Here is a 128,361-nt window from a genome sequence, read left to right as displayed (position 1 = left end):
TGTAATCTTTCACAAGGTCTTTAGGAATGTGCACCCTCCTCTCAGGCTCCACTGTAGGGTTGCTGCCACCATCTCTACTGGACTGGCTTCTATGATCCATCTCTTTCAAGCTAAGCTCATGAGCCATCTGTATCTTCCTCTCCTCAAGAGCTAGCCTTCTCTGCTCCAATTGGTACTGCCTTTCTGCCTGTCTGTCCTGCAACTCTTCAGGTGTCAGACCCTTGGATGAGACACTGCTACCTGCCCTGGAGACCTTCCCCCTGGACATAACAGGCCCACCCACAATACCATTGTGTACTGAACACTCTTCCTCATCCTCCTCATCTCCCTCCTCCTCTGTGTGCCCTTCAGTGCTCTTGGGTGTCACCCAAGCCCTCAGCGCCTTTTGCAGCTCCTCCTTCCTGGATGAGCTCTTAATGGGACAGTCAAAACTTTTATAGAACCGCTTCAACTGAGCTTTGGTATAACTCTCCAATTTCTCAAGGTCAAAGTCAGCTCCAACTGATGCATCTCCAGCATGGGACATGATGAAGATTCAAAAACAAGTGCAAAGTTCCAAAGGCAGAAAAACAAGTTCCCAAATGAAGTTCCAAAGAAAGTCAATCAAGGAATCAGCGACAAAAAAATGAAAGTAGAACAAAAACAGTCCCAAAGAGAAAAAAATCAAAAGATCACCAAACAAGTAGTATGTGGTCACATAGTGGTCTGAACTCAACAGTAGTGTACACTTAATCACTGTATGTCAAGTACAAATACAAGTCCAAATCCCAACCGCTGATCACCAATGTTAGAAATGGGGTCTTTGGTTGACAGTCAGGTTACCCCCTGTTCAAGCAAGGACCCTCACTCTAGTCAGGGTAAAAGAGAATCGCCCTCAGCTAACCCCTGCTTACCTCCTTGGTAGCTTGGCAGAGCAGTAGGCTTAACTTCAGAGTGCTAGGTGTAAAGTATTTGTACCAACACACACAGTAACTTAATGAAAACACTACAAAATGACACAACACAGGTTTAGAAAAATAGGAAATATTTATCTAAACAAAACAAGACCAAAACGACAAAAAATCCACCATACACAAGTCAAGTTATCAGTTAAAAATCAAAGAGTCTTTAAGTAGTTTTAAATACACACTAGCGCTGCTAGAGTGAAAAATGTACCTGGTGCGCGTCAAAAATAACCCCGCACGGGTGGGTGTGCGTCAAAAATAACTCTGCACAGCGGTACGCGAGTCAAAAATCCAGCCACACGATGATCCAAAAGTCCCTCAGCGCAGGCTGTGATCTCAAAGCCTCCGTCAGCGATGCTGCGGGTCGTTTCTCCTGCTCCGTGGGTCAATTTTTTGGTCGCGTTTCCTGCGTGCGTCGTTTCTCAGCTGCGGAGCCGGCGGCACGTCGTTTTTCTCAGCCGCAGATCAGATTTGCGTAAATCTTTTCCCCGCACGGCGCTCTGTGCGGGGACTTTCTTGTCTTTAGGCTGCCAGCTTCTCCTTTCAGGGTCCCAGGAACTGGATGAGCACCCAGGGCAGAGTAGGAGTCTCCCCAGAGACTCCAGGTGCTGGCAGAGAGAAGTCTTTGCTGTCCCTGAGACTTCAAACAACAGGAGGCAAGCTCTAGATCAAGCCCTTGGAGATTTCTTCTCAAGATGGAAGGCACACAAAGTCCAGTCTTTGCCCTCTTACTCTGGCAGAAGCAGCAACTGCAGGGTAGCTCCACAAAGCACAGTCACAGGCAGGGCAGCTCTTCTTCCTCAGCTATTCAGCTCTTCTCCAGGCAGAGGTTCCTCTTGGTTCCAGAAGTGTTTCTAAAGTGTGTGGTTTTGGGTGCCCTTTTTATACCCAATTTCTCCTTTGAAGTAGGCCTACTTCAAAGTAAAGTCTCTTTGGAATGTGAAATCCTGCCTTGCACAGGCCAGGCCCCAGACACTCACCAGGGGGTTGGAGACTGCATTGTGTGAGGCCAGGCACAGCCCTTTCAGGTGTGAATGACCACTCCTCTCCTCCCTCCTAGCACAGATGGCTCATCAGGATATGCAGGCTACACCCCAGCTCCCTTTGTGTCACTGTCTAGTGTGAGGTGCAACCAGCCCAACTGTCAAACTGACCCAGACAGGGAATCCACAAACAGGCAGAGTCACAGAAATGGTATAAGCAAGAAAATGCTCACTTTCTAAAAGTGGCATTTTCAAACACACAATCTTAAAATCAACTTTACTAAAAGATGTATTTTTAAATTGTGAGCTCAGAGACCCCAAACTCCACATGTCCATCCGCTCCCAAAGGGAATCTGCACTTTAATCAGATTTAAAGGTAGCCCCCATCTTAACCTATGAGAGGGACAGGCCTTGCAACAGTGAAAAACGAATTTAGCAATATTTCACTGTCAGGACATATAAAACACATTACTATATGTCCTACCTTAACCATACACCGCACCCTGCCCTTGGGGCTACCTAGGGCCTACCTTAGGGGTGTCTGACATGTGAGAAAAGGGAAGGTTTAAGCCTGGCAAGTGGGTACACTTGACAAGTCGAATTTACAGTTAACACTGCACACACAGACACTGCAGTGGCAGGTCTGAGACATGATTACAGAGCTACTTATGTGGGTGGCACAACCAGTGCTGCAGGCCACTAGTAGCATTTGATTTACAGGCCCTGGGCACCTCTAGTGCACTGTACTAGGGACTTACTAATAAATCAAATATGCCAATCATGGATAAACCAATCACATACACATTTTGTAAAGGAGCATTTGCACTTTAGCACTGGTTAGCAGTGGTAGAGTGCCCAGAGTAACAAAAACAGTAAAATCAGAGTCCAGCACACATCAACAACCTGGGGAACAGAGGCAAAAAGTTAAGGGAGACCACGCCAAGGATGAAAAGTCTAACAACCACCAATTGTAATGTTGTATTCTGGTTTAGTTTTGATCAAATTATTGTTAATGTTCAATACTAGTTTGTTGCCAAAACGTGTGTCATTAAGAGTTTTTTTAATTTAATTTCCTGAATCACACTCATCTGAGTTCCTAGTATCCTCATACACACACTTTACTCGGCTGCCCTTCTTTCTGCAAAATGACCTTGTAATCCACAATTGCTACATTTCTGTTTCAACGCTGGGCAATTTTGTACTATAGGCCAAATGCTCCTTACTTTCCCGATGGAAACATCTCTTGCCCTCATTTCCACCAAACGTCTCTGTTTTCCACTTGCTGAAACTCTTATCCTGCTGTCGGTTACTTAATTTGTTAACAGTATTGTGTTCTTTTTCATCTTGCTTAAAAGCACTTGCACACCTACCAGACATTTCTGCCTTTCTTACAATTGTTAAAACGTCATTGAGAGGCAAATCCCCCACTAATCCATAACCGCTCTTGAATAGCTGGATTAATGGTGTGCATGACCACTTGGTCTCTAATTAGGTCGGCATGTAATGTCCCAAATTTACAGTAACTTTCAAGCCTTTGAAGTTCAGCAACAAAGTCATCAAAAGTTTCACTCTTCCCTTGTTTCCGCTGGAAGAACTTAAATCTGCTCATGCCAGTACAAATCTTAGGCGCAAAGTATGTGTCTAAATCATGTATTGTTGCATCAAAACCATTTGTGTCCCCAATCACTGGTGCTTTATGCATCTCCTTCATTCCAATGCCATTATATTGACAAACTACTTTCGCTGTTATACTTCAACTCCAGCACTACTCCTAAATGTGATTCCCAGTTCAAACCGCTCAGTTCCAGAAGTATGCACCAATAAAAAATGTTCTAGCTTGTGCGTCAAGAATTTTCCATTCTATTAAGGACACGGAAGCAAGGATTATGCTTTCTCTTTCTTTTACTGACTCAACAGCAGCCAATCAAATAACATTATAACAAAAATATCAACACCCATGATGCTTTACAATGCTGTCATATGACCCAATCATAGCCCAGGACCCCAGACTATATAAGTCATGACCCCAAATGTCACTTCCCCTTTCTTTGTTGCTCCGCAGCAGATAAGTACTCGTTTATTTGTCTATCTATATTTTACTTGTATTGCCTATTTTGGATGTTATTCAATTATACGCCACCCATGTGGTGGCATAGGAAAGTGACAAATTTCTAGGTATAAGAAACTTGACATGGGTGTTGTGTGAGAAAACCCACAGCAACACCCATGGAATGCTCATTGTACACAGAGGGGACCATAATTACAAGGGCAGGAAAAGCCATGCCCTATGGCTTTGCATGACCTTATAAGTGTGGGCAGCACAGTGCAACTCTGGAGCCTCAAAAATAGTGTCTTTCCGGTGGCACTAGGGGATTGTACATATATCTCTAAAGTTACATTGCCCTAATGTGATGAGCCGTGAAATACTTCACTATGTGATTTGATTTCTGAATATAGGGGCCCATATCAATTTTAGTGATGCACCTGCGGGCAAGGCTGCTGACCCATATCTACAAGCCATGCAAAGCCACTCTCGTGGCTTTTCATGGCCTTGTAGATATGGAGTAAGGCAATGCAATGCAACACAAGTTGCTGCGTTGCCTTACTTTGCATCAAGAAGGCATTTCCATGGGTATTGCGTGGGTGTTCCCAACCAACATCTGTGGATTTTGACGCGTTCCCAGATTTTCAAGGTTTTGTAAACCTGGGAATGCATCCAAAGCCTATGCCACCCCAGGGGTGGAGTAAGAGTGACACAACAGGGAAAATATCTTTATATCCCCCCGTTTTTCCTCTTTCAATGTTTGCAGCATTGTGCAGCACACATAGGAGGAAAAAGCCTCTATTGATAGTTTTTATACTGGAAGGTGTCCCTTCCTGCACAAAACAATAACCCCCACAATACAGGCACCCTTGCACCATGTGCTGGTGCATGGCAGCAATTTGTGCGGCAGCACAGGGGGAGAGGATAGAAATGCACTGTATCTTGTAGATACGGTGCATTTCTGACCTTTCCCGGTGGCGCACAGTGGCAAGGCACTTGCTGTGTCGCGCTGAGCAGCGGGGCCTTGTAAATATTGACGAGAATATATATCTGACCTGTCTGATGTGAATCATCTCTCCTCCTTCCATTCTGAGGTCTCATACCTGACACGTTAGTTCTATGTAGCTATGTGTCCAGACATGTGTACTTGAAATATCATGTACCCAATGTTGTCACACAATATATGCAGTTTGCAGTCATTGCTTATCTCACTTTAGCTAATGCCATTGAAGTCCATGCCATTGCAAGAGACGGAAGGGACACTGATGATCAGTAACTAGGATATGTGTACCATATGATGGTTACACTACAGCATTGTTCAAAGGCCTACTCCGTACTCATGACCTCAAACATAGATGTACTAGCTTGATGCAATTCCATATGACATACTTTTGTATGTTAACGTAATTTGAATTTAAGTAATCTTTAGGAGGGAAACATTATGTGGATGTCTACTCACTATCACTTTTGGGTTCATTTTTGGGAATGTGTAATTCAGCATGTGCTGTTTGTGACAGACATTTAGTTTACTTTTGATCAACCCAGTTCCTAGTGACCCTTGGTCTGATAGTATTTCATTTGTCTTCCACAGACATTATGACCCTAGAGCAGCAACACCAACACTACATCAGGGCAGTACGCTTCAGCTACATCCTACGTGTTGGCAAAGCCTTCAAGGCAATGAAGAAGCAACATGCAGAGGAGGCTGCCTCTGGTAAATGGCACGTCAACCTTGAGGCACCCACTGAAAAGGATCCACGCAACCAATAGCCAGCACTTCACGCAGCCAGTCAAGTGGACCAGCAGTGCCAGCAGCTGCAAGTGTTGGACAAATCAATGCTTTTGAGACAAGGCTCCTGAAAGATGCTTCAGACCTAAAGTACACGGTGGCTGAAATAGATAATAAGATGGACACTGTGATCCAGCTATTGCAGGACATCAAGCAGGCTTGACAAAAACCTTAGCCACCATCAATGACTACAGTAAACATTTGTGCCCTTCATCATGTAGCTATTTTGTTTTCACCTTGTTAATGTTTGTAGAGCTTAGTATACGGTTAGATGTAGTGTAGGTATTAGTGTTTCGTAGTTTATAGTTTGGGTGGGTACTATTTTAGCAGGTAGGGGTGTGTGGGGGGTTGATGTGTTCTATATATTTTTAGAAAATAAAGAAATATACATATAACAATTGATGAAAAAACAAAAAAGATATACTTGTTCAGGCTTGTTTGTGTAAGCAGAGTTTGTATAGGTGTAATGAATGTTGTTTCTGTTTGTAGATGTGTTGTAAGGTGAGTGGGGGATTGATGTTTAACCTGCCGTGTTATATGTATTAGGTAAGCTAAGTTAAGTAATTTTTAGATGTTTTTAGGATAAGTTAGTGTAGGTAAGATAGCTTAGTTTAGGATAGGTATGATGTATTTTAAGTAGGTTAAGGTAGTGTAGGTAGGTTGTTTTATACAGTATATGTTTTAAGTTTCATAAAATATCTATAACATCAACATAAGAGTGTAGCTCATGTTTTTTGTGTAGGTGTTAGTGTATGTGCCTAAGTAATGGCTACTACATGCATTTTGATTTTTTAGCCTTTTTCACCTGTATGACTTGGCAAGATGCATATGGTGATGAAAGTTTCAGGTTCGTAATGGAATAGCCTTGTGCTTGTAAATAATTTTGTGTAGAGGATCCTATTTAGTTTTAATGGGAATCAGGAGTTTAGCTAAGCCTTTTGCTTGTAGGCCTGTGCCCCATCACCTAGTGACTTTTAACCTACCTAGCTTGCTCTGTTCTATCACATTTGTTAAATTATTTCTTAGAAGATGGCTGGCATATTTATAGTTAGGAAGATGTTTTAGTTTCACGGTATCAGTGCCACTCTGTAAAGACGTCACTATCAGCGTCAAAGATAAATGAGATACGTAGGTATTCACATTATGTACTTTCCCACTTTCGTGTGACAGTAATATAATGTACCTTTTCAGGGAATTGTTTATATAATTGCCGCCCCAAGTATGCCTTCTTATCTATTGTTTGGGAACATACCTGCGTCAGGGGTCCCATCGGATCTATATACAGATATCTCACACAGACAAGATAATCAGTGGGATTCCTACCAGATTCCATCAACGCTATCTATGCTACACGTCGCCTTGATGCTGACCCAGCCTTTGTGTACCTAAAGAGTCTGATCTAGAGACCTCAATCCAAGGTAACAAGGATTGGAGGACTCTTCTCATGGACATGGTACTGGCAGATTAGGTTTAACACACCTAGCTCTCTTTAGGTTTGAGATTAGGTTAATCATTCTAGGGTAGCAGGGCCTATTGCACATCTATTTCATATTCCATGATATTGCAAGATGGTGAGGGTCTTTGTATTCATGACTCTTGTTTTTACCATTCTGTGTCTTGCAATGTTCATTATGCTAATCATTGCAGCCCATGAAATATACAGTAGATTGTTGTCTTGTTAATAAAACCTATTAAAGCTTTACTGCATCTCTTCTATTGCCTGTGTACGACTGAGACATGTTGTTCATGTGACAAAAAGGTAGTCTCCGTTTAACCACGTCCTCCCTGAGATGTCGCGCTCTTGAATTCAAGCGTAAAGGCTGCAACAAATCACCTTCTACTGTTTTGGGTTTTTGGTGAGGTACTGCTTGTGAGACGGAAGGGTTGCGATGACAGTTGCGACTTGTTTTAGGATTCGCCCAGTAACCTACAAACATAAGTACTGTCATCCTTAAACCAGCAGTCTTGCCTAGAGCAAGAGTCAAACTATGACATTTGTGCCATGTAAGTGACATTGTTAATGTGAAAGGGGAGATAGGCAAAACCAGGTTTTGTTACTTCATTTCTCTATGTGTTTGTGTCTCAGGCTCCATGTATTGTGGTTTATTTTGATTCTGAGCCATTGTCAAATATCTGGGTGCTCCATGGTCACACACTGTTTGACAGGACATTACTCACTGATGCTTTCCTTATTTGCTTGTCACAGTAGTGTAGTTTGCAGCCTAGTGTCCATGGATAGGGCCCCCACCAGGACTGTGCCTTACTTCAGCCTCTATATTGACTACATGAGACATGTTTCAGTTAATGCTTGGGTGCCTACAAACTATTCTACAGACACATAGGGTCAACATGCCCAAATTTCCTTAGACAGTGGTGCTTTAGCCATGGCATCATTACACCTGTGTCCCTTTGGAGATGGATTTATTTTGAATTTTTACTCAGAGAATAACCTAGGTTCTCTGTCATATATACTCATACAGACATACAATGCACAGATTTGATTCTGTACACTTGTTTACATGTGCAACATTGTTTCACTGACAGGGACAGTTGTTGCAAAGACTCACCCAAACTATTGATCTGACCTTGAATGTCCAGACAGAGACCACGACTTAACCCCTGCATGTGTCATGGGGAGTAGAGGAGTGTTTCAGTGATGAGAAGAATTCCCAAATTGACATTAGGGAAGACCAAACTGACAGCCCTGACATGGTTGAGGTCAACAGATGGGACAACAAATAGGGATTATTGTGGGGTTTACTGGCATAGTTCTAAGCACAGGGAAAGGAAAAAGTGGCATTTTGGCATAGAAAACTGCTATCGGGAACTTTCATGTGTAAAACTGGTGAAGCCCATACCTTCAACTTCTGATGGTTGTGTTGCTTCCTGTGAGTATGGTGTTGTAGGTTCTGGGGTGACTGCAAGGGAGGGACACACACATCAGGGGCATAAGAAGTGGCTCCACAGTCAAGAGCAGCATTTCTCTCTGCCAAGCGATGAGGCAGCAATGCAATGAGAATGTCCTTCAGGTTTTCCAACAGAGTTTCAAGGCCACCCATAGTGGTAATGTATCTGTTCTGCTTTCACTTCATGGACTCCAGAATATTACGGATAGCTCCCAGCTCTTTGGCTATCTCACTGGTGCCACTTTAGCAGGGCAGTTGTTCATGCCTCCACCCCATGACACCAGTGATATCAGTCAGGGAGTTCTGTAGTCCACAGAGCAGAGTGTGGGTGTCTCGTAAGTGTCCTTATTTGGACTGAGGCACCTCTGGACTGTCTCTAAGGTGCCCACCATGGTCTCCATCCCCACCCACACCACATCTAGCATCTCCCACTGAACTCCTACTGCCCGAAGTTGAAACACTACTTAGGGGTCCTCACAGTCTAGGGCTGGATCTGGTGTAGCAGACTGTGGTTGCTGTGTGCTGGGTGGACCCTCTGGAGACTCTGGAACACTGCTGGCCCTTCTCGTAACAGGAAGGGGTGTGCCAAGTGAGCCCAGTATTTCCCAAAGGGTGTCTTGATCAACGGTGGGCAGGTTCTCATTCTCATCCAGATCGTCATCCCAGAGGGGCAGCTGCTCAGGGGATGTACTTTCATCCTCTGCAATGAGAGAGAGCAATATTAAGGGTTCTTTGTGAGATGTTGGAATGGCTAAACTGTTTGATCATCTGACTTCGTTTTATTTGACTTCAAAAACAACTTTTTTCCAGGATGTATATTACACAGAGGTTTGGAGTGCAAGTTGCACTGCAATTGGCTTTATGATGACAGTATGTCTGCATTCTCACTACAAGCACTGTATGAGCAGACCGACTTTTATGCTCATGCAACATTTTGCATATTGGTTACACAGGTTAGTAGGCCTACCATTCCTGGACATGTGTAATGACAGCTTGTCCACATCTGTCAAGTTGATTTGCATTGGTTGTCTGCTCATGATGTGGTTAGGTTTCAGCAATCTGGGTTTCACACTGTACTCTATGGAACTTTGCCTGGTTGTGCTGGCTCCCATGCACATCATATATTCATGTGTTCAAGGGTTGCATTTCTCATACTTACCCTGCAGAACCCTACACAGGAAAGTTGAAAATATGTGGAAAAATAATGTTGTATCTCCATGTTTTGCCCCCTTTACACCACCCCTGAGGAGGCGTAGCCTATTGGCACATTCCCAGACTAACAAAACCTTGTACATCTGGGAGTTAGTCAAAATCCATGGGTGTTTTATGGGAACACGCATGCAACACCCTTGAAAATGTCTCTCTGTTGCACAGTAAGTCAACAGAGTGATGTGTGAGGGTTGTCTTACTCCATACCTATCAGCCCATGTAAATCCCCACAAACTGGCTTGGCATGTCCTTGTAGATGTGGCTTGGAAGCCTGCACCACCAGTGCATCACAAACAGTGACGCACCAGCGGTGCAGGCCACTTGTCAATATAGGCCTAAAAGTTAGGATGTGCATTGAACCTGGCATTGCACACAGCATCATACATCACACACAATCCTTGCACTATACAATGAACATTCAGGATGACACTCACTGGTAATATCCGGGTCCTTGAAGCTTTCAATCTCTCCCACTGTATATTGCTCGGGTCCACCTAGAAAACATAACATGAAACATTGTATTGCGATTGGTAAACACAAACACTGTGAGCAACTTAAGCACAGTACATATGGATGGCAATTTGCAATGTGAGGGCCTCATTTTTGAGGCCCAAGAGCCACACTGCATCATCAGAGCGTCAATTGATATGATGCTCTGATGATGCAGTGTGCCAGTCCAGATTTACAAGGCCATGCCAAGACCCCTTGCATTGCTTTTCATGGCCTTGTAAATATGGACCCCTATCACACATCAGACTGTGTTCATGGAGTGTTTCACGGGTGTTGCTTGGGATGTTCCCACGCAACACCCTTGAAACACGAAGGAATCTTACACATCCCCAGAATTGCAAGTCAGGGAATGTGTACAATACCTATCCCACCTCAGGGGTGGCGTAAGAGTGAAGCATCTGGGATACTTATCTTTATCCCTCCCGAATTTGTCCTCTCCTAATTGTTCTACATTTTGATGCACACATTGAAAGAGGAAAACCCTTCTTGTGATTCATTTGTGTGCAGGAAAGTGTCCCTCCTGCACAAACACAATCATCTCCACAACACAGGTATCCTTGCATAATGGTGCAAGTGTGCTTGCATTGGCCCATGGTAGCAATTTGTGCACCAGCCTAGAGGGTGAGGGCAGAAAGCACAGTATCGTGTAGATATGGTGCATTCCTGCCCTTTTGTTGTGACACAGGGCAGTGCAGCAAGAAGGCTTGTTGCACTGCCCTGTGTCAGAACTTTGCAATTACGGCCCTCAAAGATTATACCCAAGAAAAGTTTTCGCACATGACACACAGGTAAGCCAGCATCTAATATGTGTATTTACCAACTTCTTCACCAACTTCAATGGTGATGTAGTGCAGCAGGTCCAGATAACGGCTCACTACATCCGCTCAACAATGCTTCAGTTGGTGTACCGTACACTCACTCTGAAACATACGTTGCATCTGTTTGTGAACCTTCAGTCACCAGGTCTTCCACCCCACTGTAGGGTAGCCCTGTAGTACACTTCCACCACTCACTATCATATTTGGGAGGTAATGAGCCACAGGCCACAATAAACCTCCTAACTCCTGCGCATCCATGTTTTTGGCCCATCCCTTGCCAGACATTGCACTCTCCAACACAATTATTACCCCAACAACAACTACCCTTTACTACAATTAAACCTCAGAAGACAGACACCCCACAATACAAAACACAACACAATTGGACACTGAAGTACAGTACACAGTAGAATACTACAGGGTCAATACAGGGACAGCACACACTAAGACTATTTGCACAAAACACCAACACACTCTCAAGACCAGCAACAAAACAACCTGCAACAAGCACAGATAGAAAGACTGTGAGGCAAAGTGAAATTAACTCCTCACTTCCTTGTTTGCAGCATGCCTGACCAATTGCATCATTTCCTGGGTGGATGTGTCACTTTTTTTGCAGTTGCATCGTTTTTTTTCATGCATCCAATTGATACAGAGCCAGTGTGTGCATTTTGCACAAGGGCTGACCAGGAACCATGCGTAAATGTTGACGCATCTGCTGGGATGTGTGACATTTGCTTAACGCACTGGCTGCAAAAATTAGGCAGTTAGCAAATGTGTGGTATTTTTTTCATGCATGAGAAGGGTGTATTGAATGTTGATATGCATGTAAAGTGAACCACAGATTAGTGCATTGAATAAGACTATTGTAAAGGATATGCCTGTTGTGTATGAGTGTGTGACGTGCATGTTGGGTGGGATATTTGCAATATATTTGTGCGGAACAGTGCTGCAAACATTCTCCCTGCACAGTCCTGTGCCACCGGGAATGGTAGAAATGCACCATATCTACAAGATACAGTGCATTTCTGTCCTGTACTCCTGTGCTGGCGCAGAAATTGCTGCCAAGTGCCAATGCAGGCACCCTTGCACGATGATCCAAGGGTGCTTGCGTTGTACTGATAATTGTTTTTGTGCAGGAAAGGTGTATTCCTCTCAGTATGTGTGCTTCAGAATCCAAGAGCATAAAATAGGTTAAAATAAGGATTTTTCTCCCTGCTGTGTCGCTCTTGCGCTACCCCTGAGGAGGCATAGGAATCTGATGTATTCCCAGACTTGTAAATCTGGGAATGCGCCAGATTCCTTTGGGTTCCATGGATGTTGTGTGGGTACACACCCCCCAGTCTACATGGTGCACCTCCCTTGCACACAGAGATGTTGGGCAGATTTCCTAGCTGCCATGCCTGGCTGTGTGCCTTTACATCATGCATTGTGTGCATAATTGGTCTGAGATGTCTTCACCTGTGGGTCAGGGTAATTTGCATTGCATATGTGAACGGCAGCATTGTGCATGTATGTCTAAGAGCCCTCATCCTGCAGTCCCTATCTGTGCGGGCAGACAGTTATCCATGTTATTGTGTCCCTCATATCTATTTGTTATTGTGTCTGTTAGGTACTTGCTGTTTGCTTATCTACAAGTAGGCCATTTCCTTATTTCTCATCCTGAAATCGCTGGTTGATGATGTACTGCCGGAATATAAAGGCATCATGTACACTGCCTGGGTATTTGGCCCACATAGTTGGTATCAACCCATGATGGTTAACGATGGCCTGTACGTTCATGGTGTGGGTATGTTTCCTGGTCCGGCATAAGTGAGTTGTTGCAGCCGGAGGAACGAGTTGCACACTGTGCAGTCCAGGGCACCCAACACATGTGGAAGGCCAGCAATGTTGTAGAAGCAATGTTTAAGTTCCTGCTGCAGTTATTAGGGAAGAGGATGTGGCGGGTGTGAGCCAGATGATGGCATCCAGGACAGAGGGGAGTAATGCTGAGATGTATGGCTGCCACACTCTTTTCACTCTTGCTGCAGTGGTTTCGAAGGACCCGAAGCCAGCAAGTGTAGCATGGCCAGGAGCTTGGCCAAATGGTGGTATACTGGCGACCCTGTCGACCGTTGCCTGCAGTCTGGGTGCAATGAGGTTGAGCAGCTGGGCATTGGACTCCTTGTGCAGATGGTAATAGTTGATTTCCTCTTCCTCCCTGAGGGCAATCAGTTAGTTCTGCTGCCAATATATGGGCTCCCTTCTCCTCTGCTGCCTCTATGAGGCAGGTGGTGGTGATTGTGGTGGTGATAGTGGAGGTGATGGTGGGGGTAGCAGTGGTCTTCTTGATGCTCCAAGCTGAAGTAGGAATACATCCATGTTGTCATAGAGCTTGCAGCGTGTTTTGGGTCTGTACTCCTTCTATACCTGTGCCAATGCATAATTTTTCATGCCTGGTCTGACCAGCCATTAACTTGTTGATGCTTTGCAGACTTTGCGTGACTTTTCCTAAGGGTGCATCGTTTTACAGATAGCTTGTAAATACGGCTGCGTTGATCGTGCATCATTTTCAGAGGGGAACGCCTACCTTGCATATGATTGTCGGTATCTGATGCAGCCAGATCCAACACTGATATGGATTGTGGCGCTGCCGTGCATAAGCAGTCTGTAATTATGGCCCTGAGTGACTCAACTGACATCTATCAGGCTTTGAGTTCACTCTACAATCTTACAAAGCATGTGGCAGTATTAATGGATGGCTGAACACCATACACATAGTATTGGGAGATTAATTACATTTATTTCAATTTTTGATGGTGTTGTGTTGGCTGACATTATTTGCAATGCTACACACCACAATATGTAGAGCAGTCCTGACTTGGACACATTACAAGAGTTTTTTTGTGTTCTGTATTCTCAACAGAGCTGAATTAGGCACAGCTCTACTGTTTTGTTTTACATTATGTAATCCAGCACTGTTTGCTACACAGTGCTACATACCATTGTGTCGTGCCAATGACATAAGATTTCCAGTTTATGTACTTTACAATACCTTTACTTTAAGAATGCTTACACATTGCAAATTGTGAGATATATATCTTTTATTGACCTATTCTGTGCTCAACATTATTTTTATTTTTGGCTTGATATTTTTCAGGCCTCTGTGAAGAAATTATTACCAATCTGCTCTCTTTGGCATGAACCAGCACTTGAGGGCACATTTCTATGATGCCCCTCTTCTTGCCCTTCTTCACCATCTGGGTCTTTCTGCTCCACAATTTCATCCTCCCAGGGCACATTGGTCTGCACACATATGTGTGCAGGATGCTGCAGACCATGGTGATTTTACAGACTGTTGGTGAAGAGAGTACAGCAGTCTTCCTCCGGACAAATCGAGGCACTGGAAATGGGATTTCAGGATGCCAAATGTCCTTTCAACAATGGGCCGGGTCCTGCTCAGGGCATTGTAGTAGCTATGCTGTGCCGCAGTCTGGGGATGCAATGAGGGGTCATGACCCATGGCTGCAGCCCATATCCTTGGTCAGCTGTAAAGACAGGAGGGGAACATTAAGTTGATGTTCATGATGTGTGCTGTGCCTACAATCATTTACATAGTACTTTAGTTCATGATGGACAAATTTCCTTTTCACACAGTAATGGAGGTGTTATGACACTGATTGACATACAAGCACTTTTACATTTCATAGGACTGAGACTGTACGACACATACAATTGTTGTGGTCTTAGTGTTACCTTTACTATTTATTTATATTGTGAGTGGCAATAGCATGCTGATGGCAACTTTGCATTCCTATGTATGGTCATTTTGCAATGGAGCAGACACTTCTCTCACACTTCAAATTATTTTTTCTATTTAATTGATGTTGGCATATCATGGGCTCACACATGGTGGAAGGAAGGGACTTTAACAAGTGCTGAAGATGCTGTCCCATTCATGCTATCATACTTGGATGTGACAGTAGTACTCACTGTTATACATTGGCTGCTGCCATGGAAGATTTCTTTTTGCATGTCATTCTGCTACATGATTGTCTACACACAGCAGTGAACCGTGTCTACTGTGTTGACCGTACCAAACATGTACAGCCTCACTTATTTAGGACAGTGTTGCCAATTTTTTTGTACAAGATGCATTGTTCTGTGTTTGCCATTTGAACTGGCAGAGAATATGCATAATTTCCCCTAGACAGGCAAAAATGTAGGCATGGTCCATGCATGGCTGCCTGTTGTATGGGCTAAACTTTGTGCACAAGGGACTACCTTGCTGCACATTGGGAAGCGTTGTCTGACATTTTGTATTTGAATCACAATATTCATTAGACACAGAATGGCAGGTGAAACAATATGATTAAAGAGCTATTTTGCCAGGAGGCACATGGGCTGGGTATGCCAGGTTTATTTTTCATCATGATTTTTGCAAGGTATTGGATACTTAACATGGATCATGACCATGGAATTAAGTTGATGACACACCGATAGACAACAATAGAGGCCCTTCCTTGCATTTCTGAGGCTCTTTCCAACATTTAGAACCGCACACAGGGCATCATTTCCAGCTTGTTTCCATGTGGCAGCACAGGGAGTCACTTAGCTGCACTGCCCTGCATTAACTGAAATGTTCATATACGTGACATATGAATGATATACAGCACATTTGTGTGTCTTCAGCATGCACATTATCACAGATAGGTGATTAATGGGAACGCATACCCTCTTACATCACAGTGCAGTTGTGTCTGCATTTTGGACTCACTTATTATTATGCTGTTGATGACTTTCCTGCATATGGATTAAGAAGGTGGGCTTATGATAATTTCTATGTGTGCTGCATATTGCCGCACACATATGAATAGTGGCTTTGGATACAAAGAACATATGTTGTCCTTGTTATACGTCTCCAGGAAAGACATTTATATGGATATATTGTGCAGATCACTTTGTTCTTGCTCATTTGGAAAAACAGATGATTGCTTTAGTTTAGTTTAGTTTAACAATTTTATAGAGCGCATGACTACCCTAGGGCCTCCCAGCGCTAAAGAGACATGACAGCCACTGAGGTAAAAATATGAACTAATAAAGAAAGTTAGCTACCGAAAAGAACAGTTTTTATTTTTTTCCGGAACAAGCGTTCTGAAGGTTCTTGTCGAAGCTCCAAAGAGAGGGCATTCCAGAGGGGAGCTGCTTTGACTGAGAAGGAATTACCTCCCCATGAGGATCTCTTGAACTGTGCTATATGTACTAACCGGGAGGCAGAAGATCTCAGCATTCTAGTGGGAACATGAAAAAAAATACTTTGCCTGAGAAAAAGAGGACCTTTATTGTGCAGGGCTTTATGAGTCAGACATAGGGCCTTAAAGTGAATGTGTTGTTTTATAGGTAACCAGTGAAGTGCGGCAAGAGCTGGATTAGCAGAATGATGTCTCGGTAAATTCATAAGGAGCCTGGCTGCCGCGTTCTGCATGACCTGAAGTTTTTTCACTACATATTCTGGAGAGCTGAGAAATAGGGAGTTGCCATAGTCAAGCCGCGAAAGTATCATGGCCTAAACGAGGATTTTTCTGGCTGGAGAGGGTAAAAGATAAAAAATCTTCCTGAGAGATCTCAGGGTACCAAAGCATGAGGAGGAAATAGGATGTCAGGTTGGTGTCTTCTAAGAGTGTAAAAATATGCATACAGTGTGCAGACAGGGAGCAACAGTTAAGCAGGAGCAATCTGCCTAATTGACTGGGGGTGCTTTTAGATGGCGGGAGAGTCGAAGGGGTCCAGGAGCAACTGCAGCAGGGCCGAATTATTGAATATGGTGGTGCATTTAAGGAGGCTGAGCAAACCGAGGTGTTTCTATGAGCTAGCAATTGTGAGGAAGAGTAAACCAACCTATTGATGCAGGAGATGGCAGCATGTCTGGGCTCTGGGCTCTCCCGGGCACCCCGTTTCTATTGTCAGTGCTTCTGCTCATGCTGCCTTTAATCAGTTTTTATTTATTTATTTGGACAATGTGTTAAACGCATACACAAAACATCAAGCGTACCAGTGATCAATGTGGAAATTACTGTTTACTGAATTGTGCAAGTATTTTGTGAACATTAAAATGAGAGTTGAAGTTTGCAGGCTGGGCCCTTAAGACATTCCCTTCCGCTGTAAGATGATTTATTGGTGACGGAAAGTCAGCAAGAAGGAAGTCTGTGTGTGTATGGTCTTTGCCACAATTTTCAAATTTTGCTACAGATGGAGGAAGAAGGTAAATTAAAGTGTTTTAGCTATATGCAGAGCCATTGGAATTCTGTGGCAGTAAAATATTAAATTATTAGGCAGGGTTGACCAATTTATGTGGCAAGAAAAGTCCAGTTATGGGTATACAGTACCAATAGGTCTAACTCAAACAAATGTTAGACCTATTGCATTGCAAATGTGTGTTTTGTTCTCTCTTAATGTTTTCCTCATGCTAACAGAGAATACTGTTTCATTATACACGATTGGTGTAATAAGGAGCATAATTAGCTGGAATAGGAGCTTCCCTGGCTCCTGAAATAAATAAAAAAATGCTTCTAAATGATGTTGTATGCGTGCTTGCGATTCTGTGTGTGTTTATGTGAGAGAGTATGTAAGTGTGAATGTGCATGTGTGTGTAAGCATATTTGTGAGTAGTGCTTTAAATGGACCAGTACTATCTGACACTATTTTATTTTGAGAGGGAGAGTACCACACTTTTCAAGAAAAACGTAATACTTTTCATTGGAGAGTATCAGCACTTCTCAGAAACAAGCAGGTACTCTGGTACAGAGTACCTGCACTGCTATTTTTCAATTTCAAGCACTGTTTGTGAGTGAAATTGAAGGTCATATGGCATAAGATGTCACTACCTCTTCCATTTCTGTGAATTGATGTTCATGAGGCCAGTATGGCCGCAGGGTTCTCGGTTGTGTTTTAGCACATGCTCCCCCCTCCCCTGTTTAACTGCTTCTGTGTCCCGTGGGCGTAATGGTTACGTCCGGCGGCATAGTGCTCCTGTGCTGAGGATGTAACCATTCCGTCCTGCTACCGGAGCTTGGAGGGAGGGCTAGCGCTCCCTCCATGGGCTTCCCCCCCACCCCCTCATGGCAGAACTGGAAGGGGAATCGCTTTCCCTTCCACCCCTGACCCCACCAGTGACGTCTGATGATGTCAGCACGCGATCGCGTGCAGACCTCATCAGAGGTCACCTCCCATCATGCTGGAATCCTGCTTCCAGCGCGATGCGGAAGAGAAATGCTAAGCATTTCTCTTCCGCTCGGGAGGAGGAGGCAGGCAGAGGCGTGAAAGGAAAGGTCTTTCCTTTCATGTCTCTGCAAGCAATTCTGCTGCCCGATCGCAATGCGATCGGGCAGCAGAAATGCCCACTAGACACCAGGGTATTTTTTTTTCCCAGACTTACGCATAAGGGGAGCTGCCCCTTGGGCAAGGGCCGCTCTCCAGGGGGCCAAATTATATTTAGTCCATTTCTGCCCCCCCCCCGGGACTGATCGGCCTAATATAACTAGGCCGATCTGCTCCCGGGGGGAGGGGGGTAAGGGGCAGAAACCCCCTAGACACCAGGGATAATTCTTTTTTTTTTTTTTTTTTATATGTGGGGAGCGACCTCTTAGGCAAGGGTCGCTACCCGGGGGGACAAATAATTTTTAGGCCATTTCTGCCCGGCCTATTTTTCTAAGGCCAATCTGCCCCCAAAAGGGGCAGAATCCACTAGACACCAGGGAAGTGTTTTTTATGATTGTGCATAAGGGGAGTGGCGCCATGGGCAACGGCAGCTCCCCGCGGGGCAAAATATTTTTAGGCCTTTTCTGCCCCCCCGGAGGAAGGTCGGCCTATTATAATTAGGCTGATCTGTCCCCGGGGAGGGCAGAAACCCCTAGACACCAGAGATATATTTATTTTTTGTTTACTTTATGTTTTTATGTATGGGGAGCGACCCCTTAGGCAAGGATCGCTCCCCTGGGGGGCAAATTGTATTAGGGCCATTTCTGCCCCCCCTTGGGGGCAGATCGACCTATTTCTGTTAGGGCAATTTGCCCCCAAGGGGGGCAGAAACCACTAGACACACTGGATTTGTATTTTTGGCGTCAATTTCACACAAGGGGAGCAACCCCTTAGGCAAGGGTCGTTTCCCTGGGGGTCAAAAAATCTGTGGTTCACTTTACATGCATATCAACATTCAATACACCCTTCTCACATGTGAAAAAAACACCACACATTGGCAAACTGCCTAATTTTTGCAGCCAGTGCGTTAAGGTCGTTGCCCTTGGGGGCAGATAGGCCTATTTTTATTAGGCCAATCTGCCCCCGGGGGGGCAGAAACCACCTAGGCACCAGGGATTGGTGTGAGTGTGTATTTGTGTGTTTTGTTTGGGGGGGCAGCCCCTTGGGCAAGGGTCGCTCCCCATGGAGGCATATTACTGTTGGCCATATCTGCCCCCGTAGGGGGCACATCTGCCCATTTTTGGAAACCCATCTGCCCCCAACGGGGGCAGAAAGCCCCCCGATCCACACCCTGGGGGGCAGAAAGTCTACTAGATGCCTGGGAATTAAAAAAAAATGAGGGGTGGTGGCTTTGGCTACCAACCAGTATGGCCCTGGTTATGCTCCCACCCCAACTGAAGGGGCTAACAGTCTTTCAGCTCTCCCCCTGCACACTAAAACATCTTATCCCACGGCAAGCAAAAGGACATTTGATAATTTTGGGTTTTGGTTTTACATTTGGGCCATGAGAGCTTGGCTGACTCTCAAAATCGTCCCACTTGGAATGGTGAGGGCTGCACTTTTTGGAGTTTGGGATGCTGTCATATAGGAAAATCCACAAGACCTAGACACATCTTAAAACTAAATATCTGGTTGATTGCAGGGTAGTGTGCTTGACATGCACCCGGCACCATTTTCTTACCCACATTGCCCTGCAAACCTCCAACATTGCTAGAAATCACACATTTTTCCCACATTTTTGTGATGAAACCTTCCGGAATCTGCAGGAATCCACAAAATTTCTACCACCCAGCATTGTCTCATCTATACCGATAAAAATTCTGCTGCACTTGTCAGCCTAAAAATTGTTTTTTTCAAACTGCCCTTTTCGACCCTCTTTGATTCCCCCTCAATTTCGACATATTTTTGGCTCTTCCCTGTCACAGGCACTTGGCCCACCTACACAAGTGAGGTATCATTTTTACCGGGAGACTGGGGGAAACGTTGGGTGGTAGGAACTTTGTCCTGGTGCGTGATCTCACACAGAAATGTGGGGAAAATTTAATTTTTTTGCTAAATTTGAGGTTTGCTGAGGATTCTGGGTAAGAAAACATTGGGGGATCCATGCAAGTCAGACCTCCCTGGACTCTCTCCCAAGTTTTCAGAAATGTCTGTATTTAATAGGTTTCCCTAGATGGCTGCTGAGCCCAGGACCAAAAAAACGTAGGTGCCCCCGCAAAAACAAGTAGTTTTGTATTTGATCATTTTGATGTGTCCAGATAGTGTTTTGGGGCATTTCCTTTTGCGGGCACTAGGCCTACCCACACAAGTGAGGTACCATTTTTATCTAGAGACTTGGGGAAATGCTGGGTGGAAGGAAGTTTGTAGCTCCTCTCAGATGCCAGAACTTTCTGTCACTTAAATGTGAGGAAAAGTGTTTTTTGGCCAACTTTTGAGGTTTGCAAAGGATTCTGGGTAACAGAACCTGGTGGGAGCCCCACAAGTCATCCCATCTTGGAATCCCCTAGGTGTCTAGTTTTAAAAAATGCACAGGTTTGGTAGGTTTTCCTAGGTACCGGCTGAGGGAGAGGTCACAATCCACAGCTAGGCACTTTGCAAAAAACAGCTCTGTTTTCTTTGGAAAAATGTTGTGTGTCCACATTGTGTCTTGGGGGCATTTCCTGTCACGGGTGCTAGGCCTACCCACACAAGTGAGGTACCATTTTTATCAGGAGACTTGGGGGAATGCTGGGTGGAAGGAACTTTGTGGCTCCTCTCAGATTCCAGAACTTTCTGTCACCGAAATGTGAGGAAAAAGTGTTTTTTGGCCAAATTTTGAGTTTGTAAAGGATTCTGGGTAACAGAACCTGGTGAGAGCCCCACAAATCACCCCATCTTGGATTCCCCTAGGTGTCTAGTGTCCAAAAATGTGCAGGTTTGGTAAGTTTCCCTAGGTGCCGGCTGAGCTAGAGGACAAAATCTACAGCTAGGCACTTTGCAAAAAACACGTCAGATCTCAATGTAAAAATGTGACGTGTCCATGTTGCGTTTCCTGTCACGAGCATTAGGCCTACCCACGACTTGGGGAAACACAGAATAGCAAAACAAGTGTTATTGCCCCTTGTCTTTCTCTACATTTTTTCCTTCCGAATGTAAGACAGTGTGTAAAAAAGACGTCTATTTGAGAAATGCCCTATAAAACACATGTTAATATGGGCACCCCGGAATTCAGAGATGTGCAAATAACCACTGCTTCTCAACACCTTATCTTGTGCCCATTTAGGAAATACAAAGGTTTTCTTGATACCTATTTTTCACTCATTATATTTCAGCAAATGAATTGCTGTATACCCGGTATAGAATGAAAAACCATAGTAAGGTGCAGCTCCTTTACTGGCTCTGGGTACCTAAGGTTCTTGATGAACCTACAAGCCCTATGTATCCCCGCAACCAGAAGAGTCCAGCAGACGTAACGGTATATTGCTATCAAAAATCTGACATAGCAGGAAAAAGTTACAGAGCAAAACGTGGAGAAAAAATGGCTGTTGTTTTTTTTCACCTCAATTTCAATATTTTTTTTATTTCAGCTGTTATTTTCTGTAGGAAAACCTTGTAGGATCTACACAAATGACCCCTTGCTGAATTTTTCAAAAATGTTTAGCTTTTTTGGGATCCAGCATTGGTTTCACACCCATTTCTGACACTAACTGGAAGGAGGCTGAAAGCACCAAAAATAGTAAAAATGGAGTATGTCCCAGTAAAATTCCAAAATTGTGTTGAAAAATGTGGTTTTCTGATTCAAGTCTGCCTGTTCCTGAAAGCTGAGAAGATGGTGATTTTAGCACCGCAAACCGTTTGTTGATGCCATTTTCAGGGAAAAGAAAAACACCAGCCTTCTTCTGCAGCACTTTTTTCCCATTTAAAAAAAAAAAAAAAACTACATTTCTGCTGTATTTTGGCTACTTTCTTGGTCTCTTCCAGGGAACCCACAAACTCTGGGTACCCCTAGAATCCCCAGGGATGTTGGGGAAAACAGGATGCAAATTTGGCGTGGGTAGCTTATATGGACAAAAAGTTATGACCGCCTAAGCGCGAATTGCCCCAAATAGCCAAAAAAAGGCTCGGCGCAGGAGAGGAAAAGGCCTGACAGCGAAGGGGTTAAATAATCACAGCTTGGCAGGGGGTGGCTATGCCCCGCGCCGTCACCATGGTAACGGACGCACACACAGCCTGCGCCTCACCACAGTCCTCCTCTGCTGGCAGGGAAGTGGCACCGACGGCCCGAAGACGCTGCTCGCATGCCAGGAGGCGACGCTTACACCCGGGGCACCGCAGGTACCTGCTATGAGGTCTGTCAGGACTAAGGGTGGCGGAGGGTGACGTTACAGAGCAGGTGAAATTTACGTAGAAGATATGACGTGCGATTAGGAGAAGGGGAGGGAGGGCTATTTTACGCAAGGAACATCAGTATATGGAAGACCAGAGTGGTATTTTATGGTGGCTTGCTGCATCGTTTTGAAAAAGGATCGACTAGAAAGGCTACATAGCCCCAGGTTTTGTCACCCACGTCAAGTCTGTGGCTTCCTATCGGTCCCAATTTTTATGCAGTTAGAGAAAGCTGCCATTCTACAGTCTGACTTATAAAATCCGACCAGCAGCACGTTTCACTTACTTTCTTTCAGATCTTCTGGTACCAGTTGTTTAGGGTTTGCTAGGTTTACTGAAGCTCTGCCCTGTGTGGCAGTTTCCATTAAAGGTTATGTAGACGCTACTGTGTGTGAACATTCTGGTAAGGTAATGAGTTTAATGGATAGTAGTAGCCCCATCATTGCTACTTTGGCTTACTGACTGAAGTGTCACTCTTTCAGTGACATGACGATATTCTGAGTTTGGAGTACAAAAGTATGAAGTGGGCGTACCTTCGATAAAAAGTGCATGTTTTGGTGACAGATCCATTAGCGGCTGCGAACTTTCAAAAGGGTTGGGTATATTTAGATACTTTGTCTGAATTGCACAGAGCGAGCCTAATATCCCCCATCTTCCCACGGCTTATTGAGAACATGGGGTCAAATAGTGCGTTTCGGAACAATGCAGTGATAATATGATCCAAACATGCTGTTAAAAAGGATTATAAATCGCTCCACGCACACGCCAGTCATGAAGTAACCATTAAAGCAAGGTATGCTAAATTCATCAACGAAATTCACTAATAAGTTTCAACAAATCCGAATTAATTAGGACTGAAAAACTGGTTTCAAATCTTGTTGAAAGGCACTGAATATGTACCAGAATGTCAACTTGTTAGGCTTCACAAATAACCTAATTTAACCGGCCAAAATATCATCTCATTTTCTAAAACGACATCCAATGTCCTTAAATACCTGTTTTATTTTTTAATTACAAAACTAATATTCTCCCACAAATATCTACTCTATTTTGATATGTGTCCCGAAATATCATTTTAAAGCCATTTTAAGACATTTTTACATGATGTCTCCGAATACCATTGTTCCTCTGATTCTGGGCCAGAGACAACTTCAGCTTACACCCAAACCTCTTGTTTTCCACGATCTCATGTTTAAAATGCACACATCTATAGAAGGGGTTTCTTTAAACTATCCGTATCCATTGGTCTGTTCAAGTGTCATTCACATTTTGTTTCTGGTCATCACAGCATACAATATGGGGTGTTTGCCAGGAATGTTACTGGAGCGCACAAGAGAAGGCAGCACAGACAGGCCACAGCTAAATTAAGGTTTCCGTTAAAATCCCTACCACCTCCCCTGACAAAAGGCAACCTAGAAACAAACCTTCTTCAAGTACATGCTTAGAATGCATGAGCTAATTCCCACTATAACACTCCTGCCATTCTGCTCACAGCATTTTCACCCAGAACTCCTCACAATCCTTACCCCACTGACTTGACCATCATTCTACAAGCCTTTGAAGTTACTTAATGCTACTAATATGCTACGATCATTAAATGCTTTCTGATCCCTACTCAAATATTATCAACTCCTCACTGTGCACCAACATCTTCACCTCCTTCCTAAAAACTATTCAAATTCTTCTCTACTCAAAAAATCCATTACAGCCTTACAGAAGTCCACCTAATTACCCTGTTCCCCTTCCACAGCAAGGCCCTGCATCTTCAGCACCACAACTATATTATATAGGCCTATCTGTCAGGTTTACATCAGTAATGCATACACAACTCGGATACAACCTGTAATTGCAACTTTGCTACATCCTGCGGCCCTGCCTCATAGTCCTGCTTGATCACCCAGGGCCAAGTCCTACTGCACAACCTCCCCATCCACTCTAGGATATCCGAATCTGTCATAGTACTCAACTGGTTCTCCTTTTTAGTCATTAAGCAGCAGTGCATTCATAAGGGCTCTTCCTTTCTCCACGAAACATGGGCTATGCCAGGGCTCCACCATTTTCCTTGTGATATTTAATCTCTAGATGTAGTTCCTATGATTGTTTTGTCTTAAATAGAACTCATAAAAAAGTCCCAAAAGTCACCAAATCAGCTTTCTGCACGGGTTGAAATCTTGAATTCCAACACATTTTCTGCACCACTATAAATACCCTATCCTATCACTCACTGATGGATGCAATTCTCTACTTTTCAATGTTATATTCTCCAACCTTGTGTCTCCAGATGCTGTCTTCAGTGCTGCCATCTGTTCACTGGCCAGAGAATGTTCAATGACATCACCCACACTCCCTCTGAGGCTAATACAGTTTTAGTGCAGTGCATTACTTCCAAGGCAATCAACACCAACAAGTCTGATTGCTTGGTGAAAAACCTACCCATTTTCACGAAACCTGCATCTGCAGCTTTAACCTGCCTATGCTGGAGATCCCCAAGGTAGGAAAAGAGAACTTTAAAAGAGCCTTCTCTTTCTTCCCACCCTCTAATGTAATTTTCATTCCATTTGGAGTCCGGGAAGCCTTTACAGCCGTTTTTTCCCTACATGCTTTCCCAGAACCATAAGAGTTTACACAGTAACCAGCAAACAATGGGACATAAAGCAGCGTAAAATGCTCTGCAGCCACCCAAGGCTAGGTCTGCGCTACAAATGGGAAGCTACATTATAAGACAGTTGCAAGTCACAGATGATTTTAATGACCATAAAGAGGAACGAGGTTCAAGGTAGATTGGGCTAGAGTGGAGTGCGGTATTTTTGAGTGGAGTGCAGTAAAGTGGAGTTGAGTAGTGTAGATTGAAGTTGAGTGGGATAGATGAGAGTTGAGTGGTGACTGGAGTGAAGTGGGGTAGACTGGAATGGACTACAGTACAGTAGATTGGGGTAGACTGGAGTGGTGTAGAAAAAAGTGGAGTTGGGTAGATTGGAGAAGACTATCAATCAAATCAATCAATCAATTATTTGTAAAGCGCACTACGTACCCGTGAGGGTTTCAAGGCGCGGGGGTGGTGCTGCTACTGCTCGAAGAGCCAGGTCATGAGGAGTCTTCTGAAGGAGAGCAGGTCCTGGGTCTGTCTTCTTAGGTCAGCCGGGAGGGTGTTCCAGGTCTTGGCAGCGAGGTACGAGAAGGATCTGCTGCCAGAAGATTTGCGTCAGATGCGGGGGATGGAGGCGAGGGCGAGGTTGGCGGAGCGAAGTTGCCGGGTAGGGGTGTAGAAGCTGAGTCTGCTGTTCAGGTATGTTGGTCCGGTGTTGTGGAGTGCCTGGTGTGCGTGGGTGAGGAGCTTGAAGGTGATCCTCTTTTTCGACAGGGAGCCAGTGAAGGTCTCTGAGGTGGGGGGTGATGTGGCTGTGGCGAGGGATGTTGAGGATGAGTCGGCGGAGGCGTTCTGGATGCGTTGTAGGCTTTGTAGGTGTTTTGATGGGATGCCGGCGTAGAGGACGTTGCCGTAGTCGAGTCTGCTGCTGACGAGGGCCTGGGTTACTGTTTTTCTTGTTTCTGTTGAGATCCATTTGTAGACTCTGCGGAGCATGCAGAGGGTGTTGTAGCAGCAGGAGGAGGAGACGGCGTTGACCTGTTTTGACATGGATCGGGATGAGTCGAGGGTGAAGCCGAGGTTCCGTGCACTGTCGGTGGGTGTCGGTGGGGGACCCAGCGATGTCAGCCACCATGAGTTGTCCCAGGCGGAGGGGGTGGGCACAAGGATGAGGACCTCTGTTTTGTCCGAGTTCAGTTTAAGCCTGCTGTCTCTCATCCAGTCGGCGATGGCTTTCAGTCCCTCGTGGAGGTTGGTTTTGGCGGTGCGAGGGTCATTGGTGAGGGAAAGGATGAGTTGGGTGTCGTCGGCGTAGGAGATGATGTTGAGGCTGTGCTGACGGGCCACCTGTGCGAGGGGGGACATGTAGATGTTGAACAGCGTCGGGCTGAGGGATGAGCCCTGGGGTACGCTGCAGATGATGTTGAAGGCCTTGGATTGGTACGGGGAGAGGCGGACTCTTTGAGTTCTGCCGGCGAGGAAGGATGCAGTCCATTCGAGGGCCTGGTCTTGGATTCCTGCTTCGCAGAGGCGGGCTTTCAGGGTGTGGTGACAGACAGTGTCAAAGGCGGGCAAGAGGTCTAGGAGGATTAGGGCTGATGTTTCTCTGTTGTCGAGGTGGCTCCTGATGTCGTCTGTGACTGCGAGGAGGGCGGTTTCGGTGCTATGGTTACGCCTGAAGCCGGACTGGGAGGGGTCGAGGATGTTGTTGTCTTCGAGGTACCGAGTGAGCTGAGTGTTGATGATTTTCTCGATGACTTTTGCCGGGTAAGGGAGCAGGGAGATGGGACAGAAGTTTTTTAGGTCCATGGGATCCGCTTTTGGTTTCTTGAGAAGGGCGTTGATTTCGGCGTGCTTCCAGCTTTCTGGGAATCTTGCAGTTTCGAAGGAAATGTTGATGACTCTCCGTAGGTGTGGAGCGATGGCTGTGTCTGCTTTATTAAAGATGTAGTGAGGGCAGGGGTCTGATGGTGATCCAGAGTGGATGGAGTTCATGGTTTTGCGGGTTTCGTCGTCGCTGATGCTGGTCCAGGAGGTCAGTTGGCTGGGGCGGGTGGAGTTCGTAGAGGGCGGCATAGGGGTGTCCGAGGTATGAAGGGAGTTATAGCTGTCGTGGATGTCAGTGATTTTCTGGTGGAAGGTGGTTGCTAGGGCGTCGCATAGTTCTTGGGAGGGGGTGATGTCGTTGACAGTGGTGCTAGGGCTGGAGAGTTCTTTTACGATGTTGAACAGTTCTTTGCAGTCGTGGGCGTTGTTTTCTAGGCGGGTTTTAAAGGAGGATCTTTTTGCTAGCCTGATGAGTTGGTGGTGTTTGCGGGTAGCATCCTTGAGTGCCGTGTGGTTGTTTGGAGTGCATTCGAGTAGCCATATTTGCTTGAGTTTCCGGCAGTGGCGTTTGGAGGCTTGGAGGTCGTCAGTGAACCAGGTGGCTTTTTTGTTGAAGGGTTTTCTGAGTGGAGCAAGGGGGTCGGTGCAGTCGTTGATCCATAGCTTGAGGTTGTGTGCGGCGGTGTCAGGGTCGGTGGGGTTGGCGGGCGGTTTCTGGGCTGGGGCGTTGGTAAGTTGATCTTCGGTGATTTTGCCCCATCGTCGGTGGGTTGGTTGTTCGGTGAGGTGGTGTTCTGTGTGTTTCTTGAAGGTGAAATGGACGCAGTGGTGGTCGGTCCAGTATAGTTCGGTGGTGTGGTTGAAGGTGACGTGGTTGCTTGTGGAGAAGATGGGGTCAAGGGTGTGACCAGCTGTGTGGGTGGGTGTGTTGACGAGCTGTGTGAAGCCGAGGTTGGCGAGGTTTTCAGACAGGGTGGTGGAGTTGGTGTCATTGTTGTTTTCGAGGTGAAAGTTCAGGTCCCCGAGGAGGATGTAGTCCGAGGAGGCGAGTGCGTGGGTGTTGGCCAGGACTAGGCTAATTTGGAGTGGAATGGGATAGATTGGGGTAGATTGGAGTGGAGTAGATTTGGGTAGATTGGAGTGGAGTAGGGGTAGGTTGGGATGGATTGGAGTGGGATGGAATGTAGTAGACTGGAGTAGAGTGTTATAGCTTGGATAGGAGTGGGGTAAATTGATTGGAGTGGGGTAGATTGGAGTGGAGTGGGGTAGATTGGAGAGGACTGAAGTACATTGTAGTGGAGTGAAGTCGATCGGAGTGGTGTGGGGTAGACTGGGGAGGAATGGAATTGGATAAATTAGGTTTGAGTGGAATATAGTGGGGTAGATCGGAGTGCTGTGGGGTAGATTGGGGCATATTGGAGTGGAGTGGGTTAAGTGTTGTGGAGTGGAGGGGCGTAAAGTGGAGGGGAATAGAGTAGAGTAAAGTGGTGTGTCATATAGTGTAGTACAGCGGAAGGGCATGTTCTAGAGTGGAGTGGCATAGAGTGGAGAAGCATGTCGTAGAATGAAGACTGAAGTGTCGTAAAGCGTTGTAGAGTGAAAGGGCATGTCCTAGAGTGGAGTGGCGTAGAGTAGAGTGGAGTCTCATAGAATGGAGTGGCATAGAGTGGAGGGGTAGAGAGTAGAGTAGAGTGTTGTAAAGTGGGAGGCTGTAGAGTGGAGTTGCACAGTGTGGAGTATGCATGGTGTGGTAGCGCACTGCCATTACAGACAACACATTTTCAACTGAAATGACCATTACATTTGCACAGACGTTCAGTTTTACTGCACACAAACAATAATGTGTGGAAATGTCATTGCCTTGTGTGACTCCTCGCATGACAAGATAAAACCAAGATTTAAAGGCCTGTTTATAGAAAGCAAGTTTGTGGAAGAATAAAGTAAACAGCTAAACCCAAGATGGGAAAGAAGAGCAGGTCCCTGTGAATATCCTAAATCAGGAACAAGCGCCCTCACTCACCAAATGGTGACATGCTTTATCATCAGGCTTTGCTCCTCGTCAGGCCGGCGGTCCAATGCCCGACGGGCCACTCAAGGGGCCTCTTTGCCAGAGATCTTTTATTAAGGATATTTCGCGGTGGGTGAGTGCAATTATGTGGGATTGGTAAAAGGAGATGCTGTTAAAAATGACTATAAGATGTTTGGCCCCCCATATTCCAGGAGCACCCCAAACAGTACCCAGGAAGTGGGGGGCTTCCGGGTATGTGGGCCATATGTCCCGGGCAATATTAAGTTTACTGGCATACGTTAAAAACTGTCCCTGGTTCAACCCGAACATATCCTATGCCCCCTTGAAAACTATAGAGGTCTCACTGGGGTAGAGGTCCATAAGCGTTAACCACCCACCCTCGTGCCAGGGTCAAACATCCACCTTAGAGGCCAAGTGTTGAAACTCTGGGAGATCCCAAAACTCAAAGCCCCGAGCAAATAGTGCGCGGCGCAACGCCACTTTCACAACCTGAGCGAGGGAATGTGTCAAGCGAATTCTGCAACATATACAAGTATTGAGGCAGAAATCCCATCTTTGCGACCGCCAGTCGCCCCATTATTGATAAAGGGAGGCTGTTCCAAAATCGCACTGAGCTTTCCAAGCCTAAGGGGACCCTCTCAATGTTGAGTTGATGATGGCGTGCACTGTATGGGCCACCATAATCCCGAGATATCGGAAATGGTCAGTCTTCCAGTGCAGAGGCATGATCGGCAGTGCACCCAGTGGGAGCCAAGTTAGGCCCCCCAGGGGGAATATCAGAGATTTATTTATATTAATGCATAGACTAGATAAATGCCCGAAATTCTCCAGCTCTTGCATCAATATAGGGATTGAGACTCTGGGATGCCTCAGGTAAAAGAGCGTATCATCGGCATACAGTGACAGTAGGCGGCACGTCCCACCCAGAAGAATGCCCCACCTCTCATGTCGTGCCTAAGTCTCTGCGCCAACGGTTCCAGGGCCATTGTAAAAAGCAATGGCGACAAAGGACACCCCTGTTGTGTCCCCCTCCGTATCTTCAGTATGTCTGAGCAATGTCCCCGCATTCTGACCCTCGCTGTTGGTTCTGTATAAAAGAGTTTGGCCCACTTCCGAAATTGTGGTCCAACCCCGAAGGCCACTAGGACTCGGAGGAGGTAAACCCAGTTGACAGTATCAAATGCTTTAGCTATATCTATCGAGACCAGTGCCAGGTCCTCCTCACTATCCTTAACTCCATGAAGGACATGTATGAGCCATCGGGTGTTCATAGTCATATTTCGTCCCAGCACAAACCTGCATTGGTCAGGATGCACCAAGTGGGTCACCGCAGGGGCAAGTCGTGTCACAAAGATTTTACATAGGATTTTAACATAAAGGTTAATCAATGTGAAAGGGGGGTATGATGCCGGGTCAGAGGAGAACAAGGTCGTCCTTGTACTGGTTTGGTGGGCTGCCATGTCATCATGGCCTGCTTGCCATTGATTTTGCTTTTCAAAAACAAATTATTTGTCATAAACAAAAGCCCAAAAAACATTTGCTTTGTCAGTTATGGTTTACTTTCTATCAAAATATCAAAATGGAGGAAAATAATTATGCATTCACATTGGTTCTTTATTGGAATTACTTTTTTTTTATTTTCTTTTATTTTTGCTGATAATCAAACACACATTGTTAATTTCATCAATGTACCAAGAGAGCTTAGATGCAGGGAATCTAAATACACTTAAATTCCCCCATTTACAAGTGAAGAATGCCAACAGCTTTTACCTAGAAAGTGAGGCACAAAATCCACCTTAAGGTTGTAAGTATAGTGTAAACACTTGGTTATAATGTATGCCCCCAATTGGTAAAAATCTTATGCACAATCATCTTCGACCTCGCAAGCAGGATCCCAAATTCCATTTGCTTTCTTCAGTGCGCCTACCGTTTGAGCATACAATTCCTCTAGCTTCCGAACCCCTTCAATTTTCAATATGCAGCTCTCAAATGTGGGAAGAGTTGGGGATTTCCACCCTTGAAGGATCAATGTCCCAGCAACTAGAGACCTGATGAAAAAATACTGTTGCTAGTGGAATTTTAAATGACAATTAGTGGGTGGTTTCCCAAATAGCGTCCCTTGCAATTCAGGTCATATTTGAACTTGTAATTTTGCTTCCAATGAGGCTATAATTTTGTTCCAAAAATCCTGCAGTATGGGACAGCAAAATCCCATGTGCTTACAATCCTTGTACACATGCCTACATTTAGGACAAGTAGGTGATGAAGTTGGGAGCATCTGTTGTAGCTGATGTGGAGTATAAGATAGAGCCCATTTTGAATAAAATGGCACTCGCTTGAAGTTTGCTCCACGCACCGCCTTATAGGCCATTCGATTAAATTTGCACCATCTAGCAAAGTCAATCTTTCCCTCCGTATATTGAAGCTAAAGTCTTGCGAGTAATTGATTTGTATCAGTGTCTATACAAGATATGGTACAAGTTCCCCAACCCTGTCAACTTGCTGACAAAATGAATTTTACTAAAGTGCTCCTGAGTTGTATCAAGCTTCAAAATATAAATCTGAAGATAGTTGTGGATTTGGAGATAGGAAAAGGCAAGATCCAATGAAACATGAACATTGTCCTGCTTCCAAGTTTGTATCTGTCCTGCTAGAAGAAATTTTGCAAAGGTGGAATATTCGTCCCTCTCCCATTTTTTTACTAATATTACGTTGTAGGGGTAGCCCTAATGCTCCACTTTCTTTCAAGGCCACTAAAATATGCATCAGAGGAAACTGGTACTCTTCTATGAGTCTAGCATACTAACGCCTGAGCACTTGTGGAAGCTTATATCGGGAGCGTTTAGGCAACTTTGGAGTTTTGAGAAAGGCTGGTAGCTGAACTCCATCTTCGACCAGCATCTCCTGTAGATAGAAGCAGCTTGCAAAGGAGCTATCTACACTTACCTAATTCAACCAGTCAAAAAACTCAGCTTGATAGTATTGCCGCATATTGGGAAGCAGTAAAATGGCATCCTCAGCTGACAGTTGAAGTGTGGCAGGTTTAGAACAGGGCTTCTGCCCATGCCATTTGAAATGCCGCATCATGTGAACATCCTCCATGAAAAATCACGGCTGCACCAGGATCATTACATTTGAAAAGATGAGCATGAATAATGGAAGGATTGACATTTTAATTATTGCTACCGGTCCGATAACAGTTAATGATAGTTCATGCCAACTAGTTGACATTGCGCGTGCTTTAAGAATAGCAATGTAGTTTTGTCGCGCAGGCTCTCATTATTCTAATGAGACTACTGGATTTTGAGCAGCAAGATCGTCCACGGTGTGGGGGACTGAGTCTGACCCACTGCGGGTGACACCTGTTGCTCTAAATCCGAGTTTTGCTCCGGCTAACTAGCAGTGCCTCATCTTGACCAGAAGATAGGGATGATTAGGCAGCCGAGCGCATGACATATTAGGCTTCTCAGGGAAGTCGTGGTCACTCAGGTCGCATCCGGTTCTCTCATTCACACTTCGGTCTCATATAGGGATGGGGCGGGGCGGGGCGGGGCTGTGCGCTCAGAGATCCCATGGCGGAGGGGATCTGGAATCCTTCCTGGAGGTGAGCTGATGATGTGCTGGAGCGTGGTCTGTGTCTGACTGGGACGCGCGGTTTCTGTCTTCCTCTGCTGGAGACACAGAGTGGAGGGTTTCTCCCTTTGTGGAGCACCTGTGGGCTCCGCCCGCTGGGCCACGCCCCGTCCACCCTCGAGGTAGGTGGGGGAGTTCCCGCCTTTTTACCAGGATGATGGATGGACGACTAAGTATTTTTTACCCATGTTTCTAATTATGTATTGTATGTGCAGATGTGTGTGTATAGTCATGTGTGTGTGTGTGTATAAATATATATATATATATGTGTATATGTTGTTTCTGTGCCTGGCATGTTTCTATGAATTTCTGCTCTCTTTTTATCACACTTATCTACTCATCGCTCTTATGTCATGTCTCTATCAAACTATCCTCCATTCTCACTCGGACTCATCCCAAATCCCTTCGACCACTTCCATCTCCTAAATATCTCTGCCTAAGCTCATCCCTCCACCCCCACATCTAACTCACCAAACCTCACTCTACCTCTGTGACCTCCCACACAACCCTACTAAATTCTCCTGCATTCATCTCACCCTGCTACTATGCTCTCCCTAACCCTTCCACATCCTCTTTCCCCTCCGCCCCCCTTTTATTCATCTCAAGCCTTTGGATTGAGCAAATGAAGGATAAACTCCCAATTAACACTTCTGGATTTCTTTCCTCCTCCACCCCTCCATTACTCCAGTCAATCTAACTAACAAACTCTCATATCCGCAACTCAAATTAACTCATAATAATACTAAAACTGTACTCCTTATTAAATTATACTAATCCATCACTAATTCTTGTTGGGTACCGGAGTAGCGTGCTACTCATCGAAAAGCGCTTCGACGCCTCGTCAGGGGTAGTAAGCGCTATATAAATACGATTACAATTACAATATAGATGACAATAAGAAGCAGTATAAGTTTTAATAACTGGTTTAATAAAACAACTGCATTTTAGATAGCAAAGCGTGACCTGCAATAACCAGGACAACACAACATGACAATATTAAAATGGTGACGAGAAGAGTGAAGCATAAGAATAATGCTATCATATTGTCACTAGGATTTATGGACTATTTCCTATCTAAATTATAATCTGAGCACAGCATGTTAAGCTCTGATTCTGCCTTTCAGGTTCCCCCCAGGAGGACGTCAACCCTCATACCTGAGCAAAGGCCTGTAGTCTGCATTAGCATCTGCAGCGAAGCATTCAGCACTCAGCATACAGTTGTGGTTCCCTGGCTGGAATCTCCCTCTTAATGTGTAATGGGACTAGGAAGTGTTTTTATAATAGCACAGCTGATGTTCTAAGAAAATGTCCCTACGTAAGGATGTGTATTTTCTACGAATGGAGACTAAACCTCTACCACGTTCACTGGCAATGTACCAAACTATAACCTTGACTGAAGCACAAAGTGATCAAGCATGTCTTGTCTGAGAACACAGTGCTGGGCTAAGCAAAAACAGTTAGATAGATGAAAATAAAACAAGACCGTAAAACTGGTTATTGTATAAATAACAATGTGAAGCCAAATGAAATATATCTAAGTCAAAGTGCACAGCGGCCTAATGTGTTAAACTAACGTGCATGGGGCATAACTAAAATGGCTACACAACACCCTCCCCTTGTTGGTTGAAAGTGGTTCAAAGCCAAAATTAAAATTTCATTGCTAAAAAGCTCAAACTAAGATATATATAATAACCAGGTCAATTTTGACAAGTTATAAGGACACACAAGCATACTACGTGTCAATTTAAAACATGAGCATGTGACCTGTAACCGAATTCAAAAGACATGTCAATTTAGAAAAGTTCCAAACTAAGTACGAGCCATGGAGAACAGGAGATCTTCCACTTCGGCAGGTGTCAGAACCGGAAAGTCCGTGCCAAAAATAATCAAGGAGCAAGTGCGTTCCATAGCCCCAGTGTTAACCAAGGCGGCATCCCGTGGAGTGCGCATTGATGAGTTGTCGGTAACTTCCTCCAGGAAGGGTAACTCATAATTAGCTTTACGTAGCAAACGCAACTTCAGTGCGCATGTCTGGTAATGAACCCTCATCGAGAGCATCAACAGATCAGCATCTATTGCTGGGGGACACTGCTGTGAAAGACAAACTTCCAGTGCATGTTCGAAACGGCACCAGAGGCACCGAAACACGGGCTACACACAATACAGAACCGGTCTGAATGACAAAGACCAGTCACACTCTAATTGCTCCAGGAGTGTTGCTCCAAAATGCTGCATCATATGCTCACAACACAGCTGCGCTGATGGGAGCTCCATCATTTCTCCTCTTTGCGGCGGGACAACCATTGCGCATAAACAACAGCAACAGCAGGATGCCAGCTAATAAAGCCAAAGTTATCGGAAATCCCCCAAAAATACTACTGAAAATTGAGTGGATAGCTGAAGGTATCAAACCGAATATGGAGGAGAAGGTGTGAACAAATCCAGAACCAACGCTTTGAAAAAATTGCTATTCCAGTCGTGCTGGACGCATTAAATATTCGTCCCACGAAAGTGTCTCGGAAAGTTTGTATTTAACAGGGACTCTATTTCCGCTGATGACCTTGCCACTTGAAGTGCGTAGGTCTCGCGCGCAGATGTAAGGGCCACATGCTTTTGAAACAGTAAAGCCTTGAGTCTACTCAACTTGTCAGAATTCACGTTTGAAGTAGCAATGTAAGGTCAAATATCCGTTACCGCCTTAAATTTAGTGGGGGGAAACAGTACGTTCCTGCAGCACGTAACGACTTTAGAGACCGAAACAACGTAAACTATTCCGGCCCGCATGCCACAACAGCCTTCACTATTGAGAAGGACGTAGCTGCAGTTTGAAAGCACCTGGAACGTGGGTCTAATCAAAGGGACTGGGACTCCCTTAAGATAACAAGCCAAGTTTGCAGCCGAGGCGTTACACGCCCTATGCAAGGACAGCTGTTTACAAATCATCGAATGGCTGGCTGAAGTCTTGCATTCACTACCACTAAAAAAGACCTCTTTCATGCCATTGAAGCATTTGTACGAGAAGGGAAGCTCCCACACCTCATGGATGTAACTATGTCCCAACTTTTCATATCTGCCTACCGGAATGTGTTTTAAACAGGAGGTGAATTGTAGTGTGGAAATATGCATATTAATAACCCCATGTATTAACCACTCAGCCGATGGTATTTCGGCCACGGTAAAAGGCAACTTTTCTAACTTCTCAATGTTAAGCATGACAAAAGTCGCTTCCTTCTTGGCCATTAGTTGTTGTTGTCGTGTTAGATTAAAAGAAGAAAATATCTCCCTTGCACTAACGGGCTGCCATGGAACGCGACCCGCCTTCAATGATTGAAGCGTCCAACCCAACTGCATAATGGACCTGATCTGACTCTGTCCATGGTGTAAGGAAGACATATCAGATTGTATAATGTCTATAGCAGAAGAGACAATATTATTATTGGTATATATCCGGTTGGACAAAGTGTTAATCCCATTATCCACAACAGCTAATGAATGCCTTTTTTACATTTTCCTGGTCTATTTGCCTTAACCGGGCAGCAGCATCTTGTTGGGAAAGTTTCCAAATATCATTGTATACTGCATATAAAAAACACTTCTTAAATGGTGTTCTAGGGCCTGACAAGATATCTTGTAAGTCACTGGAGTTAGACAGGAGATTGAGGTGTTCTCTAACCGCGTTTAGTGAGGATGATTTTTAGCCACTGTTGGCATAATTTTCCCATACTATAGGTTGTAATTATTTCTGCAAGCTCTGGGGATATGTAGCGCGGGTCTCACCTACTCGTCCTAAAACCCCCAAGGAATTAATAAAACGTTGATGACACCCATTGTTATCTATTGGCCATAATACCAACCAGCCTGGACGTGTCAGTGAAGTATTAAACGTACCATTCTGGGCCCACTCATCGAGCTCATCTTCAGTGGCATTCGTATATTTTTGCCATTTGTAAAATTTTGCGGGGCAGGTATACTGGGCATGTTTAATTCCCTGATTGTTCCTTAGCCTAAACACCTCGTTTGTTGCACTGTTTCATTTAAAAAGATCATTTGTACAGGAATGAGGCATGCTCTAAACAACGTTTCTTTTCCCTTGATTTGCCAATTTTTTGTTCCCCAGACACTTTTCAGATCAATTGATTTGGACCAATATTCATAGCCTTCTATCGATAACTGGGAAACAAAGGATTCCGAATAAATATATTTCGCATTGGTCAATAACATGTGTATATCCTTAGTAGATGGTACTTTAAAATAATATGTCTCAGCATTCTTTTGATTGTGCCCAGAAAAGTATGCAAACTTTTCAGAATATGTTTTGGAACTCCCTTGCGGTGGAGTTGGGCAATGTTCCCATTGCGTGTAATTAAAAACAGTTTTTGGACTGCTTGCTCCATGTATGAAATGGTGCCCATAATAATTATAGCAAAACATATCACTATAATTTTCTTTAAATTGGTAAACATCTTCGTTTTCAAAGACATTACAATATTGCAATTCATTCATCATAGAATCAACTGTTTTTACATCCCAATCATCAGAGACAATGCCTGGTATCACTATATCATTCATTGATAATTTGAACACATACGGTATTTGAATAACTTCGGTGGGACCATATATATCAAACATTACTTTGTCCCACACAATCCCATCAGGAATTGGCACTGCGGAAATGTTCACAAAGGAAAAGTCTCTGCGGACTTTATGTGATGAAAAATGTGGTTTTAAAACCTCCTCCACCAGTTCAACTGTTGATCTTTCAGGAAGAAAATGACCATGTATCAATAAGAAAAAGGTAATGACAAAACCAATCCAAAGTAGAAAGGCTAAGACAGTCAAAGAGAGCCATAGGTAGTTCCATGGAACAATAAAATATGTTTCTTTAAGCTAGTTTGTTAGCTTACGTGTACTTGACAAATCAGCTGTCGAAGACGCAAATGAGTCTGAGAAATCATTGTTGAAGTCGGCAAAATAACCAGAGGCAGTTCGTGCAAATGGCAGAGCCGTTGTCAATGGTTGAGTTGGTGTTTCCTGCGGTGGTACACTATAGATAGCACCATCCGTTTGGCTTGAAGTCGAATTGACTTGGTCAAATGTTTCTAAATTAGTTAATGTTAGTGGAACTAATGCAAGATCATCTTCCACCCTCCCCGTGTTCGAAGAGGTGTCGGTGTTGGTATAGACAACTTGTAGAGGAACTTCGTCTCCAGTAGTGAGAGGGATTCAGAAACTACTGGATGTTCCTCTTGGCCCACTGTGCAGGATCAGCCACATGGTGTAGTTTGACATTGTCAATAGAGACAAAACGATTTTCTTTGGCACCTGCCAACAGTGGTGGAATAACAGTTCTGGTACCACGTATCTCTTGTACAGGGACTGGTCCGCAATAAGAAGGGCCAAATTCCTTTTTCACTGCGACTTTTTCACATACAAGATCCCCAACCCTGGGAATCCAGCTGGTAGATGTTACAGGCACATCCTTAATTCCTGTGGAGGCAGCACTTTTGGAGGAATTATCATCACGGAACTGTTGCAATTCCTGTAAGACTGTGACACGTTCATATATGTCAAAAGGTGTTTCTGCTGCCGCCACGCCAGGACCATCTAGATCCGGAACATACATTCAAGTTCCGAACAGACACTCATATGAAGTACGACCCCCCCAGGGATCTTCTAGGCAGATTATTTAGTGCTCTCTGGACTCCATACAGGTGGTTAAGCCAACTACGACCCGTACCTAAGACTCTGGCTGTTAAGGATTGCTTCAAATCACGGTTTAATCGCTCCACTACACCATTTCCCTCAGGTTGAAATGGAGACTAGTACTGGAGTTGGACCCCCAATGAAGCCATGGCGTCCCTGAATGCCCTTGAGGCGAAAGCAGGGCCCTGGTCCGAGTGGAAGGCCGCAACTGCATATGTACCGATAAAGACTTGCAAATCTTTAATAACAGTCCGAGCGTCAGCCGAGCGTTGTGGCCACACCCATACAAATCTGGAGCATGAATCAACAGCGACTAAAATATAGTTGTATGCACTATCAGGTGATAAGGGATCACGGTGGTCCAAGTACACACATTGTAATGGTTTGTTTGAAATTAAGAGGGGTGTCTGCGGCAGGCGCTTGGCAGTGGAAACTTTGATTTGTGACAGATGTCACAACAAAGGACATACTGCTTAGTCTCTTTGTAGAGACCTGGCCACCAATAACGGGCCTGTAAAATTGAAATTAGAGCCGCCACACCAGCATGGGCAGATGCCACCCCTTCATGCGCTGCTTAAATAAATGATGGTCCTATGTCTTTGTTAGGGATGTCTCGTACACCTACGTCTGGTATCTCAATTTCAGCGTTCAGCATACTTCCCATATGATACTGATATTTATTAGGAAATCCTTTAGGATGGGGCGTACCATCAGCCGTAGCTTTTACGGCAGCCCAAATGTCTGCGTCCGGTTTGGAACTAGAGCGAGTCGCTACAGTGGCTACTGCCACTGCTGACTTTGCAGATTCATCAGCCAATGTATTTCCAGCAACATATATTCCAACGCGCTGGTGTCCAAGTGTATGTACAACATGGACATTCGGTAGCATCTCTTTCAGGTCAGCTACTTTCCCCCACAGTAGTCGGTGTTTAATGGTGTTGCCTTTGGAATCTCTGAACCCATTCTGGCACCAATAATGCAGGTATTCATTAAAGGACTGGACACAGTAATGTGAATCACAAACAATCAGCATAGGCTGTGCTGGATCCGTGTGTTCCAGTGCCATCAGCAGAGCTTTTAGCTCAGCCAATTGTGCTGTACAATCCCCTAGAGTTTGTGTAAAGCTATGCAGAGGACAAAATTTATCGCCCTCCATATAGCCACTTACTACTGCGCAAGCAGCAGAATATTGATGTTTAGTTCCAATTGCAGGTTGTGCAGAGCCATCGGTGTACATGACTCTGTGATACTGATCAATAGGCAAAGTATTTGCTGGAACTGGATATTCTATTTCATATTGTAGGAATTCCTGAGTTTGTAGCTTTGGGTCAAAAATGTAGTCTACATCAGTGGCTGTCAGAGACGTAGCCCATTGTATCCAGCGGGGATGTAATGCTTTTGCGTTTGGAACACTAGCTTTTGTAACAGCCTCTAGGGCTGGGATTGGAGAAACAACAATAACGTATTTTCCTTGTGCAAGAGGTCTGTCTTTAATGACAGCTATCTGTACAGCAGTGAGAATTTTCTCTGTGGGAGCAAAGCGTTGTTCTGCTGCTGCGTACAAATGCGATTTGTATGCAATCAGGACTGTCTCACCTTCATTAAATGTCACATAGGTGAAACCGATGGCCTCAGCTATTACTCTGATGACCAAATGTGTTTTGTTGTCCCTCGTGTGTAAATGTTGTGCTGCAAGCATATCTGTCTGCAACTCTCGAAGAATATGTGTATGTTCGATTGTCCAGAATTTACTTGAAAAATCGGGACGTATTAAATCATATAAAGGTTTTATGCGGGTAGCATAATCTCGAAAGTACGTTCTGCCAACATTTTAAAAACCCAATAATGATTGTAGTTTTTGGATCGTATTCGGTGGTTGTAATTGTGCGCATTTCTCTAAGAATTGTGGCGCTAGGCTCTTTCCTTCACTTGACATCTCATATCCCAAAAACAGGACGCGTAGGAATGCTATCTTTGTTTTTTTTAAGTTACATTTGTAGCCAAATTCGGCAAACCCTACAACAATGCGGGCTACCCGTCTTGAATTTTGTAGTAGTTTATCATCCCTCAGGTGTATATCATCTACATAGGACAATGCTTCAGGGTCAATCTCGTGCAATATAGCAGTGACACGAGCTGCGAACAGTCCTGGGCGGTTCTTAATCCCCTGAGGTAAACAACAGGATTTGTTCTGGGAGCCTAGTACGCTGAAACTTGTTAAGTCTCTACTCTCAGGTGCTATATTCTGGCAGAAATACCCATTTGAAATGTCTAGTGTTGTTTTGTATTTTTTACGCACTATATTGCTCATTAGTGCTGTGCTATGCGAATTTTGGATAGCATAGGTACGTGTATGACTGTTTAAATGTCTGTAGTCTAAGACTATTCCGTATGAATGGTCTGGTTTAGCTACGGGGAATAATGGGTTATTCATTGGTGAGACACAAGGTTCAATCACCCCCTGGTACTCTAATTGCGTTAGTATTTCTCTCATCTTCTCCATATGGGCAGGTATGGACAAAGTTAGGTGGCCAATCTTGTTCGGCCAACAAGACATCATATGCAATCCCAAAAGATGGCGTCTATTGTGCGTTCAATGTCTCCTTCTAACTGTAGCGTTCCTTTGTACACCCTATTAGGCGTGGAGACACGCATGTCCGCAGTTTCTACTTGTACAAAGTCATCAGTTGCTTTCACCTCCAGATGCTCTAGAAGATTCTGGCGAACTATTGTGACCTCTGCCGCGCTGTCTAGCAAGGCTAGAGCCCAATTCTTGTACTTCAAGAGGACCCTCTTCCTGTGTGGCATGTCGGACTACGACTACTGCCACTTTTTTCTTTTTAAATTGTTGTTTTTGTTGGGTGGGTTTCTCTTCCTTTTTAACAGAAACCTTCAAAGAGCATTGTGATTCCTGTCTCGGTTTCACGTACTCTGTTCTTCGTTCTGATCGCCCAACTCTCATTTCTATTTTCCGATGAGTCCTGAAAGGAACGAGATTGGCGTCTATCAGTATATTGATATCTATCAGGTGTTTTTATATTATCTCTGTTTCTGAGATTATACCTATTTTGTGGGGTCTCCATACGTGGAGATTCTCCCCTCTCTTTCTTAGGAGTTTGTTGTTTTTTATCCCAGCGTTTTTTATTACCCTCAGGTGCTTGCTTCGGGATATCTTTGTTCGATTTACCCTGAAATTGAGGTTTTTGTGGCCTGGCCCCTAAGCTATGTTGACCAATGCTTGAATAGGTCTCCGCTATTATTTTAGGTAGCTCTTGTTCTTGATCCTGCTGTGGAACGTCACGAAGCTGCATGCGCACTGCAAGTGCGACTGCTTCCCCTTTAAGATTACTTAAAATGATTGAGGACACTGTGGCAAAATTGCCCATCAATTGCATCCCCAAATCTAGGGCCGGGGCAGCCCCGTATTCATCTTGAATTTGTTTCAGCACTTCTGGTAAATTGGCAAGTGTCGGTGTACTGTGTGCGGTTGTGTAGAGCGCGGCAAATACCGTGCCCCAAGTATTACAGTTTTCTACTGTAGGGATCATCCCAAAGGGCAAGCACATTGTTAATATTCTATGTTTATCCTGGGGTCCCATATTGGGAAACACTGCCTCCAGCGTATTAATTTTCTGTGCCAACCAAAATGGAGTTTCCTCTCGTTTGGCGGGTACTTTACCCATAATCGAATGTACAGTTGCAGGATTTATACCTGGCGTTACTGCATGTGGATGTGCTGGAGCAGCACGTGCTGGGTTTGTATTTAGTGTTTGCATCACAAATTGTACTAATCGTCTATATATTGCTATTAATTCAATATATAAGCGACGAACCTCAGCTACTGCTAAATTTGCAACCGCAGGATGTGGTGTATAGGTGGCCAATAAAGGCCAGCTAGGACCGTCATTACTTAGTGGACCTAACCTTACTGGTAATATTGTGTGGAGTATGGTGCCATCAAGCCAATTATTATGTTCTTGATAAGATAGAGGTATCTCTAAATCTGCGTATGCTCTATATTGTCCAGGCGCATTCGAAGGTGTATATTGGTCAAATGTATTAATGTTCCCATCAACTGCTGGAAATGTGATCCAAGAGTAAAAAAGTTCTGTTCTACAGGCTGCATGGGCATCCACCACGAATGTGACTGGACCTCCCTGGGTCGTTAGGCCATTTGCTAGTAAGTGTGCTGTTAGAGGTGGTCTCATATTAACTGCTATTTGTACCTGTTGGGGATTCGCCATGATAGTAACACTATCAGTTCAGAGAAGGCACACCAAAAATAGGGTTTCCTTTTAAAGTTCAAGCTTGAACAACCGCCAGTTGTAGTAGGAGTACCTACACAGCTGTGGTGGAAATCCTAAACACCACGGACATCTCTGCATACGGCATTGAGGTGTCATTATATATAATGAGACTGAGGTACTCCGGAGGACCTGAAAATTAGAGCCTGACCAAACGTTGGCGGCGCCATTTCGCATAGGTTCTCGTTATTCTAATGAGACTACTGGATTTTGAGCAGCAAGATCGTCCACGGTGTGGGGGACTGAGTCTGACCCACTGCGGGTGACACCTGTCGCTCTAAATCCGGGTTTTGCTTCGGCTAACCAGCAGTGCCTCATCTCTACCAGAAGATAGGGATGATTGGGCAGCCAAGCGCATGACATATTAGGCTTCTCAGGGAAGTCGTGGTCACTCAGGTCACATCCGGCTCTCTCATTCACACTTCGGCCTCATATATAAATGACAATAAGAAACAGTATAAGTTTTAATAACTGGTTTAATAAAACAACTGCATTTTAGATAGCAAAGCGTGAGCTGCAATAACCAGGACAACACAACATGACAATATTAAAATGGTGACGAGGAGAGTGAAGCATAGGAATAATGCTATCATATTGTCACTAGGATTTATGGACTATTTCCTATCTAAGTCATAATCTGAGCACAGCATGTTAAGCTCTGTTTCTGCCTTTCGGGGTCCCCCTGGAGGACATCAACCCTCATACCTGACCAAAGGCCTGTAGTCTGCGTTAGCATCTGCAGCGAAGCATTCAGCACTTAGCATACAGTTGTGGTTCCCTGGCTGGAATCTACCTCTTACCGTGTAATGGGACTTGGAAGTGTTTTTATAATAACACAGCTGATGTTCTAAGAAAATGTCCCTAAGTAAGGATGTGTATTTTCTACGAATGTTGGAGACTAAACTTCTACCACGTTCACTGGCAATGTACCAAACTGTAGCCTTGACTGAAGCACAAAGTGATCAAGAATGTCTTGTTTGAGAACACAGTGCTGGGCTAAGCAAAAACAGTTAGATGAAAATAAAACAAGACCGTAAAACTGGTTATTGTAAAGATAACAATGCGAAGCCAAATAAAATATATCTACGTCAAAGTGCACAGCGGCCTAGTGTGTTAAACTAACGTGCATGGAGCCATAACTAAAATGGCTACACAACAGTTTAGCTTGAATAGATCTCGAAAGTCATGGGTAATGAAAATCTCCAGGTACCTTATGGGACGAGTCATTGAAAAGTTCTGTTGCATGTCTCGTCCAGTTCTTCCCCTGAAAAGAGTGAACAGTCAATATCCTTATAGCTTGAACAAAATGTAAACATGCACTGTGTCCATTCACAACCATAAATACTGCTTTGGCGAAGCACCGAATCTCCATTGCTACTGTTGCCAGCTCCTCTCAGTGCTTCTGTACCCAAGAATCCATCACTCGCCTCGCCGTCATGCCTTCAGGCATACAGGACCAATGTTGATGCTGTTGCTTAAAGCAGGCTGCGAGCTGCGCAAAAGCAACATGGAGCGATGCAATGTCCTTGCTGTCATCCACAGTCGCAGTATGAGTGAGAACCGCTGCTTGAAACTAGACTGCTAGGTACTGGGAGGTATGATGCTTGCCTGTCTACCATCTTGGTGCTGTCGTCAGTATGCCAGAAACAGCCTTCAGCCACAGAGCATGACTGGTGCTCTAGGCCTAGAATAACGTACTGTGATGCAAATTTTGGGCGCGATGTAACATTTTTCCAAAAATCGATTACCTAATTGCAATTATCTGCGAATTGCAATTACGTAATTGTTATTTGAATGTATGAAACTCCAGGAGTTTTATTTAGCGATTCCCAATGGCTAGCAAATAGCTCTACCCCATTAATATTCATGAGGTAGGTCGTACGTTGCGACCCATTGTGAATGGCTGTAATCACGGGGATGGTGGCCCGCTGGGCTCAGCAGACCACCATGTCTGTGATTGCTTTTAAATAAAGCATTTTTTTTTAATGCAGCCTGTTTTCCTTAAGGGAAAACAGGATGAGTTTAAAAAAGAAAAATTAAAAGTTTTTTTCTTCAGTTTTTAAGAGTAGGCAGTGGTTGGTGGGACCACTGCCTGCTCTTAAAAAATATTTTCACATGCATTCACAAAGGGGAAGGGGTCCTCACCTACTTGAAGTAGGTGGTAAAATGCGAATGTTTTGAAACCGCATTTCGGCCACAAAACATTCCTACATACCACTGTGATTCGGTATTAGGAAGGGACGCCCTTGACACACCCCTTCCTAATACCAGATTAGCACGTAGTCATAATTCCAATTAGTGATTCGGCAACAAGTTACAGGATGGCAAATTGGAATTCATACACAACAAAATGCATTTTTGCGATCGTAAACGGGCCAATTGGTCTGTTTGTGATCACAAAAATGCTTGATATGTCTGGCCCTTTGTTCTGAATACAATGAGGTATTTTCTATTTTTATTTAAAAAAATATTTTATTGTGCTTTTTTTTAGAATAAAACATTACAGATAAGCTTATATGTGACCTTCACCAAATAGAGTCAAATCCCCTCCTATTGAGTCTGCACATATATCACTCAATTTTCCATGTTTCATAGTCATGTGTACAGATCATCTACTACAATTGTATTGGCTTGCCTCCACTTTTTCCATATCTATGTATCTGATAGAGCATTCTAGCTCCAGATTCCTTACCTTTGAGTTTCCCCAGGCGTCAGACTGGATCTAGAAACTTTTGCTTGAGCAATACTCCTGCGTCTGGTATTCGAGTGGGCTGACCCCTCCAGAGCACCATCGGGCCCGCTCCGTCAGAGGAGGCCCCATCAGGTTCCCCGTCGTGGCTTTGGCCTTGGCTCCAGTGGGGTCTCATGGATCCGAATCTAGATTGGCACCGGGTGTACCCACGTGACTTTCTCTGACGCTGATCCTGTCACCAATACTCCAGACACTGATGCTCCCTGCGCCAGCCCCATTCTAATTCCCAATGATCCTGAGCTGGAATATCACACAATGCCGATTCCGGTGCCTGCGGTGCCCATGGGTTCCAGATCATTGAGCATTATTTTCAACAGCCAGGCATGAGAGAAGACTGGGACGGGTCACTGGACCCTTTAGAGCACCAGTTAGAGTGATCATTGAACTTGTATGAGAAACTAGGAGAGGCCTGTGGACTGGACACCTCTCCAGATTCTGGCTTGCTCTCCCCCCCCAACTGTTACTATGGACGAGGGAGCTTGCTATACAGTGGTGATGCATAGGGCAGCGGAGGTCTTTGACCTCAAAGTGACCTCAGTGGCTGTCAAGAATAACCGCTTGACAGGAGTGCTTCAGCCTGGAGCTTCCACTTCTGAACCCCTTTTGCCCTTTAATGAAACACTTACTGATGCCCTGCTGGGAACTTGGTCCAAGCCCAGCACAGGAGTTCCTGTAAATTGGACAGTTGCATGCCACCATTGCCCTGCACCGGGTGACCCTATTTTCCTCAGCCAACACCCCACCCCTGAGAACTTGGTAGTTTAAGCTTCAGCTTACCACAGCGCGTTCCCTTTCGCTCCCCCGGACAGGGAATCAGAGGCTGGAGCTGGACCAACATGGGCAGAAAATGTTCATGCTTCGTGGGCTGTTTCTCGCACACCTTATGGGATACGATTGTGCAAGTGTTCCCGCAGGACCTGAAAGAGGCCAGGGCCATTCTGTCCCAAGAGGTGAAAGATGGGAGGGACGCAGCAAAGTTCACCATTAGGCGTGGTCTGGATACGACTGACTCGCTGGGCAGGGCAGTTTGATCGACAGTGGCGTTACAATGCCACACCTGGCTGAGACATTCTGGCTTTTTGAGGTATGTCCAGGCAAACCTTATGGACATGCCCTTTGACAGGACTTGCTTGTTTGGCGGGAAGGCAGACTCGGCACTGGAATGCTTTAAGGACTCTCAGGCCATGGGCAAGTCCTTGGGCTTCTCAGTGATCCTCCGACCACCATCTGCCTTTCGCCCCTTCATGGATACGGAAAATGGCATACCAGCCACCATCCTGCGCAAGCTCCCCAAGCCATGCGGGGGCCATGCCTTCAGACCTAGACCTAGATGCCCTGGAAGCCAGAAGTCATCCGCCACACAGCCCTTGGCAGCTACACCCTCCAAACCCTCCTAGTTTGATTCTGCAGGACCATGCTTGTCCAGCTGGAGGGAGAATTCAACATAATCTCCTCCACTGGCAATACGTTACATCAGACGCTTGGATTCTGCAGATCATTCAGGAGGCTTACACCCAGCCTTTCCATTCCTTTCCTGACCCAATCCAATACTAACACACTAACGGCTGCCAAAGGATCACATGATTTTACTCTGAGAGGAAGTTACGGCTCTCTTGGCCAAGGGAGCCATAGAAAGGGTTTCTTTTTCGGGAGTAGGCAGTGGTTGTTATTTCCGCAACTTTCTGATGCCCATAAAGAACAAGGGCCTTCACCCTGTTCTAGAACTACAGACTGTATATCTCTTCCTCAAGAAGGAAAAGTTCTAGATATTCACTTTGGCTTAGGTCTTGTCTGCCCTAGACCAAGGAGACTGGTTGGTAGTGTTCGACTTGCTAGATGCGTATTTCCACATTTCCATCTTGCCTGCCCACAGGCATTACCTGCAGTTCAAGGTAGACCACAAGCACTTTCAGTTCACCATGCTCCCCTTCGGCCATACCGGTGCCCCTTGGGTGTTTACCAAGGTGATGGCGGTGGTCACAGCTCGTCTGCTCAGGTTAGGGGTTTAAGTCTTCTCCTACCTCAACGACTGGCTGTTGAAGGTGGGCTCATCTCAGACTGTCATCTCCCACCTCCAGACTATGGTGAACCTCTTGCACTCATTGGGGGTCACTAGAAATGTGCTGAAGTCACACCTGACTCCCTTTCCTACGCTCCCTTTCATCTTAACTGTTCTGGACACAGTGCAGTTTCAGGCTTATCCTTCCGAGCAGCAGGTCCCGGATATTCAGGTTATGATACTGACGTTTTGGCCTCTATCCTGGTTTTTTGTGAGACTGACTTTGGAGCTGCCAGGCCTCATGGACTCTAGCATCCTGAAGGTAAATCATGCCAGATGGCATATGCAGGCTTTGCAATAGGACCTGAAGTTCCAGTGGGAGCAGCATCAGGGAAACCTCTCCAACATGGTCCAGGTCTCGGAGGGAACTCCAAAAGACCTGTAGTTGTGAATTACAAACTACAACTTGGTCAGAGGCAGACTCCTGTCCCTTCCCCAACCAGACCTCACAGTAGTGACAGATGCATCACTTCTGGGATGGGGCGGCCATCTGAGAGAGGTGGAGATCAGAGGACTCTGGTCTCAGACAGACTCCGGACTCAACATCAACCTGTTGGAGCTCTGGATGATCGGTCTAGCACTGAAAGCATTTCTTCCCTCTGTCAAGGGGAGTTAGTGCAGGTGTTCACGGACAACACCACTGCCATGTGGTACTGCAACAAGGAAGGCGGAGTGGGGTCATGGATCCTTTGTCAAGAGACCCTGCGTCTATGGACAGGGCAGGTTCAACACCGGCAGGTGCTCTGAATGCCGGGGTGGATGAACTTAGTCATCGATGCCTAGCGGATCACAAGTGGTGTCTCCATTCAAAGGTGGCACAAGGACTCTTTCAGCAGTGGGGAGAGCCTTGGTTAGATGTGTTTGCCTCCGAAGAGAATGAGCAATGTCAGCAATATTGCGTGTTGGACTTTTCAAGGCAGCAATCTCTTGGCAGCGCTTTTCGTCGCGAGTGGCGCTCAGGCCTTCTGAACGCCTTTCCGCCCAGACCACTCCTGCCCAGAGTTCTCAAGAAAATTAATAACGTCTGGGCCCAAGTGATCCTTGTGGCTCCGGACTTGGCAAGGAGAGTCTGGTATCCCGAGCTTCAGAAAATGAGCATCGATCCTCCGATCAGGCTGCCCCTTCGGGAGGGTCTTCTGTTGCAGCTGCAGGGGAGGATTCTCCATCCGCACCTGTCAACTGTACACCTTTATGCATGGAGATTGAGTGGCGACAGTTGACAGCCTTTCGACCTTCCTCCTGAAGTCTGTAATATTATTCTGCCAACCAGGCGTTCCTCCACAAAATGGTATATGCCTGTTGCTGGCAACAAATTGTAAAATATTGTAGAGAAGTCTATAGATCCTCTTTTTGCTTCTCTCTCTCCTTTTTTTCATTCTGTACCTTGCCTAGCAGGGCTCGGCTATGGGCACTCTTAAGAGCTACCTGCCTGCTCGATGTGTTTTTCTCCAGCTGCCTGACCACCCCTCTTTATTTAAGTCCCCTATTCTAAATAGGTTTCTTAAAGGCCTAGTACATATGTTTCCACCTTTGCCCTTCATTATGCCTCAGTGGGACCAGAAACTGATTCTTACATTTCTGGTGTGTACTCCTTTTGAGCCACTTCATAATTGTCCCCTCTGGCTGCTCATGATCAAAACACCCTTTCTCGTGGCCATAACATCTGCCTGGAGGGTGAGTGAGCTCCGGGCTTTATCATCCAAGCCTCAATATTCCACAGTGTTTCCTGATAAAGTGGTGCTTCACACCAATGCCTCTTTCCTCCCAAAGGTGGTGACCATGTTTTATTTGGGACAGACGGTTACCATGCCCTCCTTCTTTGCTCCCCCTCATCCCTCTAAGGAAGAGGAGCAACTCCAACCGGCAGGACCCAAAAAGAGCATTGTCGTTCTACCTTAACTGCACGAAAAGTGTTCCGGGTGGACGACAAACTCTTTGTGGGATATGTGGGTGCCAATAAAGGTCAGGCAGCACAGAAAAGAAACATTTTGCGCTGGGTCATTCTCTGTATAAAAATCTGCTACGCACTGGCCTAGAAGCAGCCTCCCGAAGGCTTGAAGGCCCATTCAACCAGGGGTCAAGCTGTGACTACTGCGTTAGCACGTGGTGTTCCAGTCCTGGATTATTTAGCATCATGGGCATCATTGCACATGTTTGCAAGGAATTACTGCCTAGAGAGTAAGGTCTGCAGAGACGGGCATTTCACCCGTTCGGTCCTGCAGGACTTCCTACTGTAGGAAAATGTATCCGCAGCCCACCACCGGGATGATATGGGTTGGGAATCTATCAGATATCTGCAGCTAGAAGTCTCTATCAGATGAACAATTTAGTTACGTTCAGTAACGCATTATCTAGTAGAGACTATATCTAGCTGTAGATTCCTTACACCTACCCATGCCTCCTCGCTCTGCGGACTCATTTGCTAGGGTTAGGGTATTCCCTTTCAGGGCCCTAGTTTGGACACGCAATCGTCAGTTCATTTCATGGTTCTGCGCTCTTGCAGTGGAAAGTTGTGAAAAAAGTAACTGCCATCCATGTTCCTGGATGGCGCCTATATAGATGACCACAATGTGACATCCGATGCTGATGATGCCACAGGGAACCAAACGGAGCCACCCAATGGCGTGCACAGGGGTACTGCTCAAGCAAAAGTTTCCGGATCCAGTCTGACATCTGGGGAAATTCAATGGTAAGAAATTTGCAGTTAGGTATAGGGGGTCATTCTGACCCTGGCGGTCTTGAACCGCCAGGGCGCAGAATGACGGAAGCACCGCCAACAGGCTGGCGGTGCTTCAAAGCCCATTCTGACCGCGGCGGTAAAGCTGCGGTCGGAAAACCGGGGCCGGCGGTTTCCCACCGTTTTTGCCCCGGCTGGGCGAATCCGCCAGGGCAGCGCTGCAAGCAGCACTGCCCTGGGGATTCTGACCCCCTTACCGCCAGCCTGTTTCTGGCGGTTTTCACCGCCAGGAAGAGGCTGGTGGTAAGGGGTGACCTGGGGCCCCTGGGAGCCCCTGCACTGCCCATGCCATTGGCATGGGCAGTGCAGGGGTCCCCTAACAGGGCCCCGGCCAGCTTTTCATGAAAAGCGCGACGGGTGCAACTGCACCCGTCGCACGGCCGCAACACCGCCGGCTCCATTCGGAGCCGGCTTCTGTGTTGCGGCCTCATTCCCGCTGGGCCGGCGGGCGCTAACTTGGTTAGCGCCTGCCGGCCCAGCGGGAATGTTGGAATGCCGGCAGCGGTCTTTTGGCCGCATGGCGGCCGATTGGCGGTTCCCGCCTGGCGGGTGGCGGACCGCCATAGTCTCTATCAGATAATTTGTTACCGGAGGTAAGTAACTTGTTCTTTTTGCATTCCTGAAGTAAAGTTAAGTAGTATGTTTGTCATGGGACCTTCAAATTTGTGTACCTAGGCACTGATCCTTGAATCAGGGCAATTTGTTTTAGAGCAAAGTAGGACAACCTATTTAAGAGTCAAAGCTAAGAATTTGAAATATACAGAGTGGTTTTTAAAATATGCCATCTCGTCATTCATGCTGGCCAGTCCATTATCATATTTGCTAGACAAAATAGAAGTAGCAGGTTGAGTTCTTCATTTTGCAAGGGGAGATGTGGTTGTTGATTTTGGAGGTGAACCCCTGCGTGAATGTGAAGAGCTGCAGGGCATTAGTTCTGCCCTGTGCCATTACTCCTCTGTTTGAAAGCAGGAATTGCATTCCATTTTAATGATGAGACTGAGGACTAGAACATTGCACCATGGTACAGTGATCTACAAGGGGATGTGAAGTCAGCTGAGTTATCAGAGGATAGCCTTCAAAAACTACCATAGGTATTACTCCCAAACAAGAGAAGTGGTCTTATGGTCTACTCTTTCCCTCTCCATCCCAAACACGTAGGTGAGATAAAAGGAAGCTAGAATCTTCGAGAATGAGAGTACTGTAAGACTTTTGATTTGTGTCTTTCTGTAGAACCTGGAACATTCCATTGTCATCTTATGTGTTTTAGGGCCTGATTTAAGAACACATATGAAAATAACAAACACGTGAAGATGGTAATGTATTCTGACCTATACTCTTTATTGGAAAAAGCAATTTTTATTACTGCTTATAGTAATAATCTCACTTTTACTCACATTCTTTGAGAAGGAAATTGAAATAGCATATAGTAACAAGTAATGCTAATACAGTTGATGTTTGAAAGTAAAAGGGTTATTAAAATGAAGCTGGTGCAGTAATATCTTGTAAAGCAGAATGTATGGCCATTACTTGCAGTTCTCAGACACAAAGTACATTGCACGAAGTGGTGAAGGAGAATATTTGACACTTTACCATTAGTACTGACCAGACTGTTCCAAGCAACAAGCTGCAATTTAATCCCTGTACAAACGAGAACGCAAGCTTTCTAACCTAGGTTTTGCAGCATGCTGCCGGAGACAGAGGACACCTGCAGATAACACCAATGCACACCTTCCTTGAAGCTAAGCTTATTACAAGCAGCCCTATGTCAATTTTTAAAAGGCAGGAGATCAGGGGTCTCCATCATTTTCTGTAGTAAGAGCTACTTCTGGTCAGTGAAAATCATTGTGAGCGTACTGAAGGCTAAGCAACTCACGCATTGATACCAGACAGCCTCGCCCATCTTCATTGACTTTAGACTTAATGCCCATAAAGCTAGATACTACGCTTTGAACACAATACCTTGACTAGGGACACTGTGACAGGGATGCTATTGAGTGTCAATGAGAGTGCGTCTTTGGGGATGTATGAACATGTGTGTCTATAGAGGAGATATATGTGTATGGGTGACTGACAGCCTGTGTTGTATGTACTTGTGGCACAGGGCATACCTTTCACCAAATGTGGCACTGTTACATGTATAACACAAATGTACAACCATTTTTTTGAAATGGGCGAGGCCGCCGGTTTACCCTTTCTGACCGCGGCCAAACCGCCGCGATCAGAATGCCCTGCGGGGCACCGCCGGTCTGTCGGCGGTGCTCCCGCCGACCCTGGCCCCGGCGATCTGAGACCGCCGGGGTTAGAATGAGGGCCTATATGTTCCTCCATCCTGTGTAACTAGACTGATGATTCATCTTGAGAGTCTTGAAGGTTGTACCAAACTTGGAACTACTCTTTTGAACCACAATTGACTTATGTACACGTTTCCACTTACCAAGAGTAAAATTGGGTAACTGAACCCTTCTGCCATTTTTATATGCCTTTCTGATGCCATTCTTGTCCCTCACTCTCTGTTATAGCTCTCCCCAAAACACCTACCTCTTCTGAGTTGGTTCTCTTGAGCATCCACCATGGACACAAATTAGATGCAAGATTTCTACCTTTAATCAACTTCTGTGGTGCTATGAGGAGTGACACAACACAACCACAGTTTACACCTTAGAAATTCCTTCCAATTTACACCATTAGATTTTGCTTGTGTGTTGCTATCCTTCACAACTCTATCAAAATGTTCCACCTGTCCATCCCATTGGGGGAGGTATAAGGATGTGGTAATGTAGATAATGCCACAGGACCCCAAAAAGTGGTCAATCCAGAAGATATCAATTGGACATCATTATCAGTGACCAGAATATTAGAGGTCACTTCCCTTGAAAAAAATGCCTGAAGAAGCTCAATTAGATGTACACCTAACCTAAGCCATGCCTTAACATACAAGGTTAACTTTCCAAAAGGATCTGGAAACTGATTAGTTTCCCATGAAAAACCCTCACCCACCAGGGTTACCCCTTGGTGGCATGCTTCATCATTGGGTCTATCCCGTTCTGCTGCGAGACAAGGCGTGCTGTGACCGACGGATTACTTTGGAGCACTTATTATGTAATCAACTCTGATGATATGTGAATAGGAGATGGGGGGGTAATAAAAAGCTAAAACTACCTTCCTCCTAGGACATCTACCCTTTTGAACCACACTTGACTTATGTACACGCTTCCACTTACCAAGAGTAAAATTGGGTAACTGAACTCTTCTGCCAGATTTACATGGCTCTCTGATGCAATTGTTCCTCACTCTCTGCTTATAGCTCTTCTCAAAACACCTCCCTCTTCTGAGTTGGTTATCTTGAGCATCCACCCTGGACACAAATTAGATGTAAGCGTTCTACCTTTAACCAACTTCTGTGGAACTGTGAGGAGTGACACGACACAACCACAGTTTACACCTTAGAAATTCCTTCCAATTTACACCATTATAGGTATCTATAGGTCTTATAGAGGGTGGGAAGGGTTAGAACGCAACCAGCCACTCAGCAGCCTCCCATCTTATCTTCTTCCTCTGGGGTGAACCCATCAAGGAAAGCAGCCCTAGTTTTCTCTCCATCTTGCATCATACTTCTCCCGTAGGGGGAAGTCCATTTCATTTTCTCCACAAGTGGAAGTTAATCACATCAGACTCTAAGGTGCTGAATATTGTGGAGAAAGGTTATGCCCTTCCTTTTTGGGAGTTTCTCCCTCCCATCCCTCCCCGTCATTCATTTTGCACGGATGATCATCTCCTGTTGCTTCAGCAGGAAGTGCAAGTCCTTTTTGTTAAAGGGTGCAGTGGAGTTGGTTCCAGAGCAGGAAAAGGATCAGGGATGCTATTCAAAGTATTTCCTCATTCCCAAGAAGGATGGTCGATTGAGGCCTATCCTGGAGGTGAGGATTTTGAATTGGTTCCTCAAACAGGAGAAATTTAAAATGCTAATCCTAGCACTGGTGCTTCTGGTATTGAACAAGGAAGACTGGAGGGTGTCTGTTGACTTACAGGATGCTTAATTTCATATCCCCATTCTGAAGTCACACAGGAAGTATCTCCGGTTTGTGGTAGGGTTGCAACACTAACAGTTTGCTGTCATTCCTTTTGGTCTTACTTCCGCACCTTGAGTCTTCACAAAGGTGATGGCGGTGGTTGCAGCGGACCTCAGAATGAAGGGAGTATCTGTATTCCCTTACCTGGACGATTGGCTGATCAAAGCCAGGTTCCCAGAGCTTGTGCTGCATCACTTGCAAATGGCAACACAGATGTTGTTCAATCTGGACATTACGGTAAACGTGCACAAGTCTCACCTGGAGCCCTCTCAGCGTCTCCTGTTCATAGGGGCAGTATTGGATACAACATTGAATCGGGCCTACCCTCCTCGGAGGAGGATTCAAGACATTCAGGCGTTGATTCCAATGTTTTAAAAGGGAGCGGCTGTTCTGGTCCTCAAGGTCCTACGTCTGCTCGGTCTGTTCACTTCTTGCACTCTGTGGGTCACTCATGCACGTTGGCACATGAGGGCTCACCAGTGGAGCCTCCGCAAGCAGTGGTTTCAACACAAAGGGGATCTGGAGGAGTCGATAATGATCTCCAGAGATGCTGCAGCGGATCTAAGATGGTGGGCTGTGGATGGCCACCTTTCCCAAGGAAGGCCGTTTTGCCTCCCACCTCCGGTGGCCACGGTCATAATGGATGCTTCCACTCTAGGGTGGGGAGCTCATCTGGGGGAACTGGAGATCAAAGGTCATTGGTCTCCAGCAGAACAGTTGTTTCACATCAATCTTTTAGAATTACGGGCAATACGTCTGTCTCTCAAGGCCTTCCTCCCATCCCTTCGCAGACAGTCAGTTCAAGTCTTGATGGCCAACACTACTGCGATGTTGTATGTCAACAAGCAGGGAGGTTTAGGGTCGTACCTTCTCTGCAGAGAGGCTCTGCAGCTCTGGTCCTGGGTGCAGGTCCATTGGATTTGCATAGTTGCAAACCATCTGGCCAGAGTTCTCAACATACTTCCGGACAGTCTCAGTCGGCATTTCTCGGCCGATCACAAGTTGCGTCTCCATCCAGACCTGGTTCTTCACATCTTCCAGATGTGGGGATTTCCACAGATGGACCTGGTTGCCACTCAGGAGAACGCACACTGCCCGTCGTACTGCAGCCTCCAGTATCCGGTGCAGGGAGCGTTAGGGGACATGTTTCAGTTGTCTTGGTGTGACCAGTTGCTTTACGGATTTCCCCCATACCCTTGATTCCCCGAGTTCTGAGGAAGATTCGCCAAGATCAGGCTCAAGTCATTTTAATAGCCCTGGATTGGCCAAGAAGGATGTGGTACACAGACCTTCTCCAACTCTCACTGTGCTCTCCGCTCCGTCTCCCTCACAGGGCAGACCTCCTCTCGCAGTCACAGTTGCAGGGGCAGGTTCTACAGCCCCACCTCCAGAGCTTGCATCTACATACCTGGAGATTGAACAGGGCAATCTGAGTTCCTTTTTTCTCCCTCCAGAAGTGGTGGATGTTACCTTATCTCCCAGGCGGCACTCCACCAAGACTGTCTGTGCTAACAGGTGGGCAAAAGTTGTTGCTTGGTGTGGAGAGAGGCAAATTGATCCTTTAAAGGCCCATTTGTCTGAGGTTTTGCTTTTTGCCCTTTCCTTGGCACAGAAGGGATGTGACTGCAACTTTGAAGGGTTATTTATCAGCGCTGTCGGCCTTTTTGTGCCTTCCTGATCAGCCTTCCTTATTTAAGTCTCTTATAGTTATTAGATTCCTGAAAGGTTTGACTAACAAGTTTCCTCCCACTCCGTTTGTCATGCCTCAGTGGGATTTGAATTTGTTTCTGACTTTCTTGAGGATTTCACCGTTTGAGCCTGTGCATTCTTGCCCGTTGAGGCTTTTAGTTTTAAAAACAGTTTTCTTAACGTCTATCACGTCAGCTAGGCGTGTGAGTGAGCTTCAGGCTCTTAGGGTGAAACCTTATTTTACAACCTTTTATGCTGACAAGGTGGTGCTGAGAACCAGGGCGGCTTTCCTTCCTAAAGTAGTCACTCCCTTTCATATGGGTCAGTCTATAACACTCTCATCCTTTTACCCTCCTTCTCCTCCATCAAAGGAGGAGGAAATACTTAATCGCTTGGATCCAAAAAGGGCTCTGAGTTTCTACATTGAGAGGACAAGAGACTTTCGAGTTGATGAACAACTCTTCGTTGGATATGTGGGCAAGAGGAGGGGCAAGGCCATCCACAAGAGAACCCTTTCCAGGTGGGTCATTCTTTGCATAAAGAGTTGTTATTCACTGGCAAAGAAGGTTCGTCCTGAAAGTATTAGGGCCTATTTCATCAGGGCTAAGTCTGCTACTTTGGCCTTGGCTCGAGGTGTCCCAGTTGCTGAAATTTGTAAGGCCGCAACTTGGGCTTCCTTCCACACTTTTGCAAAGCATTATTGCTTAGACTTGGAAGTTAGGGGGGGACCATTTTGCGCTTTCTGTTTTGCAGGATTTCTTGGTTTGACCGGTCAGGCACCCACCTCCGTGTGCGGGACTGCTTTGGGATTCTATTCATAAGGTGAGATATCCACAGGTAGTTGTAGCCATCAGAAGAACAAGTTACTTACCTTCGGTAACGCTTTTTCTGGTGGATACAGTAGCTACCTGTGGATCCCTTACAGTACCACCCGCCTCCCCGTTGCCTGTCTGGTCATACCAAGACTTCTTTTATTATAAATGAATATACGTTTTGGGTGTTTTTATATAAACAAATATTGTGGTTTATATTTGTATTTGGATTAGTATATATTGTTCTTGTGAGGTTGGTATTCACCTGTTCGCCTCAAAGGCACGTAAAAAATGATGAAACTGAGGTCAGCCCGTCGGCGAGGACTTCTTATTGCCACGATGATGTCAGACGGAGTTGCGTGCAGAGCCGTGCAATTGTGACGTCCTCGTCGACGTGAAGAGCTAGGAAGGAAAATTTCCGTCGAATGCTTGTGCATTGGGAGAATTCATAAGGTGAGGAATCCACAGGTAGCTACTGTATCCACCAGAAAAAGCGATGATTTTGAGCACTTTTTGCATATGCAGCACATTTTCGCCGCGAGTGGCCACAATGTCCTCATCATTTGACAGTCGCTGTACTGCTTCCTTTAGTCGACCATCGTGCTTCTCCAGTTTATGTTCCATAGAGTCAAGTCTTGTACACATAGCATCCAACTTCCCTTCTATAGATGACAGACTTTGCTGCATTGCGATGAGCAATATTTTAATTTCCTTATCGTCTCGTAGATTCTCAGTCATTCTATCTTCAGTGCCAGCTGGACCCTCCTCTTCGGAGATCGGTTGTATCGAGCAGCGTGTGTCAAACTGGAGTTTGGAATGTCTTCCTTCCATTTTCCCCATGGCTGTTTGTATGCAGTGGACACCCACTTCTAGCCCTAGCGTGTATAGCGGTTCGTAAGTGCCGGTACTGTTTGTGGGTTCCTCTCTTTTTTCTGAAGTGACTGCTCGTGGGGGTAAAATGGGTTACTTGCCAAGACATGCAACGGGCCCACTGGCACACAAGGCCAAGCTATGAGACGGTCCAGCAGTTGCTAGAAAGTGCAGAGTCCTCAGTGTGTACCGTATTTATGATAGTGCTGTCGGGAAAGTGACGGTGTTCATTTCTGAAAGTTTTTGTAGGTCCCAGCCATCTTCATCTCATTTGTCATACATGGGTCTCATTTGTTCATCCAGTCTTATCGCCAGTGGCGGCTGGTGAAATTTGAAAGTGGTGAGGCGTAAAAGTTCCGTATGAGTGACCTGTGGCAAGAAAGGGTAGAGAGTGACCCCGACCATTATAAGTGGAGTTAGGTGGGTTCTCCCCCTGAGAAAAGTTTTAAAAAAGAGTTGGCAAATGGTGCATATTCAAGCAAATTTGAGAAAGCAAGAGGGTTAATAAGGCAATTGTGAAAGTGTAGTTATGACATCTGTTAGACCTGACAGCCTTATGGTGGTCACCCCTAACTTTTTGCTTGCCTCCCTCCACTTTTTAGATACTGTTTTTGCTGGTTTTAATAATCTGTGCACTTTACCACTGCTAACCAGTGCTAAAGTGTGTTAGAAATGGGGTCTTTGGTTGGCAGTCAGGTTACCCCCTGTCCAAGCAAGGACCCTCGCTCTAGTCAGGGTAAGTCACATACAATCTAAATTATCCTGTGCCCACCCTCTGGCAGCTTGGCAATGAGCAGTCAGGCTTAACTTAGAAGGCAATGTATAAAGTATTTGTGCAATAAATCATACAATACCACCATATAGCACCACAAAAATACACCATACAGTGTATACTGCATGTAATGCCAGTATAGCAGCTCCCTGAGTCCACACAGCACCGCATGTAATGCCAGTATACCAGCTCTCTGAGCTGACATAGTACTGCATGTTGTAATGCCATATACCAGCTCCCTGAGCCCAAACGGTACCACACGTAATGCACGTATACCACCTCTCTGAGCTGACACAGTACCGCATGATGTAATTCCAGTATACCGGCTCTCTGAGCCCACGCGTTACCACATGTAATGTCCGTATACCAACTCTCTGAGCTGACACAATCACTCCTCTGTGCTATTTTGAAAGAAATGCCAACCTGCCGAAGTGACTACTGCCCCCTCATGGTTGTTGATGATGATCGCCCTGTAGACTATATCACTAAACATATTGCTTTGCTATCGAGAAATTGTCATGCGAGGCACGTTCTAGTTGAAGTTTTTAATTTGTCTAAAGTATTCTCTTAAACATATTTATGTTATAGTTTACATAAAACGAGAGAAAGACATGTAAAGTTTTAACTTAAGCAGCAAAATATAAAGACTAATCTTATTTAAAAGTAATATGTGTCTTTTTGATTTGATTGAGTGCAGATCTGCTCAAGTGGGACTTTTTAGTGGAATCGGTTTGAAGCTTTTACACTGAGTTATACAAAGCAGGTTTTCCCGGGCTTATATTGCCAGACCTGAAATACTGTTGTCGCTGTAATAAAGAAACGACGTCCTGGGTAAGGGGATATGATTTTTTATGACAGAAGGAATGCAAATAACTGTCTAGCCCGGGCTCGCAATGATTTTCACATACCTCCATTCAGTGATCAAAAGTTTGATGCACTGTTTTTCTCCTGAAAAATTGATGCAATGCGAGCCTTCCCGTCTGCCACCACACCCTTTCCCAGCTCGCCATGGGGTGAGAGGTCCCACCACGCCCTCTGGCAAGTTGGGAAAGGGTGGGGTGACAATGCTCTTCACTCCCTGATTGACGTGGAGGCTAAACGCTTCAGGGCTTGAATAAAAACGCCTGGGGCTAACTTGGCCTCTGCGTCATCAGAGGGTGGAGACAAGGCCTTGATGCTGGGTCTTTGCTGAGCTGATGACCTCACAGGCCTCAGGGCTGTGAGATTATCAGCCCGGCAAATACACTCACTTTGGGCCTGCCTACAAGGGAGCAGTTGAAGTGAGCATGTGACGTCACTTCACTTGTCCAGCAACAATAATGCTGGTGTTGGGTGAGTGGGGGAGGTAGTGCCCCCTGTTTTATAAAGTTTTATAGAGGTATTATTTTTTAATTTTAAAAAAATTATTGCTTTGTTTTTAAAGGGGGCAGAGCCCCGACGCCCATGTACAGAAACCGCCACTGCTTATCGCTTTATTCATATCATGGGCCAGATGGGCCTCACCTTTCATGGGTCCTTCAACAGGCACCCATTTAGCCAAGTGTGTCCTTAATCTGAGTCACATGAGTCTCCTCAATAGCTATACCAGGCAGTAGCATGATACCATGTAGTTTCTCCCTTATTACTCTCCTTATCAGCTTGCCGATCATGGATCCTCCGCAGTTGCTCCATTACTCGGTACCGTGCAATTTCAGGATCGTGATCGCAGCTACCTGGCAGACACCATCGGCCAACCACACCTGCTTTACCACATTTCCCGTGCCTTCATGGTGGAGTGTGAGTGTGTTCAGTCGCGCTTGCCTTACTTGTTTTTGCCTCTATCGGTACAAGTTACACTTCAGCACAAACATCAGCTCCCCAAGGATTGGACTGCCCATATGAGTGCTTCAAATGGAGGGTGACAGATCTCAGTTTTTGTTTCGTCCCTGCCAATATTACAAGATTCAGGTAATGCCTGCTCTCACTGGGGATGTTGCTGGTGTTCCTAAGCCGCGCTTGAATTCCGAGGGCCCACCAGTCCCGATTTCCGCTGCCCCATCTTTCTCCCAATCACTCCCGCACCCGAGGGCCACCCCGGGTCACTGTTTCAAGCTCGGCAGCCTGGTTTTCTGTCTCCTGTCTCCTGGACCAGAAGCGCCCTTCAGTAATCCCTTCCCAGCATCGCCGCTTACAGGCAGGTTTTTATGTAGTGTGTCTTTATCGCTTGTGGAGATTCTGTTCTATTTATCCGCTATCTTGGTTCGGCCACTGACCTCAAGCTTACGCCCCTGTTTGCTATGCTTCTGAGAGGCGGAGGGCCATCTGTGGTGTAAACAAAGTTCGTGCCATACTGTAGGCAGCATCATTGTGCGTTTTTGGTGCAATGCGCACACAAAATGGCCGCGATTATGACGGATCTTGCCCCCTGGCCACAGTAGCCTCACTGAAGTGCAGCCATCTTGCACACCGGCTCTCTGGAGCCCCGAGGCCTCTGAGGATGTTAATCCGTGAATACCAAAGCAAAACATGAGGCGCTAGGAAGTCAATAAAAGTTCATTGAAACACCCAAAGCTACTTTATCCCAGGGAAGCTGTGTCCAGTATTCAAAATTAAGAAGAGCAGAGACAGGTTTTACAGCTCTTTCACTCTGAGTGCATTCAACACCGTTCCTCATCCAGCCACCTACCATCCTGTCAAGGTAAGGCCTCCAGATAGGCTGCCTCAACAGTCTTTTCATAAACAACATATTAGGATGATTATTATCCTGCGACGTTAATTATAGAATCTCATAGAATCCTTTTTTTGCACGCCACTTGGAGGAATACACTTCCCAGGGTTAAATAACAGTTCTCCTTCTGCTCGCAATTCCTCAGAGACGTTATAAAAGGGTGGCAGCTTGGGTTGCAAAATTTTATGTCTTGGCCAACAATATTTCACCAAGATTTCATCAGTTTAAACAATACATTATTTCCACCAGCCTCATTCCACTCATTGAAAAGCAGTCCACAGGTAAATTGTTTTTCCAACCATGCACTCCACAGTAGTCTGGCAGTCTGCAGGACAATCTTGAAATCTGTGCAGTGGAACTCCATCCCCGACCAGGTGGAAGAATTCCTTCAAAAGGTTTATGGTCTGTCCTGAGAATGAACCAACTCATCAAATATAGTTTCGGAAGTGCTCAATGGTACACACACAAGCCAGTTGTTCTTACACAATAACAGCCTATCTGCCCTCTGAGGTTTCAAGAGTTCTCGATTTGATTGAATGTTAACCACAAATTTGCTGTTTTACTCACCCTTGCTAGCAAACTACAAAGCTTCTCCTTATTGTCTGGAACTTGAGTATGCTTGATAGCATTCACCAAACATTTCAAAATGTTCCAACTCCCAACAACAACTTTGCAGAGAAGATGGAACTGCCTAGAAACTTGGCCAGAAAAGATCTGAATTTAAGTAGACGGAAGCCTAACAGAGTGCATTTGATTTGACAAAATCAGATCTTGTCAGTGCCTCTGCTCTTAACCTTTTCTGTGCAGGAAACAGGAGGTCAGAGCAGTGGACAATAGCATGTATGGAGTGGGTATGGTGTTGTACCAGCATTATGGAAAACACAAGTGGAATATTGCTTTTGCCACAGGAACTCTCAACAGCTCAGTGTTAGCAGGAGCACATGTTCTGCACATTCTTTCTAAGTGACAGAACTGAGAGGCACACCCTGCATTGCATGACAGGAAAACCTAGTGAATATGTCACATGAGCCCAGTAAACTGCAGCTTTAAAATGTACATAATCCCTCGAGCTTGTACCGCCCAGTGTCAGGCAGCAGGGGAAAAAGGATTGGATGCCCGAAGAACAATCTTGAAGATGAAGCAATACATGCATGCACCCTACCAGGGCTGCACTTTTGGTGGCAAGTAGCCTGGCATGCAGGACAGCAACTGTGCACTAAATGTCAGCTGTTTGATTTCTTTGTATTCAGCAGCAATCAGGAAAAGCCGCATCTCCGCCTGCAGCACTCTTCCTAATAAAGTAAATTTACATGACCAATCTGTTAGAGACTTCTAGCTGCAGATTCCTTACCTTTGAATTTCCCCAGACGTCAGACTGGATTCAGAAGATTTTTTATGAGCAGTACCCCTGCACACTGGTAGGTGGCATCAATTGTACCGGCGTGTCATTGTCGTCGTCCACACCAAAAGTGACATCTTTGTCACTTCTATAGGCACCACCTCAGTACATTGACTTAAATTATTTTCTTTCCATTTCAGTTAGAGCAGATCCAGAGAGGAGCTAGCCCTCTGTCTCTTTTTGACAGGTTTTATTCAATGTTTTTGACTTTTCCCCCCGAGCAGTGTGTCCAGGATGTACAGGCTTTGATACCGATGTTTCAGCCTCTATCTTGGATTTCAGGGAGAATGACTCTAAGGGTGTTGGGCCTCAATGCCTCTTGCATCCTGTTGGTGACTGTTGGAAATTGCCCTTTCTGCAGGGTTACCCCCAAACTTTTAGCCTTTCTCCTTCTATTTTTCTGGCACTTTATTTGTTGGCTTTGGGACTTTTGGGCACATCACCACAGATAATCAGTGCTAACGTACATGTGCTCTCTCCCCTAAAACATGGTATAATTGGCTCACACCTATTTGGCTTATTTAATTTAACTGTACGTCCCTTGTAAAGTGGTATAATATGTACCCAGGATCTGTGAATGGAATGCTACTAGTGGGCCTGCATTGTGCCACCCCGAGAAGTAGCCTTTCACACTTGTCTCAGGCCTGCCACTGCAGCGCCTACACGTACAATCCACTGCTACTTTGCCTTGGCAAGTCAAACTACTTACCAAGGCCTAAACTTCCTTTTTTAATACACCTTAGTCACCCCTAAGGTAGGACCTGTATAGCCATATGGGCAGGGTGCTGTTTATGTAAAGGGTAAGGCATATATTTGTATGTGCTACATGTCCTAGTAGTGACAGCCTATTTAATTTTTCACTACTGTGAGTGCTGCTTCTCTCATAGGCTTGCATTGGGACATCTCTTATATATGTCTAAGTGGTAATTTCTGATCGGTAAGGAGGAGCATGGGCATGGCTGGTATGTTTGGAATGGTAGTGAGAAATCCTGCTTACTGGTGTAGGTGGATTTTACATTACTATTTTAGAAATGCCACTTTTAGAAAATGGGCATTTCCCTGGGCTTATAACTCTAGTGCTTTGCAGCCTGTCTCTAATCCATGTCTGGGGTAGGGTGACAGTTCTACTTGGTGCATTCTTTCCAGACAGCCATCACACAGGAGTGGCTGGGTGTGGCAGAAAAGGCATCTGGATACTGATAGTCTTTGTGGGCTGGGGAGAGGGAGGGTTGTTCACACCTTATATGTGAATAGGCTGTGCACTGCCCCTGCACAATGGACTGATTGCCCCCTACTGATTCCTGGAGACAGGGCTGGGTTGAAAGGGTTCTTTTGAAGTTACCCCCTAGACCAAGGCATTTGTGGAGTATAAGTACAGGGGCCCTTGCCCCTGATTTTTAGAGCACTTGGGAACTGTGACGGAATCTTTGCCAGAAGGATTGCTGGACTGCACAAAGGACTCATCTGGATTTCTCTTCTGTGGTTGCCCTGCTGCTGATGTGTGGCATAAAGGACTCTCTGGGTTGCTTTTCTGCTTGTTGGCCTGCTTCTAGTGGCTTCCTGACTCTGTTTAACTAAGGCAGTGCTGTGTTGCTGGGGGTGCCATTCTGCCACTACTATTGATGTGCTGGTCTGCCTGCCTGCTTCCATTGTGTCCCCACCAGTGTTCTCAGCCCTTGGTGAGCACTTTATTTCTCTTCCCCAAGTGCAGGCTCCAGTGTTCCTAGGCCTGTAGCTAAGCGCGTACTGAGCGCTTAAACTTTCCCCCAACGCGTGAAGAGTGCTTTTCTTGAAATTTACTTTCCTTATAATCTCCCAGCACATGCTGAGGGCTTCAAATTCCGAAGGAGCGCCATGTGTTGCTGTGTATATCAAGGTGGGCCCTGTGTTTGTGCCCCCACCCCAGTGAGGGAAACTCAGCATGCAGGCCTAAGGGTAGAGGCGCCTTCCTGAGGCATCATCTCCCTACACACCATCTTCCTGTCAGGGGTTGGAATTCCCTCTAGCGAGACCCTTCTGCCATGAGGAGCGCGGAGAGTGGGGCTCATAAAACTGCTGCAACCCAAGAGAAGATTGCTGCCACCATGCCTCTGTCCCGGGTGCAGGAGGAAGAGCCAGGTGCCTGCGGTGGACCGCCAAGGCTGCCCCAACCATGGAGGACAGCCCATTACAGTTTGCCCCGTTCCCTGGGCTCCAGCCACTAAGGAAAAGGAGGAAGACTGCTGCTTCGGGAGCCCCAACACCAAGATAGCATTCTCCTCGGGCAGCTGCAAAAGGCTGCAAGAAAAGCACAGGCGGCTGCCCCAGCCCCTATTCTCTGAAGATCGGGCACGGGGGAGCCCTAGGAGAGTTCCCTCCTACCTACTTACAGTGTGGGTGCCCCCCTCCTTATTGAACTTACTGTGGGGGACACTCCGCACTGAGTCAGTGGATCACCACGGCAACAGCCTCAGGAGAAGCAAGGGGTTGCCCCCATGGCGGCGTTCACAAATAACCATATTTTACCTAGTAGGAGTGCAGGTACACTGGACCCAGTGTATAAGGGTGATATTGGCCAGTCTACGTATTGTGTACATTATCGGTGGCATTTCCTGCACTGACATAAGGATGTTAGTCATTTGTGCCAAACCTTGTTTAGATCACGGAATACTTCCAAAGATGACTGCATAGTGTGCACAGTAGTCATGAGTAATGTCACTTTCACCCTACATGATTAGGATAACGCATGCGATTTCAGTATAAGCATGATGTTGGCAATATTCCCTTGCATGACCCATGATAAAGGGCACTGGTGATGTCTTGCAAAGTATGTGTCATACCTAACTGGTGCATTACATGACCTGAATGTCTTGGTGACCACTGTTGTTTCATGTGCTTCCTGATTACATTTCAGACACCATACCCTGACAGTATGGTCTTACAGTGTCATGGTAATGAGTATGCCTTGAGGAGTTGCTTCATGTGCACAAACATAATTAGTTTATGTAATTTGGGGACTGTTATGCAAGTACAGTGGTACTTGTAGAGTGTATATGGTATTGATGATGTTTTGGGTCTAAGATATATGTACAGGATTAGGACCTTATGCACAGTGCTTGTGGACTATGTTTTTGTTAGCCTTTGAGATATATATTAACAATATAAGAACCCTATTTTTATATAACTCTGTGTGGTGTCTCTTTTGTGGTGTATTTATAATATCACTGATTTGAGTGTGTTGCGCAAACGCTTTACACATGACCTCGGAGGATAAGCTTGACTGCTCTGTGCTAAGCTACCAGGGGGTGAGCACAGGTTATCTTTGGTGTGTAACTTAGTCGCCCTGACTAGAGTGGTGGGTTCTCCCCCCTGGCTGAGGTGCATACCTTAGCCAACCAGAAACACCATTTCTAACAGAAGCACAAACCAGATGACATCTGCAGGCTCTGCAGTGGGACCAGAAGTGCCAGTGGGCACAGCATCAAGGGAATCTCCCCAGCATGATCCAAATCTAAAATGGAACTGCAAAAGACCTGCAACAGACTGCAACTGGGTCAGAGGCATACCCCTCTCCCTTCCCCAACCAGATCTTACAGTAGTGACAGATGCTTCACTGCTTAGATGGTGCAGCCACCTAAGAGAGATGGAGATCAGAGGACTCTGGTCTGTGGTGGAATCCGGACTCCATATGAACATACTGGAGTTACGTGCCATCCGACTGGCATAGAAAGCCTTACTACCCTATATCAAGGGAAGGCTAGTGCAGGTTTTCACGAACAACACCACCGCCATGTGAAACTGCAACAAACATGTTTGGGTGGGGTCGTGGACCCTCTGTCAAGTGGTGCTGCATCTTTGGACCTGGCTGGAACAGCAGGGAATATCCTTGGTGGTTCAGCATCTGGCAGGTTCTGTGAATGCCAGAGCAGACAAACTCAGCCATCAATGCCTAGCGGATCACAAATGGCATCTCCGCTCGAAGATGATGCAAGGGCTCTTTCAACAGTGGGGAGAGCCTTAGGTCTGTTCGCCTCCTTCGGGAACATAAAATGTCAGCAGTAATGTGTGCTGGAGTTTCCAAGGCAGCTCTCACTAGAAAGCACTTTACGTCTCGAGTGGAGCTCAGGCCTCCTGTACGCCTTTCCGCCCATACCACTCCTAGCCAGAGTTCACAAAAAGATCAGGAATGACAGGGCTCAAGTCATCCTTGTGGCTCCAGACTAAGCACGAAGAGTCTGGTAGCCCAAGCTTCTGAACATGAGTAGTGATCCTCCAATTAGGCTGCCCCTCTGGGAGGATCTTCTGCTGCAGCAGCAGGGGAGGGTCCTCCACACTAACCTGTCCACTCTCCGCCCTCTTGCGTGGAGATTGAGCAGCGACAGTTGACAGCTTTCGACCTTTCTTCTGAAGTCTGCAGTTTTATTCTGGCAGCCAGGCATCCCTCCACCAAAACAGTATATGCTTACCGGTGAAAACGCTTTGTATCATATTGTACAGAAAAGTCCATTGACCTGCTTCCCTTTATGATATCCTTTCTATTCTTACCCTTGCCCAGCAGGGCTGTGCTTTGGGCACTCTGAAGAGTTATCTTTATGCGCTGTCTGCCTTCTTGAACCCAAAGGAGCATTGTTGTTCTACCTTGACCACACACAAGAGTTTCAGGTAGCCGACCAACTTTTCTGTGGGGTATGTTAATGTGAAGAAAGGTCGGGTGGTGCAGAAATGAACCATATCTAGATGGGTAGTGCTCTTCTTCTGATACGCATTGGTAAATAAGTAGCCTCCTGAGGGCTTACGGGCTCCTTCCACCAGAGCTAAAGCTGCAACAAGTACTTTAGCACGTGGAGTCCCAGTCCAGGACATCTGCCTGGACAGTCTGGTCCGCAGGAACAGGCACTTCTTCCATTCGGTCCTGCAGGACTTTCTAGTATAAATTGGTCTGCAATCCCACCACCAGCCAAGGTATTGCTTGAGTATCTATTCAAAGTTAAGAAATCTGCAGCTAGAAGTCTCTATCAGATGAACCAAGTTACTTACCTTCAATAACGCCTTATCTGGTGGAGACAATATCTAGCTGCATATTCCTTACCGACCCACCTATCCTCCACACTCTGCAGACAGATTTCTAAGGTTAGGGATGATCCCTTTCAGGGCCCTAGTTTGGACACACCAGTGTCAGTGCACTCCATCCAGGGAGTGGATTAGATTGGACTGGGGTGGATTGCATTGAGGTGAGGTGGATTAGATTGGATTGGCGCAGGGTGGACTGGTGTTGGGTGGAGTGGTGTGGACTGGATTGAGGTGGAGTGGATTGGAGTGAGATAGGTTGGATAGGGGTGGGACGGATTGAACTGGGGAGGGGTGGATTGGATTGAGATGGGGTGGGGTGGATTGGGTTGGGGGTGGGGTGGATTTGAGTGAGGTGGGATAGATTGGAGTGGAGAGGATTGTGGTGGACTGGACTCGAGTGGGGTAGATTGGATTGGAGTGGGTTGGGTTGGATTGGAGTGGTGTGGGGTGGATTGGATAAAATTGGTGTGGGGTGAACTGGATTGGAATGGGGTGGATTGATTGGAGAAGGGTGACTGGATTGAAGTGGGGTAGATTAAGGTGGTTTGGAGTGGGGTGTATTGGACTGGAGTATGGTGGATTCACGTTGATTGTATTGAAGTGTGATGGGCTGGGGTGGTGTGGGTGGATTGCATTGGAATGGGATGGAGTACGGTGGGTTTGATTGGAGTAAGGTGGGTTTAATTGGAGAGGGATGTACTGGAGTGGGGTGGGTTGGATCAGAGTGTGTTGGAGTAGGGTTGGTTGGATTGGAGTAGGGTGGGTTGGATTGGAGTAGAGTAGGTTAGATTGGGATGGGATGGATTGGGTTGGGGTGGGATTAACTGGAGTGGGGTGAGGTGGATTGAACTGGAGTAGGGTGGGTCGGACTAGAGTAAGGTGGATTGGACTGGAGTGGGGTGATTGGACTGGAGAGGGGTGGATTGGACTGGAGTGGGGTGGATTGGGGTGAAGTGGATTGTAGTGGGTTGGATTGGATTGGGATGAGGTGTATTGGATTGGAGAGGGGTAGATCAGACTGTGCAGGATTGAGGTGGACCGGATTAGAGTGGGGTGAACAGGATTGGTGAGGGGTGGATTGGATTGTAGTAGGGTGTATTGTGTTGGATTGGAGTGGGGTGATTTGGATTTAAGTGGGTGGATTGGACTGGGGTGAGGTGAGGTGGACTGGAGTGGGTTGTTTGGGATTGGAGTGTGGCAGGGTGGAGTGGTGCAGGTTGGAGTGGGGCAGGTTATTTGAATTAAAGTGGAGCAGATTGGAGTGGGGCAGATTGTTTTGGATTGAAGTGGGGCAGATTGTTTTGGATTGTGTGGGGTAGAATGGAGTGGGACAGATTGTTCTGGATTGGAGTCGGGCAGAATGTTTTGGATTGGAGTGGGGCGGATTGAAGTAGGACATGTTGCTTTGGATTGGAGTTGGCAGACTGTAGTGAGGCAGATTGCTTTGGATTGGCGTGGGGTAGATTGGAGTGGAGAAGATTGTATTAGAGTGGATTGGAGTGGAGTGGATTGGATGGGAGTAGGTCGATTGGAGTGGGGTGAATTGGGATGGATTCGGGTGAGGTGGATTGGATTGGAGTGGGGCATATTGTTTTGGATTGTGGCAGATTGGAGTGGGGCGGATTGGAGTGGGACAGATTGTTTTGGAGTGGAATGGGGCAGAGTGGAGTGGGGCGGATCGGAGTGGAGCAGATTGTTTTGAATTGGAGTGGAGCAGATTGGAGTGACACGGATTTGAGTGGCGCAGATTGTTTTGGATTGGAGTGGGGCAGATTTTGTTGGATTGTAATGGGACAGATTGGTGTGGAGCAGGTTGTTTTGGATTCGAATGGGGAGATTAGAGTTGGGCGGATTGGAGTGGGACAGATTGCTTTGGATTGGAGTGGGCAGACTGGAGTGAGGCAGATTGCTTTGGATTGGCATGGTAGATTGGAGTGGGGCAGATCGGAGTGGGGAAGATTGTAATAGACTGGATTGGAGTGGGGGTTGGAGTGAGGTGGATTGGATGGGAGTGGGTTGGGGTGGATTGGATTGGATAGGAGTGGGAGGGTTGGAGTGGGGTGAATTGGGATGGAGTGGGGTGGATTGGAGTGGGGTGATGTGGATTGAATTTGAGTGGGGTGTATTGTTTTGGATTGGGGCAGATTGGAGTGGGACAGATTGTTTTGGAGTGGAATGGGGCAGACTGGAGTGGGGCGGATTGGAGTGGAGCAGATTGTTTTGAATTGGAGTGGGGCAGATGGGAGTGGGACAGATTGTTTTGGATTAAAGTGGGGCAGATTGGAGTGAGGTAGACTGCAGTGGGGCAGATTGTTTTGGATTGGAGTGGGGCAGATTGTTTTGTATTGGAGAGAGGTAGATTGGCGTGGGGTAGATATGAGTGGGGCATATTGTTTTGGATTGGAGTGGGGCATATTGTGATGGAGTTGGGCAGATTGGTTTGAATTGGAGTGAGGCAGATTATTTGGAGTGGTGCAGATTGTTTTAGTTTAGGGTGGGGCAATTGGAGTGGGGCAGTTTAGACTGGAATGGGTTGGAAGGGTTGGAGTGGGGTAGGTTGGACCGGATTGGGGTGAGTGGTTTGGATTGGAGTGGGGTGGGGTGGATTGGTGTGGGGTAAAGTGGGGTGAATTGTAGTGGGGCGGACTGGAGTGGGGTGGATTGGGGCATACAGCACGATTATGTGTTAAAGCATAATTTCACAAATTACGCATAACAAAAAAAAACAACGTAGTTTGAACAAGAAAATCTTTTGAGAAGAACACCCACGAGCAAGAAACTGAGGAAAGATGACTTGCCAAAATAAAAGAAAGTTAGCTATAAAAAAGAAATCTTCACAATTTTGTTTGTCCAGCTCGGCACATTTTTGCCAGTCATAAGCCTTCTGTTTGTAGGGCAGTAGACGTTAAAAATAATAGAATAGTACCTCGATCACATCGGGCGCAGCGGACGGACATTGATTACGTTGAATCAATCAGTGCCTGGTCCCTACACCACAGAGAGGAATGGAAATGATGCCAGGCCTGAAGTGGACGGATTACGAGGATGTAAAGAAGAGTGGCATGCAAGCCAACAAATGGTGAGTGACAGACGTGCTCCAAGCCCTTTACTCTACACAACAGTCTTGCAAGCGAGATGCACGTGCTAGCGCATGCACTCGCAGGCTCAACCCTAAAATTTACTGCTGCGCTACAGCAAGGTGAGTTAAGGTACCTTGAGTGATGTGAAGTGTGGTGCCTTACTGTCCTGAGACAGTGGGTTAATGTCCATAAAATGTAATACATTGGCATGAGTAAGGCCTGTATGATGCAGATGCCTGTGCTGGGTTAATATTCCTATGGTGCAGTGCACTGTAGTGTGTAGTTTGTTTACAATTAAGTGCAGTGTGGTGAGTTAATGTCTCTGATGCAGTGTTATTCGTTAGTGCCGAAAGGATGCAGCTCAGTATGGTATGTAGCATCTGTAGGAAGAACTGTGGCAGGTTAGCTGCCCTAGGATGGAGTGTGCTGTAGTGGGTTGCTTGGTTGGGATTGAATATTGGGTGGAGAGATGGTGTCTTTAGGACAAGGTGAGTTGTGTTATGTCACTTTCCTCATAATGCAGTGTATAGTCCTTGGCAAATGCCCCTGGGATGCAGTGCAGTGCACTGGATTCATGTCTCTAGGATGCAGTGCATTATGGTGGAATAATGTATACATAATGCAGTACAGTTAAGTATGTTATTTTGTTGGGATGCAATATATTGTATTGTAACTGCGTTTTAAGAGCCCTTTGTGTCCTTGACGAGATGCCAATCATGATGGTGGATTGGTGGCATGCTCCATGTGTGGCAGTGCTTGGTCTGAAGAGCACTGCACTGTAGCCTGTGTGAGGAGTTATGTGTCTGACTGTTGATCAGAGTGCTGCTCTTATTCTGTCTCGGTCCCTGTGTCTAGTTATCCAGTGGTAAGAACTGGAGTGAGCGCCAGAATGCATGTTTTTTACATTACTTTATTTTTGTGCCTGATACTGCGATTTGTTACAGAATTTTGTGCCTGATACTGCGATTTGTTACAGAATCCAGCCATGAGTGGCAGTGGAGCAGCCCTCTGTAGCATGGGGTGCTTTTTGCCCCTACTTTGAAATGCAGCGAGTTAAGTGCAGCAAGATGACGTACATTTTGGCGATGGGTTAGAGTCCCTAGCATATAATGCCATGTGCAAGGTTAGTGTCTCTAGAGGTAAACATTTTCAAAAGAGGGAATGACATCACTTTCTAGTGTTGGGGGGCAGTGGCCCTTATGCTACTATAAATGAACACAAGGGCACTGCATTGTGGTTACTAGAACTGGCCCAGGGCACGTGTGCCTGGCCCCTTTTATTGTTAGGGTCACCTGGCTGGTGATGCCTGTGATGGATAGGTTTGTGGTGAGTGGCTGGTGGAAACACTAGAACGTGTCCAGCTGGACAACACATACCCGGTGAGTCCAACTTGTGGGAGAGAACAAAACAAACCAACAAAACACCACTGAGTCCCTTAAGGTTGTTTGCAGGACAGGATGCAGGGACAGGTACAGGTGGTATAGCACTCAGCATCACAGCATGCCTCCGTAGTTTAACCAGACTGCTCTGGGCACGAATGGCAGTGTTGATGACGTCTGGATTTCTCAATTGCCTGTCCATGAGGTAACAGTCCATCTGGGCACTGTTAGTCCTGTCCCGCCAGGTTTCACTGTGTTGGGGTTTATTTACAAAGTCCACTGTGATGTTGCATCCTGAGCAGTGGTGGCGTCTACTTACATAGTTCAGTGTGGCTGTATCTTGAGCAGTGGGATAGTCCACTGCAGAGATCTCTTTGAAAGCGCACAGGCTCCATGGTTGGCAAACCTGCAAGAATTGAGCACGACATTGATGAATGGGAGTCTTCCTTGAAGGCCATGATGCTTCCCCGCGCATGATGGTAGGGTAGCTTAAGACTTCCCTCTCGTACCAGTACTCCCCTCTCACAGGAATCTCCTTGAGGCCATTTCTGCCAGCCTGCCACTGGAGTGTGCAGACTGTGCAGGGTCTCTTGTAGGCCGAACAAAGGCATTGCTAAGGAACTGCCAACAGGACCACATCCAAGTCGCTCATGTAGCCACAAAGGGTGGTAGTCTCAGGGTCTGTGTGCTCTGGCTGTCAGGACTCAGGGGCACAGGCTTTCATTTGATAATCTTTGGGTGACCAGTCTCTGTCCGTGAACTCAGTGCCTCCTTGTATCTGTCATGGAGCTGCTTCTGACACATATCTCTTGACGGGATTCCACTCTCACCAGAATTTCCTTGAGGCCCTAGCCCCTTGATTGCCACAGGACTGCATGGGCTGTACGGGCCTCTCATAGGCCATGCCAAGGTGTTGCTGCAGAGCTCCCAACAGGGCCACATCCAAGCCTCGTGCACCCCAAGTGTGGATGGTCCAATGGTTGAGCATATCGTCTTCTGCAGGCCTCAGGTCCATGGGCTCACAGTAGGTTTCTGGGTGGTCAGCCTCCCATGGTGTCAGGGATGCCTTGTTTACCTATGGTTGTTTTGTAGGCATATGGCTCCACTCTGGTGGTGCGATGCTCCTTGGGTGGTTCTGGTGATGCACCTGGTAATGATTGTGCTTACCATTGGGTGACCTAGGCGACAGGTGTTGATGTTGCTGGAGTGAGGGAAACTGGAGGGACTTAGTAGGCATGTGACTCATCACCTTGATGGTGCAGTTCTTCTCCTATAGCAATGTGTGGTTAAATGGCAGTGATACCATCAGCTTCAAGCAGCCGGTGACAGGTGGCTGGGTGGTCGCACTGTGAAGCATGGGGCAAGTATGCGGTTTGCGCATGCAGGGCAGCTTACGTTCGGTACTCCTGCTGAGCTGTCTCCAGGGATGTCGCTGCACCCAGGTGGCCGGCTTGTCTGTAAGTGCACTCTTCTCTGGTGGCACACGTCCTCCATCTCTTCACTCTGTGATCTTCCGCTCTTGTAATTCTATGGTTGCCATGTGTTCCAGTGTGACAGATATTGTCACATGATCTTCTCTTTCATTCTTCTTTGCACCACACTTTCTTCTTATATGCTGTGATGTTGTCTCTGGCCACATGTCTTCCTTTTGTACAGACCTCTTGCAGATCTGGTCCTGTCCAAGGACTAGGCGTCTTCTTCGTGTTGCGGTGGTGGCAGTTTGCCACTCGGGTGTGCGACTCTCCTCATACCTGTTGTGAGTCACTGCTGACTCCATCTTGAGACAGTGTGAGAGAGGACACTCCTTGGACAGTCTCTGGCCCACTGCGGGGCAGTGCTACAGCAGTTAGGGTGTAAACGATCTCCTTCCTGCTTCAGGCCACACTGGGCCCCTCCTCCAGGATCTCCTTGAAACTCCACTCCGTGGTTGGCAGGTAAACTCTTTTCTGCCTCCTCTTCGCTTGAGGGGGCAGTGCTTGTGCCTCAAAACTGCGCCGTCACTTTGCTTGCTCCTGCCTCCTTTCAGGTTTGCTTGGCAGGGTAGGTCACTTCTCGTGACATGCTCAAGAATGGGCCAGCGGTGGCCATCTGGTGCTGGGGTGTGGCCAGCTGGTGCTGCTTTGTTCGCTCAACATTTCTTCTCACTCTCAGAGGTGTCTTTCTTTTCCTGGGCTCCTGCCCGTGCTGTCAGGTTCCCTGATGCAGCCCGCTGCGCACCTCTGACTTCGTGCTCTCTTTCCTTCTTACTGGATGCCCTCTGCTGGCGCTTGGCATGCCCATTCTCCTGGCTGGTGGTGTTGTCCTTCAGCGCTGGGCGCATGTGGCGCTATCCCTGCACTTGCGGTGATGTCCGACTGTCACTGTTGGTTGCGTGCTCTGCGTATGTTCTTCTTAGTTGGTTGTCTCTCTCTGCATTGTGCAGGGGTTGCTCAGATCTTTGCTTCCCCTTCTGCAGAGACCTTGGTGGGTTCTGCATGCCTTGGGACTGGGGGCAGCACACAGTATCTCTCCTTGGCAGCCAAATGTGCGTGCGCTGCGGCCACTTCAAGTTTGGTCTACAGCAGCCTTCTTAGCGCTGCAGGTAATTTCTCTGGCTAGCGCACACTTTATTGTCTCAAATGGGTGCAGTAGCCACCAGTGGCCACTGGGTGGCACTGCAGCCTTACTGACCCTGCAGGGCTGTGCTCTTCTCATGGGGCAGGCGAGGCAGGGTTTAATATACAGGTTCTCCAGCCCTGTCAACGGGTGTCAGGGTTGGCGCGGAAGGTCTCCAACTCTCCCTGCGGCGCTAGCAGGTAGATGATTGCCAGGGGGCACACAATGCTCTCCTCAACTCTCCGGACTACCTCTCGCTGCAGGAAGCTGATTGTGGCAGTTCAATCTGTCTTCGAGGCCACAGCAGTGTCTCCCTGACGCCGCTGGCCTCTCGGAATGCCAGTGCAAGTGCTGCGTGGGCTACATGCTACTGGTGCATCCCTTTCTTTTCCCAACACCCGCTCCCCAGGTAAGTGCATTTTCCTCATGCACACGCCTTGTCCGTCGTTAGAGAGGCCTAATACAGTCTGTGCAGGGGGCGAAGTCAGGACCACGATCATGCAGACACGGTCCGATTCACACTAGTCTCTCCTGCAAGCAGGACCTCAGCAGGCATGCATCTCTTCCTGCACCGCTGCCGGCCCGGCTCTCCCATACACCATTTACATGGCTGGGGCAAAGCATTACAGACACCACGTTGTAGGCCGCACGGTTTTCCTTTACTAATGGGGGAGGGGCACACAGCCTCACAGGGGAGCGAGTAGGCGTTTTTAGCGTGGACCCGGTTTTCAGACCTTCACCTGCCCTTTTTTCACTTCTCCTGCACTCGCAGTGTCACGCTGTTACCTGCGGGCTCACCTCACACCTGGCAGAGAAGCATGTACTTTTCTTGGTACACCGCTGTCTTCCTTTACTGCAGACTAGTCGCCCGCACTGGCGCAGCACATGCCGGAGCAGGGCTCATGCATGTCGGCCCATGTTGGGAATGCTTTCCTCCTCCACCTTCCACTGAGACAGATGGCAGCATGTGGGACAGTAGACAGGCTTCTCCATTTCTGGGGCTGCAGCACCAGTCGGTGAGCTGTTTCGAGGCAGGCGGGCAGCTGCTGGGGCCTCACTGGGGGACACCGGTGACCGCAATGGGTGGCCTTCTTCTCGCCCTGCACCGGTTGGTATCGTGCTGGAACTAGGTGCGGGGTTCCTTGTATGGAGGCTACTCTTCCCCTACGAGGAACAGCAAAGTGGTTGCCAGCATGCACATGGGGTGAGACCCACTCTTCACCATTGTAGTGTTGGGGGCCCAGGGCCATCATGCTACTAGAAATGAACACACGGACACTGCATTATGGTTACTAGAACTGGCCCAGGGCACATGCTCCTGGCTCCTGTTATTAGCAGGGTCACCTGACTGGTGATGCCTGTGATAGATGGGTGTGGGGTGAGTGTGGAAGCCAGCCCTCACCAGAGTGGCTGGTGGAAACACTAGAATGTGTCCAGCTGCTACACACTTAAGCACCTGTGAAAAAACAAAAAATGCATATTTTCGTAGGGTGACAACTTCGTCCAGGTCATTGCTGGCACTTTGTCCAGTCCCGAACTTTCATTAGTTTCAGGTGTGTAAATCTATGTATTTCAAACGAAAAAAAAAGCGCAAGACTACCACATCCACAGTGCATTCGTTTATCACAAGAAAGTCTGGAACTGAAAAGTGTCCCTAATGTCGTGAAGGGTGGTGGAAACCCTCTGTGTTATCCACGGTGTTTGTAATTCAAGCAGTCGCGACTCGCGACAATGAGAAGGCGTGGGGTGCACGCGCGCAAGGAGGGTGGAGGTGGGAGGGGGATGTAAATAAAAATTAAATTAAGAAAAAAAGAAAAACACTTACCTCCTCTGCCGTGTGCCGCTCCTCTGTCCCTCGTCTCTGCTGCAAGCACAGGCTCCCAGCCTGCCCTGCGGCCAATCCTGTCACTGGGCAGGCTCTCTCAGGCAGACTGGGAGCCTGTGCAAGGTCTCTCAAGCCCGGCAACTGTGTTGCTGGGCTTGAGAGAGCCTACTGCGCATATGTGTTTGGCTTGTCCGAGACAGCCGGCCAAACATACATGCGCAGTGAGGGGGAGTGCAGAACACTCCCCTTCGCTGCTCTACAGCCCCCCCCCCCGTGGCCCCGCCCATTTAAAAGTTTATTATCCTTTTCTTTTAAAGGTTTTGCAGCTGCTGCTGGCGCAGTGGAGGTGGGGAGGTGGGGGGGGGGGGGGGGGGGGCGGGCGACGCTCCTCCTCCCTAATGGACGAGCCACCCCTGAATTCAAAAGTGAACACCAATGGCAACAACAGAACAGCTCTCCGGAACAGAAATGATGTTATCAGTTTGCGTAGATACCCTTAGGTTAAGCAAGATCTAAAGCTCTCTTCAGCCTTTCCTGACAGCAAGTGCCAAAGCTCTCTTTATACATAAATAAAAAACAAATGTACCCCCGGACACCCTTCCCTACAGTCTGGCTACCCAAATGAACTCGTAAAGTAAAGGTGTGTGTATATTGTCTGTTTTTTGTACAGCGCTATATTGGAATAAAATTGGAAATAAATCGCAACTTTTCAATTTTTCTGTATTATTCATGGCGGCGTCACGCAATTTTCCATTGTTCTTTTAAAACAATAGTGCTCCCTGTCGGAAGGTTTCTTTAACTGCAGGCTGTGTTTGCTATTAGGAAATATCTATTGTTATTGTTGAAATTACGTGACCTCACTTGTAGCCATTGTTTTCACTTAAAAGTTTTTGTTCTTCTCTGCTGTGGCGGGGCTTATGAAAACGTAAAATCGAGATTTGTAGGTAATCGAATTTTGTTCAACCAGGGATCTTCGGAATCCCTGCTTGAACTGTTTAGTACTAGAAAGCAAGGTAAGGACTTGTACATTACTTGTCTAATTGCCAACAGAGCCTATAAGCCTACAACTGAGAGACGCTTTTTTGGCGCTAACACGTGAAAGCATCTTTGTCCACAGGTTGGTTACACCTTTGAGCTTGCTGCTGGGAGAGGTCGTTGATCTGACCAGCCTGGTGCCTTCCCGTGGGGGCATCTGCTGGAAGTGACATTCGCGGGCCAAGCAAACCATTATACCCAGCTCATCCCCTCCCTGAATAGTGTTTAATGAACAGCTATTAAATAGGCAGTGGCCCAATTACTATGGATACTGGTCAGCCGACGGCATTCCTTTTGGATTGCACTTTAAAGAGAAAGACAAAGGGTACAGGTGGAATGCTTACAAAAGTCTCAGCCGCCGGCAATAATTCGGGATCATGTTCCAGTCCATCGTTTTGTGCCCTCTTTCCCGCCTAGACAGGGATCTACTTTATGCGAAGCAACCGCTGACCTTTTAACATTACTGTCCTCCTCAGTGAGTTGTAACTTGAGGGTTGTGGCACAGAGAGTTCGGACTACTTTCTAGCCCACCGTTTTTTTTAGCCGGGCGAGGTGGCTTGTGTTCCATTCAAGGGATTTGTAAACCTTATGACTATGGCACAGAGGACTTCTTCGACCATGTATGAAGGATTGTCATTGTTCTTTGATGAAGGATTTATATTATTGTTATTAATTCCAAATGTCAGCCATCCACTGCTTCCGAGCTAGGAGCCCTTCATGGCTTTATTTGAGTCAGTGGGTGCCGGTGGGGGGCAGGCGCACTTATTTTTGGGGACCAGCACTTATTTTTATGTAAAAGAGAGCAAGAGACGGACAAACAAACAAAGCGGAATCGTCCTAAAGGGGGAAGCAGGAACCTGCAAGAGAGAGAAAAAGGTCAGCGATTGCCGATTAGTGGATGAAAGAGGCCTGAAGTGGATTTAAGACTATGCCTTGCTATTAGGGACACCGACATTTACTTGCACTGGCTCTGTGTTTCATCGGAGAGCTTCGGGCATCTGCACTCATTCCATTACAAACTAAGCACTGGTTCATGTAATACAGTTACTATTACATACATATATACTTATGTTTCTCCAGTGGTCCAACCGACTGTTAAGGAAGGGCAACTTGGAAGGTACTGTTATAATCTAAATTGCACAGTGAGGAAAAAAGACTAGTGGTTTAACTATGTGGAAAGGGGATGCAACAACAGATTTTTTGAATACCTAGTACTCGCTATATGAAAGCAGTAGATGTAAATGCAATGAAGGATTCCCTACTTGTGTTTAGGTTGAATAGTAAACTGTTTCTGAGTGAAGGCAAGAGGATCTGAAGGCACTAGAATAAGAATTGGAGGATGCATGGGCTGTGATTTGACAGGAAACTACATGATTTTTTTATCGGAGGAGTTAAGCATAAGAGAGTGGATTGCCACACTCTGTCTATTTGGGATAGTAAAAATGTTTGCATGTTTTTGGTGTGGTGATGTTAAAGGAACCCCAAAAATGAGATGTCGTCTCCAAGGGATGTAGTTTAGAGAAAGAAAAGCAAAAGCCCTGAGGAACCCCAACTGGTTGAGAAGTAGAATTAGCAAGTGAAATGCGCGATGAGATGGAGGAGTGATTAGACACATAGGAAAGAAATTGCTTTAGTGTCCTTTTTTTAAATCCAAATCCAAAATCGATTTATAGCGTGCGACATGTCACCCCAGGGGGTATACAGGTGATGGGAGTCATGGCTGTGAGCTGGTTAGGGTATTCCTCAAAGGGCCACGTGTTGAGCTTCTTCCTGAATTCAGCGAGGGCAGGTATGTTTCATAGGTGGGTGAGTAGATCGTTCCAGTTCTTGGCTGTGATGTAGGAGAAGGCGCGGCCTCTGTTTCGGGTACGTCGGATTCTCGGATGAGGGCGAGGTTGGTTGATCGGATCTCTTTGGTGGGTTGGTAGAAGGAGAGTCTGTGGTTGATGAGGTTGGGTCCAATGTTGTGGAGGGATTTGAAGGCGATGATGAGGACCTTGAACTTGTATCTTTTGTGTACGGGCAGCTAGTGTAGGTCCCTAAGGTGGGGGGTGATGTGGGTTCTTCTGGATAAATCCAGAACAAGTCTTTCTGCTGAGTTCTGGTGGTCTGGAGTGTGCAGAGGAGCTGTGTGGGGAGTCCCAAATATAAGGCGTTTCCGTAGTCCAGTCTGCTGGCGATGGTGGCCTGGGTTACTGCCCTTCTGGATTCAGTGGGTATCCATTTGAGTCTCTTGCGAAGCATGCAAAGTTGGTGGAAGCAGGATGAGGCAACGGTCTTAACTTGTCTTCCGAAGGTGAGCTTGTTGTCCATGATGAATCCTAGATTTTGGGCGTGTCCTGTCCGGGTCGCAAGTCGTCCGAGAGCGGCAAGCCGCCATGAGTCTTCCCGAGGGGAGGGGGATCAGTTGTTTCCAAAGATGATCACTTCTGTTTTCTCTGTGTTAAGCTTAAGGCAGTTGTCTCTCATGTAGTCGGCTAAATGGCTCATGACTTTGCTGAAATTTTCTCTGAGGGAGGCGTGGTCTCCAGGTGGGGCATTTCATTCAGCGTGGGAGAGGACGAGCTGTGTGTCGCTGGCATATGAGGTGATGTTGAGTCCATAGGAGCACACGTTATCTGCCAGTGGTGTGATTGTTGAGATCTATTTGTTTATTTACTTATTACATGTATCACATGAACCTAGCCACATGGGTAATAGATTCTTTCACATAAAACAAAAGATAGTGAGCCAGTTCAAGTTAACAATACCAGCAGTAGAGAATGTAGAATCAAAATTAGCAGGGTAAATGTGGTAACACTATTCTTTTCACTCAGAAACTGACTAGAAGTGATTTGAAGTTTCTACCAAAGAGAAGCAGGTTGATATTTAGTCTCTGATCTTCAAGGCACACGGTTCCAGAGGCTTGGTGATAGAGAGGATAAGACATAGTTCTTTGTTCTGTTTTTTTTTACTTTTGGTAATTTGAGAAACAACTTAGAATTGCTCCTAGTATTTATTTCATTACTATCAAGAGTTTGTCAGCTAGTTGGATGATGGGCTAGATGAAAGGCTTTTTGGGTGCTTCATGTCATTTTGATTTTAAAGTGGATTCTGACAGCAAGAGGGCCCCTTTGTAGTTTCCTTAAAACTGGGGTGTAATGCTATGATTTCCTAGTACATTTGACAGAATCATTAGTACATTTGACAATCTGAACTTCCTCATGCAGGATGCTTCTGAAAAGGGCCAGCTTTCTTTGACAAGGCCTGACAGTAATTAATTTTAGCATATCGATGTGAGATAATCAATGCCTGAAGAGTGTTTCTGAAATCTGAGGGCAGGATGGGAGAGCTTAGTTTTCTGAGAGGGAGAAGTGTTGATCTGTTTGGACAAGTGGGGGATCCTATATATGTGCTGATTGATGATGGAGACTCCTCAAGACCTGGCTCTTCGAGCAGCAGTAACCCCTTCCCCCTAGCGCCTTGAGACCCGCACGGGTGAGTAGCGCGCTTTATAAATGATTTGATTTGATTTGATGAATCCAAAGAATCTGGCAGCAGTGGCCAAGGTAATTAAGTGCTTAGGTTTGTAAGATTTACTAGCCATTTTTCGACTGGAAGTTGTTGGTTGGTGAGAGTAGAAAAGGAGAAGTTCAGTTCCTGAGACATTTAGCTTTAGAGTGTATAGGCTCATCTATGTTTGTAAGATTTTAAAATTCCCTGGAAGATCTTAAAAGTAATATTAGCTGAGGGTTTTTATATTTTAGGATAAAGTTGGGTGCATCGGCATACTAGTGTAGGTTTATTCCCCTTGGTATAGAACATTGGGTTCAAGCACTCAAAGAGAAGGGTGAATAGAAAGGGATGTGAGCTGAAAGAATCAATTTTTACAAATTGTAAATACATAGAGCCATATTTATCATTGTATTGTTCTCCATTGCATCACAATATTTAAGTCGGATTTACCAAACAAGGCAAGGCCACCTTGTGTGGCCCTCTATTGCTTGGAAAATCTGGAGTAACACAAGGAAGCACAAGTCACTATCTTGTGTTACTGTGCTCTGGAAAGGTTTTTCATGGGTAGAGTGAGGGTGTTCCCACACATCTGCCCTTGGATTCTTGCACATTCCCAGATTTACTTATGGTAAATCCCAAGCCTTCCCAAGGGAAGTGCAACGAGGAACAATATGTTTATTTCTCCTCATTGTTTTCTCTTTGTAAGTTTGCCGCATTATGCAGCACACTTAGAAAGAGATAAAATCCTTTAAGGATTGTTCTTGTGCAGGAAGGTGTCCCTTCCTGCACAAAAACAATCCTGCCTGCAAAGCAGGTAACCTTGCACCCTGGCACAAGGGTGCCTGCATTAGCACAAGGACAGTGCAAGAATATGCCATATTATGGTGAATAGGGAGCATTCCTGCCCTCTCCATTTGACGCAGCGCAGCAAGTTGTCTTGCTGCATTGCATCAAAGTATGATAAATATGGCCTATAGTACAACAAAGTAGCATAGCAGACATTGCTTATTATAGTCATTACAAATTGTAGGTACTTGGAACATTGGGCTTGGGGGACACGATTAGAAGCGGAACTCACAAATCCTTTGTAGCACAGCAGGTGCACAAGTGCATGACCAGCTGGTAATAGGTGCTCTGCATATATCATCAAGATGTGTGAGTCTCATTTTCTGTACTTCTTGGATTTCTTGACTGCACATTCTTCACAATTAGCTTATTTCTTGTAGGAGCAGCCATTTTACTCCTAAGGCATTTCAGGACTCAAGTAGGTCCAGACCTGTTCAAGTGATGCCCTTAGCTGGATCCCTTCATTAGGTTAAGACAGTTTAATCCCCTGACAGGAGCATAGACATAAAGGGGTCAGTGATAGCAGTGATGGCGGTGGGGACAGCCAGTGAGGTTGAAGAATCTGTATGAGTAAAGATAGCAGTCCCTGTAGACTTTCTTGTGTCTCACGTCTGATCAGGGTTGCCAGCACTTTCTTTCAGCGCATGGACCTCACCTACGGGGCTTGTCAATTTTTCTGTCTCTGATTTTTGGCCACCAGTGGGGATGCAGATCACTCACTACCCGAGAACAATGGATGGCAAGAACTGGTAAAGGATGTTCAAGCAGGGCCTTTTAAGGAAAAAGAAGTGACATGTTCACAAGGGAGTAGACAAAACCGGTGAGGACATCAGGGAATCTGGATGGAACAGGCTTCCTGGTGTCCCCTTATCTGAGACATATATATTCAGTGAAAAAAAACAAAGGTTTTAGGGATGTTATAGATAGGAAATAGAATAAACAAACCTTGAAAATTCACTAAAAAACTAAAGGTTACAGGGGCATTATAGTTAAGTTCAAATATTACACACAAAAAAACGTAGAAATTCAGCAGTTAAGTTAAGTTAACTCAAGAAACTGTAACTTGTGCCCTAAGGTAACCATAACCCGTGCCCCCGCTATGCACAGTTTTCTCAATAATGCTTTTATTGCAAATGTTACAGTGACATCATCATTGATGTCATAGAAGATGTCATGACTGATGTAATATGTGGCGTAATTAGCATTGCTTGGCTGTGTGTGGTGGGGGTTTGCCCACAAGGCCTGGCCTGCGGCCAACCCCCCCACATGCAGCCAACCCCGTGCTGTGCATGGCCTTTGGCAAGGCCCTGTGGCGAACTCCCCCAAAGGCAGCTAACCCACAGCCTCCCTCCTCCTTGTGAAAATTGTACGGGCCCCCTGGGGATGGGGTCCTTGGGGCCAAAATCAGCAGAGAGAGGGGGTCTATGTTTGCCCCTCCTCTAGATATATATCTATTTCCCCTTCCCCGGATGTGGCCCACCCTGGGGGCATAAATAATAAACAAGTGTGAGAAATTGTGCTTTTTTAATTTTTTTTGCTGCAAATCCTTAACGAAATTGCAGCAAAAAAAATAAAAATACACTTTTGGCCTCAGACAGGGTCCCTGTGGAACCCTACCTACTCAGACCTAGGGGTTCAGGGTATTCCTACCCTGCCCATTGTGGGTTTTTTAGCATTTTATTCTTGAGACTCAGCCGAGTCTGAGTCCCAAGATGGCTGCCACCACTACGGCAACCAATCACGGCATTGCTCTAGGCACGTGGTTCCGCAGATTCACCACAGTGGATCTGCGACTCCAGATCTACATAAATCTTTTTTATTTAATAACTCCAAAATCACTGAACAGATTTACACCAGATTACAAAAAGAGATTTTTCTGAACCAACATCTAGCTTTCTGCCAAGTTTGATGTAGTTCCGTTCAGCGGTTCGGGCTGTAGGCATGTCTAAAATCCCTATGGGAAATTGCATGGGGAAAACGGCCCACACTTGATGAATCACCCTGAAACTTTCCAAATGGCAGCTCAGGTCAGTGGCAAACTAGTTTTGAAAGTTTTGTGAAGATTTGTGAAATGGCACCAAAGTTATTAGCTAAGCAAAAAAGGCTTTACCTATGGAAACTAGAGACAGCCAGTATACATGTATATATATATATATATATATATATATATATATATATATATGTTCGATGGCATGTGTAGCTGCAGATACACATGCTGTGCATTATCCTGCCATCTAGTGTTGGGCTCGGAGTGTTACAAGTTGTTTTTCTTCGAAGAAGTCTTTTCGAGTCACGACACCAAGGGACTCCTCCCTTTCGGCTCCATTGCGCATGGGCGTCGACTCCATGTTAGATTGTTTTCTTTCCGCCATCGGTTCGGACGTGTTCCTCTTCGCTCCATATTTCGGTTCGGAAAAGTTAGTTAGTTATCGGAATATTCGACGGTATTGTTCGCGCTCGGTACCGGTTTAGTGTTAGCACATCGACACCGAAGAAAGAAGCGCTCCGGCGGCCCTTCGGGGCTTCCACTCTCCACCGGGGCATGGTCGTCCCGACCGCGTCCATCTTCAAACCTCATGGACCGGACCCCCTTCCGCTTCTGCCCCAACTGCCACGCAAAGTATCCTTATACAGACCAACACTTGGTCTGTAATCTGTGTTTGTCTCCTGAACACAGGCAGGATACTTGCGAGGCCTGTCAGGCATTTCGATCCAAGAAAACATTACGAGATCGAAGAGCTCGAAGACTCCAGATGGCGTTGACACCGGCAGAGAACATCACCGTCGAGGAAGAGGAGAGATTCTCCATTCAAGATTCGGACTCGGACGAGTCCGAAAGTGAGCAACCGAAAACGCAGCAAACCGCGAGTAAACCAGCCCCGCAAAGACTCACTCGAAAATAATGAAGGCCAAGGGGATGCCACCGCCAACAGGCCATGGCTTAACCCGAAAACACAGTGACCAAACATCGGCACCGAAAAAGGCCTCCCACCAGCCGAAGACATCCGACTCCGTCGAGATACCGGCTCAGACCCAACTCGGCACCGAGAGTTCGGCACCCCGAAAGTCAAAAAAGCTTCTTCGGAGCCGAAAAAGACTGTACAAAAAGCTTTGGTGCCGAAACATGCAGCCTCGGAGCCGAAACAGGGCTCCTAAACAGAAGAACATGGCCTTTCAACACAATTACAAGAGCACAGATTTGAACAAGAACTGGGCATAGGAGAGCCAGACCATACCCAGAGGAGATTGCATATACAAAAGGACACAGGGAAAATTCAAACTCTTCCTCCAATAAAGATTAAACGCAAGCTCGCATTCCAAGAAACTGAAATGCAGCCAAAAGCGAAAGTGGCTAAAGAGAAAACACCACCAAGGTTCTCCCCACAGCAATCTCCATTACATTCGCCACATCTGTCTCCGGTAGCAACCCCACCATTGATGCAGTCGCCAACACACACGGGGATGACTCAAGATGACCCGGATGCATGGGACTTGTATGATGCACCGGTCTCAGACAATAGTCCCGATTGCTACCCGGCAAGGCCGTCACCACCTGAGGACAGCACTGCATACATGCAGGTGGTTTCAAGGGCAGCTACATTTCATAATGTAGCAATGCATGCAGAGCCCATAGAGGACGACTTTTTGTTCAACACCTTGTCATCTACTCACAGCCAATACCAAAGTTTGCCAATGCTGCCAGGCATGTTAAAACACGCCAAACAAGTGTTTCAAGACCCAGTAAAAGGCAGAGCCATAACGCCTAGGGTGGAGAAGAAATATAAACCTCCCCCAACTGACCCTGTATATATCACACAACAATTAACTCCTGATTCGGTGGTAGTGGGAGCAGCCCGGAAAAGGGCAAACTTCCAAACCTCAGGAGACGCACCACCACCTGACAAGGAAAGTCGGAAATTCGATGCAGCAGGCAAAAGGGTGGCAGCACAGGCAGCCAATCAATGGCGGACTGCCAATTCTCAAGCTCTACTGGCTCGATACGACAGGGCACATTGGGATGAAATGCAACATCTCATTCAACACCTTCCCAAAGAGTTCCAGAAACGTGCCCAACAGGTTGTTGAGGAGGGCCAAACTATCTCTAACAACCAAATAAGGTCGGCTATGGACTCAGCCGACACGGCGGCAAGGACAGTGAACACCGCAGTAACCATTCGTAGACACACATGGTTACGGAGCTCCGGATTTAAGCCAGAAATCCAGCAGGCTGTGCTGAATATGCCTTTCAACAAACAACAATTGTTTGGGCTGGAGGTGGGTACGGCAATAGAAAAACTGAAAAAAGACACAGACACAGCCTAAGCCATGGGCGCACTCTACTCCCCACAGAGCAGAGGCACTTTTAGGAAGCCGCACTTTAGAGGGGGGTTTCGTGCCCAAACCACAGAGCCTTCCACCTCGCAAGTCAGACCCACATATCAGGGCCAGTATCAAAGAGGAGGGTTTCGAGGACAATTTAGAGGTGGACAGTTCCCTAAAGCAAGAGGGAAATTCCAGAGCCCAAAAACCCCACAAACCAAACAGTGACTTCAATGTCACAAACCCCCACCACGTAACACCAGTGGGGGGGAGACTTACCACATATTACCACAACTGGTAACACATAACAACAGACGCATGGGTCTTAACCATTATCCAACATGGTTATTGCATAGAATTCCTACAATTGCCACCAGATGTGCCTCCAAGAGCACACAATATGCCCAAACAACACTTAGACCTGTTACAACTAGAAGTCCAAGCATTGTTACAAAAAGAAGCAATAGAACTAGTACCAAACCATCAAAAAGGAACAGGTGTCTACTCCCTGTTTTTCCTAATTCCAAAAAAGGACAAAACACTGAGACCCATATTAGACCTCAGAACACTGAATCTTTACATCAAATCAGATCACTTTCACATGGTGACACTTCAAGACGTGATTCCCTTGCTCAAACAACAGGACTACATGTCAACATTAGATCTCAAGGATGCTTATTTCCACATACCCATACATCCTTCACACAGGAAATACTTAAGGTTCGTAATCCAAGGCGTGCATTACCAATTCAAAGTATTACCATTCGGCATAACAACAGCCCCAAGGGTATTCACAAAATGCCTTGCAGTAGTAGCTGCTCACATCAGGAGACAGCATATGCACGTATTCCCTTACTTAGACGACTGGTTAATAAAAACCAGCACTCAGCAACAGTGTCTTCTACACACACAATACGTCATAGAAACACTACACAAACTAGGGTTCTCCCTAAACTACCAAAAATCACATCTACAACCGTGCCAAATACAACAATACTTAGGAGCAACAATTAACACACAAAAGGGGATTGCCACTCCAAGTCCACAAAGGGTACAAGCCTTCCAAAATGTAATATTAAACATGTGCCCAAACCAACACTATCAAGTGAGGTTTGTAATGAAACTCCTAGGCATGATGTCTTCATGCATAGCCATTGTCCCAAACGCAAGACTACACATGCAGCCCTTACAACAGTGCCTAGCAACACAATGGACACAAGCACAGGGTCAACTTCAAGATCTAGTGTTGATAGACCGCCAGACACACTTCTCACTTCAATGGTGGAATCCTATAAATTTAAACCAAGGGCGGCCATTCCAAGACCCAGTGCCTCAATACGTGATCACAACAGATGCTTCCATGATGGGGTGGGGAGCACACCTCAACCAGCACAGTATACAGGGACAATGGGACATTCACCAAAAACAACTGCATATAAATCATTTAGAACTGTTAGCAGTGTTTCTAGCATTGAGAGCATTTCAACCACTAATAGCCCACAAACACATTCTTGTCAAAACAGACAACATGACAACAATGTATTACCTAAACAAACAAGGAGGGACACACTCATCACAACTGTGTCTCTTAGCACAAAAGATTTGGCATTGGGCGATACACAATCACATTCGCCTAATAGCACAGTACATCCCAGGAATTCAGAACCAGTTGGCCGACAATCTCAGTCGAGATCACCAACAAACACACAAATGGGAAATTCATCCCCAAATACTACAAACGTACTTTCTACGCTGGGGGACACCAGAAATAGACCTATTCGCAACAAAAGAAAACGCAAAATGTCAAAACTTCGCGTCCAGGTATCCACACCCTCAGTCCAAGGGCAATGCGTTATGGATCAGTTGGTCAGGGATATTTGCTTACGCTTTTCCCCCTCTCCAACTGCTTCCTTATCTGGTAAACAAATTGAGTCAAAACAAACTCAAACTAATACTAATTGCACCAACCTGGGCTCGCCAACCGTGGTATACAACACTACTGGACCTGTCAGTAGTACCCCATATCAAACTACCAAACAGACTAGATCTGTTAACCCAACACAAACAACAGATCAGACACCCGAATCCAGCATCGTTCAATCTAGCAATCTGGCTCCTGAAGTCTTAGAATTTGTACATTTAGACCTTACACAAGAATGTATGGAGGTCATTAAACAAGCTAGAAAACCTACTACAAGACATTGTTACGCAAACAAATGGAAAAGATTTGTTTATTACTGCCATAATAATCAAATTCATCCACTACATGCTTCCGCAAAGAACATTGTAAGCTACTTATTACACTTACAAAAATCAAAAGTAGCATTTTCTTCTATTAAAATACATCTCACAGCAATATCTGCCTATCTGCAGATTACACATTCAACATCACTTTTTAGAATCCCAGTCATCAAAGCATTTATGGAGGGTTTAAAAAGAATCATACCCCCGAGAACGCCACCAGTCCCCTCGTGGAACCTCAATATTGTATTGACACGACTCATGGGTCCACCATTTGAACCCATGCACTCCTGTGAGATGCAATACTTAACCTGGAAAGTAGCCTTCCTAATAGCTATCACATCTCTTAGAAGAGTAAGTGAAATACAAGCATTTACTATACAAGAACCCTTTATACAAATAAATAAACATAAAGTGGTTCTCCGTACAAATCCAAAATTCTTACCAAAAGTTATATCACCGTTCGACCTAAACCAAACAGTAGAACTCCCAGTCTTTTTTCCACAACCAGACTCAGTAGCCGAAAGAGCCTCACACACGTTAGACATTAAAAGAGCACTAATGTATTACATTGATAGAACAAAACAGTTTCGCAAAACAAAACAATTGTTTGTAGCCTTCCAAAAACCTCATGCAGGAAATCCAATATCCAAACAAGGCATTGCCAGATGGATAGTGAAATGTATTCAGACCTGCTATATTAAAGCAAAAAGAGATCTACCTATTACGCCAAAGGTGCACTCCACTAGGAAAAAAGGCACCACAATGGCCTTTCTAGGAAATATACCTATGACAGAAATCTGTAAGGCAGCCACATGGTCTACGCCTCATACATTCACAAAACATTACTGTGTAGATGTGTTAACAACACAACAAGCCACAGTAGGACAGGCTGTATTACGAACATTATTTCAGACAACTTCAACTCCTACAGGCTAAGCCACCGCTTTTGGGGAGATAACTGCTTACTAGTCTATGCACAGCATGTGTATCTGCAGCTACACATGCCATCGAACGGAAAATGTCACTTACCCAGTGTACATCTGTTCATGGCATGAGACGCTGCAGATTCACATGTGCCCTCCCGCCTCCCCGGGAGCCTGTAGCCGTTTAAGTTGATTAAAACCTGTACATTTGTAAATTTTGTAAATACTTACTAGTTTTAGACACATTATGTACATACATACTTACTCCATTGCATGGGCACCTTTACTATATACACAACTCCTACCTCACCCTCTGCGGGGAAAACAATCTAAGATGGAGTCGACGCCCATGCGCAATGGAGCCGAAAGGGAGGAGTCCTTCGGTCTCGTGACTAGAAAAGACTTCTTCGAAGAAAAACAACTTGTAACACTCCGAGCCCAACACTAGATGGCAGGATAATGCACAGCATGTGAATCTGCAGCATCTCATGCCACGAACAGATGTACAGTGACATTTTCCATATATATATATATATATATATATACCTCCTTACACCCGCACCAGCTGACGAGTGCGCCGCCATTGACCCTATTGTCGACGTGTGTGTGTGTGTCTAAATATATTACCATTTGTGAACCAAGGCTCATTTTGGTCTGAATTATGATAAAGAGCTTCATGTTCATTTGTAGTCATTGTTTTGTTTTGGATCAGTCCTTTTTTTTAAGTTGAAGTGACAGGTATAAAATGGGGGTACAATTCACTTAATTATTTTTGAGATATTGATAACTGCAATACTTTGGAAGCTTATGGCCACATAATTACTCAAAATACTTACTGATAAGTTTTTTAATCATGATACTAGATCTTATAATTTTACATATGTTTCCAAGTAGATGTGTTTGGACAATAGGGAACACTGCATTAATGTTGATGAATTTTCTACTATTCCTTAAGGTACTATACCGACATTTTGGACAAAGTTAAGGGTGTCAGATGCATCAATGAACTCACAAATGTGGCATCACAGTTACATTAAGAATTATTATCTTGGATTTGCACCAGGTTGATAAATATAAGTCTGATATATACACTGCACAAGAAATTATATCAGGTCGCCAACAATTGAAGATCACAACAATATAATTGACAAGGCTGACAATAATCTGACAATCTGCTCTGCTTAGTTTCTCTTAGATTGTTTTTAACTGTATAATGGAGTTTGTAGTTCTAGTTCCGTGATGCCTCATGATGGGCAGTTGGGATGAAAGTATAAAAGACATAGTTAAAGGTCTCGCTTACCATGAAAAAGACCGCAAGGTCAAAACACCTCCGTGCAGTTGTTTCTTTTTTTACAATAAAGGATTACAAGAGTTCACGGAGTGCGGTGAAATTAATCTTTTGTAAAAAAAAAAATATATATATATATATATATATATATATATATATATATATATATATATATATATATATATATATATATAAATATATATATATATATATATATATATACACATTACCTAGTGGCAGTCGCCAATAGGTAGTTATGGTTAGGACCATGTTTCCATAGAAAAAGCATTTTATGACTTGCCTATATCTTCAGTGTAGTTTGACAAATCTTCACAAAATTTTCCCCAAAAAGTGTGCAGTGATTCTTGTTGCACATGAAAAGTTTCGAGGTGATCCGTCAAGCGGGGGCTGAGGTGATCCATCAAGCGGGGCCGAGAAAGGGGGGGGGGTCAAAAAACGTGTGTTTCCCATGTTAATTCCCATAGGAGTTTTGAAGATGACTACAGCCCACACCGCTAGACGGAATTACACCAAATTTGGCAGAAAGCTAGATTTTGTTCCACAGATTGTGCTTTTTGCTATTTGGTGTAAATCCATTCAGTAGTTTAGGAGAAATTAAAGGAAAAGCAAATGTATATAATCTAGGGCTGTGGTTCCTCCATTACAACTTTGTGAATAATAACAAGCTCGTGCAGTGATCTGCAAAGCTCTGATTGACTACCAACACTTCAACCAGGAAGTGTTGCCAGCCATCGTGAGACTCAGCTTCAGACAAAAAATGTGAAAAAAAAAAAAAGGAGCCAGGGTCGGGACACCCTGACCCCTTAGTTCTGGGGCTGGGGCTGGGGCTGGGGCTGGGGCCCCAACAGGGCTAAAAACCACTATTGTAAAAAAACATTGTCGCAAATTTGCAACAGCATCTTTGTTTCTATGAACCCTCTGTGTGGGCCTCTTTATTCAGCACACATGTGGGTAAAGACATACAGCACATGGCCATGGAATGTGAGATGCTGAAGTTTGTTGTCTAAAGTACAGAAAAAAGTAGCCACAGGGCAGTTTAAGAAATATGGTTGAGACCAGCAGCACGAGCATATACCTGTTTGGTAGAGGCAACAACAGCTGCAGCAAATAGTTTTTCAAAAGAATCCTAGCTTTTCATACGTTTTTAAGGAGAAGGGATTCTGTAGATAGTGTCTTCAAAGGCATGTGGACTTTAGAACGTGCCAGGAATTTATGTTACTATACTACTTTCTATATTTGGCAAAATGTGGGTTTGTTCTCCTTCATAAAAGCGCTTTGACTGCCTTCACTGCTTATTTCAAACAGTCTCTCTCTGGCATCTTTTTTTGCCATTCCCATGGTTAAAGATTTCCTGGAATGGCTGAGGAAAGTTTCACTCTCACCCCAATTAGGACTACCTCTCTTCCCTGTGAGCTCAATTATATTTCAGAATTGGCGATCCCTCTGATTGAACCATGCATAAAGTAGATTTGCAACTGTTAGCAGGAAAAATAGCTTTCCTTGAAACTATAATGTTTGAAGGGTGAATCAACTCAAAGCTCCTTGTACTGAGCAACTTTGCATGGTTTTCCATCGCATTAAAGCCTCCTTAAGAACCCACTTTTCAAATCCAGAATTGCACATAAAACAAACAATTTCCCTTCCAACTTTCTTTCCAGACCCTTCCTCTATGGTAACAAAGATATCTCCATGCTCTGGATGTGAAAAGACTGCTGAGATACTGTCAAAGATCTCACACAGTCCAAACAGTTGTTTGCCAACTGTGAAGTTGTCTGCCCTGATATGGTACATATGGAACAAACAATATGTGGTTTGGTAATTTTATCCATGACCTCATGCCAGCAAATACCTGGCAGGCCTTTGAAAGGTAAGCCACTCAAATCAGGGGTCACAGGGAAAGCAGAAACAACTGCCCTCATGCAAAACAGTGACCTGGAGATCATTTTATACCAGGGTTCTCCAACCTTTTCTGCTACTTCTGATCAGTGAAAATCATAGTGAGCTACTGAAGGCTAAACAACTGGTACATTGTTACCAGACACCTCCATGGCCTGCTTCATTGACTTTAAGTCTCATCTCCATAGAGTCAGATTCTATGGTTTGAATAAAATACTTTGACTAGGGGCACTATGACAATGCTCACATGTGTGTCACTTAGAGTGTGGTCTTTGGGGGATGTATGAATGTGTGCGTATAAATGGATATATGTGTAAGGGTGACTGAGAATCTGAGTTGTATGTAGTTGTGGCACAGGACATACCTTTCAACATAAGTGCCACGATTACATGTATAATACAAACATACAACCATTTTTGTAAATGGGGTAAATTTAAAGTGCAGAAAAATGTTCTGCAAAAATGTTAAAAATATGGAACCATTTTCTGCATTTTAAATTTCTACTATGTTTATAAAAATACTGTATTGTTCAGTTATACATGTGGCACAGTGTCTACTGGCCACTCGGAGCAAGAGACCTGCTGTTTGTAAATGTGACACTTTGAAATGACAGAAGATAAAAATGAAGAGTTAACTTAAATCATTAAGGTAACTTTCCATTTTAATTTTCCCCCATTTAACAGCATTCAGAAACTTCATTTTGTTCTCACCCTCCTATATTGAGTTGACAAAGACTTTTATTTAAGAGTTAAATACCTTAGTGCTTAATGTTTTCACCTCTGTGCCCCAGCTGCAAACTGTGTCATAAATCTGACTGAGCACCTTTCATTAACATGCTCTGCTATCTGCAATCTGATGATAATAATGCAACATAAAAACAGTCTTCTTGTAACTTTAAAAGGAACATGTGACCCTGTGCTTATTTAAAAATGCACTCATGGCCACAAACTATTGGTAGCTTATGATCAACTGTTTGGAGACACCTGGTTTATACATTTACCAAACATTAGTGTATTGATTTTGACTCTGGAACCGATTCCTTAGTGGGCCAGGCTTCTTTGCGTAATTGTAATTTATTTGCCTGGATTATGGCTAATTTTGCTACCTACACTTTAGGATCCCTCCTCCAGGGCATGGCACGGCCGTCTTGAGAGGACATTTACCTGTAGGACACATTGTTACCAAATCTTTCAATTATACATAGAGTGGGCTTTGTCTCTACCCAGTGTAGTATTAATAGTCACTCTCCTCATGCTATTGGTGTTTTAGTCTATCATTCAATCTTCTGTAGAGTGCTTTGCAAAGCAATTCACAAGAACAATTTAAAAAGAAAAATCCAATCAATTACACATGTAATGTATACAGAGATCAATCTTTTTTTTTTTTTTTTTTTTCAATGAATTAGGTTTTTTTCAAATACTTTTGTCAGGACTCAAGTGTGAGCCATTACGACCACTACAGCACATTTTGCATTCCTGTGCTGCATGCTTTACCACATGAAAACAAGACCTCTTGTCTTTACCAGTGTTTATTTAGTGGTCTACTCTATTATGCTGTTCATAGATAGAGACAATTCCTACCACTAATCCTAGTTCTCTGTCCAAGGGTATTGTCTCTGAATCAATGACAACTCTCGTGCCTCACCCATTTTCCAAAGGCATGAGCAGAAATTTCAAAGGTGTATGGGACCTTCCAATTTATTTCTTTTGAAAACAGATTGCCCTGTATTGCATGATGGGAAAGCTGGCCACTCCAAAAATTATTCAGAGTTCTGGTTCAGTTGTCATTCATTACACTCATCCAGTTAGAGAAAGTGGTGTTTTCAGCTAAATGTATTTTAGATTTAGTTCCGCTTCAGGATGACCGCCTATGCGGCCGTCCCTTCGCAGGCCCTATTACGGGTTTCCTGCTGGGCCAGTGGGCAGACACAGCTTTTCCGCCTGCCGGCCCAGCGGGAAACTCACCACAACATTGACGCCGGCCGGTGGCAATGTTGTGGTGCATCGGGTGCTGCAGCACCCGTTGCACTTTTCACTGCTCGTAATTCGGGTAGTGAAAAGCACGACGGGGCTATCCATGGGGCCCCCTGCACTGCCCTTGCCAAGTGCATGGGCAGTGCAGGGGCCCCATGCCCCCGTTCCGCCATCCTTTGCATGGGGACCGACAGCCAGGCAAAGGCTGGCGGAAAGAGGACTCTTAATCCGAAGGGCAGCGCAAGCAGCACTGCCCTGGCGGATTACAGCCGCCGAAACCGCCAGGTTGTCGACCTCCACACTCATAATGAGGGCCTTAATGTTTGTGATTGAATTTCAAGATAGAAAAAGGCAAAAGAAAAGGTTATCTATCTTAGGTATGTTTCTCTTGACTGATGTGTTTTATGATGCTTTAAAAAGTCCTCTGGTGATCTCGCAATATGATATTCTACTGTTAATGGATTCAAAGCGGATACCTATGGTGAAGAACTAGGATTACTCATAAGTAGCTTTTCCTTTGTTTCTGGTTGAAAAAACAGTGCTGGAGTAATTTGGAAAAGAAAAAATAAATACAAAATATCTGCGTAGAGTTCAGATCATCTTCTTGTAATGAGTGGAGATGCTCATTAAGGAACTTCTGAAGAACAAGGTAAAGGAGATGATAATTTTGAGAGACCAAAGCTAAATCACTAGCATGTGGACGATTGCTGACCTAGGAAGTTATGTTGCCTGCGAGCAGTAAGGCACAGCCAGAGCTTATGTTGTTACCTCAGAAGGTCAAGGCCCAAGGCAGTCTGTGGAGCATGTGACCACGGGCCATGTTTTATGTGACACGGATTAGTGATTAACAACACATGTACCTTGTTACAGGTCTCTCTGAACTTGTATTTATAACAAATGAATGCAAGGGACTTAACTGATGTGTAAATGCATCTACAATACAATACAATACTAATTTCTTTTAACGGAAAAGGAAATAAAGAAAGGGTGGAAGTCATGCTGGGTGGTGCTTCAAGCACTAGTCCTGGAGGCCACTGCGCTTAGAACATTTCAAGCCTTGGTAAATTCTGTGGCCATTGAACAGTATGGCAAGCTGAAGGCATTGACCTAGACTAGAGCATACACTAATGTTGAACTTTGCGAGATATGCCGGATCCCCTCAGAGGAGCACCTGAACATAATATTGTACACAAAGAGTTTTAGACTAGATCAAAGTTCATGACAAAAACAGGCCCAGGAATGTGGCTCAGCTTTGCCCGAAAATATATCTCATATTTGATCACTAGAACCATGAGAGGTCCATTGACGACAATGGGACAGCTCATGGCAAATAATGCCTGGTATAGGCCCTCTGCTTCAACATTCCCATGTTTGTTTTTCTGGTACACCCTTTGTAATTTATAAGACCCCTTTTTAACAATATATCACACATCTATAGTGGGTGGAATAGTCCAAAAACATTATAGCCCTTCTGCCTCGGGCTATAATCTTGTTAAAGGCCCTTCCCCTTATAGGTTCTTGCCTCGCTCAGGTTTGGGACCTTTAACAACCATTATGGCATTTGCGGCAAGGTCTTATGCTTAATCCTTCACAGACAGGATGTATGCCTGTCAGCTACAAAATATACAGAAGGAATATGACCCCTTTCTCTGTTGCAGGATGATTGCAGCTGTTGTGTTGTTGTATCAATTGTTTCTTATAAAACTATATGATAAAAATGTCCTTTCAAACCACCGGCAGTGAACATAATAGAGAATGTGAAGGGTTTTATACCCTGGGTCACTGTGATCACTGTCATCAAAGAACTCAAGCAAACTGGCCAAGTGAGAATGGGCATTGCCATGAAATTGTCCAACTAGGGTAAGAAGAGAGAGTACATCATTCTAAAAAATTGTGACATCGCAGTTTATCAAAATTGAGTAAAAGTGTTCCTAGAACTTGGTCTCTGCACTAGTTATCGGCTACTGCTGTCCCCTGACTCCAAATACATTACTACCTTCTTCACACACTTGGGACTCAAATGTAGTAAAGAGTAAGCTGAGGTGTTTCAGAATTGTTTAGTTCATTGTCATCTTAAAAGTAAGAAACAACATGTTTGCCGGCAATTAAAAGCCCCCTTCAATCATTTTGAGTGCTACTGAGGCTTATTATCAAGATTTTATATTGCACAGATAAAAAATGTAAATGCATGGCCCAGAGTAGAGGTCTTTGGTCATGTGGTTTCCCCAAAGGGGTGTTGGTAGATGCTCAAAATGTAGAGGACTTCTACCCAAACTGTTCCTAATGTAAGTAGTTTTCCTGCAAAAGCAAGAATTGCTAGAGGTTCATCACAAACATGGCACCCATAGCCAAGACAATTTATGAATAGTTGTGGCATATCACCAAATGCTGTTCGGCCTCTATTTATAACAAAGCATTTCAGACTACCATGAATGCCCTACTGTCCAGTACAACCACGACCTCCTTCGATTCTAATAGGAGCACTGAAATAGTGATGGGCATCAGCCCATTGGTGTTTGAGCAATTTTAACTCAAGTGTATGAACCGTTCATATCACCTCATTACATAAGATAACTTATAGGAGAAGTTTGATCCAGCACATCTTTTGATTGAATGGCTCACAGTACAAATTCATCCAGTCATTTTATTTTTTCCAGTGTAATTACTGGCACATTTCCTACTGTAACAGCAGTAGGTTAACACTTGGCAGCTACATTCTTTCTTCAACCTTGTTATTGTTTGATACAGTACAAGCAGAAGAGAGTCATATGTTACTGTGTTACGTTATGTAGATGATGTATCCTACACCAAAGAAGGAAACCACAGGGAAGGTCACGCTTGTAGAACTGTCAGTCACTATAGAGTACTAGCACCACAAATCAGAGTCCACTTCTTATGTCTTGGCAGAACCTAGATGCTGTGCCCTAACCCTACTATCATGCTCTCATTTCCAAGATATGGAGAGAAACTACCTGAATGATCCTCCAATGCCTTCTGCAAATGTTCACCCTTCAGTGCTTTGTCTGGAGCAGACTTTCAGCTTGTACAGGCTGTACTCTGCCACATGTATAACTTTAACTGTCTCAGACTAATGTGGTCACATCCTTCCTCAGTCCTACCTATTTAATCTGCTCCAAACAGACTTCAGAAACCTGACTAGCCATGATGTGAGAACAAGTAAAACAACATTTTATGATAACTCTGGTTCCCTAACTTCATCTTGTCATGTCCATTGATATTTGTATAGCACATGTCTGCCACTGGTGTCACCTCCTTGTTCCACAAATTGGGTGCTGGATCTCGCATGAAATGCTGGAACGTACAAGTGGACTGTGTACTATATGACAAAGTTATATGTTGTGTATTTAGGTCAGACGTTTAATGATGTTATGGTTGGCATGACGCTATGGCTAGGAACGCATGTACCACAGAAGATGTATGGCTACAACAGTAGTCACACTTTCATTTATAGTTGTATGTTGCATGAAAACATAAGTCTGAAGTGTTGAATATTGTGGTTGAGCACCAGAGATATGGTCCGATTATGTGGTAAGAAATGTGGCACAGAGGCTAGCCCTGGAGAATTGACAGAAAGATGTATTAAAAGGTATAAGAATCTAGCTTTTCTACCTGGTGAGCTCTTTCAGGTAAAGTATTTGGGCTAAAGATAAAGAATTTTGTACAGGTGAATGGCTAAGCTTGGAAAAATTAAGTTAGGTCAATCCAAAGTTTCTTGTCAAGACTAACGAGGAAAGCATGGCCGCTATAAAGCTGACATGAGTGGTGGAAGAAAAGTCTTGATCAGGGCTCTCTAAGATGCATAGAAAAGGTGTCATTAAATTGACAACCATAGAAAGTTCAACAGCTCTCTCACCAGGTCATCTACTCAGAATAAGAGTGACAGAAAGACACCTGATTGCAAATTGCTGGGGCGGAGATCTCTTTATGGTAAATTACAGGAAATATTTAAAAAATGTACTAAACTTAAAAACATGACTAAAAATTAGGAGAAATATCTTATGTTAAATATTATAGAAAATTCACTTTATATATTTTAAATGAAGAACAAAAATTAAAAAATGCTACAACTATGAACGTAATTTTGTATTAATTATTTTAATATATAAAATAAATTTGAATTATTTAATTTTTATAAAATTAATTTAAATTAAATATTTTTTACACCTAAAGCTGCATTTACTTTTACATTTAAAGTGTGTTAAAATATTTTATGATAAAATCATATTTTTAATTTTATTTAATCTTAACATCCACTTCATTACATATAAAAAGTTGAAATAATTTACTTTAATTTAACTTATTTCCCATGGGATTCTATTTTATGTTGCAGCCTCCATTTCTTTTTCTATGGGTGGGTGATGCAGTATCAGTGGTATGCTATCTGAGGTGCTGACTTTGTACTGATCTTTTTTGGCAGTAGTAAACTTACACTCATAAACGCTAATGAGTAACTTTACATTTGAATTTTGTAAATAGATCAAAGTAGTAAAATTTCTGAAAAGTGTAAGAGTAAATATACTAGTAGTAAATCTACACGCCCCAATATCTGTGAAGCTTTAATTTGGATGTGACCTTTACGGGGTGCAGAGTAATTACGTTGGTCCCAAGAAGCTAGTAGCAATGTTGCTAATAGAATAGCACCTAGAAAGTCAGCCATTGTGTGATATACAGGACTACAGGAATCCCAGGAGCAGAAATGCAATACTAGTGACAGAAATCACTGGTTAAGTCAGTCTTCATGCGATATTTCACAAGTACTGTCAACCTAATTATAAAATTGCTTAACAAGTCTACCCGAAGTGAGATTGTGAATTAGAAGGTCTTTTTCAAGACACACACTTTTTGTTGGCTTGTTAGTCTACTCATTTGATAGGGCAGTGTAGTTACAGGACGTAACGTTGTTATAATTACATTACAGCCATTGGACATTGACATATTGTAGGGACTTGGTGAATGGTACACATTAATATTAATATGCACTTCAATATGTTACCAGCCCCTTTGCATGAGGAAAGTGTAGACCCTATACACTTCACAATGCTTACAAACTTGTCACGCCCTTATTCGGCTTGAATATTCTGTTGGATGGAGCACTGGAAACCGGTGCGGCGCCAGAGGATGTATCACAGGGGATTTCTGTACCTTTAAGAAGCAGCTGCCAGCCACTAAGTGGCAGGTAATAACAAACTGAGCTCTAGATATGATAGCTCAGTTTCAGAGTACTGGTATTAACCAGCAGTAATCATTCCTATTTAACTGACGTTACCCTTGTATGCCATATATTTAAAGGGGTCCTGTTTTTTGTATCACTACAAAAACGTAAAAGTAGGCCAATGTGTGGCCGATGTGTGATATAGTTTGATTGATACTTATTTCCTCTTAGAGAAAGCCACTGTTCCTACAGAATTATACCAAGTGGGAAGTCAAGAGATCTGCTTTGCTGCAAGCCTACAGACTACTAAGGGCCTGATTTATACTTTATTTGCGTCATTTTTTTACCCAAAAGCGGCCCAAACTTACAAAATATAATTGAATTTTGTAAGTTTGCGCCACTTTTGCGTCAAAAAATTACACAAATGCGGCGCAAAAAAAGTATAAATGTGGGCCTAAGTGTCTCTCATGTTGTGGCTTTCAGGACTTTAATGGGTATTGTCTCACGTTCCTGACTTTATTTATGTCACTTTGTTTTGCAGCCGGTGAAAGGTGCCAAACGATCAAGCAAATCCCGCAGCAGCAGCAAGAGCCAAGGGAAGGTTAAAGGGAAAGGCAAAGGCAAGAAGGCCAAGAAGACCAAAGCCCCTGCAGCAGAAGTGGACATCCTCAGCCCAGCTGCCATGCTAAACGCCTATTACATCTCGCATAATGCAGCCGACTGCTTAACATTTCGAGGCTTCGGCTGGGCAGGCGCACCCAAAAAGAAAGGAAAGGGAAAGAAGGGAAAGAAGAAATAGTGAGGATGGCTCATGCCACAGTAGGCCCAAGGAATGAACCAAAAATGAAAATGTTGGTGCCAATGTTGGAAGGCCAGTAGTGAGAAGTAAACACGTTTAGGCCTTGCTGTGCCTAGTTAGGGCATTTTACAGGTCAGTGTTTGTCTAATAATGAAATGAATGACTTTGAGACAAAAGAGAATCATAGTGCCAAGTGGAAATTGCCATATCCAGTACAGTAAAATGTGTGTTCATTGAGTCCTGGCATTTAATTAATTGCGGCCCCAGCAATACTATGACAGCTTCATTTGGAATATTTAATTCTTACTGAATTCACTGTTTGCAGCTAAAGATTCTGCTTCTGCATTCTTGCACTCGTTGCTATACAAGCTTTGCCTGCACCCTCCCACCATCTACATTGTTGGATATTATTAGTCCTCTGATGTCTTAACGCATTCTCTAATCTATGTCTGGCTTGGATTCAATAAAGGGTCCTCCTACCCAGTTCGAAACGTTTTTTCTTATGTATTTATGGGTTATACTGTGTGGGTGGGGGTATATTCCTGCAGTGTCTGAGTTGATGGTCATTTGCCCTCTTTTCTTGCCCTAAGAGATTTTCTCCTCTTTCGTTGATCCTTTATAGCTTTCTGTTTGCTACCATTTTTTTATTCTTCTGACTTCCTCCTTCACCTCTGTTTTTCAGAACCTATTCTTCATCTCACACATCTGTGGGAAGACTCAGCAGTACCTATGGGATTAGATGCAGGCTTGGGAAGCTAGAGTAAAATTACCTCAGAAAAGCATTTGGACATCAGTGGACGACACGTCAATCTTTTAATGTTCCAACATTTGTAACATCTGTTCTTTTCCAAGAACAGATGTTGGAAGATTAAAAGACTGGAATTTTAGGAAGTCCATACCCTTTGAATCCATGTCACTGGAACCTTTAATTAGCTCATAGTGCAGATGTGTGATGCAGAAGGTTTGCTGTTCCTCTGGTCAGTGGATGACACTCTCATTCTTTTAAGAATCCATCATCTCTTCTCATCTAAGAAGAGGTGATGGGTCATTAAAAGGCTGACAAGTTTCATCCACGGCTGAACAGTGAGGCAAACACTGACATTGGCCCTAGAAGATGACCTTGCTGCACAACTCATGTTGGCCGAGGAAACTTTATTGGATGAACAATGATATTTGCAATAAGAAAACCACATTAAATGAACTGTTTATATCTTGATGATAATCGATATTGCACAGGGACATCTGAGAAAAACATATTAGATGACCTTCTTTAGTCTGGTTATGCAACTCAAAACAATTAGTACAGGCGTAACAAGACACTGGGTTAATATTTGATAAATAAAATAAAATAGTTTTTTTTTATATTCATGTTGATGTCTCCTCGATGTATGAACTTTCGTACACTGGTGCCACCGTTAGGAGTGCAGTGTATAGTGCTGGGACACTTCTAGTTCTCCACTTGGCTCAGTAGGTATTTATGTAGTACTTAATCTGACTTTTCAGTTTACAGCTGAATCACCAGTTCAATTGATTTAGCAATTTAACTGAGATGACACAAATCAGCCCCAATCCCGTATTCAAGGTCGTTGAATGAAAGTGGGTTAGTTCATGACACACCCTTTTATAATCACTACCAGGGTAGACCAGTTTAAGAATCGAGTGCTGCCTGACCCTCTTGAAGGCCAATTTGTGAAACTCAGATGCATATCCAATAAAGGCACAAGATACATTGAAAAAAACCTAATTTTAACACTACACACATCTAACAAGCATTGTAAAATCCAATAGTTTTCGTCTATACGATTACATTTTTTTACATGCACAACATGGCTTACAGTAAAAACAAAAGCGTCATGATGCGGCCAGTGTTGACAGCATCATAGGGCTTTTTAGGTCGAGTACGCAAGCGCTCTGGCCTGTTGTAATCTATCAGTGGGCTTTTAACCATGCCCGTTTCACGCCCATCACTATCACACATTCATGGGTTTGCCTTTCAAAAATCCTTTGTTATCATTAATAAATGCTTTACTTTTGTCCCTCCTTGAGGAAGTTTTGTTACTGCCTTGGCCATCAACCCTGTTACCTGGATAATTACACGTTTGCCAATACTTTTGACTGCTAGTGAACTTATTTTTCCTTTTGTGTCTCTCCTTCGCGCTCATGCGCTTAGCGGCCGGGACCCTTTAAATCGGCTTGTTTATGTCTCCTGTTTGACTTTTAATTTTCAATTTATCTGGCAAGAAAAGTCCTGTTAGGAATTTACAACGCTAATCGCTGTAACTCAAGCAAACACAAGACCTATTGCATTGCAAATGCTTGTTTTATTTTACTTTAAGCCTTGTTGCACTGCAGCTTGCGCTGCTGTGTAACATGTAAAAAAGAGAAAAACAAAACATGGGGGTGTAGGAGGGAGCTCAAGCAACACGAGGGAGGAGGGTGGAACAGTGAGAGGAGTGCAGGTGTGGGGGAACAGTGGAAGCGGAGGGTTAATACTTGAGAACAATACACAATATCAGGTATCCTCCCCAGCAGTAAGTGCCTTTGAAAGCCTGGCAAGGTGCTGGATTAGTAGTCTGGTGGCCAGCTGTCTATTCACAAACAGGTATGAGCCACTGTAAGACAGCAGTGCCGATAGACGACCTTTGACCGTGTCCTGAGCCTGACATATGAGGCTCTATTTGAGGCCTACCTTTTTCACACAAGTACCGCCTTTTGGAGAATTATGGGAAACACTGGCTCTATTACAGGTGGGCCAGCCAACAAATTAACAGAGAGCCAAGCCAGAGCTGAGCCAAGGGTCTTGCTCGAATCTTCAAACCTGTGCATGAGCCGAGCCCTGAAAATATTTGCAATGTAAAACATACAACAAACATCATGTAAAATATAATAAAGTCTATTAAAAATGTAAAAAGTGTCTTTCTTTCACATAATGAAGCTTTTACATTAATAGGGCACATTCTAGCGTTCCACTGTAAATATTTATTAAAAGTGATAGTTTTATACAACTCATTGTCTGAACTCAAATATTTGAAAGTGCTTTTATGTGCGTTAATGAAGAAAAAAGAGTTTTGGTGATATCAAATATTTTCCTAAGATTATGTAATTTAAGCGTGGGAGCCATGATTCATCTAAGTTTTCTGGGTTCATTGTGTACAAATCAGCAAGTAGATGGCGATCTATTTGTCTTTTCTTATATCAAGGTTTTTTTTTTTGTGCATTTTTAAACTATAGCGCAAACTCAATTTGAAGTTATTGGAGCGGTCTACATGAGCACCAGTTACAGAACACAAGGACACATGCATTGCTTATAGGCAAGGGGAGGTTAAGTGATATGCCCAGAATCATATGATGTTGAACCGAAAGCCGAGATTCATCTGGCTTCCCAGGTCAGCAGCTCTCACCATAACCCACATCCTGGGAAGAGGTTGGGAGGCAGGAAGAAGCCACATTAAACATGAAAGTTCGACATGGGCTTGGAGTTCAAAGAGGACCACAAGATGAGCCAGAGCCAGACTTCAGGTTCGAGACTGGCTGGAGCTTTCAGTGCCTTGCCCACCTCTAACCTCAAGAAGAGGGTTCTCCAACCACTTCTGTAATGAGAGCTACTTCTGTTCAGTGAAAGTCATCCTGAGCAACCAAAAAATATCAGTGTTGTAATAGTGATCACGTCATACAAGATGACATTAGTGATCACCAGTAGTGAGCGTTTCATGGCATCAGTAGTTATGTCACAAATGCCTCATAATGAGTAACACATAGCCATAATTGCAATGCCCGCAGCACCAACGCAATGATTTTAGCAATATGTATTCCCAATGCAGCATGATGTGTCATTGAAATATCAGCCTCAAATATTTTGGGAAATTCACCCATTTTTCCAAATATAAGCGTTCTGAAAATATACATATTTTCAAATTTCATATACATACATTAATTAAATCAAGCAAACCCTACTAATTTAACAGGATGGGCTGCATACATGGGAGCTACTTAGCTGGGGAGAGCTGTTGGTTGGAGAAGCCTGCTCTAGAAGAGATATGGAGTAGCAAGCTGCTATGGCGATTAAAGCAGGGGGCATCCCCTCGACGGCAACCAGCAGGCAATGATACGGTTCAAACAAATGTTTACTCACAGTCATGATGGTGATAGATTAGAGAGAAAAGGGCCAGAGACTTGATGCAGTTCACTTCTAAGAAATCATCCAAGCAGGCACAGGCTGGCATGCCCGGGGGGGGGGGCATACCAAAGCAGGGCACTGAGCTGTGGCGTCTGTAATCAGGAGAGGGGCTGAGGGGCAAGCCTGGTGAGCGAAGCACACAGCTATGTGACTGCAGGACTCCTCGTTCAGGACAAGGATGGAGAGAGAAGAAAGTGGGGGCCAAGGTGCATGTGAAGTGAAGAAAGGGTGGAGGTGGGGAGAAAGGAAAGGCCAAGTGATGGACAGTGGCAGAGAATGAACATATAGAAAAAAAATATGAGCGGCATCTGCATTAATTAAATTAATGTTGAAAATAAAGATGAGGTAGAGAAGAGCTTAACAACACATTAGTACAGAGGCGGTGACGTTATGGCCAGAGCTGCTGACTTAGTTGGGGGGTGAGAGGGGGAAGTGGATGAAAACTTCAAGAGGAAGGTGTACTTGGTCCAAGCTCCACAACACACAAGGGCAGACAAGAAATTACACAAAGTAACCAACAGGAAGCAAGGAAATCAGACTGACATGTAAGCCAACAAATGGTAAGTAAAAGGCAAGCTGTAAACCCCTTTTTAGGCGAATCCTGAAAAGGATTAAACAAAACACCAGGAAATACAGAGACGGAAAATGTAAATAGGTATCCCAACAAATCTGCTGCAGATGTACTTGCGCAATAGCTCGGAAGTGACACCCTCCAGTCCTTGCAGTCTAGTTTAAAGAAGAAACATTTTGATTAAAATGGCACCTATGCTGCCCTTTGGTCCAAACACGAGCGTTGATCAATTGTACTAGAGGTATATTATTTGTCTAGTCCTTGCCTGGTTTTAAAAATAAAATATTGTTACCAGAGTGTCATTCCACGAGGAAGGTATACAGAATTCTAAGCTATGATGTAACTGTCCCATGTCTTGCATCGTTCTGGTTCTGCCTTGTGAGACGTGTTCCTCCTCTTAAGAAGGGAGGCCAAGAGAGACTGTGAAGTTTTCTGCACCCAGGTTTCAAGCCCATATTAAAGTACAGATTAACCTACCCTGGTTAAACAGTAAGTTTATCGTCAAGCTGGGTACTTTTTGGGGAACTGAGATGAGCACTAGGCCTATTGTGAGAAGAATGACGAGAACAAAAATATATTCATTGCAACTTTATACAGTTACAAATATAGCAACGGAACACCTGACGTTTATATATGTGACAAAAACGTGTTTAATAATTGGCCAGCAAATAACACGTGAAAAATTATTAAAGGTGTCTGGACTGATGGGGCGAGACAGGAAAGATAGAATAAAAAAATATTTATGGTATAAGACTTCTGTTGAAAGCCCACAAACAAACAATTAAAATACTTTTAGCGAAAATGTATGCAGCATGATGAATTTCCTCTTCAGATATATATTAAAATAGCATTTCCTCGGTAGGGTGTGAACAAAATTACCCCAGGATGGCATTGGCGCTTTATACCAAAGGAAGCTGCTAGATGCAGATAGTCACACCTCCCAAGTATCCCCAGAGTATCAAATGGCCCAGTTGAAGCCAAACCTCGTAAAGTCAGTTATTTGTTCTGGGTTATTTTAAGAAAGCACATATCGGCACACGACTGGCATCACCCTACAGTCTCCTGCTGCATCAGGTGCTTACAGGTAGTTATGTTTCTCACTTTTTGAGATGGCCTAATGCTTCAGTGGTCCTGATGCACCATCACCTCTGTTATGCACATGAACTCTGTATAAAAGCGCAAGCTCTTACCAGCCATGTCACTGATCAAGAGCAGTTCGACCTCAGCCTTCCCTAGTTGTTTCACAGGTCTCAAAACCCTCTGCATTTCCAAGCTTGATTTTCTGATTTAGGAAAGTGTGCAGGCATTGACTCTATCTCACTAAAATGTCTCAGATTAGCCCAGCACATCTGCGAAGCAGAGCTTTTGTTCTTCCTTTGGGCCATGGTGCGATAATGACCCTCTAGAGCCTATGAAAGTTCAGAATGCAGTGAAGTTAACTCCATTGCATATGACTCGCCGGTGGAGGCCTGATAGTCTTCTGCGAGGACTGACTTGAAGACAATCTTCCACCCGAACATCCGAATCCGTCATTATTTTAGGAGCTGTTGGATGGACAGGATTGGTGTTTTCGATCTCAAAAACAAAACAGCCCTAGAACCCAATAACTTGACACAAAATCTTACAGAGAAGGAGAGCTGGAACCCTAGATATGATAACCAAAGAAAGACACCGGGGTAATCTAATCCCACACAGCAATTTAATAATACGCACACCACTCCTAAATTCTATAGTTGTCATGGTAACAGATAAACAGTTTAATTCCATATTGGCAAAGTATACCAAAGGCTTACTTAACTCTAGGTGAAATCGATAAAAATACAGACATTACAGGGAGTGCAGAATTATTAGGCAAATGAGTATTTTGACCACATCATCCTCTTTATGCATGTTGTCTTACTCCAAGCTGTATAGGCTCGAAAGCCTACTACCAATTAAGCATATTAGGTGATGTGCATCTCTGTAATGAGAAGGGGTGTGGTCTAATGACATCAACACCCTATATCAGGTGTGCATAATTATTAGGCAACTTCCTTTCCTTTGACAAAATGGGTCAAAAGAAGGACTTGACAGGCTCAGAAAAGTCAAAAATAGTGAGATATCTTGCAGAGGGATGCAGCACTCTTAAAATTGCAAAGCTTCTGAAGCGTGATCATCGAACAATCAAGCGTTTCATTCAAAATAGTCAACAGGGTCGCAAGAAGCGTGTGGAAAAACCAAGGCGCAAAATAACTGCCCATGAACTGAGAAAAGTCAAGCGTGCAGCTGCCACGATGCCACTTGCCACCAGTTTGGCCATATTTCAGAGCTGCAACATCACTGGAGTGCCCAAAAGCACAAGGTGTGCAATACTCAGAGACATGGCCAAGGTAAGAAAGGCTGAAAGACGACCACCACTGAACAAGACACACAAGCTGAAACGTCAAGACTGGGCCAAGAAATATCTCAAGACTGATTTTTCTAAGGTTTTATGGACTGATGAAATGAGAGTGAGTCTTGATGGGCCAGATGGATGGGCCCGTGGCTGGATTGGTAAAGGGCAGAGAGCTCCAGTCCGACTCAGACGCCAGCAAGGTGGAGGTGGAGTACTGGTTTGGGCTGGTATCATCAAAGATGAGCTTGTGGGGCCTTTTCGGGTTGAGGATGGAGTCAAGCTCAACTCCCAGTCCTACTGCCAGTTCCTGGAAGACACCTTCTTCAAGCAGTGGTACAGGAAGAAGTCTGCATCCTTCAAGAAAAACATGATTTTCATGCAGGACAATGCTCCATCACACGCGTCCAAGTACTCCACAGCGTGGCTGGCAAGAAAGGGTATAAAAGAAGGAAATCTAATGACATGGCCTCATTGTTCACCTGATCTGAACCCCATTGAGAACCTGTGGTCCATCATCAAATGTGAGATTTACAAGGAGGGAAAACAGTCCACCTCTCTGAACAGTGTCTGAGAGGCTGTGGTTGCTGCTGCACGCAATGTTGATGGTGAACAGATCAAAACACTGACAGAATCCATGGATGGCAGGCTTTTGAGTGTCCTTGCAAAGAAAGGTGGCTATATTGGTCACTGATTTGTTTTTGTTTTGTTTTTGAATGTCAGAAATGTATATTTGTGAATGTTGAGATGTTATATTGGTTTCACTGGTAATAATAAATAATTGAAATGGGTATATATTTGTTTTTTGTTAAGTTGCCTAATAATTATGCACACCTGATATAGGGTGTTGATGTCATTAGACCACACCCCTTCTCATTACAGAGATGCACATCACCTAATATGCTTAATTGGTAGTAGGCTTTTGAGCCTATACACCTTGGAGTAAGACAACATGCATAAAGAGGATGATGTGGTCAAAATACTCATTTGCCTAATAATTCTGCACTCCCTGTAGAACTATGGTGTTATGCTATTGTCCTGGTACCCATTTTAAAATTATGCATTAAAAAACTGCCACCAGCCGAAACAAGCTCCATAGGTCTCCAGAGGAAAAACTATGATGAATATGAGCAGTCTACCTTTTTGTAGTGAAGCCACTCTTACAAGAGTGAAACGTTTATACAACAATTAGGACAAAATGTATTCTCCACTGCTTAATTTGTAAATAAAAATGTGCCTGTGCCCAAAGCCCTCCTCTTAAACACACGGCTGCTGCAATTAAATGTGCGAGCACGGTAGGCAGCGTAATCCTAAAGCCATTGGGGCTTCTTTAATCCATTTACAACCACTCTCTGCCCCTTGAGCTCAGTCTTGCAGCTTTCTGCTTTCTCCCTTTGAGGCGCTTATTCGCATTTCTCTTCCTTCGTCTTTCCCATATTTGTCTTGTGCTCGCAGTAAGTGCCTGAGGCAGAAAAATAAGTGCTGGCCCTCAAAAATAAGTGCACTGGATATTCGGCTCAAATTAAGCGCTGGTATTTTCTCAATTCTAGAGGATCTGGCACCCATTTCCTAAATTAATGCCACTCGTTTCTGATGGATACAACTACCTGTGGATTCCTCACCTTATGAATTCGATCCTTGCGCCAGCATCCAACGGAAAGTCTTCTTCCTAGCTGTCTACGTCGACGAGGACGTCATAATGGCACGGCTCCACGTGACTCCGTCTGACGTCAACGTGCCAATAAGAGGTCCTCGCCGGCGTACTGACATCAGTTTTTCCATTATCCGTGCCTTCGACACCAACGTTTTTTCTTCCTGGCTCGTTGATAACTGTAACGATTTTTGAAGGTTACAATGTCGCCTCCGAAGAAGTCCGGTTTCAAGCCGTGTAGAGAATGCGGGGGTCGGATGTCAGTGACAGACCCCCACTCGGACTGTATTTGGTGCCTTAGTTCGGAGCATGATGTGGAAGGTTGCTCTTCGTGTCAGAGCATGAATCCAAAAGCTCTGAAGGAGCGCGAGGCGAAGCTCTTATTAGCTAAAGCAAAGAAGAATGGCCATAAAAAGGATTCCTCCCATGCTTCTCCCAAAAAGCATAAGAAGCGGCGTCATCATGACTCTCTGCGCCGTCATGACTCTCGGCGCCGTTCGGAGCGGAGCCGATCGAGGAGCCGATCGAGGTCGAGGTCTCGTTCTTCACGACGCCAGAAGACTTGGGAGATGAGTCCTACTGTCACGCCTCAGCAGGAGAGTCCGGAGTTGTCACCGGCGCCTTCAGTTTTCGAGGTCACTCAATGTAGCCCTCACTTTTCGCCGGCGCCGAGGGATCCTGATGTTCAGCAGACTTCTGCACAACAGTACCCGGCTTTCCCGACGCCAGGGACGGATCCGGCCGCATTTTTGAATGCGATGTATACTGTTTTTCAGTCCATGGCCCCTGCTGGTGCACCTGCGGGTCCCACGGGGCCATTGGCATTCAATTTGGGCTCACCGGCGTCGTACAGGGCTGCTCCATTCATGCCCTTCTGCCCTACAGAGACTGGCGGTTCGGCACCTAGGGTCTCCCCTGGCAGGAGTCCTCCACCTGTGACTGTGGATCCGCCTGCACATCAACCGACTCCTTCTCCGCGCCATCCGGCGTCGTTGTTGTCTCCATCCAGACCGGCTCCATCACCTTCCGGCCATTCCACTTTGAGAAGGTCATCAGCCGACTTCGTGTCGGCACCGGCGCCAGTGGAGCCTGGGAGCCTTCCTGGCCCTGTTTGGGGTTCGAGATCGTCGGCGTCGATGGATTCTATGTCGACGCCGGCCCTGGAAACACATCTTAGATCTCGGAGGAAGGCATTGAGACTTCTGGAGGAGGAGGAATACAGACAGCTTGAGGAAGGCGAGATCGAGCCTTCTGATGACTTCCAGGGTCTTGCCACTGCAAGTGGTTTGGATACTTCCCCGGAGTGGGACATTGCGTCTCCGGGGGAGTTTACTGAAGAGGCCGCTTCCTTCCATGCAGTGGTGAGAAAGGCAGCTGAGTATCTGGATTTGCCTTTGTCCGTGGCAGAAGTAAAAACTAACCTGCTCACAGAGGTACTTCATCCCTCTTCGTCCAGTGCTGACCCTTTGCTGCCTTTCAATGAGGCTTTGACTGAGCCTATTTTGGACTTGTGGAAAAAGCCAGTGTCATCTCCTGCTGTAAATAGAGCAGTGGCGAGGAGACATAGAAGTGCCCCAGGAGATCCGGTTTTCCTATCTCGTCACCCAACTCCGGAGAGCTTGGTAGTTCAGGCGTCATGTTCTGCAAAGACTGCCCCTGGAACATTCCCTGGAGTTCCGACAGATAGGGAATCCAAGAGAATGGAACAATCTTCAAAGAAGATTTTTTCTTCTTGCAGCATGGCCCTCAAAGCGACTAATTCCACCTGTGTGCTAGGCAGATACATCCATGCCCTAATGGACTCTGCTAAGGAAATGGCGAGGGATCTGCCTCAGGAGATGCAGAAATCGTTTGGGTCCCTTTTCTTGGATGCTCAAGCTGCTGCACAGCAGATTATACAATCTGGTCTGGATACCTCGGATTCCATTGCCAGGGCCATGGGAACATCGGTGGCTACAAGGAGGCATGCCTGGTTAAGGTCCTCTGGTTTCTCGTCAGATGTACAATCCACCTTAATGGACCTTCCTTTTGACAGGTAAAAGCTGTTTGGGGACAAGGCAGACTCTGCCCTTGAACGGTTTAAGGACTGTCGGGCTACAGCTAAGTCCCTGGGGCTACGGGCCTCTACTACAATGCCTTATAGACCTTTTCGTAGGTTTCGAGGGTTCATTCGAGGTTCTGCCTTTCAAAGGTCACAGTCTTATGCCCAGCAACCTGCCAATCCGCCCTATCGTGCCTTTAGAGGGCGGGGTAGGGCTAGGGCTAGAGGTCCAGCCCAGCAGCTCTCTTCTTCTTCATCCTCCAATGGTGGACAACAGCAGAAGCAGCCCTAGTTTTTCCCACTTTATCGTCCATACTTCTCCTGTAGGGGGAAGATTGAGTCTTTTTCTGCAGAAATAGAGGGCAATTACAACGGACTCGTGGGTGCTAGGAATTGTAGAAAAGGGCTATGCTCTCCCCTTTCAGGAGTTCCCTCCTCCCTTTCCCCCGTCCCTCCTTTTGTTCAGAAGACCATCTTCTGTTGTTGCAACAAGAGGTTGTCACCATGATGGCAAAGGGCGCTATAGAGTTGGTGCTGTTGCAGGAAAGGGGTCAGGGGTGTTATTCAAGATATTTCCTGATTCCCAAAGTGGACGGTCGGTTGCGGCCGATCTTAGACTTGAGGATTTTGAATTTGTTCCTCAAACAGGAAAAATTCAAAATGCTGACCCTAGCGCAGGTGCTATTGGCGTTGAACGAAGGAGACTGGATGGTGTCTGTCGACTTGCAGGACGCGTACTTTCATGTTCCCATAATCAAGTCGCACAGGAATTATCTCCGTTTTGTGGTCCTTCCCTTTGGACTTACTTCAGCACCTCGGGTTTTCACGAAGGTGATGTCAGTTGTGGCAGCACATCTCAGAAGGAGGGAGGTAGCAGTTTATCCCTACCTGGACGATTGATTGATCAAAGCCAAGTCTCCAGAGCTTGTGTTGTCCCATCTGCGAATGACAACCCAGTTGTTGTTCGATCTGGGTTTTTCTGTAAATGTGCCCAAATCTCACCTAGAGCCCTCTCAACGCCTCCTGTTCATAGGGGCAGTACTGGACCCAATAAGGTTTCGGGCCTACCCCCCGCCTCAGCGGGTTCGGAACATTCAGGCGCTGATTCCGTTGTTTCAAATTGGAGCGGCAGTTCCAGTCCTCAAGGTCTTACGCCTGCGAGGTCTGTTTGCTTCTTGCATTCTGTTGGTAACTCATGCTCGCTGGCATATGAGGGCTCTTCAGTGGTGCCTCCGCAGACAGTTGTTCCAACACAAGGGGGATCTCAGGGATTCAATAAAGATCTCCAAGGACGCTGTAGCGGATCTTCTTTGATGGGCAGAGGACGGCAACCTTTCCCAAGGGAAACCGTTTTCACTGCCTCCTCCGGTGACCACAGTGATTTCGGATGCTTCCACTCTAGGGTGGGGAGCTCATCTGGGGGACCTGGAGATCAAGGTCATTGGTCTCCAGCGGAACAGATGTTGCATAACAATCTGTTGGAGTTGCGGGCTGTACGTTTGGCGCTCAAGGCCTTCCTCCCTTCCCTTCGCAGTCGGTCAGTTTAGATCTTAACAGACAACACTACCGCGATGTGGTATATAAACAAGCAGGGAGGAGTAGGGTCGTACCTTCTCTGCAGAGAAGCCCTGCGACTCTGGTCCTGGGCTCAGGACCATCAGATTTGCTTGATACTAAATCATTTGGCTGGGGTGCTGAATGTACGAGCGGACGGTCTCAGTCGTCACTTCTCAGTAGATCACGAGTGGCGTCTCCATCCGGATCTAGTCCTCCACATCTTCGGGATGTGGGGTACTCCTCAGGTGGATTTATTCGCCACTCTGGAGAACGTGCATTGCCCGTTATTTTGCAGCCTCCAGTATCCGTTGCAAGGGGCGTTGGGGACGCGTTTCAGATGTCCTGGAGCTGCCAGTTGCTTTATGCGTTTCCCCCCATACCCTTGATTCCTCGGGTTTTGAGGAAGGTTCGTCAAGACCGGGCCCAAGTCATCTTGGTGGCACCGGACTGGCCTAGAAGGGTATGGTATACAGACCTGCTTCAACTCTCTCAGTGCCCTCCGCTCCGTCTCCCGCTCAGGGCAGACCTCCTCTCGCAGTCGCAGGGGCAGGTTCTACACCCCCAACTCCAGAGCCTGCACCTTCATGCCTGGAGATTGAACGGGGCAACCTGAGTTCCTTTTCTCTCCCACCGGATGTAGTGGATGTTATACTATCGTCCAGGCGACACTCCACTAAATCGATTTATGCCGGTAGATGGGCGAAATTTGTGCTTTGCTGTGGAGAGAACCAAAAAGACCCCTTAAAAGCCCACCTTTCAGATGTACTTTTGTTTGCTCTTAGTCTGGCTAAGAAAGGCTGTGCGATAGCTACAGTTAAGGGTTATTTTGCGGCTCTGTCGGCGTTTCTTTGCCTTCCGGACCAGCCATCTTTATTTAAGTCTCCAGTTGTAAACAGGTTCCTTAAGGGTTTGGTGAATAGATTTCCTCCTACTCCCTTTCACATGCATCAGTGCGACTTGAAACTTGTTTTGACATTTTTAATGGGTTCGCCTTTCGAGCCCATGCATTCATGTCCATTGAGAATTTTAGTCTTTAAGACCGTTTTCTTAATAGCAATCACTTCTGCTAGGAGGATTGGAGAGCTTCAGGCACTTTCCGTTAAGCCTCCTTTTACCATGTTTTTCCCTGATAAAGTGGTTCTAAAAACCAGGGCTGCTTTTCTGCCGAAAGTTGTCACCCCTTTTCATATAGGGCAAACTATCACTCCACCTGCGTTTTACCCTCCTCCCCACCCGTCTAAAGAGGAAGAGAGGCTCCATAGGTTGGACCCTAAGAGGGCCCTGAGTTTTTACCTAGAGAGGACTAAGGACTTTCGCTTAGATGATCAACTGTTTGTTGGGTATGCTGGACAGCGAAAGGGCAGAGCGGTCCAGAAAAGAACACTCTCCAGGTGGGTCATCTTGTGTATTAAGATTTGTTACTCTCTGGCGAAAAAAGTCCCTCCTGAAGGTATCAGGGCCCACTCTACTAGGGCTAAGTCTGCATCCTCGGCCCTAGCGAGAGGAGTTCCGTTAATAGACATATGTAAAGCGGCAACTTGGGCGTCCCGCCATACTTTCGTGAAACGTTATTGTTTAGACTCTGAGACGAGGAGGGATGGTCATTTTGCTCGCTCAGTATTGCAAGATTTCTTAGTGTATTCAGGCGGGCACCCACCACCGAGTGCAGTACTGCTTGGGACTCTATTCATAAGGTGAGGAATCCACAGGTAGTTGTATCCATCAGAAGAACAAGTTACTTACCTTCAGTAACGCTTTTTCTGGTGGATACACTAACTACCTGTGGATTCCTCACGGCAATATTATTGTGAATTATATTTAAAACAGGACTTTTCTGTCAATATTTTTGTTACGACAGCCTGGTTCCATACAGGAAGGGCATATAATGTACTCCTACAGTAAGGTCGTACTCTACTCCTTGTCGATTTTCTCTGAATACTGTAATCGTATATCTCTTTATACTGAAAACAATGGTGTGCTACTACTCTGCAGAATTCAATTGCACCACCATAGGGATTGCGAATGTCAGACAGTAAATCTGGCTCCAACTGGGCACATAGGTCCATGATGGTCACACGATTCAGACAATAGGTCTAGATGATGTGTCTCTCTTCCAAGGCAGCGTGGTCTACTAGTGGTCGGTACACTGGTGCATTCCTCCTTATCCTTATGACATGGATCTAGGATAGAGAGGAGACACAGAACAATATGTCAAGCACTCCACACGTTAGCTGTACAAAATCTTGTGCCACACACCTAAGACTGCAGACATGCCTGAACAGTGGACACATACTAAGGCCCTCATTACAACCCTGGCGGTGCTTACCGCCGTGCAGAAGACCACCAACATACTGCTGCGGCCGTGGAATTCCGCTACAGGTATTACGGCCCACAGCTCGGAATCCACCACAATACAGACACCCACACAAGTCCGCCACACCAAAGGTCAGTGATAAACTGGCGATAACAAAACCTCCACCATCACGCCAACAAGAATACACCCACACTATCACGACCCACGAATTAATGCGGCGGTCTTTCAACCGCGGTAAACCATTGGCTGTACAAACCGCCGCGCTGAAAATACACACACACTAACTAAACACAACCACATTGGACAATTCAAACTACACACACCTGATACACATACACACTCAAACCACTATAAAACACACACCCACATTACCCACAATCCCTTACTACCAGAAATTTGAAAGCAGGCCAGAGAGAGACACTACCTAAAACAACACCAGCATCCACAGACACACAACACCATCACTTACACAACATCCACACACCTCAAACAACACACACTAACAGATCCCCTCACACATCACAACAGACACCACCTCACACATCACCCACACCACATCATGACACCTCAAAGACACCCCAGGTTCTCTGAGGAGGAGCTAAGGGTCATGGTGGAGGAAATCGTCCGGGTAGAGCCACAGCTATTCGGATCACAGGTGCAGCAGACATCCATTGCAAGGAAGATGGAGCTATGGCGCAGAATTGTCGACAGAGTAAACGCAGTGGGACAGCATCCAAGAACATGGGATGACATCAGGAAGAGGTGGAATGACCTATGGGGGAAGGTGCGTTCTGTGGTCTCCAGACACCAGTTTGCTGTAGAGAGGACTGGCGGTGGACCCCCACATCCTCCCCCACAACTAACAACACGGGAGGAGCAGGTCTTGGCAATAATGCATCATGAGGGTCTTGCAGGAGTAGCAGGAGGACTGGACTCTGGTAAGGCAAATCTTTACTACCTTATTCCCCCCACCCCACCTGCATGCCATCACATGCTCCCACCCTTACCCTCACTCCCATCACCCCAACAACCCACAGATACCCCACCAACACAACCCACACATCCCAAAACCAAGCCCTGTATGTAACACAAATGCATGGACACTCATCACCCAAGCATGTCCAGTACAGAGACTCACTCATGCCCCAAAATCACCAATCACACAATGACCAAGCCAATAATGCAAGCACAGGAGTAGAGGGTCACTCACCCATTGCACACAATGGCACACACAGATACAATAACTATGCATTTACACCCCAACAGGACCCCTACCCAATGTCACCGGACAGGAGGTGTCCTCCCACAGAAGAGGCCCACAGTGATGACAGCAGCTCTGCACACCTGGATCAAGATGACCATCCCATCTGGGACCTTGGGACACTCGGTTCCCCTGCCACTGTCACAAGCCACCACAGAGCCTCCCCCCTCAGGAAACACCAGCACAGCACCCAGCGGGCCAATCCCTCTGTCCCCAGGACACGTCAATCAGCACTGTGTCCACCACTACAGGGAACCCAGGCAAACACACTAACACAGGAGGATCAGGGACCTGGGGGCAGTAGTAGTGGGCACACGGTTCAGGGGACAGAGGCACAGGATAACAGGGAAACTGGGAGGACTGCTGTGCGACGGGGGGGGCAGGCACAGGGAACCGACACTCCACAAGGAACTCTCCGACATCATGGGAGCTTACCATCATTCCCAGGAGACCATGGCAACGGTACTGGCCAAGTTTCAGGAGACCCAGCGGCTGCAAGACGAACATTACCTCGGGATCAGGGAGGACTTGAAGTCCATTAACACCACCCTGGTCACCATTGCAGGGGTGCTGGCAGACCTTCTCAACACCAGGAGGGACACAGTGGCACAACAAGAGGCCCCCTGACACTAGCCTGGATGATGAACAGCCCTCTACCTCCGCCGGCGCTAGTGGACAGGAGGCACCGCCACAGGAACAACGGGACACCAGCACCCCACCCCCTGCAGATGGAGAACCACCCCGCAAATGGTCCCTAAGATCCAGGAACAAGACAGAGAACATTGCCAAGACCCCCGCCAGGAAATGAGATCCCCCTGAATGTCACCCTTCTGTCCCACTATGTCACCCTGTCCATCCTTAAACTGCCATTGCTCCACTTCCTATGCCCCTTTGGACAATGCACCTGTGAAACACATAGACTGGACTCTGCCATGGACATACCTCCACCATCACCCCAGCCCGTTTTACAGCCCCCTCCACTTATGTGCACAGGAATAAACACACTTCAATCACAAAACAATCTGGAGTCAGTCTGTTCTTTCACAAATGTGTAATTGCAATAACTATGGAATATAGCAATGTCAATTTACTTGTTCACACACCAATGTAACACAGCTTGGGCCAGGAGTAAACAGAGCAGAGGGCACAAAGTGGGACCCAGATCTGTGAAATGGAAAGTCAAAGTGACAAGTCAGGGTCCATACACTGAGTGAAAATGACAGACTTATGCTAGCTCAAACAATAGTATGAGATGTGGGAAGCAGTGACATCTTCTTACCTGTGTCTCACTGGAAGTATTGCATGATGATGTTGTTTCGGTTGTCGATATCCTCTTATTCTGCCTCCTCTTCTTCACTGTCCACAGGCTCCACAGCTGCCAAAAGACCACCATCTGGCCCATCCTCCTGCAGAAAAGGCACCTGCCGTCGCAAAGCCGTTTTGTGCAGCATACAGCAGGCCACGATTATCTGGCACACCTTCTTCGGTGAATAGTATAGGGATCCACCTGTCAGATGGAGGCACCAGAATCTTGCCTTCAGGAGTCCGAAGGGGCGTTCGATCACCCTCCTAGTTCGCCCATGTTCCTCAATGTAGCGTTCCTCTGCCATTGTCCTGGGATTCCTCAATGGGGTCAGTAACCATGACAGGTTGGGGTGACCAGAGTCACCTGCAAATGTCGAGGGACAACTGTTAGACACACACTAACCCTTAGGGACAGCCCCATACCCAGACACCTATGTCAACTGTATTGAGACCTTGCCCTCACCTATTAGCCACACACAGTGCCTCTGGAGTTGCCCCATCACATAAGGGATGCTGCTATTTCTCAAAATGTAAACATCATGCACAGAGCCAGAATACTTGGCATTGACATGGGAGATGTACTGGTCTGCCAAACACACCATCTGCACATTCATCGAATGGTAGCTCTTCCGGTTTCTATACACCTGTTCATTCCTGCGGGGGGAGTACAAATGCCACATGTGTCCCATCAATGACACCAATGATGGGGATATGTCCCAGGGCATAGAAATCACCTTTCACTGTAGGCAAATCCTCCACCTGAGGGAACACGATGTAGCTGCGCATGTGTTTCAGCAGGGCAGACAACACTCTGGACAACACGTTAGAGAACATTGGCTGGGACATCCCTGATGCCATGGCCACTGTTGTTTGAAAAGACCCATTGGCCAGGAAATGGAGTACAGACAGGATCTGCACTAGAGGGGGGATTCCTCTGGGATGGCGGATAGATGAAATCAGGTACGGCTCCAACTGGGCACACAGTTCCTGGATTGTTGCACGATCAAGTCTGTATGTGACTAGGATGTGTCTCTCTTCCATTGTCGACAGGTCCACCAGGGGTCTGTACACCAGAGGATGCCGCCATCTCATCACCTGCCCCAGCAGACGTGCCCTATGGAGGAGAACAGCGAGCAGAGAGTCATCCAACACTGAGGTATCACAATTTGTTATTTGCAGAAACGTTATTAATCCGCAATGTGCCGGTATCTGTCTATATTCCCGGCCTAGATAGGAGTGACGCAGTTAACATCCATCCCATGTGGCCTCCTGAAATGGCAGCTGCCTGACCTGTAATGTTGGACAAGGGGATATGAGGTAACTACTCTGGCATTGTACACCATTGCTGTGGGCGGTCGAAGACCGCAGCGCAATTCTGCATTGGTTAACATTGGGCCCTATGGGTCCCAGGAGCCAATGACGATGTACGCCGGCAGTATCGGTATGCACCGCCGCGGACGTGACCGCCATTTTCTGTCTGTTCCCTCACTTGATACCTGACCTTCAACAGGAGATGACCTACACTGCAAGTGCTGCTGTGACCAGTGTCTGGAAGGGACGATGGCTACAGTGTCTGTGGAAAGGGTCCCTGCCTTCACTTCGGAGGAGTTGGAGAAACTGGTGGATGGGGTCCTCTCCCAGTGCACGCAATTGTACGGTCCTCCAGACAAACAGGTGAGTACACTGTGAGCATGCTGCATGGGCAATGCCTGTTTTGAGTGGTGTGGATGGAAGATACATGGGGGGGCTGATGCCTGCATGTGCGGATGGTGAGTGTATGTGCGTCAGGTCATGGATGGGAACTGGTGGGCAATGAGTATGACGGTCCAGACGGGTAAGTAATTTCCTTTCCCCCTGTACCATTCCTCTAGGTCAGTGCCCACCAGAAGAAGGGTATTTGGTGTGCCATCGCCAAGGACGTCCGGACCCTGGGGGTCTACCACAGATGGAGCACCCACTGCCGTAAAAGATGGGAGGACGTGCCCCGCTGGACCAAGAAGACGACGGAGGCCCAGCTGGGGATGGCCTCCCAATGTGGGAGGGGTGCCATCACACCATGACCCCCCTGATGTTCCAAATCCTGGCGGTGGCCTAACCGAAGTTGGATGGACGCTTGAGGGCATCACAGCAGCCGCAAGGGGGTGAGTACACTCTCATTCAGCTGACTGCGCGCATTACGAGGTGTCTGGGTGGGGGAGGTGGGCAGTGGGTTCCCCTAGGCCAGGGCGAACGTGGTAGGCAAGGTCCCTTGTGAGGCAGGCTATGTGGCACCCCAACCCCACCAGTGGTAAGAGCCATCTACACCTAGTCAGGCTCCTGTGACTTCCAGGTGTGCAGCAATTGGTCTTAGGCCTCGTACCCCATGGTCAGCTGAAATTTCTAGGAACTGTCAGTGCATGGCGTAGTCCACAGGGCTGCTCCATGTGTGTTGTGTCTGCCAACGGTAGTGGTGTTGCATGCACTGAACATGTCTTTCTTCTGTCTCCCCCCCCCTCCTTTTTGTGGTCTCCCTGTTCTTGTGTGCAAGAGCATCATCAGGTGGAGGAGTATTGGCACCGGAGCAGGAGGGAGCTGCAACCCACTTGGCCCTGGAGGGTCAAGCAACAGTGTCTGAAGCCACCAGTGGGACAGAGGGCGAGGGGAGCTCCATGGCGGGGACAGGAGCAGACAGCAGTGACAGCGACTCCTCCTCTGATGGGAGCTCCCATGCGGTGGCGGGCACCTCTGTTCCCACTGCATCAACAGGTACAGCCGCCACCCCCTACCAGCACCGCCCTCCCAGCAGCCCCTCAGTGTGTGTCCCGTGCCCGCTCACCCAGGAGGATGGGCATCTCGTTCGCTCCAGGTACCTCAGGCCCTGCCCCAGTCAGCCCTGCTGCCCTCAGTGAGGAGGCTATTGACCTCCTGAGATCCCTCACTGTTGGGCAATCTACCATTGTGAATGCCATCCAGGGTGTAGAGAGGCATTTACAACAAACAAATGCATACCTGGAGGGCATTCATTCTGGGCAGGCAGCCCAACAGAGAGCATTTCATGCTTTGGCCTCAGCACTGATGGCAGCCATTGTCCATGTGTCCAGCCTCCCCCCTCCACCTTCCTCCACCCAGACCCAATCCCCTGTACCTCAGCCTATCCCAAGCACACCATCAGACCAGCATGCACACACATCACACAAGAGTGGACATGGCAAACATAAGCACCACACATCCCACAGGCACTCACACAAGCACCATCCCCATGCAGACACAGCAACATCCACTGCCTCCACTATGTCCCCCTCCTCCACGTCCTCCTACTCCCTCCCTGTCTCGTCTCCACTCACACTTGCATGCACTACATCCTCAGCCACTACCTCCATCACCAGCACGCTCATCTCCACACACCGCTCACGTGCACATACCACCCCCACTACCATTCACACATCCCCAGTGTCCTCTCCCAGTGTGTCAGTGAGCCCTCCTCCCAAAGTACACAAACGCAGGCACACACCCAGCCAACAGCCATCCACCTCACAACAGCCTCCGGCCCATGCACCTTCACCCAAATTCAGCAGATGTATACCTCCTACAACCACTACCTCTACCTCCACTCCCAAACCCCCTCCATCTTCCCGTCCCAGTGTGTCTAAAAAACTCTTCCTGGCTAACATTGACCTCTTCCCTACACCTCCCCCCCCCCATCCTTCCCCTAGGGCCAGGCTTTCCAGGTCCCAGCCCAGCACCTCAGCCACCACATCCCCAGGCACAGTGGTGCCAGCAACTTTGGGGTCATCGAGTGCACCACCCATCAGGGCTGCCAGTGTGCCACGTAGTGAGGGCAAGGACATTCCGCCACCTGCCATGGTCAAAAAGGTGCCCACATCCCAGAGGGAGAAGCTGAAACTACCAGCCACAAGGGCTCAGCAAAAACAAAAGGGGATAGTGGCAAGGTAACTGCGGCACCATCAAAGGTGGGGAAGGGCCAAAAGCAGAAGAGCAGGTCAGGAGAGGGCATGGTGGCACCGACTGAGGGACCAGTGTCACACCTTCTGTCCACGACCAAGCCAACCTGTATGGCGGCAAACACTGCTAGCTGCCCGCCACCACAACCGCCACCTACACCGCCCCCGGCACGACTACAGCCTCAGCGACAGTCCCCAGCCTCTTCCCCAGTGGGCAGCCATCCGAGGCTGCAGGAGACGTCCTGCTTTGTCCCTCAGCAGGTGCTGACCCATGCACCGCCGCCACAGACACCGCCGCAAGCAACGCCACTGGCCCACAGCGTTCTCGGACACTGGCACCACCGCTGACATGGCTACCATCCCCAGTGGTCAGTCGTCTGAGGCTGGAGGAGAGTTCCTGGACCCTGGGCAGCTTCCATGAGGCATTACTTCCATCACTGTTTGCACCTGCAGGTGGAAGGGCCGAAGCCGCAGCAGTGTGGGGTATGTCGCTGCCTCCATGGCGTATCATGCTACCTGATCCTCACCAATCTTGTGGCACGCACACCCAGGTGAGGGAATTGTACTGGCCACACTGCACGTGGAGCACTCTGGGCACCAGGCCCCCTCCAGAACCAGTGGAGTATCACATCCACTACCTCAGTCCTTGGCAGGATGAAGCACTCTGGGCACCAGGCCCCCTCCAGAACCAGTGGAGAGATACATCCACTACCTCAGTCCTTGGCAGGATGAAGCACTCTGGGTACCAGGCCCCCTCCAGAACCAGTGGAGACTGTTATCCACTTGAGAGACTGTGGCTTTGCACTCCCCAGGAGAGAGCAATGGGCAAACCACCCACTGGAGACTTGAGAGACTGTGGCTTTGCGCTCCCCAGGATAGAGCAGTGGGCAAACCACCCACTGGAGAAACTTGAGAGACTGTGGCTTTGCACTCCCCAGGATACAGCAGTGGGCATGGAGCCCCCTCGTGCAGCAGTGGTGTTGTGCGTTCATCAGGCTGAGGTGCCTCCCCTCGGCTTCCCCCAGAGGTGCCTGTTTCATTTCGATCTGATGCCCCAGCAGTGTTCTCTCCTTTTCAAGTCAGGTATCATGTGCGGGCTTCGCCCATGCATTTTGGGCCCAGTGGTCCACGGACAATGGTTGGTTCACTATCCGGACTTGTGTAGTTGGTGGACATATTTGTATATACTGAATTTTGACTTTTGACTAATGGATTTTTCATGATTACAATCGTCACAATCATTTCCTTTTGTCCTTGCACTCTTCCAGGGGTGGTGGCATGTATTTGTGTGTATGTTGTTATTTGTGAGGGTGAGGATGGGGATGTTGCGTGTTGTGTGTGTGTGTCACTCTCTTTCCTCCCCCCCCCTGTGTTGTAGGTGCAGTACTCACCGTAGTCGCCGCCGCCGTTCGTACTCCTGGTAGAAGAGGAGGTAAACCAATATAGGTAACACCTGAAGTTCGGGCTCCATGGTGTCCTGGTTCCTCGTTGGGTGTCGAGAGGTGAGTGGTTTCTCTTCTGTGTACTGTTTCCGCCGTGCTTTTGAAATACAGTGGGCGGTACTTTGGCTTCACTCTGTCTGTTGGCGGTTACTGCCGCGGTGTTTGTTTCTACCGCCGTGGCGGTCGGAGTGTTAAAGTGGCTGTCTATGTTGGCGGTTTCCACCACGGTCGTAATCCCATTTTTTTTTCCGCCGGCCTGTTTGCGGTATTACCGACGCTTTAACACTGACCGCCAGGATTGTAATGAGGGCCTAAATAGTGAATGTAGGAGTGCCATTCCAACCATCCTTGACGCCCATTGCTGGCTCTGCACTATAGTTTCTGGCACACAACACATGTGTAATGTTGCATGTTGTGTACACGTATGGGTCCTGCACAGACCATGTATGAAGAAATGTCAGTGACCTAGGGGGGTCACACCGCCTACGAGGCAGCGAGTAGGTGGACATGCACTACATGTGACATCTGCCCATTTGTCAACACTGCCTTGACTGTGACATATATGAGCCTAACCATGTTTGCACAACATGGGCCTGAGCAGCATTCAGGACATACAAGTACCATGACGCACATATATTTAACTGCTACAAGCCATTGACTGTAAAAATGGCAGCCCCCTGTCCTGCAGCACAGGACAGACGGAAGTGATGCAAGTCCTCCGGCATATGCCGTCATGGCGGCAGGTGGTCGCAACTGCCGTGCAACTTCTCATTGGTTTACATTGCTGCCTATGGGGGACTGGGGCCAGTGATGATCACCCCCGGCGGTGACAGTCATGTACGCGGCGGCCGTGATCGCCATTTTCTGCAGCCTAGCTCACTTCACTCCTAACACTCCTGCAAGCAAAACCTCCACAATGTGAGCTGCTGTGTTCTGTATCTGGGAGCCATCATTCCACTTCCTGCAGGTGATAGGGCCCTGGCCTACACCTAAGAAGAGCTGGAGAAGCTTGTCGAAGGGGCCCTACACCTGTATGGACAGCTGTATGGGGCACAGAGGAGCAGGTCAGCCCCATGCCATTGTTGTGTGTGGTAGGCGTGTGTGACACGGTGAATGGCGTAGGCATACCGGCCACAGGGTACATGCATGCTGGGGACATGGAGTTAAGGCGTGTGTGCTGTTATGATGGATTTGGGTGGGAATGTGGTGTGCCTGATGTGTGTAGGCCACTGCTGTTGATGTTGTGCCAATCCTCATTACTTTGTCCTTTTGTTTGCGTCACCCATCCAGGTCAGCGGCCATCAGACGAAGGGGATTTGGCGTGTCATCGCCAAGCAAGTGCAGACCCTGGGGTCAATAGCCTGCGGAGCACCTATTGTCAGAAAGGGTGGGAGGATCTGAGACGCTGGGCCCGGAAGATGGCAGATGCCCAGCTGGGGATGTCCTCCCAACGAGGGAGGGGTGCCCATCGAACCCTGACCCCACCTAATGGCCTCCATTTTGGCAATGGCCTACTCTGAGGTGGATGGGCGCTTGAGGCCCGCACAGCAGCCAAAAGAGAGTAAGTACTGACTTTTACCTCGCACATGACAGGCCTTGAGTGGGAATGGCTTACTAGTGGGCAGCTGTGATTGTGTTCATTGGTACATGCATATCGACAATGGGTATCAATCACCCTGGCAGGGTAAATTTAATAGGTGTATGATAATAAAATGCTGTCAGTGGATGTAGAATTCACTTTCCCAATGGTTGTGTAGATTTGGACACCCTAATCATTGTAAGTGACCAGCTCCATCCATCTGCATTAGTGTAACTGAGGTGTAAGTGTGATCCGATCTGTGGTAGTCTCCTGCAATATCTGAGACAATATAGATATTGTACTGTAGCTGCTATGGACTGATTGTAGGGCTGGCATCACAGTTTTACCACATGATGGGCCTCAATGGTACAGGAGTAATGCCCTGATAGCTGATGAGGCAAACATATATTAACTTAAGAGTGTAGGGCATGTGTAGGGAACCACCCATGGGATACCGGTAACAGAGAATGCATGTGGCCGGATTGCACAGCAAATGTAGTATTTGGAGCTATCATTGTGCTGACTTGCACTTGCAACAATGGGATGATACTAGATGTGGTAAGTCACCGGGGAGGTCCCTGAAGTGATACTATAGGGTTTTCATGTAATGTATGACAGAGCCCTGCCAATTCCTGTGCTGCTATGTATAGTCACTGGCTTCATCATGTCAATATGTCAACTTGTGTGCACATCTGATGTTCAATTCCCATTACGGCTTGCCTTGGCCAATAGGTAGTATCAGACTTCGAGTGCACTAGTAATGGCATGGCCTACCATGATATCTCAGAGATGTAAATGTTGATATGTGTCTATGGGAGGTATGTATTGACCCATATCCATCCTATCTTTCTCTCTCTCCCTCCCTCTCGTTCTCTCTCTTTGTGTGCCTCAGCATCATCAGGCGGAGGAGACGGGGCACATAAGAGTGGGGAAGCAGCAGCCCACGGGACCCAGGAGGCTGATACCAGCAAGGCCGAGGGACCCAGTGGGACGGAGGGCAAGGGGAGTGCCATGGGGGACACCAGGTCGAAAACATCATGTCCAAAGTTGGGGCACATTGTGGTGCCATTTGTGCCATGGGCATCATGAACTATGAACTGGCCAATGGTTTCATATTTGTATATAGTTTTTATGAACTTTCGTCTTAGAATACATCTGGTCCAACCTGATGTTGGTATTGATGGTAACATGCTTGTCCTGCCTTTCCTTCGACATGGATGTTTTGTGTTTGTGGACTTTGGTTTGTGTGTGAGCTGTGTGTGTTGGTTGTGCTAGATGTTGTGCTTGGGCTGCATGTGTGTGTGTCTGTGGCCCTGCCATTGGTCCCTTTGCTACTGGTGTGTTTTGTGTCTGTGATATCATTGTGTTGTTCAATGCATGTGTGTAGCTAAGTTGTGCACTGTACGTGGTGTGATATGTTGTGGTGGTTGTTTTGTGCCAGTGTGTGGTTGTTGTGTGTGCGTCCGTGTGTGTGGTGATAGCTATGTCATTTGCATTGTAAGTTGTGTGGAGGTGGTGTGACATTTCATATGTTGTATATGTGTGTGATGGTGTTGACTGCTTGTTAATTGACCTTGCGTGTTGGTGTCATTATACGTTGTCATGTGTAGGTGTGAGGAGCTATGGGTTGGCATCGCGTTTGTGTAGTTGCGATTGTGATGTAGTCTGACTCAATGGTGTTTTGTATATGTGTGTTAGCCTGTGGCGGGGTGTTGTGTGTAATGTTCGTATGTGTTTTGTGTGCGTGTGCCTTAGTATGGGTGTGAGGTTGCGTGTGTGTGTGGCAGTCACTAGCCGTCCATTATGTGTGTGTTTTGTGTGCGTCTTCTAATACCTTTCCCTCCAGTGTGTGCTAGGTGGGTGTACTTACGGTAGTTGTCATCTTCATCGCTGCTGGTTCCGGAGACGCAGGGTGATCACGGTACTCTGACCACCAAACTCGTAATGAGGGCCAAAGTCTCTGGTAAGCTCTTAACACTGCTCATGGCACAGATGTTACAAGTTGTCCCTTCAGGAATCTCCGGCTTTTCTGGGGATCCTGTGAGGTTAAGGGAATTTTTGGATTCTCTAGTGGTGCATCTTGTTTTCTGTCCTGCACAGTTTACTCTAGACATGGCAAAGGTGGAATATTTGATTAGTTGTGTCACCTGATCTGCTTAAGATTGGGCTAGTATCGGCATCAGATCCTTGTTTACTTGCTTTCAAGAAGATGTTTAAACACCCTGAATTGGAACATTCTTCTGGGAAAGCTTTGTGGGATATCAAGCATGGTGGAATGAATGTGTTGACTATGTGACAAATGTTAGCAAAATGGCAGCTGAGACTGCATGGTTTGAAAATAAACAAATGATTATATTTTGCTGTTGATTAAAGAAGAGATTAAGGATATGTTGGTCCTTTCTCCTCATCCTACCTCATTCTCTGAATTTATTGTTTCAGCTTTAATTGAGCGCGATTGATTCAGCTTTGTTAATTGAAGTCAGACTGCAGGAAAGCTATAGATAGAAGAGAGATGCTTCTCTATCATTACAGTTTTATTTTGAAGAACACACTGAAGTGCTTTCTTTAGATTAAACAGCCTCACCAAATTATGCTGTGATTTTGGGAATTTTGTAGCTTAAGGGGAACCTTCTCTACATCAGTTCAGCTACTAGATCTGTATAGTTATAATTGCAGCTTCGCCAATATCATTGTCCTGCAGTAGATGACTGGTCACTAAGTAAAGGGATGAAAGATTACGCAATCACTTCAAATTTAATTGTGACTAATCTATCTTTTGTGTTTCATAAGTATCATGCATGTTCTACATCTTTGCCACGCCTGACGTGTGCTCATTCCCCGCTCATATGGAACATGATTCCACAATACCATTTGAACCTGGTGCAGTTATTCCCTTTGGGTGCATCTGTTCCATGTTGGAGACTTAAAATGAACTACTTAAGACTTGTATACAACAGTATTGGTAAAATAGATTGATTGTACATTCTTCCTCTCCAGTTGGGACACAGACGTTTTTTCGTTCCACAGAAGGATCAAGATCAACCCTTCATTACCTACAGAGGGTTATGTCAAATTACAATCAAGGATCAATATCCTTTACATCTTACTAAGAACATTTTGGAAGCAGTTCAAGGAGGATGGATAGTTATGAAATGGGTGATTTTTAGTTGTTTCTAAAATGCTTACTTAGCTCAAAGAATATGTAAATTTTGTGATAGCAAGGCTCTTGCAATAACAAGTAACCTATAAGTCTGAGAAATGTGAAACTGGGAAAAAGGAAGCTGAGTACTCTGAATTCAGACTGAATGCATTTGATTTATCTATGGACATAAAGAAAGTATCCATGAATGGCCTTCCCTACCAATGTCAAAGAAACCAATAGTTTTCACAGATCTACAACCTTCTATCACCATTTTGTTAAAGGGTTTATATATTTATCTGCAGACCTCATCTGTG

The 128,361-nt window shown here is 45.9% G+C and overlaps 1 protein-coding gene across 4 annotated transcripts; it reads left to right on the top strand.

The window, feature by feature from the left end:
- The first annotated feature begins 22,629 nt into the window (after nucleotides 1-22,629).
- On the top strand, nucleotides 22,630-101,186 carry SMKR1 (small lysine rich protein 1). 4 transcript variants are annotated; one of them, XM_069229347.1, is made up of 3 exons: nucleotides 22,630-22,767; nucleotides 51,703-51,748; nucleotides 100,438-101,186. In XM_069229347.1, exons 2-3 carry the CDS (start codon nucleotides 51,746-51,748, stop codon nucleotides 100,693-100,695), a joined length of 261 nt encoding a protein of 86 aa, XP_069085448.1. In that variant the 5' UTR covers nucleotides 22,630-22,767; nucleotides 51,703-51,745; the 3' UTR covers nucleotides 100,696-101,186. The 4 variants fall into 4 exon arrangements, with proteins under 4 accessions (XP_069085448.1, XP_069085447.1, XP_069085445.1 ...); XM_069229346.1 differs by having other exon boundaries at nucleotides 22,633-22,753; XM_069229344.1 differs by lacking the exon at nucleotides 51,703-51,748 and having other exon boundaries at nucleotides 22,636-22,767.
- The last annotated feature ends 27,175 nt before the right edge of the window (nucleotides 101,187-128,361 follow it).

This window comes from Pleurodeles waltl, chromosome 4_1 (genome assembly GCF_031143425.1).
Source record: "Pleurodeles waltl isolate 20211129_DDA chromosome 4_1, aPleWal1.hap1.20221129, whole genome shotgun sequence".
In the NCBI taxonomy this organism is placed as follows: Eukaryota; Metazoa; Chordata; class Amphibia; order Caudata; family Salamandridae; genus Pleurodeles; species Pleurodeles waltl.
This window is presented reverse-complemented; position numbering and strand designations above follow the sequence as displayed.

Bases quoted from the DNA above. Each gene is read 5' to 3' on its own strand.
- SMKR1 (XM_069229344.1), top strand. From the start codon at position 22,717: ATGCCAGGAGGCGACGCTTACACCCGGGGCACCGCAGGTACCTGCTAT. The intron at 22,768-100,437 runs GTCTGTCAGGAC...TTTGTTTTGCAG, and splicing joins CCGCAGGTACCTGCTATGAG to CCGGTGAAAGGTGCCAAACG.